This window comes from Pavona decussata, unplaced genomic scaffold, assembly GCF_977016875.1.
Source record: "Pavona decussata unplaced genomic scaffold, jaPavDecu1.1 SCAFFOLD_28, whole genome shotgun sequence".
NCBI classification, from domain to species: Eukaryota; Metazoa; Cnidaria; class Anthozoa; order Scleractinia; family Agariciidae; genus Pavona; species Pavona decussata.
This window is the reverse complement of record NW_028145451.1, coordinates 2,992,175-3,134,200: the sequence shown is the minus strand read 5'-3', so window position 1 is coordinate 3,134,200 and position 142,026 is coordinate 2,992,175. Positions and strand designations below refer to the sequence as shown.

The following is a 142,026-nucleotide window of genomic DNA, read 5'->3' as shown; positions in this document are numbered from 1 at the left end:
CATTGTTTTTTTGGATTTTGTCAACTCAATTTGGGAAGAATCAATTTTCATAAATTGCAATATTCTATGCAAAAGATATTTCAAACTGATTATTCTCTTTCTTTTACCATTGATTTGTGGCAGTATTTTGTTTATTTCAACGAATATTTTATGAATTTTGAAATTGGTTGAACAACTGATTTCAATTTTGTTTTTCAAAATAATTTGATCTAATGTATGCGACAAATGGTATTTTCTATTATACACTGTTTTCTTGTATATTTTGAACAAATTGGCATGAAAATTGATATATTCTGTTTTGTAATCTTCACCAACAACCTGTCCACAAGCAACACACGTTATTTGACATTCCATGTTTCTCAAATTTTGTGATTCACAACATTCAGGCATTGATTGTTGTGTTTCAACTTTGGATTCATCATGATATCCACAAAATTCACATTCATCTTTGCAATGCAGGCTTTGACACAGAGATGATTCCACCTGCTTGGAAACATCTTTTGGTTTTTTTAATATTTTGGAAAACATTTTTGTATAACTATAGTATATAATATAATTACACAAAAATGTTTTCAAAGTCTTGAAATCAAAAAACAAACCAAATATTCACCAAAAACATTGAAATTAAATATCTCATCACAAAAGATGAGTCAAAGTCTCCAAATCAAAAAATCAATAAAGTCACAAGTTTTTGTCGCAATGTTTTGATCACAAGTTGATACTATCATTGGATAGCATAATGCCCATAAGCATAACTAAATACACCATCGGGATGCAAATATCGTTTATCATCAAAACATGACAACGATGTTTTATTGATTGTGTAACTACCCAATTGATGATTGTTGCTGCGGATTGTTTTCATTTGGTGGAATAATTGTTTCTCATTGAACAACACATCTTTGTAATCAGAATGTTGAATATCATTTTTGATCACATTCTTTTTGATACCTTTGGCTGTTTTTCCACCATTGTTGTTTTCTTTGATATATGAATACATTTTGGATCTCAATCCAACGAATTCAACAATTGGAACACCAGCAGCTTCATCTTTGAATTTACCAATTACTTTTTTATTTGTTGCATCAAAATATTGATGATTTGATGGGTAATCCGAGTTATCAAACATATCTTTGTGATTCCAAAAATCTTGATACACATCTTCTGCTTCAATTTCGTATGTCAAACTATCAGTATCCGTGAACAATAATTTGGCTTTGTTACCATATTTGTTTTTAACGAAATTGTAATGGAAGTCATACATGAGAGTCTTACTCAAATCAAGGATACACATACCAACGTATGCTGGTCGATTGAGAGTCAATGATTCCTTTATTTTATGGACTGCAACCAAGTTTTCATTAAAGATTTTGCTATTGATGAATGTTGGTTTGGAAGTCATTTTCAATAATTGTTTCTCATTGGTAACCAATTTGATGTCTTCTCGTTTTCTGATATTCTCCATGGTTTTACCAAAGACACTATTGTTCATCAGTTTGAAGAAATCTTTCTCAAAAGCATTTTTTGCATTAGTTCTTTGTCGTGTATTGAAATCAATGTATGTCTTCAACCAGGGTGATTGGTCAAATGATAGAACACGATATATTTTCTTCAATTTCAAACCCAATTCACGATACAATTGCAGATTACGATAATGTAACACATATTTTGATTTCTTTGACAATGTTGGAATCAGCTTTTTGACTTGTCCACTTGTTATTCCAAATTTATCTGCTATTCTTTTACAATAATCTGACAGCATATTTGGTGCCACTTTGATTTGTTCAGCAGCACATGGATAATCATTGTGTAAATCATGTAATTCATTGGGATATTCCAAATCGACTTCCAATAAATATCCAGTCTTGTTATCTTTGGGAACTGTTTTCCAATTAATGTTTTTTATTTGCTGTTTATTCAACCATTTAAAATTCCCAGTTGGAAGATATTGTGACATAGCCCAACCATAGAGATTGTTTGCATCCAAATACATGAGATATTTACTGGGTTCATTTGGATTCCAATTTTGCATGTATTTGTTGTTAGCTTTACCGTATCTATTGGCAATATAACTGATTCCTCCACGCATGCCTTTTTCAACGAATTGATACATATCAATATCCGTGATTAATTCAAGTTTGACTTCAGTCATTTTCAACATTGCATCCCATGATAATCCAGGAGATGTGAAATAATGACATGGATCCAATCTATAATATTCCAAACATGTTTTACGGAAATTTTCAAATACATCAGCCAGCAATAATACATCAGATTTGAGATATAAATCATGGTATTCGCCCATGGTTTTCAATTGAAATGTATTCCAAACATTTTGTGCATGACTGTATTCTTCATCAGTAATATGTGTATTATTCATTTGACTGTAAAATTCATCTTTGGTTGGTAATTGAGTATCATTGAATTTATCAAAATTACTCATATAATCGTACGGATAAACTCCTTTTTGTTTCATTAATTGTAATTTACGACCTTTGAAAACTTCACTGGTATATTTGAAGGCATCTTCTGGTAGATTTTTTGCAAGATTTGCCAATGATTGATTCATAAACTGAAGACTGTCGATAAATACCAAATTATAACCCAACATGAATGCCATGTATTTCTCCATATTATTTGGGATTACATTAATTTTGTGTTGTCTGGTTTCACCTTTTTTATCCACATAAGTATTGGTCTCAATAATTTTACCAATTTCTTGCATTATAAAATGACTATCATATCCTTTCAAATTATGAAATATTACAGGGATTTTGTTAGTTATTGTAAAATCCCTGTTACATTGATTATGGGCTGAGCCACGGAATTCGCCAGTAATATGACAATGGTCTCTGACACGTCTATCTTTTTTGGTAAATGGTTTGCAACAAATATGACAAGATGTTGCTTTTTGGAATTTGTCTTCATCTTCTGGAGACATAACTAATGGTTTATTGAATTTGTATTTAATAGTTTGTCTGCAGTATTTGACTTCATCAAGCATTGCTTGCATGAATTTGTAAACAGCTTTTTCTCCACGATAATATTTTATTGGTTTGGAATATTTGTCATCATAGCAGCATACAACTTTGTAACCATAACCGCAATCAGTGTGTTTTTGATAAGCTTCAGTAAAAGATTGTTGGTTAGATTGATTACAACCATGAATTGGTTCAGTGATTGCTTCAAAATCTGCGTATATCACGAATGGCGCTTGCATTTGTTTATTATAATTTTTGAATTCTATTTTGGAACCAACTTCGGGCATTTTGATTGATTGTGTTCCATTTATTTCAATACATACTTCCTTGTGTTTCAACAATATTTCTTCCTTGGAGAAACATTGAAGGCAATGCATACAAAAATGTTTTTTATTTTTATTTCTTGTTTTTCGATACATAAATCTATTAAAATTTTTAATATAAACATAATGTTTGTTTTCATCATCTGAGATTAACAGCAAATTCAATACATCATCAAACTTTTCTTTTGAAACATAAATTGGATAAGTTTGTTTGTTTTCAAAACCGAATACGTTGATGTTGATATTGTTTTGGGTTTCAATTTTGTTGTATTGTTTGACTGAAACAGGGAATTCAATGTTATCATAATTCAATTGTTTGACAAATGCTTTATCAGTTTTTTTGATTCTTTGTGGATTATTTTCTCGTGGATTCAAATGTCTGATGTGACACCATCGAAAGCATTCATTGTCTTTATTCTTGAGATTTATCAATCCACATTTGTGATGTTGAAGTTCAGTTGGAAGTTTAATGTAAGAACTTCCAGTAAGAGGCTGATATTTGATAATATTAATGTAATGTCCATTGATTGATTTAATTATCCAAGCTGAACCTTCACTAATCCATTTGTGAATATCATTCATAATTTGTTCAACATTAACATCCAAAGATTCTTGAAAATCATTGGCATTAGTTATTGTTTTTGGTTTACTATTAAAATATCCAATTCTGGAGACAGTTTGGTTTCCTTTTTGTTGTTCAAAATAAATTGTCAAAGTTTCAATAAATTTAATTCCTTTCATTTGAGTTAATAATTGTTTCATAAAATGAGCAATAGCTAATCTGGTTGAACTCATTTGAATCAAAGGATCTGTTTCATTTTTAATTCCAACTTCATAAGATTTGTTATATCCCTTGAATGCTCTTGCAACTTCTGTGATTTGAGTTCTCTGTCTAGGAATCGGAGCCATTTTCTTTTTTCGAGGCAATGGAACTGGACGTCTTGGTATTAATTGATTATCAAATGATACTTTTGGTTTATCAACAAATTGTTTTGGAGGTGGAATTATGTTGTTTCTTGGTTGAACAATTGGTCGATCTCTGAATTGCATTGGCGGTTTGATGATTGTATTCTCGTACTCTTTTACCATTTGTTTGACTGATTTTCGTGGATAGGGTATTGGTTTCACTTTCTTGGTTCTCGGCATTGGAACCGGTTTTTGTTTAGCGATTAATAATTCAATTAATTGATTTTTCGTTAATTTTGATAAATTATTTTTGTTCATTATAATATTATACGACAGATTATTTTTATTGGGTGTGTTTGACAGTTTTGCTAATGAATGTCGACTGTCAACAACATTCATGCCAGATATCGGTTGTACATCTGACGGGTACGTTTTCTTGTTTATTTTTTGTGGCAACATGGCCTCAAATTCCATTTTTGTTCATGAAATCTAAGGTCATAATTACTGTCACAATATTTTATTAATTATTTACCAAAATTCAATGTTTGGTAAATGTTCTTGAAGTTGTTTTTTAAATGGAAAGTTACCATTTTTGATTTTATTGATTATTGCATTGTATTTTTTATCAATTTTTTGTTTCTCATCTTCTGTAAACTCATCATCTGATTCCTCCAATTCAATGTCCATTTTGATTGATTTAATTGGTTTTTCAGTTTCAATTTCAATCTTTGTTTTGTATTTCTTGGCTTCATGAGCGTGTTTAGCATTTTCTGAACGAGTCATTAATTCAAGGTTATTAATGCAATTATTTTGTTTATTGGAGTCAATGTGATTTATTTCCATTTTATTAGGAATATTACCTTTAATACATTCAAAAACAAATCGATGAATAAAATATTGTTTACAAGGTAATCCAATTTGTGATAATCTGGTTGCCATATAACCAGAAGTATGTATACATCCAATTGAACATCTTTTGGTTTTTTTATTAAATATTTGACCAAATTTGTTGGCTCCATAGTTCGTATAAACTGGATGATAATAAAATACATCACATTTTATTTCAACATTTTGTGTTGATTTGTATTTCATTCCTTTGCATTCATTTCCTTTGTATATCATGTTTTGTTGTCTAGTCACAAGCGCCAAATTTTCAATCGAATTGTCTTGTTTATCATTATTGATATGATGTATTTGATAATCTTCTGAAATTATTTTTTGGTTAACAGCTTCCCAGATGAACCGGTGGGCTCGGTATATTTTTTTACCATTTTGATTGTAAACACTTGTTTGCAAATAACCATTTGGATGTAATGTCCCTTTTCTGGGAACCAATCTCTTTTTATTAATAATATATCCATCTTCTGATCCCGCGTAATTATTGTAAATTGGATGACAATAATATGTTTTACCATCATAAATAACAGTGTTTGTTGCTGGGATTTGCTTTAATGAATTCTTACCAGCAGAAGAATCCACATATTTTTTTTCTGATTTTTTTGTTCCACTCATCTCGGACACCCTTCGGTAATCACCAAAGCTTTATATCATTAAGGTTAAAAAATTACAGTAAATGTATGAGACCCAAAAAATACATCAAACATAGTCAAACAACCCTTGAATTCATTGATGATTAATCATTGTAAAGTGGAAAATTAATGTCATCCAAATCGTTACACATTCTGTAAAACATCTTATTAATTATTTTATTTTCTGTGCGTGTAAACTCACAATCATTGTCTTCCATTGGTGGAAATTCCATTAATCTATTGACAACTCTCAATTCATCTTCATTATATGAACTGTTCAAAAATTCTTTTCTGGCTTTGTGCATGTGTTTCATATTTTCAGAGGCTGTAACCAATTGCAAATTTACAATTGAATTGTTCTGGCGATTGGAATCAATGTGATTTATTTGCAATCCAGGAGAAATATGTGTCTGATTTACGGCCTCATAGACGAATCGATGAGCGGGGCATGTATTGTTACGTCCCGGAGAAATTATATAATAACCATTTTCAGATAAGTATCCTTTTCTAGGTTCTAATCTTTTTCGGTTGATTATATAACCATCAACTGAGGCTCCGAAATTTTGAAATGTTGGATGAATAAAATATGTTTTATCATTGTGATCAAATTGGTTGTTACTCATTTTTCAAATATAAATAAGGTTACATAAAATTGAATAACCGGTTTAAACCAGTTTTGAAAAAAGCAAGGAAAATTTAGGTTTTTAGGTCAAAAGCTAAATTTAGGTTTTAGGTCAAAAGCTAAATTTAGGTTTTTAGGTTTAGGGCTGAATTCAAAGGCTGAAATAGTATTTTATGTAGTTATTGGGGTGAGATAATGTGTGGTTTATGGGGTTTATAAGGATTTGTATGGGATTTTTTATCATTTTTTGAAAAGTGGGTTGATACCCTCATATATCTAACTACTCTTTGGGACTTTTTTTTATGCACAAATAATAAGCTGACAAACAATAAGCGTCTTAACCCTAGCCCCAAGCCCAACCATAACTTCATCTTTTGGGCTATTTCTTTGACTCTGGTCCCTTGGGAGTTCCAGAGGAGGTTTGCGGACACACTGATTCGCTTGGCAGCTTTTCTATGAATATTTTTTTCGGAAGGCCAAAAATCGTATTTTCTCCATTGGGGGGTGTTAGCGAATTGGCCAAAAATGACAAACTTTTTAATCTTTCATTTTTCCAAAAAGTCAGGAGCGAATGAGTTGCTGTTGTCAATAACTTGCCTGAGGTACCCTTTCCACCCTTAAAAATCCCGAAACCCCATGGTGTTGCTGAACGTCTTCGCATAATTAAGTTTAGAGTTTTAGTGTGAACGATGCAAAATCCTCGATAGGGGACTCGAAATGTTGTTATTTTCATTTCTCAACACTCTGAAATTTATATTAAAATCTTTGCTAAATTCGATCATGGAGGGCATGTGATCATGCTCTGATGTACGCGCTCTAATGGGCAACAGAACATAAGGTACATCCTTATTACTTGATTTTAAACCCTTTTTATCTAAAATATCGCTTAAATCGGTTCGTATACCTACAGATTCGAAATAAGGGTGGGATCCCTGAAAAAGTGGTAGGGATGAGGTTTCGAATGCCGCCACAATCCCGTGGAATCCCCCGAACACTGGTTATGACTGGAATACTGTTAACTATTTTTGGTTTAACTTGTTGCTCAAAGTGCAAGGTTAATTGCGTTTGACTTTGGAAGAACGCACTCCTAATACAGATTAATGGAGTCTAGGGACAACATTTATTGGATGAATGGAACGAAAATCTGGCATCGCCCGCAGATTTTGCAAGGGCGGATGACATCATCACCAACTTGGCAAAGGGGCGAGAGCCTTGTTACATCGATCGCACTCCTTAATCTTTGATTATTACTAGTACAGTAACCACCTTTGTTTTTCATCGGAGCAAACTATGACAACATCAATCACTCTGGAGCATTTTCACTTTTTAACGTTTATTTCCCATCTATTTTATTACACCTCATGCAGTTTCCCTAAGTATCAGTTGCCGATCAGTTGTCGTTTGCCCTTCTCTTGTCTGGACATTTCCGTATACTTTATATTACTCCGGATTTCCCTTGAGGCACTGGTATTTTACCTGAAAAAAAAAAAAAAACAAAGACAAGAGAACATAGAATCAAGCTGCCAGATTCTGGAAAATCAAACGTTTGTCAACGTTACCTTTATGACGTGTTTAAAAATCCAAAAGTAGCTCAGCGACTACCGGGGGTTGTATTAGGCGTACTATCATTTTAATGGAGCAGTGTCTCCTATTGTGAGAGTCAAGGGAAACGTTAAAGTAATGGTGCAATTTTGTTAACAATAACCCTTCTATAACAGAAACTATATCAATCATTTCTATCTGAGGATGGCTAGGATGGAAATGGATTGGCACTTGAAAATGTGGCCAATTTTTAAAAGTTCCTGCTGTGGATTTTGGAGAAATCCCTGCAAACAGATTTTAGTTTACTAGCTCTTCCTCGGAGAAATCATTTCATATTTTCCTCCTGGTGCTCTAACAGCGATTTCACGTTGAAGAAGAGGTTCTTTGTCAAATAGTTGAGGAGCAGTGTTGTCCAACATACAGCAAAATCTCCTTAACAGGTTCGGAATGAACAAAAACGAAACCTTTTCAGGAGCAAATTCAGTGTCACAAAAAACTGTGCAATCGGCCTTAACATTGCCTACCTCCAGATATTTTTGGGTTAAGAGGCACGGATCGCCTCCAAACTTTCCATTGGTGGCCACTAGATCGCAGTGCTGTTTTCCTTGGCAGTCATGCCTCACAACCGCCATGGAGGTGCTTATTCCACACTTAGTGCTTAAGATGAACCACCCACAGATGTGTGCTCCCTTCAAACGGCCATAGTTTGCGTACACGACATTGATCCTCCGTTGGTTGGGGCATTCAATTGCATGTCGTTGTCCTTCACAAACTCGCACCACTTCTTCAATTCCCGGCTTGGCCTTCACGCACTTGTACGACACCTGTTAATTGAGAAGGAAACCTAACGTCACGTACGTCAATCCCTCTCCACAAATGTCCAATACTGTCGACCTAAAACGACCTGAAAAAGCCATTTTCGACCCCTACAGATTGATCAATTTTGTCCATTTGAACTGTGCTCGCTCTCAAAGCGTGACAATACAAAATACACGCTTTTAAACGCGCATTTCGGGGTGTGACGCTTTGAGAACGAGCCGGCATAGTTATGTTCATAATAAAAAAAAAAAAAGAAGAAGAAGAAGAAGAAGAAGACGGTTTGCACATACCACCAAATACTTTTTGATGAGGAAGCAGGGTTCCCCATACTCTGAGACAGAAGCATGCATTACACATGAGGACAGTCCTTCGCATTCATTTTTGGTGATCTCCAGGGCAGCGGCTGTGTGGCAGTTTGTGTTCCAGTCGATATCCCAGAACCCCTTGCACACGCCACGAGCCCATCTTCCAAAATCGGCAGAAACGATCTCAAGCTTCTGGTCTCCTTGGCAATCTATTCTGTACGCACTGCCCTGGCACACTGTTTTGGTTCTTACTACGGAAACAATGGTATATTGATACAACGTTGGCTGGCTGAACTAGTTAGCAACGTAACCTGCCATATGGTCCCCGCGTCTGAAATTTACATCAACCAACCAGAGGTCAAAAGCGGGTCAAAAACTAAGTTGAGGTCTTCCTTGAATTAGCTAGCAACTTAAAGTCTAAAGCGACACCGAGGTGCGTACTTCCTTAAATAAGCTAAATAGCTATGTGTGGCTTCGATTTGGTCTGGAAAGTATTATAACTATACGTTTCAGGTCTGAAAAAGGGTAGTGAAACGTACGTACACACATTTTTGGTCTGAAATAGGCAAAGCTTTCAAACGCGGGCTACACACCCCACCAAAGGTTTTGAGGGCTTAAGCAGTTGAGAAGATTATGAACAATAAAACCATTCAGTAACAAACATGTTCAAGCCGGGGCGTGGGAGGGGGGGGGGGGGGGGGTTGCATGGAGTTTGGGCTGTTGATTTGCGGCTCAGTGAGATTGCCTCGTCTGACCCTATTTTACGTTTTAACACATAATTGTCCACCATGCCCTTGTGTCCGGACCTAGCGCTGAAAAACCGTTCTCGTTTTTCAGGTTAAAACAGCGCAAATCTATAGCTACAACCCAGTTTGTTATAAACTGGCCAAATTTAGATTGTGTGCCAAAACAAACTCCTCAATAACTAGACCGTATTGGGCCACACAAACACGTCTATATACCTGAAGTGGAGGAGTTAACGTTTTCACCTAAAAGCTTTTTTTCGGATTATAACAGACTAGCCACTTGAGTTGTACCATGAATTAACTCATCTCTCTCAAAAAAGGTAACTCTAGATAAAATCAAGCACATTGCTTCATGCAGTAGGTATGTTACTGTTTCAACGCATGGAACTAAACTAGATTTGATTTAAGTCAGGACTGCGTTTTCATGAAAAATGTTCCTCTAAGTAAACGGCGAGATATGATTTCAGTGTATTCGGGGATTGTTCGTTGATGCAAAATGCGCTGTCTCTTCAGTTCTGTTTTTTTCGACGCAATTTCAGGAAACAAGCTTTTTCTTACCGTCATCACAGCGAATCTCACTCACAGCCAGTCCAAGGATGTATATCGCCCAAACCGACCACATTCTCAGGACTTCCTTTTAACAATCTAAATAAAGGACACAAGAGATAAGAACAGTCGAAAATTTGTAATTTATTATAAAATGGTCGCCTTACTCCTCACACGAATGGGTGCTTTAATGTGTTACCGATTTTTGCAGGCCGTCTCCTGAATTAAAACAATCCAGAAAAATGTTAGTTTAATACGAATACGAAAAAGCCTCCAAAAAGTGGCGATAATTAAATCCTAGAAGGAGTCTTGAATGTTTAAGGTTGGATCAGAGGATTCCCAGCAGATGATGGTACCTTCTCTTTTGTCTTTCATTTATCAAATTAAACCACCGATATTTCTTTGCTTCAGTATCTATCTCAAACGTTTACTCAAGTTCCAAGTTTATCGATTGAGTTTATGACTGTAAAAGCAATTTTTGTGATTTTTATAAAATAACATCAGGTAAAGATGCTAGCTAAAAAGGCCCAATAATTTTAGTTCAGTACATCTTTTCTTCTAATTTGAGGACGTCGCAAATGTCTGAATTTAGCAAAACGCAACTGAAAAATTGAAAAAAAAAAAAAAAAAAAAAGAACTCGCCCGAGGAATTCAATGAAAAAAGAATTGTAAATGTGCGAGATTCAAACTAAGGACCAACTGTTAATTATTAATCGGTTATATATATACGCTTCTTCTCTATACTTACCAAATCAATCTGTACTTTAATAGGCCGGCACACTCCTCGGAATGATACTTTTTTCAAACCACGCAAAGTATTAATGCCGTACGCCATCCAGGAGGTATTCCTTGTGGGAGCTAATAACCATACGAAAACTCTTTTTTGAAAGAAAGTGTAATATAACGCCTTAGCCACGGTTATTGTTTTCCTTTCCAAATAAACCATTGCTGTCTATTCCTCGTCTTCTCCCTTGAATTAACTGTAATCCAGTTGGGTAATGTTAAAGCGCGCTCTCGTTGTCCCACGGTTATATAACTGGGAGCTTATTTAAAATTTATCCGCCTTCTCTTACGAATTAACCAAAACTCCTGGGCGGATATCTCCCGCCAAATTATATTATCTTCAAGCACGAGCTTCCAAATCTTCGCTTCCATAGTTATGGTACGCCATTCAATATGGTGTTGACGTTCCTGCCTTGTTCTATGTAGGAGACTGATGTGTTTCTAATTAACAAAGTAGTAAAGTTACCGCCAAAAATGTCGTTGATTCGTAATGATTCCTTACAGGGGATCTACGTCTAATAATTGTTGAAAAGTCGTTTTTAACAAAAGCTACCCCAGTACACTGTGGCAATACAGACAGTACAGACGCTAGCTGAGAGACGCGTGAAGACAAAATAGGTTCCCTTTTCCCTCAGATACTAAATAACTGAACGAATGTTTATTGCAAAACCTTGGATTTAGTTGGGCAGCGTAACAGACTAAACATTTCTTACAAGCTAGCCATGCAGTTATACTGACTTGAGGTGCTTTGCAATGTCTTGTTTGTCTTGTTTTGTTATACTGTGCAGGAGATATGTTTGCAACATTTAAGTGACATGCGCTACCGGCCTTTGAATTTAATTCCTTCTTAAATAAAGAAACTCTAATAATTGCTGAATTATCGTTGTTGGTTGAGTGAGCCATGCAGACTGTTTGAAGACATTTGAAGTGAACAGGTTACCTTAGTTCTTTTTCCTTCACCGCTATAAATAACTATTCTTGATAGCCAAAAAGCAAAATGGAACATTTACAGCAAAACTTCACTGGATTAAAAAACTGAGGCAAGTTTTACGCCTTCTTTTCCATGGTTATCATGGTGGTATTGCGTGCAATGTCTTGTTTGTGTAGTTTTATTACACTTTGCAGGAGAACAGAGGAGACTAATAAAATCGACACGTTCTTTGTTCACAATAATTTCTAAAAAATCGTTAACTTTCAAGTCAGAGAACTTCTTCCAAAATATTACTCACACATGCAACCCAACAAGAACAAGAAAGATCTGAAAACTTATTATTAATACAGGCTAAGCACCATAAAAAGCCTACTTACCGCAACATGGCCGAATTCAAGAGACGTCTGCGAGACGACTTTGTACACTTATTTAACATCTACTTAATTTTTGAACGCATAAACTTACCATCGAAAAACTTCTGTGGCACTTTTCTTTATTGAAAAGAACACTTGGTTACCGGGTGGCGGCATTTAATATTTTTCAGCCAAGTATTTCTCGGTTTAGTGTGGTTTGTCTTGGACGGCTTAAATGTCTAAGATGTTTACCGTTAAGGCTGAAGGCGTTTATTTCTTCATTACTCATAATTTTACTGACAAAACTAGTTATTAAAGACAAAACTTTCAAAATATAGTTTAGAACTGTGAATAGAAAAGCTAACATAATCAAAGAAGAAAAGGTTGCATCAGAGATCACAAAAACTGAAGTTCACGAATTTTACACGAAGTTGTCGCTGAACTGTGATTATTAGTTCCAGCAACCTACGCTCACAAAACGGAAACAAAAAATTGAAATATTGTATGGAAGAAGTTCAAATAAAGATATTTATTTCAATATTTGTTGTGGAAAAGGTTATTACATTGCTTAAGCCACTGGGTTTGTTGATCTAACTTGTTGCCAAGTGAGACCTCCATAACCGTTCACACCGCAAAAATAAAATTGGCGCCGCGGAACTGATAAACAACGGGTGTTGTTGTAGCGGTAGTCGCACTTGTTATACTTGTTAATCACAACACAGGCAGACCACCCTCTTTTTGTGTGGTGTAATTGCTGTTTGGAACTTGAGTCTTTATATTCACGCGGCAAGATCGGTTGAAATTTTAGTGGAGTTATTTAAGTCGCCTTTTACCTGTATGTTAAAATAACGTTTTAAGGAAATGTTGATTGAGTTACGTGTGGTGTTTTTTTGCCATTCCGAGCCGTAGAAACCTTTCTCTGGTGAGTTTACTGTTACCAGGCTGGTACTATTTCTTTCTAGTACCGGCCTTCGGCCGGTAACAGTAGACTGGTAACTCCACCGACATAACTGGGTACCTCTTTGTAGTACTGGCAATTATCTTGGCGACCAGTATTACTTTGAAATTTGTTGTCCATTGTGCATAAGGTACCTGTCTGTAGTACTGGCAATTATATTGGCGACCAGTATCGCGCGATGTGTTAGCATCAAGATGGTTGTTACGTTGAGATACCTTTTGATGATGTTAGATTTAGTGTAAAAAACCCCGGCCAAATGGGACATTTTCCTGGACACTGGAAACCAGTCGCGATTGGGGTCGTGAGCGCGGTTTCCATAAAATCAGGTATAATAAAAGACTAGATAACACTCTATACCATACAGTGCAAAATAAACCGATGTTGCAGCGACTTTTCTCTCTTGGGATAACGAAGATCTCTCGACATCAACGAAACCAATCGAAAGAACCACAGGTCTGTGAGACATTTATACAATCTGCAAACTGCTGCCACTACAAAACGTAAATTAAGCTATATACAACCACAAGATATCTTCCGTGGTACGGTTGTTTCCCTGGCGGTTTAAGTTGTCTGGCTGAACTGTAGTCGTTCCCTAGCTTGTACGAGCGAATGTGGACCGTTGACGACCTCCTTATCTTCCAGCTCCTTCTAATTACCCTCAAGGTTTGTACCCTTGTACGCTCGAGGGAGATTTATTATTTCTTCACATACACTTTTAATCGTTGTTCAAAATCCCTGGTAGGTCTGTACATTCCAAGTAAAAACACTAAAACGTAAAAAAAAAGAAAGAAAAAGGAATTGAGTAAACAGACTCGTCTTCTGTCAGTTTTCAAGCTGGTTAGGGGCCACTTCAGGCTCCGTTTTAAGGTACGCTTTTCTTTTCGCAGTACGCGCTTTGTAAGTAATAATAGACACGAATTCTCGTTCTCATACTATTTTTTGTTTTTTCACAGAATAATTTGGAAACTTGATAGTTGGAACTCGAAACGATCTTCAAAAAAAAAGTGATAAAAAAATAAAAGTCTAATTTTTTCAATCTTTTTGCTACGAAAAGTGTGTTTTGTTTGAAATAGAAAATTTTTGTGTTAATTTCCTTCATTGGGAAATGACATTTTCTTTTTAAACGGGATAACGGTGATTTTACAAACACTGAATTTGTTCAGGCTTTGTGCCACCAGGTTAGTGTAGATTAAAGGGGTAGTGTCACCTATTTTTAGTGTCACTTTGAATAGGGAAAAAACATACTTGTATCGATGGAAACGATGAAATAATGGTTCAGTTTCGTAAACAATGACCCTACTAGTGCACAGAAACTACTATTAATCATTTTTATCTGCGGATGCTAGCATGGAAAATGGATTGCAACTTGAAAAAATTGGTCACGTTCCTCCTGTCTATTTTGGAGAAATCGCTAAAAACTGGTTATAGTTTATTCTTCCTCGGAGAAATCATTTCATATTTTTCTCCCGGTGCTCTAAGGGCGATTTCACGTTAAAGGAGGGTTTCCTCGTCAAATATTTCAGCAGTTTTGGCCATCATATAGCAAAATCTTCATAACGGTGCCCCTTTATTTTGGTCTTTACTCAAAAGGAAGAAGCCAAGTGGATATCTTCTTACATTTATTTTAAAGGCCACACAGGCTACTGGTTCATTATGACACTGAATGGTTCTTGAAAACAAAGGGAATAGTAAGTAGACTATAAAATATTTCATAGTTCATGTGTTTCACACATTTGCCCCTAATCCACAACTATTCACGTATTTTCGTGTCTCTCAACCCATAAAAAGTTCTTATTAACCGAGCGGGAGGTCTGTATGGGAGAATCTTGACCGAGGTCGCTAGTACAGACCGAACGCAGTGAGGTCTGTACTGGCGACCGAGGTCAAGATTCTCCCATACAGACCGACCTAGCTCGATTAATAAGATGTTTATTATATGGCCAAACAGGAAATCAAAAGGAAAAAAGTATATTTGTTCCCCTGCGCGGGCTCAAGCATTTAGCTGACTTACTTCTGTCGCTAGTCACCAGTCCAAACGGGACAAAAATAACTGTTCAAAGTACAGCTTTGTACAAACTTCGTCAGTGAATGAAGAAAAAATAACCGCTGTTTTCCTAAAGGCTCAACGAAATTTTTCTAAAATGCGACCAAAAGTGCAACAAATTTTAATGCCAGTCTGTGCCGCGATCGCTAAGCGATCAGTTCTCATTCAGCCTTGCGATCTTTGACTGATCACCACAGAAAACGTTAATGTTAAATGTGCAGCCTTCAAACTTGTGAATATGTGCTCCGGCAAAAATTACTTGAGGTTGGATTTGTTGGACTGTGAAGACATTTTGCTGAGTTGTAGTGGAGGCACAGACTTGGTTTTCTTCGAAAGGAGCGGATGTATCTGGTCCACGATTCAGGACTGTAGACATTTCTCGCTGTCGAGATGCTGAATGGTAGCTGTCGAGGCTTTTCAAATTTTTATGACCGCTTAGCTGTGCAACGAAATTTGGCTGAACGTCTGCTTCGAGGAGTCGTCCAACACTGGTCTTCCTAACGGAGTGATTAGAAACCTTCTTCTTGTTTGTTTCATCGAGTTTGGCTGAGGCAAAGGCGTCTTTGAGGAACTTGCCAATTTCATTCTTTCCGAGGAGCCTATCCAGATACCATACTTTGTCACTTGGTTTTCGTCGGTGATTTAGGGCGAGATAAAAAGGAGCGCTAGCATCTGGATCTAACATGGGCTTCGGAACGATGGCTTCGAAACGCTTTGTAAAATTCCACTGGGCATCTTGACTTGTTTTTGCATACGGTTTCGGTTCAAAGGCTCTTTGATGGCCACCATCTTGTCCGGTGCGTGTTTTGCTGCCTCTTTCTGACTTCCACACAAGGTATTCAGAATCGGTTTCTGGATCATTGGCCAAGCCTACATCACCCCAACACAGCTTACGGCTCTCATCTCGAATCCTCCAGCCGAAATGGAGGGAAAGAAACCACCACTAAGCCCTTTGTAATGATTTATGATCCTGAACACCGTACTGGCCATTTTCAAAAAGTGCATCTTCTTCAGCTTCAGTTAGCTCTCTTGTGGCATTTGGACGATTTCCTTTTCCTTGGCAAACCAGGTTCTTTCGTTTGGCAGCAAGAACCTCTCTGGACTTGGAGAACTCGTTATCCTTAAGAATGTTGATCAGACTTCCTTTTTCATGGAAGTGGCGTTGAAAACTTCGCTGGAAGCCGCTCAATGTACACGGTTCGTACTCGGTGCCATCTTGTTTACGAACGGAGATAAAAAATTCAGACAAAGGAAGGTCGAGCTCGTTGGCAGGTATGTTTTCAATTGCTCTAGACTCTTTCTTTGACTCACAAAATTTCTTTCTTGCGTTTAAGTCGCTCTTAGTCTTGTATTGAGTGTTTTTGGATTTTTGCGCTTGCCGAAAAACCTCGCAATTTCGACTTCATCTTTGCTCGTAGCTTTCTCGGCTGAACTCAAATTTGCCAACGCTTGCTCATTCTATTTACCTGCTTCCAGGTTCAGGGCTACTGGTCCTTCCATTTAGTACTGTATTAAAAGGAACAAGCCAATTTTTTTTCTTTTTTTTTGTTTGTTTGTAACTTTTTTGAGGACAAATGTTACAATAACATCGGTCTAGATGCCGGTCTAGATGGGAAAATCTAGACCGCCGTCAATATCAATTTTAGCCAATCAAGTTCTTGAATTTGATCGTTTCCAGTCCTTTTGAGACACGGCCATATAATTATATGGCAAGGTAGTCTTGAGGTAAATCCGAGCTTTCTGATTGGTTCTTTCTTGGTCGGGATTTTACCATACGGACCGTTTCCATGGAAACGGTCATAAGCCGTGTATTTACCACTTCTGTTTACACCAGGACGGAGTATTTTTCACAACGGCATAAAATGCTATCCAGCATAGTGTAGACATAGCTCACGGATCGCGGTGCTAGATACCTGCCGCCGATGTTATCGTAAATATTAAAGAGGTTAAGAATTACGTTTACCGCAAACGGCAGAAATGACCACGTGACCATGTTTAACCTATATTTGCCGTCGCTGTTTTCAGTTTCTCAGTAAAATCGAGTACTTTTACGTTAGCAGCAAATGTCAGAATTATTTTGCACTATTCTCATCGGTGCACTGATTTTGAAGAAAAATTAACCGCAAATCTGACGTATATATGCCGTTTGCCGTAAAAGCGATTCTAAATCTCATAGCATTCAGTTTTCGTGTTCGCTGGATCTCGAAGTTTGCGAGAAAGTTGAACAAAAGATAATCTGTAAGTGATCCACAAATCATGAAACATTACGTTCATTTAACGAATAGACTCCATTTTTTCGTGCGTCTGTACTCTGATAACGCACAGATAAAGTCAAAACGTGATGAGAACAGTGAGGATCGAAATGTACCAATCACAGCCGACCATCGTGATATAAACAGTGCCGCATAACCAGTCGACCTTATCGCCTGATGAAGACCAGCAGTAAGCAGTCGAAACGTCGCGATTTACATCTCAAAGTGACTACATCGTGAGACAAACGATAATACACTTATTGTTATAACAAAGAATTAGTTTACTGTAATAGTGTAAGGCGGGCCCGGAAACTGCGCCGGATAGTCCAGCTACAAGTAGTCCAGTCAATCTGTGAAATTTGAAGGTTAAACCCACCACAAATTGCAACAAAAGCGAAATATGTCTCATTTTGTTCCCAATGTATTGAGGAATAACATACTAAAAGTCACCTAAAATCGAAGCATTGGAACAATGTCATTTTGGACAAAGTCTAAAGCACTATAATTTCATCTAGAATTTTATGCATATTCAATATCGCAGCCAAAGTTTAACAAAGTGCGAAGATCTGTAGCTCCTACAGTTGAAGCTATGAGAACAAAAATTAGCAATCGGATTTTGTAACAACACTGCCAATGTAGGGACGTTCATTAGCGTGGCATATGACGTAATATGACGTCACATTTGCCGAATTATTTTCTAGAACGAAAAAAAGACCAGCTAACTTTCTGATGAATACCAATCAGAAGTGCAACGGCATTTTGTGTAGGGTCGTCATGTCGTGCACCGTTCTGAACGATATTGGTCTGAACTGTTTACCGACCTAGTAATCGAGCAAGCCCTAATGAGAAGTATTAAGAGTGCAGGAGGTTTGACAAGGGGAAGAGGTATGGACGAGCAACAGAGTCATGTGTGGCTGTTATCTATTCCAGCGTGCGCAGGTAAACGAAGCTCTTCATGAATACACATAAGTCAGCTATTGTACAAGTGATCAACACAACGACATATCCCTACCTCGTCAAGAGAGAGACACCAGAGACACCCGCGAGGTCCTGGAATAGTTACAATCCAAAACACCATTGGATGCAAATGACAGCAGACTACACAGCATTGATACTGGTGTCAGAGCGATTTGTTCAGTTAACGCTGACAAGGGCAGTCAAGTCGGAAAGAAGATCGTGGATGGCTTGGTTGGCCAGAAAGTGCAAGAGTATGTTTTCAAGAAGGAAGGTCAGGCTGTGATCTTTGAAGCGAAAGATGCAGTGCACACAGGCACATAAACAGTGGTTATTGATCCTATACTTCGGTTCCAGCGTCTCGTTTTCAGCAGGGACCCTTATTAAGGGAGAGTTGTTGGACGAAGTTTTCACTCATGAACTTTGTAGCTATCCACCTGCACTTTTTGAAACGACCAATGTTTTACTTTCCCTAGACAAAGCTGCACTCGCCGATGCCATGTGGAAACAAGTTTCAGCTATACCAAGCCCAGCAACACCTGCCTAGTACGTTTTGGATGGAGGTACCCTTCTCTACAGAATTCTGTTGCCTAGTGGTGAGAAATTTGATGCAATCTGTAATCCCTATGTTCAGTATGTGTGGGACAAATATAGATCTCCTGTCATAGTATTTGATGGCTGTTAAAACGGACCATGCACAGAAGACAACACTCACAGTAGACAAACCAAGTCTAGTATGGCTGCTGAAGTGCGTTTCACTGAAGATATAATATGTTCTATGAACAAGGGTGCGTTCTTATCCAACAAGACCAACGAGCAGGGGTTCATAACGCTACTCCCAAGTCACTTAAAACAGAACAACATCATAGTCGTAAATGCAGAAGCTGATACAGATGTGCTAGTGGTACAAACAGCAATTAAGTCGGCTGCATCGAACGACACAGTTTTAGTTGGCGATGATACAGATCTCTTCATACTTCTTTGTTGCAATTCAAAGAACACAAACTGTGAACTGTACTTAAGACCAGAACCAAAGTCAAACTCGCGGGGAACGGCGCGGTGCTGGAACATTAATCAGGTGCAAAGAGTGCTCGGTGATCAGATCTGTGACAATCTCCTATTCGCGCATACATTGCTGGGATGTAATGCCACCTCTCGAGTGTTTGGTATTGGTAAGCCAGAGGCTTTAAAGAAGATCGAATGCTTTCTTCCGAAAGAAAGCTGATGTGTTTCAGGACCCGCACGCCACACCAGAAGATATTCGCATTGCTGGGGAAAACGCACTGGTCTGCTTGTACAACGGTAGACCTGGTGACAAGATCGATACCCTTTGGGTGCAGCATTTCCACCGCAAAGTTTCACCTAGCACGTCATGTGTACAACCGCGGAAACTGCCACCAACATCAGCCGCAGCCAAGTACCATAGTCTACACCAAGTCCAGCAATGGCATGGAGTGCTCAATGGTGCGCTACAGAATGGGGGTAGAGGTTGAAAGATGACAAGATGTCACCTTCTGCAACTGACCCGCAACCTGCACTAGAGTATCTTTTGGAAGCTATTAATTGCAACTGCAAGACAGACTACAGTTCCAACGCTGCAGTTGTGTGAAGTTTGGTTTGTACTGTTCCCCTGCATGAGGGCAATGCAAAGGTCTGCTGTGTTGCATTGTAGAACTTCCTGAGGGAGATTGTGGTTCTGACGATGAGTGACATATTATTAAGACTTTATCTGCCGCTTCAGGTACGTTTTAAGCTCTTACTACTAATGTGGTCCATTAGTCTGGTAATTAGTCTGATATTTACAGTGTATAATAGTTATGAGCCTACTAGCAGGTGTACTAGTTCGTATGCAGTTAAAGAGTTCTTCAAACACGCTTCCATTTTTATGCCAATTATTTTGCATTTTTACATTCATCGTATATTTAGTATTAAAATAATAACAGAACTATTTTCAAACTTTGTTATTGTTACGCTTAAAATATTATTTAGAGACGAAGTTGTTATCAGTGAGTTTTTTAACTTTTCGAAATACGAAACCTGGTCACCAAAATACTAAAATTATCATAGTTTATTCCGTCATTATTACGTCAGACCTCATAACATGCACCTATACTACTCTTAAATTGATTTGATTTGTTACCCAATCGATTTTTGTTAGCATATCGCCATTTTTTTCGAATAAGAGAGTCTACTTCTACATCGGTATTCCATCGGTACTGTCGCCGCATAAATTAAATATGGTGGATTTTCGAATTTTAATAGCGATTCAAATTCCCTCAAAATTAACCTTGTTCCAATGCTCCGATTTTCGGTGACTTTTAGTATGTTATTCCCAATGGTATTGCCAGTGGAATGAGACCTATTTAGCTTTTGTTGCAATTTGTGGTGGGTCATTCACTAACTTTACCAGACTACAAGGAACCCCTTCTTGCGTTGTGGGGCTTCCGTGATTTAGCACGGAAGTATCAGATAGAGACATTGTAGGTGAGAGAAAGTAACGTCACCAACTGGCGGGAGGCTGACCAGTAGGTTATTTTCATAGCGTGACCTACAATTTGAACACGCTACAGTCGTAAAAAAAAGGAAATCCAATTGTCAGGGAGGGGGAATACACGGGTCCTCCGTATTAGAATTCGGAAGTCCTAAGTAGATTACAACCGCATCTTGAGAAATAACGGGGTTCACTTTGAGCAGTTAAGCACTTGTTGCCTCATACGGCAACAATTCTTCTCCTCCCTCCTTGACAGTTTCGAGCGTTGGTTGATTCTTCGTCTCAGGAAGAGTCATACACAGTATTCCAGCAACCAGTGCATTTATTCCCATGATGGCAAATGGCAGCAAGCGATGAACTCGATTCTGTAATAAAACATGACACAATGCACAACGATAAATAACACTATTGAATAATCGACAAATCATACTTAACCATTCAGTTTCCTCTCAGACTCTCTTTGAGCTTGCGTTGTGTTGTATTATATTGTATTAAAAACTGGATCATTGTATAATGCAATTCCAGGGATCTAGCAACACTTCATGATTGTTTTTATAAAACTATTATCCCACTCACGTTTGTTGGACATTAGATGATTATAGCCAACTCGGCGAGTCTATCATCTCATATCCAACGCGTGCTCGTGGAGTAATCGTATCGTATCGCATCGCATCGTATTGTATATTGTTACTTACTGTATATACTATGAAAGGAGAACAGAGCGATCCAATACGAGCTGCAGCTGTTGATGTCCCTACTCCGATGTTTCTGTGATCAAGAGATTAAAGAATCAAGAACATTACTTTCAACTGTTTAATAGGAATTGCTAATATTTTAGTTGGTGTGCATTTGGCTACCCAGACAGTAACTGCCCCTAGTTTGCCGGAAGTTTACACAAATGAAGAAGCTAAACAGTTGGCTACTTTAATAGAAAATCATACTTAGTTTTCGAGGTTCAGAAAAACCCTGTACTTGAAAATAATGGGATATAAAATTATTCCAATCATCAATTGATTAAAAAAAAAACTTTTCTCGTTATGGAGTAAGCTCCACTTTTTGGGGGGGGGGGGGGGGGGTGGGGGAGGGGGGGTGTAGCAATTCCAAATAAAATGACCCTAACGTCAGGAGTCCTTTAAACTCGTTGAACAAGGGAACAAACCCGTGAATGGTTGTGGCACTTACAACATGAGTCGTAGTCCCTCCATTGAATGTAGTTAAATGAAAATAGTCGTATTTTCAGTAGACGCGTAGCAGTCATTACAAAGTTAAGCCTCGTAAACAACGTCTTCAAGAAAGACTTGGGTTATAGAAACATAAATTACCTTATGGAAGTTGGGAATAATTCCGCGGTGTAAAGGTACACTCCGTCAAAGGATATCGTGATAAAGAACTTGGCTAAAATCATGGACATTATTATTTTTCCAGCTAGCGCACCTAAACAAACAAAATATAAAACGCAAGCCATTGAATAACTGGAATCAGAAGGAAGTTTTGAATCTGTCCAGACATGTAATTTAGAGAATAGGACCTTTGCTTAAGGCAACGTGTCGCGAGATTGAACTGAAAAGAAAACATATTTGCGAACTGCTATATTGCACAGTGTACAATGTTTGTAGAAGTATTTTCGTAAACGTTTTACATAGAAGACTCCAACCTCCAACATTTCTTCAAGTTTCTAGAAGTTTATACATCTGTCTCTATACTGATGTAACTGTAAATACGCAGAGGTTTATTGAGCTTTTTTACCTTTTGCTGTCGAGGTAATTTTGCGCCCAATATGAAATATCCAGTCACCAAAAATCGAGAATATTAGGTCTATTAGTATCACTCTATTGTGTAGACCTACCTTTGCTAGAGTTGTCTTTACTTGCAATAAGCACAGATCCAAATGTTGAAAATGCCGCCAAGATTAAGCAGGCAACGATGCCTTTCTTTCGACCAAACCTAGAATAGGCAAAAAAATAGTTGTTCACTTTCTTGTTCAACAGTCTGCTTACTTTCAATACACAGCAAAAGGTACAATGCACTACATTCAACACTCTGCGCACCTCATCGAACAACACCAAAACTATACGGGTTGTTCATAGTTTATACTCAATTATAATCTTTCTTTCTTTTTTTTTTTTTCAGAAAGAATTGAAGGATTTTACTCTCTAACGTATCACTCTACAAACCTGTTAAACACCCAAACGCCTGCAGGTATGGCTGGAAGCTCAATCAGGCTGGTGAGGAAAAAGTTTAAATAAAAATTTCCTCCAACAGTGGGTGCGCTTAGGAAAACACCATAATACACCAGCGCATTGACAAACCTGCGAATAAAAATTTAAACATGGTTAAAAGTGAAGTTACAACACAGAAAAACAGCTTCAAATTTCTCAGCTTCTCCGTGAGTTCCTTCCATTCCGACCGAACTTAAATTCCCCAGTTGTATCCCTATTTATCGTTTAATTGTGACTATTGTTATGCATTTCCTCTTTTTTTCCCCGTGTCTTTAAGGCCTTTGCATCCTTTTCTTCCTATTAGCCATCGGGAAGATTTGTACCCTATTTATTTGCATGGGTTTGCGCCGCCTCGCTTCTAGGCGTGTCTCCTTCTCCTTGGTCGAACGTGGGGCGCAGGGTGTTGTGGGACTGTTTCCTGCTCCTTCCACGAAATGCGGTGGCGCCTGAAGACGATTTAGTGATTGTATAAAGCTGAAATCCAGGAGTTTTGACCTCCCTTGTTCTGCCACTTGTTGGCTTATTTTTATGCCATTTACCATGGGGAAACAACTGTACAATAATTTGTGGATATATGCTTTGGTAATCTTAGGAAAAGTTAAACAATAGCTCACCAGGTATACCAAGATAAAACTGTTTTCTGCACCATCTTGCGTGTTGCAAATAGGTCGCGCACGTCCCCTAACCTTTGATCATCGTCTGGAAGTGTTAGCTCAAGATCCACCGGCATGGTCGTTTTGTTCACTGACGCCATTCTTCTGAAAATGTCCTTAGCTTGTTCGATTTTTCCTTTGACCATCAACCAACGCACTGACTCAGGTGTCAAACTAAAAAAAAAAAGATCCCTTTCCAAATGAGTATCTTGTAAAAGTTAATGACATTGTCAACTTGGTACGAAGACACCGTTTCTGCTTTCCACAAAGAAAAGCCCGCGACCTTTAACATGTACAACATCATAACCTTTACCCTCCTTCTTTTCCCAATTCTATGTTCACGTTTAGTCCGCTTTGAACTTCCCTGACTTGAAAAACAGTGCAACTGCGTTCCACTTTTTGAGCTAATTCTAAGCTGTAAAAAACCTCGCCTATGGCTCGTGTACCGTTATTTTACTCTCACCACATTTTTACGTCATCCTTAAATAATGGGAGGTTTAGAGCCGATATATTTGAGAAGTTTCGCTTTAGCGAATGTATTGCTTAATTTTCCCTTATCTTCAGAGGAACATTGCGATGCATCTAACACTTACAACCAGGCAAGCAATGCAGGAAATCCAGGCACCGCCGTGGCAATACTCAACATTCGCCAGTTTCTAATAAGATAACCCAGACCAGCCAGCGCCATTAGGGATATGCTCCAACAGTACCACAAAGACATTCCCATCATACTGCGGTGTCGTACACCCACAAATTCTGTCACGAGAACAAATATGGCCACGCTTGCTCCACCTGATACGAAAAAAAAAAAATGAGAGTCGAGGAAGACAAAATATAACACTAAAAAAATAATTGGGAAAGGGGACCACCAACGCTTTAATAACATTAGTACATGCATGTTGCTTTAAGAATAGACCTTATGAAAAAATGGCTGACATCTTTATCTTGAGAATGATGTATTATTCAGTCAGTAAGTGACAGAGGCATCCTCCTATCAAGAGTCGAACTTAAGACTTTCCGATTACTAGTTCGGATGCTCTACCACTGAGCTACAGGAGACTCGCGGGAGCTCTAAGGCCATTAAACTAGGTTCATGGAACAAACATCCTGCATACTGCTAGGATTGGAATATCATGTGTGGCATATGTGCGATGGAATAAATGTGATGAATGGAAGCAAAAAAAGAACATAATATCCGCCATTTTTGCATAGGGTATGTGCCTTTTGGCATTTTCTGCTCTCATCTGGCAAATTCGTAGTCTTTTCGCGCACGCTTAACTTGCACCAAGAAGCGCGAAATATTTCCCCCTTTTTTTTACCCGTTCGCTTGCCCTCTTAATGCGATAATTTCGTTAAGCGACAGATTTCTCAATCTCCCAGGAACATCTCTGCACATCTCTCAGTCCTTTGTTGCCTTACTAACTGGTCTCTTCGAAAATTTTGGAAATAATTTTTGATCGATCACCTTTTTTACAAGATTCGTGGTAAGTCCAACTGCCACAGGCCAAGGAAACTCCCCACAAGAAGCGTAGAATAGTACAAATGAAGAATTTAAAATATATAGATAGTCTACTAAGAGCGAGACGTCAACAAGTTTTTGAAACGGAAACCATACCTTTTTTAGTTACTTTTTGTACTGATAGTACGCCCTGCTTGTGAGGCTATTTAGCACAAATGAAGTAAAATTTGAGCTTTCTGAGATAGATGAGATAGATAGGGGGTGAAACAAGTTCGCTCGAGAGTTTCGCTCACTCTACTATTCCTGAGGAAAATAAAGGGTTCTATTACATGGAGGGAGGAAGATCCTAGCACTAGGAAGATCAACCTAGCGCCATATATGTTCTGTATTTAGTTTATATGCAAAAGGTTGTACTTGGCCCTAGCGCTGGCGGGGATCTTTCCAGCGATAGCATCTTCCTAGCTAAGAGCACCATGCATGTAAACTACCTTCGCTCGGAAAGTCCTAGTGTAAGGACAAAAAAAAAAACATGGCGGCGGCCGGGTGATCAGCTGCCGTAAAGACCGACAAGTTTTCAGGACTTTTTCCTTTTCCTTCTGCCGCCAAATTTCTGCATATAAACCAAACGAAAAGTTGTTTCGCCTTCACGGATATTCCTATTGCTAGGATCTTCCTCCCTCCATGTAAACAGGGCCTAACGTTATCTAGGAAATGAAATGCGAACTTGAACAACAGCGAAGGCGGCCGCAAGGAGAAGGCCACAGAAGAATATGATAAAAACAATCGCTCTGCACGTGTGTTTTAAATTCTGGTAAATTTCTGTACCGTCCTATGCAAAACAACAACGTGAAATGACTAAATTCAAGATTTGGGGGAGAACGTGAGCACCAGACGGTACAGTTTTCATTTTCTTTCGCCGTTTCTACCTGTTTAGTTCACATTAGACAATTTGAACGAATAGGAATATTCTCGACGTATTTAAAGTAGCGACCCCTACCACCCAATGCTATGAAATAGATGATATGTATATACACGATGAAAATTCTCAGAAAAAATTTCCGAGCCCACCCCAGCAGGAACCGAACCCACGACCTTCCAGTTACTAGTCTGGATGCTCTAACCACTGAGCTATGGGTGACTCATGTGGTGAGCAGGTCACAGGTAATTCGCTAATATGGTGAGTGTCCAGTGTACTCGTGAGATGCGAAGTCCTGAGACTTATAACTTCAAGCCTGTGACCTGTTCACCACATGAGTCACCTATAGCTCAGTGGTTAGAGCATCCAGACTAGTAACTGGAAGGTCGTGGGTTCGATTGCTGCTGGGGGTGGGCTCGGAAATGTTTTCCGAGAATTTCCACCGTGTACATATCATCTATTTCATAGTATTTAAAGTAGCGTAAATTTATATGTCGAAGTTACGTTTTCGTTGGCGTTAACGTTGTCGTTGCTTAAACAACGAGCCTTACCGACTCCAAGGCCGACGATGATCTTGAAAATGACAAATAGCCAAAAGACTTTTGGGAACGCTGACACCAAACTAAAGAGAGCGATGACAAATCCGCAGATGAAAATGGTAGGTTTGCGTCCAAACTTGTCTGTAAAGGGACCAATGATTATGGCTCCAAAAAAGAAACCAACAAACACAGCGGCCACTGTTAGAGTGCCATAAATTGATTTGCTGCATACGAGATCAAACTACAAAACAAGAATGATCGCGCAATTAAAGATGATATTTTAGAAAAGTTAGCAGGATAGCAGTCAGGGGCACCCAACGACAATTTTCTCTTAGATCCTTTGAAACGTTATTTTAGACGATCTGGAGTGGCTTTAAAGCTCTGTAGGTTCATTTTAGGCAGCGCTATAATATTTTTATCTGTTCGGTCATTCTAGAAAAACTTAAGCCTTTTCGAAATTAGTAGGGCATTTTTGTCCATTTCCCGAAAACCTTCCTTTCCGAAAATCTTAGCTGACCTTTTTTCGGTATCCGAAACAACATTTTTATCAATCCGAAAACACTAGGCCTTAAATTTCCCATATCACGAAAGTTCGTGGTGAAAATTCCCTTAAGAAAATTGTAGGGGATTACGGGCCTTCCGAACAGATAATTTACCGAAACGATCCGTTGGGTGCCCCTGAGCAGTTGGAGGGAAGCTAGGTTATCCCTGATAGTCTGTTTTTCGTTTTGTTTTGTTTTGTTTTTTTATTTTTGTTTTTGTTTTTTTGTTTTTTTCCATAACAAATGTTAATTCGAATAAGGAGGGATTTCTTTAAACATTTAACTATAAAATACTGCGATAAAATATCTCTTGCTAAAAACATTTTGAAAGTTGAAAACATTAACAACCGATGTTTCGAAGTTGAACTACATAACGTCATTTTCGAGTCAAAAAATTAGCGCTGATAAGAATGTATAAATACTAAAAAAGACTAAAAGTGTTAAGAATGTTCTGAAACAAAGAGTTTCGTACGGAGGGAATCAGTCTGTGTGTTGAGGCGTGGATGGCGTTTTTTAATAAAAAGTATTTCAGTCGTACACGAGGCATTCAAACTTTGTACGGCATTTGCATAAGATCTGAGACTGGTTTTCATTTAGATGACACGAGTTCCCATATGCCTCCAAAAGGTCTTGTGTTCAACAGTGCGCTGGTGAAGATGTCGGACAGTACAGCCGACATAATCCGTATCGCACAGATCACAAGAAAATAAAGAAACCACGCATTGTTGATTAACGATTGGCGGCTTTACTTCTTTTGGCTCCAATTTCTTGCTAACGAAGATCGTTTGCACGGTAATGCCGATCTTACGACTGAGATCATGCATTGCCTTTCAAAGATCAAACATCAGCATTAGCTGGTGTTTGATCTTTGAAAGGGAGACTGACTCTTACAACACCTGACGAAATGTCACGAACAAAGCTGCTGATGGCGGAATTTATCGCAGTATTTACATAGTTAAATGTTAATTCGCAGCGGAAAAGATGAGCCGCTTGGGCCGGGCAAATAGACCATTTTCGAGTTGCCTTGAACCTCATTGTGAAAGCGAGGCTAAGTGGAAAGTTTTTGTTGTGAAAATTAGTTTTTAATTCATATGCAATCAAAACTAATTCTCATATGAAAAGTTTTGCACTTAGCCTCGCTTTCATAGGGAGGTTCACAGCAACTCAGAAATGGCCTATTGTAATCGTTACACATTTTTGAGATTTACGTCCATCTTCATCAGCTAGGACTGATGAGAATGAAAAGAACCATGTCAGTTTCCTTACCTCTGTAACAATGGTTGTCATGTCATCCACAAAATACCACTCGCTCCGTGAGATATTACATCGGTGATCATAATTATCATCCCCCGGACTGAAGGCTTTGTCAAACGCACATACTGAGCTATTCTGTGCACATTTCCATGGGGGCTCTGCTGTTATGATACCTGTCACCATTACGGCCCAGCCAAATAACAGAGCCGCAAGCAAGTTAAACAGAACGAGGAGACGCTTTTGGTACCAGCCAAAACTGCCAACTTTCTCCAACACTTCATCAGCAGTATAAAGTGCCATCTTCTAGAATTATAAAATATGGAGTATACTTAGAAATTAAGTCAAATAAAAACCGAAAGCCATCTCTTGGGTGCATGTGTTGGCACGGTGAATTCGTTATTTAAAAACGTGTCAGACTTTCGTTTGGGAGGTCGATCATTCAAAAGGAGATTGAAAGGTCTCTGGAAGGGAACATTACCTTATAAGTCAATATCTTCAATCAATTAATCAATAGCTGACCAAGCAGCAAAGGCACTTAAAAACCAAGACAGATAACTCGCCAAATAAAAAGGTTTGATGCATTGTAATCAAATGTTATGTCTGTAGCAGTGCTGAAAACTGCACAGAAGACTCACGTTTCGGTGAACACCTTCATCTCAATATTTGTGTTTGTCTCTGGGAACACAAAACTGATAAAATAAATGTCCGACCGTAGGCCATTTTCATGATGGCGTCATTTTACTACAACTACCAGAATTCATTTCGTTTTCCTTTTCAAATGTAAATTTTGTAATCCCAGTGGACAGCAAAGAACAATAGCTCTAATTAGCATTAGAAAAGAAAAACCAGAAGGATTCTGGTAGTTGTAGTAAAATGAGGCCATAATGAAAATGTCCCATTAATGGCATCTTTCAGTTTTCGTTGGTCAAATTACCACGTCAATTCAGCTGATAAAACCAACTTTTCGATTTAACTCCGCCAGCGTCGCAGCAACACAGTCCCTTTAAAAACTAACCCACAATCTATTTATTTTTATACTATGACCAGTGTGAACCATGTGTTTTGATTGGTGTAGCGTTGTTTATGGTGATCAGAGTACAGACGCAGGAATGACGTCATTGAAAGGTATGACCGGCGCACATGATTAGAGTCTTAATTAGAGTCTAGAGTCCAGGGCCCAGTTGTTCAAAGCCCGATTAAGCTAATCCTGGGTTAACGTGAACTTTGATTCAAGTATATTTACTAATCAGTAAGGATTCGTCCAAAAGATTTTTGCCCCTCAGTTTTGCCTTAAACTTTTCTTTACCATTAGATTAAAATGAGCCTTTAAAATAATGTCTAATGGCGGAGCGAGATGAAACCCACAGCCAACTTTTAATCGTGGATAAGCGTTAATCGGCTTTCGAACAACCCGGCCCAGCAGAGTGACTGGTCAGCGGACTGGAGAAGCATAGGCAATATTTCGCGGGAGAGTAAATCTGTGCGATGAAAAATCCTACAACGACCGTTGCATTATCAACCAGATTTAAAAATCTAGAACTTTGTTGTGCTGTGAAAAGAAAGGAAATAATTGTCTAAATGTGTCGCCGATAGAAATCCGGTAATGGCGGGCAGTAGATCACAAATCGCAGTGAAGCGACTGACATGGTGTAATATTTTGGGGTAAGAAATTCCTTCTCGAATAAAGGTTAGTTTTGAAAATATTGTTTGTGAAAATCTTTCGGATTATAGTCTAATTTAGAGGGTGGCAATTGCATGTGTGCAGTAGTCTAGAAATTTGCTTTAAATTGTTTTACTCGGCTCAGTCAACGTGATGCTCGTGCAGTGCATTGATTAGTATTAGTCACAAAGACGTGTTACTGTTACCTTATGTAGTCTTTATGTGAAACTACCCTTGGTTATTATATAAAAAAAACATTTCCTTTTTGCTGTGGGTCTGTACTCTGATAAAGCACAGAGGACGTCAAAGCGTCGGCTCGTAGCGTACTTATTTATCCTCTCACATGTTTTGACGTTACCTGTGCATTATCAGAGTACTGACAAACGGCAAAATGGAATCAAAATGTATTTGTTAATTCTCGCAGTTTTCAACACTACAAACATTCAAATTTTGTTGTTGAACAAAAGCGATTTGTCGTTTTTAGCCACTGGGAAAGAATGCGGGGGTGTCTATAGAGCTCTCTGATTTTTATTCCCGCGTTCCAGATCCAGCATCCCCATGTTCCAGAATTTACAATTGTGTTCGCCCAAATTCAATCTTTTCTTTATGCTTTTTTCCCATGGCCGAATTAAATTGATCACATCCAGCCCGGTCGAAAGGTCGGTCATTCTGGATAAAGTTTGTATTTTTAACGCTAAAGAATAATTATTCAGCCACATTTTAGATCACTTTTAGCATGTTTTCGTTTCGGTCACGAAAACACGGTCCAATATTCAGCAGGTTAGCGATTGTCACCCGGTTGTTCCGGCGATACATTTGTCGAATTTTTGTCCTCCCTTTCAAGCGGACACAAATATCAAATAATCCGTTCTGCATACAATTATAATAACAAAAACGTACAGAAATCATTAATATTTAATTTTCAAAAATCTTCAGTTGAATGGTCACAAATTAAGATTAAAAAACAAACAAACTTGAAGAGTTCAAACGACATCAATTTTTAAAGTGGTTGCAGCACATCTTATGCATGGACAGCGTGGTCACGTCCTTTAAATGCATTTCGATTCGTGACAGTCTGTACATTTAATATCAACTACGTAATCACAGAATAATCTCGTCACGAGCTCGCAACATTTTTAAATATTTGCAACTCTCGAGTTTATACAATGAAATTTTCGGAACCGCAGAAACAAATCAACGATTTTACATAAAGTGCCTTTTGCAATACTCTGTAAGTCGATCATTGACAATTTGTTTGTTTTCCACTTTATTCAGAAATGCTTGCCCCCAAATCACTGAAATTCATGTTTATCGAGCGATTCAATATCATCTTTACACCAAAAAAAATAAGGTAATAATTTATGGAAAATAAGAGTAAGAATTGTGATATCAGCTGTATTTTGAAAGTTATATATGTAGACGTAGAATACCTTCGATTAACTTCCGATACCGAACAATTTCGTTTAATAACTTGACGCTCGGTTAAATCGATCGATCGCGAGTTTCGGTCGTCTCGCAGCCTGCGAGCAAGCTCTCTTGGGGGTGGGGCCCCCACCCCCAAGAGAGCTTGCTCGCAGGCCAGTCGTCTCGCTGTAACAACTGCATCCTCGGAGACCTAGGGGCAGATAGTTGGGTCAAAAGGAAGACGAAGCGGCTAAGCTTACTCTTTCGTTCTCGTAAACTTAGCCGCTTCGACTTCCTTTTGACCCAACTATCTGCCCCTGGGTCGGCCGAGGATGTAACAACTGTTACAATACAAATAACCCGACCTTCGGCACGCTCGAACATGTCTGTGTTTCGCCTGAAGGTGTAAGTTAACTCGGATTAACAAAATAGTGCGCTAAAATTCGCTCATCAAATGATGATTCCAATCTATGAACTCAGACTGTGAGAATGAACTTTGTATCAAATATAATAGTACTTAGAACACAAGCATTGCCGTCGCCGATGGATAAACAATTGCTATGGGTTTATGTACGTATGTTTACATGGTTATTCGGTCACTCACCTGCTAATTTTGTTTAACTGCTTCGCAAACTTTACGATCCAACGAAAATATTAAAGTGATCACCTGGATCGTGAGAAACCTTAAGCTTTCGTGACATCTGCCCGCGAACTTCTTAGACCGCGAGGGACTAGTACAGACTGGAAAGTAAAATCACGAAGGACGTGGACACCTGGAGAATGGACTGTGGACTGCGTGGCGAGGCCTGAATCCTTCCTAAGTTAAGATGTTTGCTAAGTAACGTTTCTTGACAAAAGTCTATTGTTGAACTAACAATATCCCATTGCTAATTAGAAAAACTTCAGATTTATTGCACGACTGAGGCAGTCCGAAGGCGAATATCAACCAATCAACCAGATCGCTCTCTTGCCGGTCCAACATTTCAAAGAATTGGACCGGGTATTGTCCCGAATAATCCCGCGTTGTGTCCCGCTTTTAACTTAAAATCAAGATGCTAGATGGCGGACGATGACGATATCTTCCGAAAAATTCGCAGTAAAACTCCAGAATGGGTGGATGATTATAAAAGTCCCTCTTTAAGCCTTGAATTGGAATTTCTCAACGAAACAACAAGTGAACCTGCTCCAGCAAGAGAAATATCGAGTACGAGCAGGACAAGCACCCAAGCAGATGGTAAATGTGAAACTGAAACCGAACGCGAGGTCAACAATGACAGCCAAGAGCTACAAGATTTTATTTATGAATAAAAGTCAAGCAATACAGAGTACGAATCAAGTTCGGTCACTTCATTTCAAAGACGCTTCCAACACTACTTTTCTGAAACGGAGGAAGTTACCTTTTAACATATTTGAAGATGACTAGAGTTTTCCGTTGCCGTTAAGTCCTTGCTGTACTGAACGAAAGAGCCTCGTTCAGAGTGGTTTCGGCAACAAGCCAAACGCTATTCGGGAATTAACAGAAGATTGAAGAACAAGAAAAGCTCTTTGAAACCGGGCAGTTTGGTGACCACGACCCGCTGGTCCTGCAAAGAACCCTTTCGGCGGTTTCTTTCAGTTGCATTTTGGCTTTCGAGCCAGAGATGAGTCCAGCAAAGTGTGCTGGGGGATGTACTGCTGGAAAAGGATCCCGAAACAGGCCGAAAACTCGGCCTCGTTTGGCGGACGGAGAGAGGATCAGGCAAGGGAGCACGGAAACTGGCCATAAAAGACGTTTCTGTCCGAAACTGTTCGCTACGGATGATGCCAGATGCCCGGTGAAATTCTATAAAGCGCTCGAGAACAACACAGGCCAGAGGAAATGAAGAAACCAGAAGCTCCGTTTTAATGGCCATATTTGAGCAGAAGCGAAGTCCTGACGAGCAGATCTGGCATTTGCGTTCACCATTTGGCAAAAATCAACTGGGCTGAGTTTTTGTCAGATCGACGCAGTTTCAGTTGCTGCCCTTAAGCTTCAATCTGGCAAAAGAAAGGTGTGTAATCATTCTGTGAGGAAAACCAAAACCTGTCAAGGTCCCTTCAGTTGCATAGGTTACTCATCAAGTTCTAACGACCTTGAAGCCGTCCGCTGGTGCTAATATTCCATCCATGTCAGGATACCCATTCCAGTTCAGGGCTCTGACAGGGCCAGTCAGCATTCAGTAACAAACCAGCTCCAAAGAGACCAAGAAGGCTCACAATTGAAAGTGACGATAAAGATTGAGTTAAGCTTATATATTTCTGACTCACCCTCACGTGTTTAGTGGCTGCTTCTTTCCACTGGTAAACTTTTGGCATTTTCTGGAGTTTCGACATGCCAAACCAGCCGTTCATTTGAGACATTTTGAAACATTTCCAGGCGTTTAAAGCCGTTGTTACTGCAAGTTGCACGGATCGTTGCGTAGTGTAACATACCCTGAAAATGACGTGTCTCGCAATGTTTTTGTTGCAGTCACCGTTGCACGAAGTAAAACTGACTTCTACTTCTGGCAACGGTTGCGGCAACAAATAATTGCGAAACCTGTTCATTTCAGGGCATGTTACACTAGCCAACGATTCATGCAACTTGTGTCGCAACAAAATTGTGAGACAAGTTGCAAGAAAAATAGCCTAGCGTAGCAGCGCCTTAAAACGTTAAAGCAGTCCACTTTGTTAAACTTATCAGTCTCCTCGTTGGAAGATTCTCGTGGAATCAAACCTTTTCTTACTTTTGAGAGAAGCGAGTTGAATGAAAATGGAACGCTGGCTTTTTTTTGACAGTTCATGTCACCGGCTTGATAGATTCAATAAATGTGGTTGGCTCAATTAAAAGTGATTCCTGCACTGTAATGGTAATGGCTTATCTGAATTTTTGTTCTGAACACCAAAGCTAAAAAAATCTTTCTCGCCACGAAACACTCGAGAGGCCTTCAATTAGAATCAGGTCAATTTTTTAACCTTCACGTTCCCCCCTTTTTTTTGGGGGGGGGGGGGGGAGGGGAAGAAATGTTATATTTATAAAATAATTGAAAATTATTTTCAGTCGTGTAATAAATATCTTATTGACCAAGCTTGCTTGGTCAAAAAGATGTATGTATTTGCTGAAAAATTTATAAGCGAAAAGCCAACAAGAGGGCCCTTTACTGAAATACTATCATCTGATTGGACAGATGAACAATAAGTGTCTGGTTATAACCCGCCAATCTTGCAAGTACTCATAAGCAACAGTTGTCGATTGTGCAGTTATCGACAAGAACAGAAAAGCGTTTCGTCCGCCAGTATGGCCGCATGGCTGGCTTTCTGGTTCTTATTTAGCGGCTTTTCTGCTTCATTACTCTTTGCAGATTCATTCCAAAGACCGGATATCACTCGCGTAAAATCGGCGGCCTATGACGAACTTTATGCCGATGCAAGATATGCATACAGCGGTGAAAAGTGGAAAGAAGCGATTGAGCTCTTCGAGAGGGCGATCGCGGACTATAAACACGAGAAAGACGTGAAAATTCACTGTAGATCGCACTGCCGCGATAGGTACCGAACGTCTGGGTCTCATAATTTGATCAATGATCTAGAGCTGGATTACTATCGCTACACCATTTATTCACACAAATGTTCTCAACAGTGCAGAGAGAAATATCTTGGTAAACGGACCAAAGTTTCTGCAGCCGTAAAAAAAGATTTTGAATCAAGAATGACGTATGGGTATCTTCAATTTGCTTATTACAAGGTGGGTGAATTAAGCGCTAGAATCAAAACGTTTTGCATTTAGGGTCTTATCTCGCCAGAAACACAATTGTATCTTTGTAAATTTTTTTATTTATAAAGTACTAAGTTTTGACTATGGGTTGTTGTATCTTATCAAGAAACTTATTACGTAAACTAAATTAAAGCTTATAAGTATTTGCTTCATCTTAGCTTTGAAAGCTTTCACCTTGAAAACGTCTGTTGAATTTCTGGAGATTTCTCCAGCAAAATGTCTTGAATGCCACGGTTCGTGACATTCTAATTAATGTAGTTCATGAATATATTCGTGAACACATTTAATTTTGAGCTGATAGTCGTATTGATATTTTCTAAATATTTTGTTTCAAAACAGGAGTAAGCTTAGAGATAAACTTTGATAGTTTCGCATACGAAGCCTAAAAATGAAAGAATCAATTTATAAACGTTTTTGTGTCACGCAGTCAGCTAGCCAGTGAAGAACAAGGCGATATTCATTGTGTAGTTCTAGAAGATATCTATACCCCCATCGGGGCCACCCCCCACGGAAGGGATTTCTTCCAGGTCTCCCTAAGCCTGATTCTCAGATGGTTCAGGTTGTCAGGAATCATGCTAGGTCTCCCCCATCCCTCTTGAAATTCAATTTTCAGTTTCATGAATACATTTCTTAAACTTCTTTGTCCTTGGAGACACCCCTCCCCCCCCCCCCCCCCCCTGGAATTTTCAATCTCTTCTCAGGCAGGTACATTTATTGTAATGGATATTTTCTGGAAGTATATATACATTCCATGAATGGTGGAAAGGTGTAAGTAGCAGGCAGTGACCGGGAGGTGGGGAGGGTCAGCCATCAGTTTAAGGCGCCCTCCCCAGTATCCTTACAATTTCCTCCCTCTCGATCCGAAATACCAGAATATTTTCTGGAAGTATATATACATTCCATGAATGGTGGAAAGGTGTAAGTAGCAGGCAGTGACCGGGAGGTGGGGAAGGTCAGCCATCAGTTTAAGGCGCCCTCCCCAGTATCCTTACAATTTCTTCCCTCTAGATCCGAAATACCAGAATATTTCCTAGACAAAGGAGTTCTCATTCCCACTTCTTTACTTAAGCTACCCTGTATCTAATTTGTACACATAGAAGGTCTCTGAAGCCATACCCCCTCCCCCCTCTTTGTTAAACCCAACTCTCTACTAAGGCTCCTGTTTTTAATGTCAGATTTTGTAACAAGTCCCCTACTCTTTCCCCTCCCTCTAGTGTGGTAAGAATAGGAGCAAGGATGTGATTGACATGTTAGAAAAGCAGAAAGCAAATATTTCAAATTTGGAGAAATCAATTCAAATGATTTCTGTTGGAGAAGTTTCGAAGGAAGAGGAGATTATTCCCCTGTATCCCAGGCTATATGTTACTGGTACAGCGAGGACTATTCAGACTTATCTTTGTGTGTTCTGTAAATTTCCGTGTGGAATTATTTCCCAGTTTTTTGCTACCTTTTAAAATTCTGGGATCAATTGCCACCCAATCTGTTTGACAGTGTATTATTATTATTATTATTATTATTATTATTATTTTGTTTTTGCACTCTTTCAAATACTTATAATGTTTTTTTGAAAAGGGTCAAGACCTTTTTAATGTATACAATGTAAATGTTTCAGATGAAACTTCATCCATCTTCAGTACTAGTAACAGAACCTGCTAGTGCTAGTGGGTGTTGTATAAGTGTATTAATTTTATATCACACACTAGCGGGCTCTTTTACTTAATATGCTGAAGATGGAGGATGTTTCATCCCAAACATGTACCTGTAAACATTAAAAAAAGTTGTGACCTTCTTGAAAATTGGTTTCCTTCCTGCTGGTTCTATGGAAATTTGGAAATATAATATTTTTAATTTTGTTACCCTTTTGTGTGCTGCAAGGGTGAAAGAAGGCACTCCTGTCAAGTGGCACCTCCCCATATACACAGCTCGTACATTTTAAAGGTTTGAGCTCCAACCGTAACTGAATCAGACATATGTTGACATTGAGGCATGTTGAAAAGTCATTGGATTTTACTGATTTGCATCTGCAGGCAGGAAGGATAATCGATGCCGCTAGAGCTGCTTACACTTGTACAGAAACCCAAGCACAGGATAAAACCATGGCCGAGAATGTTAAGATCTACAAGAAAATGCATGGCGTTGAAGAAGCTGGTATCTATTCGTTAGAACCCACACTACACCAAGAGAGTTACTTTAATGCTGCTAGGCTGTACGAAGAAGAACAATGGGATGATGCTATTCAGGGATTTGAAGATGCCTTGTTGGAGTATTTCACTGCATATGAAAATTGCAAGATAATGTGTGAAGAAAATCGGGAACAGAACAAGATATTGGACAGGTCTGGTTTGTTTGGTGTGCACGTTGACGTACTGCAATGTCGCACAAGTTGCCCTGATGAACTGAGGAAAGTGAAGGGGATTTATGTCAAGAACTACCTTGCAAGACATTTTAATTATCTTCAGATGGCTTATTATAAAGGTGAGTCAGTTACATTATGCTTAGGCTTGATCACCAGCTGCTGTTTGGGAAAAGAACCCACACTCACCCCCTGAAAAACACTGTCTTTTTGGAAAGGGAGGAAAAGTAGACCCGTGTGAGCGGCAGAAATGAAGTCTGCATGATGTGTTTTAGTTTAAGTTAATTAAAATGTGAAGTGCTACAAAGCCATGCAGTGGCCACTGTCTTGTAAAAAAGCAGAGTTAGGGTTTTGGGCAAGTGGTCCGTCCCCTAACCTGTCAAGAAAATCATAATTCTGTAGAGTGCCCAATTCCCTGGACTGGTATACAGGGGGGAATTTAGGGAAGAGACCTGAGGGCACCTGAGTCCCCAATTAACTAATATTATGTTTGCAAATAACGAGGTCAAACATTTACATAATTTCCAGCTGAGAAGGCCCCCACCTTATACAATATCCTGGATGATTATCTAGCCAACTCAGATCACCACCACATACATGTACCTCGTTGGCTATCTATCATCTCATATCCGATGTGCGCTTGTGGGATAATTTATTGTTAAACTTTCTGCTGAAATGTTAATCAGTGCAACTGCACTATGGTCGCAACTCTGAGATCATGGTCAGAAATCATGTACATGCAGTTCATGTGTGTTAGCAAATTTTCACAAGTCTCAAAATCTTAGCATCGTAAAGAAGAATCTTGGATTCCCCTAAATTTGGGAGTGCTGTGGTAAAAGTATGGTTTGTTTACAGTTTTCATGAAAATCTTGAATTTTCAGATGGATAATCAAAAAGGTCAGAAAATTTCAGGCATTTTATGTACCTCCAGTGGTAACACTTTCTTCCTGTTTCAAAAAGTTAAAGAATGTCAAAAAATTCCATACCATTAATTTTTCTCATTGGGCGATTCCAGAAAATATCCATACCATACCACTGATGGCTTTTAGGATTTCCGAAGGGGGGGGGGGGGGTTCACGATTATGGAATTCTGAGGGCATGGGGGGGGGGGGGGTATTTACGATTGGATATCCGAAGGCACTGGTGAATTCCACAGGTGGGATTTCTGGAGTAGAAAGTGTAGAGTGAGTTCCTTGAAAACGCTATTGTAGTGGACTTTTGTAGTTCGTAAATAAAATTATGCATGAACGTACGACCGCGGAAGCAGAAGACAAGCATCGATAGATCATGATACATTTCATGTACACTACATGAAGCATATGGGTTGAGAACACTTTTCGTGCACACAACATGACCTGTAAAAGGACGCAACAAGACTCGACGGTATATTTGGTCGCTGAAAGATTTTAACTGTCTGAATTTGAGCTATTCTGCTTTGTAAACGTCAAAACAGCACAAGAAAACAAAGAGGAGTAAAACTGCCATAAATGGTGTTTATTATTATAGCAAAATTCGGACTTAGAAAGAAGTTTTCACAGCCTGGCCACTAGCGGTGGGTTTTTCTTGTCGCCTATCGCCACTGGATCACAGCCCTGAGGAGGCATAAATTCATGTTCGTTTGTTCATACAGGCGTTTTTAAAGTCAAAAACGTACTTCCCAGAAAAACCGGAAATTCTGAAGAGGAGGGGGAGTTCACGATTATGGAATTCTGAGGGCATGGGGGGGAAGTAACGCATTTTGGAATTTCCAAAGGCAAGGGGGAGTTAAAACATGGAAGCCGTCCGTTGTTGGGTATGGATATTTTCTGGAATTGCCCATTACATCTTGGAGATTCATGGGAAAATGCTAATGGAAATCCTTACATCGACCCCTATCTCTTACCCTTTTCAGTAAAGCTTTCAGGATGCTCAAAATTTTCAGTGTTGAGTCACGTCACAGGCCTAGCCTCCCACGCATTTTATTATAGGGGAGTTGCATTAACCACAGGGCCCCATGCTTGTTATCGTAATGGATCCTTAACTGCATCTCTCCACAAACTCCCTGACAACTGATTGTGTTGGTGTCTCAGATAATTTAGATGGAAAAAGTAATATTTTGACTCAGATAATAAAACAGGGCTCATTGGCTGTCTCCAAGTTTGAGGTTTACTATTTTTATACCTTATATTCAACAGTGGAAAAGTTATGGGAAGCCGCAGGCTGTGCTGCATCTTATCTGCTGTTTGATCCTGATGAGGACACAATGATCGATAATTTGAGATACTTCAAACATGAACTTGGTCATGACAGCATAAGAATAACTGCCAGAAAGGTACATCTAACTAGTACATTTAGTTATAATTTATATATATGTAACCCTTTAAGTAACCCTCTGCTAATAGTCTTTCCTATGCACACCTTCTAACCCTCATATTTTCCCCATTGTCTAATGTTGTAGTTCATGCTGTTTTTGGGTTTCAAATTTTTCATACCAATTTGATTTATTTCCCTTTGTCTTAAATTATGGTCATGAATTCTGCACAAAGGAAAATAAAACTTAAACTGGTTTGAAGAATTTTAACCCCCCCCCCCCCCCCCCCGTCACCAACATCTATATGAGCATGCATGACACTGAATCATTTGCTGTTAAAGAAACGTTTTACAGTGTATGAAGCACTTTGCCATTATTTGCAACATACATGTATACATCGACCCTTACTTGATGCAATAAAGAAATGTACATGTAGCCTGGCAAACCATCACTTATTTTTGTCAATCAACTGCAGCTGCTTATATATGGCTACATAATAAAATCAAATGGTAAGTGCTGATTAATGCCAGCCAGGTTCTGTGGCCAGACTTGCACCAGCTCTCAGTGGCTTGTGAAGTTTGACCAGAATAATCATGGTTGGAGCTAACTTTTGTGTAAAACTATATTTACACTGAGTTTGGTTACGTAGAATTTACTTGTCTAACTATTTTCATTGTACAGTATAAAGTGCAGTTAGAACCGGGGGTTTCATTAAGGGTCAGGCACAGGTAAATTGACTGTCTGTGAACACAACTTTTCCTGGTTTCCTTTAACGAATTGCCACTAACTTTATCCATAAAATAACGTATCCAAGTTAAACATCTTAAGTACCCAGGTGCAGGTTTTAATCTCTTGCCTGCCTGTTCAAAATGTCAATGAAACCCCTGAAGAACACTGCCTACAGTTAAGTTTGTTTTTTGCATTTCAGGCAGCAATTAGATATTATAAGGAGACAACGATAGAGCTCAAGCTGCTACAAATGGCCAACGTTTACATGGCTGAGGCGGATTTTGATGACACTGATGAATGGTTTCATGATGGAATTGATGATGAACCCATAAAACAGGAAGTGAATGTTGAGGTGAAAATTGAACAATAATACGCCAGCTTATCCATGGATGCTTTTCATTAAGGCAAACATTCTGGTTTGAAGTTTGAAAAATTTTGCAACTGAATGGAATTGCGTTTTCTGGTTAACCCCAACTGACTTGAGAACAAACCTGTAACTTCCATTCATGAATTTTTCACACAAACCAAAATAAAACAATCAACTTACATCAAATAAGCCGAACCCGAGGAAGGGCTTTTTACATGTACAGTACACTGTAATGGAACAGAATAATATTTTCTTGTTCCAATTTTCTGAAGCATTTCTGGAACAACCTCTCCAGGCATACAGGTGTACCTAGTATAAATGAGCATACATAATAATGTTAATAGGATTGTTTGAAAGACCTGAAATCTATTATCTACTATTTTATGCCCAGAATGCTGGAAATTGCATTTCTGAGCCTCTACATTTCAAAAGTTTGTGGCAGATCGAGAGCATCCCCCAGACCCTCTAAGCCCTGCATGACTGCCTACAGTATGACTGGCTGTCAGTTACAAGTAATCTTATTGAAATGCCTGATTGTGTTTCTTTCAATATAAGGACCTGATGCAAGATGAAGAGAATGCTTACAGTGTGGAGAAACTCTGGGGCATGGGTCCACTCAAGGAAGAAGCACCAGTTGAAAATCCAGAGGAGGTGGTTAACTTTGAAAGATACAAGGTAACTGAAGGCTGTATTATGATATTTACTGCCCATAATATGACCTGGAAATTGCAGCAGCCCACTGCCTGCAGGGATTTCTGTTTCTTCAAACACAGTTATGTAGCTGACTTGATAAGAGTCTAACAAGTCATGCAATACCACAGATATCTGAATGAGTCACATAATACATCAGGACCAGAAATCGGGTTTGGGTATGAAGCAACTGCTCCTATTATTACTACTTCCGGCCCTTTACAGATGATTGGATTACCCCTAGAACATTTTGTTTTCTGTTTACCCTGGGGTATTTGTTGGCCTTGTATTTTAGTCTCATGGTAATGTGATAATATTTTTGATAATATAGTAATTATATGATATTAGTAAGAGACATTTAGCACCAGGGTTTTTGCGTTAATGGTAAAACGGGAAATGGCAGTTTCAGGTTAGGCGTTTGACGTTTGTGGCTTCTAGCGCTTTAGCTACACTGATCACTTGAAGTGGCCGCCATATTGAATTTGCGAACAGCAGTAGTGCTGTTTTTCATACAGCAACATAAAGCTCCATGTTTGCTCTTTCGCGTTAGTTTACACCTAAACATCAACATAAAGACTTGCTACATACAAATCTGACATTTTTATGTTTCAAAAAATTGAAAAGTACTACTCAAATCGCAGAGGTAAAAGATTTGCATGAAAACCTACCTCTCCACATTGAAAACGCATGTTGAAAACCACAAACGTAACGTCAGAGCCTCGTCACGTGATCTCTAGCTGTTCGCCGTCTGAGGTTTTTGCCGAAAAGCCTGGTGCTAAATGTCTCTATTCTTAATTATCCTCTCCCCTAGAGGGGCTTTTCAAGGATAATTGAATAAACTGGACAGAAACAAATATTTCAAATACTATAACTTGGGTTAAGAATCCCAAGCGAGAATCCCTAGGGAGGGCGTGCAGGAGGCAGACCAGCTGCCTATTTTACAAGCGTGACTTAAAGAAGTTGAACTCGGAGCTACTGAGAAACAACTCCAGCTAGCAGTCAGAGTGGGGACTTCAACCCGGGACCTCCAGATTACAAGTCAGACACCCTAACTACTCAGTCATGCTGCCTCCAGGTTTTCTTTCAAATTTTCATAGGTTCATTGGCTTGCAAAGACAATAAATATGTGACTACCTAATAGTATATATGTCTTAAGGAGGAGAAATGTGTGATGGTGGATCCACAGAATCAATGGTCACTATAGAGTAATACAAGGAAAATATAAGAATTACCTGAGACTCAGTTCAGCCTGGATAATTTACATGTAACTTTGATAAGAATGGAGTTAAGCCCAGAAATGAAAAAATCAACTTTTTTTAGCTGCACATTGTAAGGACGTCGTTTGAACAGCTAGTTTGTCCTCACTGTGAGGCATTTGCTGGTTTGTATTAAAAGTCCTAATGCTTGGGGAGAAATTAAACCACTATACACTTGTACCTCCACATGTCTAAATACTTGACTTTGCAGTCAGAATACCGGTAGTTCAAAGCGTTCTTTAACAGTGTAGCTGAATATTAGAGCTCAAATCGTCTTCTTTTCAGGGATCAAAGATTTTAATGACAGAGAAAGACTTAAATGGAACGTTCAGGGTTGCAGTTGAAGGCATGTCAACAGAGGAGGAGTGTAAGATGCTGATCAAACTTGCTGAGGTATGCAGTTTGTTTTAGCCGCTTGTGCATGGTTTTGTACTGTGCCTGTAGAGCCAATGAAAACCTAAATATATTAAATTGCCGAGAGGCCAACCTCAGGAGAAGTGAAATCTGGAGATTTTTTCTTTAGCACCAAATGTTCCAAATCAACTAGTAATCCTTCCCCAAAATTTGACCTCTCCTCTATTATAAAGAATGTTGTTTCTGTTCTGAAGCATGTTGGACCTCTTCCCTCCTTAGTCTTATAGGAAAGCCTGTACATCACTGGTAGCATCTAATTTTCCATATCTGTTCATGAAGTAAAATGACGTTTTTTATCTGATATAACTTTGTCTATGGACAATGATAATCTTTCCCTAAATTTTTGCATGTGTCATTTGATAATAATTATTAGACCCAACCTTGCTTGTGGTTCTTAAGTCTGTGATTTACTGTTAGTAGTTTGCTACAAAGCATCTGTTGTTCAACTTGATCATTCTTTGCTTTGCTTTTGTTTACTCAATCTCCTAGCCTCGTTTTTCTCAAAAACTAAGTATTCTTTGCCTAAATTGAAGGCAAAAATTTGGGGCACTTTTGAGCAAAGCAAAGATTGGCCAAAAATTTGGCAAAAGACGGTAAATTATATGCACCCTTAAATTATAAAATAACATCAAATTAAGGCTGCATTAAATGTAAATATTCAGAGATTCTGAAAACAATCAGATTTATATAAAAAATAATAAAATAAATTTGTAGGTCTGACTAAAAATTCTAGGAAAATAAATCATAAAATAATGAATAATAATAATAAATGTGGTAAAATTAAATAAATGTAAATAAATAATAAAACAAATAAATGTACTAAACTTTGAAGCTTTAACAAGTATTCTGTTGTTGCTTCTGTTAATTTTGTTGTCAATATTTGTACTTATCTATTTTGTTTTGAAATTTCTTTTATCATAGTATCTTCTCAGGTTTGCTGCCATCTTTTACCTTAATCGTAAGCTACATGATTTGCTCAAATTACGGGCTGGCAAATTCCATTTAAATGTAGTGAGAGCGCCAAATGATTAAGAATAATGTTGTTCTGAAATAAGAGGAGATTGAAGTCGGGATTCAAAATGTTGCCTCGTTTGTGCTTGCACTCAAAATTGATATTTGTTGTGAAAGGGAAACAATTTTTGCGTCTCAGAAGCAAATTTCGCTTTTGCAACAGGCACTGCATGTGCTCACAACTACAAGTGGTGCAACATTCAGAGAAACATTGAAGAGGCTTTTAGTGAAGGCAAAATCCTTTTTTCCTCTCAGGGGTACATTTATTGGAGTGAGAAGTTGACCACCATATAAAAACTTGATACCATTATTTCTTCTTCTGAAATAACAAAGAGACATCTTTATAGTCTGAACTATTTGTTTGAACCTCTCTGCGACTTTTTATAATAAATGGTTTATATTATTTGTTTTTGAGCAGTTTAACGTCACGTGCGGTCCAGACTTGTAAACTTTCTAACAGTCACAATAACGTAAAATTTTCTACTCTCAAAAGAAAGGCCTAACATTACTTGAATGAATTTTGCCAGCTTGTAATTGAGATAAAAGTAATTAATCATAAACGGCATGACCCTCTTCAATTTTCAAATAAAATAAAGTAAAGGCACTGGTCTTCATAACGTTAATTTTAATAAAATGTTCAGGTTTCAACCTAAAATTTGCATCAACAATTGAATATTCATGCATTTCTTTTCTAAATATGTTTAAATTTAATTTTAAATAAAATTAAAGTGAAAACAAGAAATATGCAACGCAAAAACGTCCGGGTTAATTTCTTTCGTATTTCTTTTACAAAAAGTACACTCTTGTTTTTATAAGAATATTCTTGTGAATATATATATTTTTTATTTAAACAATATTTTGTTTCGACATTTACTCTAAGAGCAAAAACAGTACTCATCGCGAGAGCTAGCTAACGCCGTTTACACTAATTTTTAAAAAAAACATCACGGTCAAAAAGAAGCAAGACATAAGAAGAGATAGCTAAACACAGTTCAAAAACTCATTAATAATTCATAAACCCATTGACCTATCGAATGGTGGATAAAACGTCACGTGCAGTGGTTTTAAAACCCGATAAAACCTCCTCCTTATTAGTATGCGGTGTTAAATGTGAAAATTCGTGTTCATTGGATTTAAGCGTCGTTCAAAGTCTTCGTTGAAAAGTGCCCTGATTCCGATTCATTCGCGAGGGTCATGTCATGCTATACATCGGGATCTTGATCTCTTTGGTCTGTTCCAGAAGACAGCTAGACTTGGAGATGGCTATGACGGCAGAAACACTGAGGACAAGCCATTTTCTTTCACTGATAAGGAAACCTTTTCCGGTGTCACTATACTATCTGCTTCGGAGGTAAGGATCAATGCAAATTGTTGTTGTTGAATTTGCTGTTCAATGTGAGTAGGTTTCCTCAGTTTTTACTTCGTAAACTGTTTTTTTCCGTTGTTTTTCACTGATTTATCGACTGACTGACTGACTGATTAATTGATTGATTGATTGATTGATTGATTGATTGATTGATTGATTGATGGATTGACTCACTGACTGACTGACTGGTTGATTGATTGATTGATTGATTGATTGATTGATTGATTGATTGATTGATTGATTGATTGATTGATTGACTGACTGACTGATTGGCTGACTGACTGACTGTCATTCTCATAGCAGGTTTTAGTTTTTGAGGGGTTCCTCTTTTTTCAATATGGCTGTGCCCTGTGATTGATTTACAAAAAAATCATTCCCCTTTCCGCTCAAGATGAACTTGTCTTTGTTGCATGTGCTTTCGAACACTTAAACTGCGATTATATCTAATTACTTTGCATTCGTATTGGCTCACTTCATGATTTGCGTTTGCTGGTTAACTGACGGTGCCTACAAATACAGAGGTATTTTTGCGCCATTTATAACTACACGGGAAAAACAGATCTCAGCACGTTTTATTGGAATCCTAAAAGAAAATTGGGCGTAACCACGCATTTTTAAGACTTTAAAATACATAGCAATGCCTTATGGCATTCTCTTTTCCAAATTGAAGCTTTAATAAATATTTATGAAAAAAACGTGGCTACCCGTAATTTTCTTTTTGGATTCTAATAGCACTTGCTAAGATGTGCTTTCTCGCATACATGTAGTCATAAACCGCGTTAAAATTCGTTTGCATTACTAGGTACCTACAATGTTGAACAATTCAAATGAAAAAGTAAGACCACCCCTCCCCCCCCCCCTCATTTCAATGATAGGAAAATGGCCTGGTTTTTTTTTTTGGGGGGGGGGGGGGTAGTTAGTTTCCTTTTTTTTGTTCTGTCCAATATTCATTCTTGGACAATTCAAATGAAAAATTAAGACCACCCCTCCCTGCCATTTCAATAATGGAAAAATGGCGCGTTTTGCTTCTCGTCTTTTGTATCACCCGATGCTCTCGCAGGCGACCCGGCATGAACCCGTTTTTCTCGGACCATCCCGAGATGCGCAGAACTTATGTGCAGTAACAAAAGGAGACAATGTCTTTGAAAAAGCGCTCCATTATGTTTTACATTGTTCTCCTCCATCAGGCGGCTCTGAACAAGAAAGCGCCAGTGGAAGAAGTAGAGCTGTACTTCAACTTGAGCGAGAAAGTCCGACACTTCACTGAGGATTATTTTCAGCTGGAGACCCCACTGTATTTTTCATATTCTCATCTTGTTTGTCGAACTTCCATTATGGGTGAGTTCAAATTGTTGGGGATAGTTTTTGCCTTTGCATGTTTTTGAAGAGCGCGCGGCTTTGTCCGCCCATGTGACTGATTTCTATTCCCGCTTTTCTGGCAATGATACAACTAGACTAAACAGGCGACTGAAGCCAGGATAAAATTTAGAAACTTGTGAAATTGTCGCGGAGATTTGGTGTCATTTCAAAAACCCCAAAACGTTTTTGTATTAAGGTGGTAGACTTAGACAAGCACTCGCGCTTGCTGCTGCTGCTAATTTAATCAAAGTAGGCATGCATTGGCGCTTGGAATCCAATATGGCGACAAAAAATGGCGGACCATAACAACCAACTTTGGCTGTCGTTTTCTCATTGGCCCTGTGGCCATAATTTTCGAGGTTATAAGGCGGAACGTCTAAGAAATGTTTAGATGTCGATCTTAAATTGCGGATAGGAACGTAGTGACGAACTAGATCTATAAGGAAGGATGGAGCGTTGTTATTCAGACATTTAAATGTTAGTAAAAGAATCTACTATAAATAACTATTTTAACCTCTGCCTGAATTAGCACTCGGCTATTTGTGGGTGTTATCAAAATGTCGTGGAAGTAAAGTAATAAATAAATTTGTTGTTGGTTTGTAATTACAAAAGTGTTATATTCTTTCACATGTTCCAGATCCCAATGCACCGGACCAAGTGCCCCATTTGAGCCATCCGATTCACTCAGACAACTGCCTTCTTCACCGAGATGGACTTGGCACGTGTCCCAAGAGATCACCAGCATACACGTGGAGAGACTTCAGGTATGGTATTTTAGTGTTGTTGTCCTATGTAGTCATTGTTCGGACCTTCCCGTGACGCCGCACGAGCAGGGTCCCGTTTTTCACACATCCCGAAGAGTCTTCCCTGGCCCGAGAATGTAGAGTGGTTTTTGAGTGTCGTAAAAACAAAACTAAAATGTTAACTCTGACCAATCATAACAGTCGCAAACAGCGAAATGAGTCAATTGGAACTCGAAGCAAATGCATGTAACCGGCGCCAAGCGCGGGAAAACGCGTGCAAACAAGGCACTTCTTATTGGTTCAGAAATTGGCGTGATTTTTGTTAACCAATCACAGGCCGTAGTAAAGCAAACTAAAGCAAACACCAATTACTTCCGACACGCAATTGAAAACCTCTCTATCACAGAATTGACAATAGATTCAGCGCAATTAAAACTCTAAACTCTTTTTTGTTGGTGCTCATTCAGGCTTCCTTTCCAAAAGAGTATGTTTCTCTGTGGCTTAGCCAGTCAAACCGCAAACTTGTCAAGGTGTTTTTAAGTTTAACCTGATTTCTCTCTTTATTGTTCAGTGCATTGTTGTATTTGAATGGTGACTTCAAAGGAGGAGAGTTTCTTTTTGCTAATCCAGATGAATCTGTTCAGGTATAGCAAGCTTTTGAGTGGTTTTCAGTAGTAACAGACCATACCATCCCTTTTTTATTTAAATGTTGATTTTTGGCGTGGACTGCTGGCAAACTATCAAGATTGAAGTAGGGGTTTCATTTGTAGTTTACCTTCCGTGGCTGAGTGGGAAAAGGGTTCTTTCAACATAAAGTAGATGAAAGCTTCGCTCAGGAACATTGTGTGTTTTACCGAACTTGATTCGTACGATTACTGTCTTCGTGGTTTGTACCCAAACGCATTTCAACAGCTAAGTTTCCTTTACTTATCAAGCACATATTCCGATGGGTCATTTGGCTCCACCATTAGTTGTCAAAGCTTAGAACAGTGCTAATTATGGGCTTTGCCGGAATTTATATTTAATTGTCAGTGTTATAACCATTCCCGTCAGAGCATGTTTTAAACGTATTGATTTCAAAACAATCACGAGCCAATCTGGATTCGCTCTGACGAAGGGCTAACGCTCAAAACGTCAGCACTCGAATCTCTTTACGGTGGTCAACTTACCTTCAGTTTTCAACACTGTTGATAAACCAAACATTCATTTCTACTCCCCGCCGACGCAGCACGAGAGTTTCTTTAGAAACTAACCCCCTTATCGATTTGGTAGTAGTCACTAGTAGTGTTGTTCAGTGTTGTTTTTAAGCCCGTTTTCCCGCTCTTGCTTTCGACTCCGTGGTTATGTCCAATGACAAATGGGCCAAGTGAAAGCGCGGGAAAATTAGAGCTTTGTTTCAAGCGTCACTCCCTTCCATTGGCGGGAAAAAGGAGAGCCCTGAGAAAGCGCGGGAAAATTGAAGCCTTGTTTTAAGTGTCACTCCCTTCCATTGGCGGGAAAAAGGACAGCCTTGAGAAAGCGCGGGAAAATTGTAGCCTTGTTTTAAGTGTCACTCCCTTCCATTGGCGAGGAAAAGAGAGCCCTGAAATTTTTTAGGCGGTCTTAATTAAACATTATAGTAAAGTTACAATATTATGTTAATTCCCAGGCTAGACTTAAACCGGAGTGTGGACGAGCCGTAGCTTTCTCAGCTGGACTGGAGAATCTACACGGAGTGGCGGGAATACGCGAGGGTCGGAGGTGCGCCTTGGCATTGTGGTTCACTTTACGTCAAAAACACGATGAGACGCAACGTAAAGTAGCATGGGAAATTCTCCAAAAAGCCAAGGAACAGAAACGGTTGGAAGAATTGCCTCTGTTTACGCCTAAAGTAGCGACTCACATGGAACTGTGAAACTGTAGTTAAAGGTTTTTATTCTCCGCGTCTTCAGTTTGTTGTCACGTGTCGAATTCAAAGGAGTTCGACTTGATAGAACTGTAGCTCAACGTTTAAATAAGTGTCGCGTATCATGTTTACTGACTAGCACTGACGAAACGGTGATTAAAGACAACGCGCTAAGCGTACGCGCATGCAAACTCAAATGTTTAGTTTTTACGTTCTAGAAAAAGTATGATTACTGCGTTTTGGCAGTCCTTACATATAATTTAACCCGTTAGGAAGAAACAGTGTATCTGCTAAACTCCAGAAAAGAAAGGCGTCTTGGCTTGTTATTAGGGAGTTTTAGCAACGCAACGGCGACGAGAACGTCAAAAAAGCAATAGGTTTTGTAACCAAAACAACAACACTGCACATGCATTACACTTTTTGCCGTCACTGCACGACTAGGACGTGAAATTTCCTGATGGAACGTTTTACGGAGGACGTAAACACACAACGAAGAATTCTTCTTTCTCTTTCTAAACTTGGGTGCAATCTCCAAGAATTCATCTCCAGAAAATTTCACCTACATTTGACATTTAAAGAAAGTTGGAATAATTGCCTCGACGTTTGAAAAAACGCGAATAGTAACGTTCTCGCTCCGTCGCCGTCGTCGTTGCTAAATTTCGCCATTAGGAACCAAATTCCCTAATGTGAGGGACTTTAACAAACCACGACGGCGACGCCAACGAAAACGTCACTCGTCGCTTGAAAATAGAAGTTTGCGTCACTTACACTACTTCGCGATTTTTCCAATATTTCAACTTGTCAATCCAGTAACAGAACAGGTAGGAACGGCGTTCATGTTGAAACAGAGAATGAAAAAAATTACCGTCATGTGCTCACGTCCAAAACAAAACCTTGAATTTGGTCATTTCACGTCGTTGTTTGACCGAATGCGGCGAAGAAACGACAGCTTAATGAGCAAAACTATCGCTCTGTACCTGCGTTTTAAATTTTGGTACATTACTTTGCCTTCTCCTGCAAAACAACAACGTGAAATGACCAAATTCAAGGTTTTGTTGAGAATGTGAACACACAGGGTAAATGGTTCTATCTCTTTCTTAACTTGAACGCTCCTCCTACTAATTTGGTTCCTGGGTAGTTCGCCGTTTCTGTAGGTGTTGAAATAATGGCGAAGTAATGCGAAGTAATACAAATGAAGTAAAGTCATATTTTCAAGTGACGTTTTCGTTGGCGTTGCCGTCGTCGGCGCTGCTTAAGTTCCATATTTCCTTTGGAGACAGGAGTTTGCGATGGAGCCTCGTAGCCTCATTTATGTTCGTCTTAGTGATCTTAAGGCCCTTTTGGAACACCGCCAGAACCTGCCTGTGCTTTGGAGAGACTTGGACAGCGAAAGCTGTCTGGAATATTTAAAATAATTTTAACTAAAAAAGCAGAAATTTTTATTAATAGAGTATAACATTAACAGAAATAAATTAACAGAGATTTTATGATGAATCTGTTAAGATTTACCATCCCTATGTACAATAAATAGATTGGAGCTGTTTTGTTTTAAAATTTGGAGGAAAAGATATAATATATGTCATGTAGCCGCGGGCAAATTGAATAATAAAAAGAAATAATTCTTCAAACAATATTTACACTTTAATGGTAATTACCAGTTTATTCAGACGTACTGGAGAGTGTGGTTACTATTAGTCTGTGAGAGCAAGACTCCTTTTTCAGCTTTGTGGGTGAAACAAAGCCGACCAGGAAAGGGGTCTGGTCTCGCAGGCTAGGATACTATGAGCTACTTAGACATATATAAAGGAAGTGGTCAAAACTAGAACACTCGAGCAGGACCCACTAAACCACAAAATAAATGGTGATCTCTGCCTGCACCCCCCTTCCTCAACCTCAAAAGGTCTTTATCGCATAACCACCCCTCTATCCAGCAGTAAAAAATGACAATGAGATTCAGACTACACTTTTCTCATTTATCTAGCAATGCGGACCCTTGCTACCTGAATATTTCTCTGATAACTCAAATTTTAAAGCCAGTAATGTTCATGATATAGGTGGTGTCTTGGATACCCCCCCCCCCCCCCCCCAGTTCTCTAAAGGATTCGAACTGGACACCTTATGATGTTAACACAGCAGAAAACTTATTTCAAACTTAAGAGTCGAAATTGTGTACTCCTCGAACTCGGGTCATTTGCTTCATATCTCTTTGCTATATCCACTACACCAACAAGGGCTACTTGTAGCTGATGAAACTGGTAATTTTTACTGATTATAAAGTTAGTTCAAAGTTAGCCATGACAGCACATGGCAGCTAACTGTTTGCAAATCAGTGCTTAGACCTAAATAGTGTAGATCAGTGTTTAACCTTGAAACGCTGTTCCCTGCCTAAATGGAGCTTTATGCTCTCAGGTCTCTCCCTAACAAATGGGCTACGTCAGGACTACGAGGATTAAGAATACTATTTTGTGTAAACATCATAAGGTGTCAACCTTGTTTTGGAGTATCCATTCTAGGAACAATTAATGAAGCCAAATGCGATGGTTTCTGAACTGTTTGGGTTTAGAGAGTTTAATCATTATGATCTGAAATACGCTGTTTTGCTCAATCTGGCGTGGAATTGGGTACGACTTTTCTCATCCTCGGGGATGCAGGGGCAGTTAGCGGGGAGGAGCGGATAGAAGGAAAAGGACGAAACACCCCCGGGTCTCCTAAGATGGGGTTGTTGTAGAAACTTACCCTCTTTAGCCTTAACACCAACGGAGAAACTAGTCCGCCAACACACGTTCGAAACCTGTTGACTGGGTGGGTTGTTATCGATACCAAATATTCGATACCAGATCGATACTAAAATTCCCTGAAATTACGATAAACGCGTGAAATATCGGTTGTTTGGATAACTGTTCGCGCGACTATTTGGAGCAAGAAGTGACGTACATATCTTCCGAGAAAATTTCTCTTTTCAATAAAGTACAAGTTGTTTTACTACCGAGAATTTTACTGCTTTCTCCATAAAATCAACACTTTTACCTGTTTGTGTGTGTGCTGTTGAAACTCCACTCGGAGAAAAGAGTATCGTAGCCGAGCCCAAGATTGTTTTTAAAGCATTTTCGACTCGTTTACAGCATGGGCACTACTTGGAACGATGAAACGACAATTTAAATTAGACTATAAAGTCTCGATATCGATTTTGAAAAAAAGGCCAAATATCGTGCTCATATCGGATAGATTAGAAAACTGGTATCGGCCCATAATTAGAATAGGTTGTTGAAAGTAATTCTGATGATAGCATTCCTAGTTGCCTTGCGGGTTTGCTTAGCTGCTTTTTATGATTATCTAAAAATATCTCGCCACAGTTTCTTAGCCAATTAAAAGTAAAACTAAGATCAGTCGTGACTTGCTCGATCGGAAGGATTTCAGGATAGTCTTAGCTCGTTTGGCTTGTCCACGTTAAGTATCAAATTCAAATCATGCTTCGCATTACAAAGAGCAAGCACAACTGGTCATAAACAACGCTGACTTTTACTAAGTACTTGGAATACATGCTATAATTTTTTTTTACATATTTATATATTAAATTCTTCAATTCTTTTTCCTAAGGCTTCCTTCATTATTCAGTCAGCTGGGCTTTTTACGAAGTAACTAGAAATAATACTACAGTTATGAAGTGCCAAGAAGCAAGATATAGACCAACCTTATGACCATCCATTGATCCTTAGTTAATCTAAGGTTTTCCAGCCGTTTAAGGAATGGGCGTTGCGATTACTAGAAAAATGCGTTTCACAGTATCCTGTAAACTGCTGACTGCCCTTAATTTTTCACTTCGGAAAAGCCGAATTTTTCACCACGCTATCCAAACATAGCTTTGCTCCTGACAACAGAAAATGAGGTTTTCTCGATATTTCAATATCATTTCTTTTCGCGATGTTCCTTACTTTATTAGCTATATTTGCCAGCTCAGTTCTTAAGGGCACGTTAGTTCCCCGAATGCACAAAACTCTCAGCCACTTGCAAGCCAACACCAGTTCAACCAGGGCTTCTTCAACTCTATTTCTATTTACGGCATAAAAATTGTACAGTGCCAGTGTTTCAATGTGCTGGCAAAATCTCTTAACGTAAATAAATACAGTTTCCGTCTTGATCGTTGCTTGTTTCGTGATGTAAAAGTGTTTCAAATTGGGTAAACCTTTCAACAACCCTTCTAGTTCGTCGTTTGAAGTAATAGCACTTCCAACGCAAAGTGTAGTTAGTCCAACGCACTTCCTAACAAACTTACAAAGCGTCTGCCCTGTGATATTGAAACTGCTGTGAATATCAAGCGTGTGCAACTGTTTGTATTGTGTTTGCGACATGGCGTTCATGACCTCATCGCTTAAAGCTCTTCCCCAACCGCAAAAAGACAGCTGAAGGTAGCGAACACCTGTCAACTTAGGCAGCATTTCCATAAGTCCAGTTTCCGTTATTCCATAGCAGTATGAGATGTCAAGCTCGGTTAGACTTGTTTGGGTCCAGTCCGTGCGCATTAAGTTTTGGTTGCGCACTCTGGTACAACTCAAGAGCAAAGTTTGAAGGCACTTACAGTCGGTCAACAGACGCGGGAAGGAGGAGCCCGTGACGTAAATACATCCCGTCAGACACAGCGATTCCAGTCCAGGACAAGAACTCGCCAAGATGTTCACGTGAGCGTCTGTAAACGCAGCGCAGTTTTGGCAGTGCACTATTCTTAAGTTTCCCAAAGAAACGAATATTTTTTCTAATTCTCCTGTTGAACTAACGTTGTCAATGCCGAGGCATTGGATGTTACTGAGTTGTCTGAGAAGTGATATGAAAACCTTGCAATCGTCGCCGTAAAGAAAACGAAGATCAAGATTTTCCAGGCGCTGAAAACAATCATTCTTCAGCCGGAAGCTGTGGGTGAGGTCTGTAAAATGTGCGCCCTGCAAACTGAACGGAGAAAAACATTGGTAATGAAATGCAGGAAGTCGTCAAGGACTACAAGCCTAGTTTGGAGTAAGAAGGGAGTAAGAGACGCTCCAAATTTGCCAAGTTACGTTTTGCATGCATGCGCACTACAGATTTTGTGTAACATGGGCTGGTTTTTTTTTCGCCTGAAAGCTAAATTACTAATCGTTGAATGGAGGACAACTGTTACTTGCACTGGTTGGCCAACGTGGCATAATTTTAGAAACCAATATGGCCTTTGTACTTTCCTTCAGTCAAGAAATGAACGGACGCGAATCAACGTTTAACACACAAACTCTGTAGTTAGTGCAAATGTCAGTTTTAGAGCTTCTGTTTTATTTATTCAGATTTATTTATTTACTTATTGGCCGTCTTCATCTCGCAGACACTCTTACCTTAAAGTAAAATTGCAAAATTTTGCGCCGTATGTTGCCCATGTGTCCGGCAGGCCTAGCGTCTCAGTTGGATTTTGTTTATCACATAGTGCATTGTACTATATTTTTGCAAAGATAACTCGTTAAAGTACAACAGGGTTTTAACTCACCTGAGGGATTTCAAATTGACGCATTTCTCCGCGACAGCCGTAATAAGCGCAACGGTTAGCGCGCAACCATTGAGATTCATCGTCAGCACACATGACGAGATTCTATCGATCAGAGTTAGACTTTTCTCCGTCATTAGATTTAAGCCTCGCAAGTCCGCATCCCTCCAAAGAGAGTGATCATAGGTGATTCTCCGCCATTTTGTGCACACCATCGAGGCCTGCCCGAGATTTTTGATGGAAAAGAAATGAAAAACCTTAAGCAAGATGGACTCCGGTAGCTGGTGAATATTTTTCGGTGCCATTTTAGTTTACTATTTTACCAGTTTACGTGGCTTTGTTCGTTTTTTCTATGCTTGTTCTAAACATGGTGATGGCGTAACATGGTAATATGTGCCACTATGAAGTCACAAGCCGAGCTGAATTATCCAACTGGCACGCGCACCACTGATAAATGTCTGATAATTAGAATGGGGTAGTTGGAGTTCTTAAGAAAATGAAAAATCTAAACAAAAAAAGAACAGTAAAATAAAATAAAATAAAATAAATATAAAAGGAATTGTATATGAAAAGATACTGGATGTCAGGCTGAGACGAAGACTGCGTGACTCGCATCATACCATCATCGTCATCAGGTTTATTTAAAAACGGCATTTGTACATTAGGCTCTGTCAGAGAACCTAAGTTAATTACAAATCTATACAAAGTAAAACGAAGCCTTTCAAATACCTAAAGTAACCTATGAAAGTAAGATGTAAAAATACAAAAAGCAATGTTCACAAAACTGGCGAAGCCTGAAACTGTACTGATGGTCTCATGTGGTTTAGGTTTCCACAGCACGGCTCCGGCCTCAGTAGCCTCCCACGCAGACGTTCTTAGGGGCACGTCACGCGTTCCTGCCCCACGAACGTTCGTGGGGCAGGAACGCGCGACGAACCCCTAAGAACGTCTGCGTGGGAGGCTACGGCCTCAGTTATGTCTAGCGAAAGCGTCACGCAGTCTTATAAAGCAAAATTGTGAGAGGTTTATGGATGAACAGTTTCCATTTCACGTGGACATAGCAAGAACTGAGATATGTGCGCACGGAAGTAGCAAAAACCGGCAAGCGGCCGGTAGAGACACAAGAGGGCATGTCAGTTGGTAATTATATCCTTCGATGTAGTTTTAGCTGTTTTGTTTTTTTTGTTTTTCTTGTTTAATTTTTTTTATTTTTATTTTTTTTTTTTGCCCTAGCCAAGCAAACAGGAAAACAAAGCAGTGATGAGTGAAAGCCATCTTTTTGCTTGGAATAAATCCGTTGATCAATATTCGGCGGAGTGGATCATCGAGGAGGAAAAGCCTGGGTACTAGGTTAATTCAAGCCCCTCTTGGGTAGGGCTGAGTATTATTTGTAACAGTAGTCCCCATGAGACCCCGCGCACCTTGTAATGGCCTCTTCGCCATTTTCTTTGCTACTCGACAAATCGAGTGAGGTGAGGGATTTTATCTGACCGATTCTGGCGTTTTTAAAAGCCATCTGTTCATCAAAATACCGTCATTGATTACTTTATTTCTTGGAAATCACTACAGCTTGGATAGTTTAGTTGTGTTTACCTTCCTACATCGAAAAACTACGCGGATAGCGTTGGCCCTTTGATTCAAGATGTGAAGTTTGTGTGTTGAAAATGGGATTGTTGCGTGTTTTTTAGAGTACGAGTTATATATTTTTTTCTATGTGAATGAACACATAGTTTTGCTGTACCTCTTTTAATTAGTTTCAGTTGTTCGTCTTCCAGGTTGTTATTATAAGTAATGGCTCATTCTGTTGTCATTCATTCTAACTTTCGAGTCACATGTATGCTAGTGCGATTGTAAAAGCTTTTTATTTTCAAAACTCTAGGTAGTCTCAAAAATGTTTCAGATTTTAATTTAAAGTGCGAATTGATGTGTTTCTTCGGGTGTGTTATATTTCTATTCCAACAATTGTGCTTTTTAATCAAGACAACGTTTACGTGACACGTGAATTTTTATTTTTTTTTTGTAGCCAAGATGGTTATGCCCGTAAATAAACCCCGGATTGTGAAGAAACGGAAGAAGAGGTTTATCAGACATCAGTCTGATAGATACCTCAGAGTCAAGGTTGGTAATTTAACAAATGGGATAACTTATGTCCCCTTTGCACGAGTGCATCTGTGAAAGACAGACACCCCATTGGTACGGACAGTTCACTTAGCTACAGGGCAGCAACCATTTTGGGAAAGATTTCGGTATACTCTTATTGTTCATTTTGCTTTCAACTATACCTGTCCTATCCCTTATATGCCACCTGAACAGCATATCCAAGCTTTTTCAATTTCTGCCCTCAATTTTGCAACCATGGTCGTGACTGGTTAAAGCTGTGGTATTTCTGTAACCCTTTGCCTTCTCTTTAAAAGCACCGCACTCTGAACTTAAACCACTGCTTCTTGCGGCTGGCTTAGTAATGAAAGTGTTGGTCGTCCAAGGGAAGGAGAATAACTCATTTTGTTTGGGTGAGGTGCATAGAGGACCTCTTTCTTAATGTCCATTGGTATGAACCTCAATCCAAAATGTACATAACTTGCTAAAAGAAAACAGCTGTTTATGTTGGCAATCGTGGAACTCCCGATAAATTATTTTAATTGATAGTTTAAAAAAGTTCAGTTAAGTTGGGAAGACTTGTAAATACGATCTATTCATATCAACTGTGGCATTCAGTAACTGTAGCAGATATGGCAATTCTCTTGGTAATGAAGGAGAAACTCCCTTTTAAAAAGCTATTTATATATGCTACAACTTCACAATGCATCATTTGAAACAAGTTTCAAACAGTTTCCCTAAATGAATTTGGCCAATGACTAAATCTTTTATTTCTCTTCCTTTGTATTTTGTGTGTTTTTACATTCCTTTGGTGAATTTTAAAATTAATACAAGAAATAAGCAATGGTGTTCTGCAAAGGCTACCCTGGAGACCAGTTCTTATAATTATACCAGTTAAACTTTATAATCAGACTACAGGTATATTGAAGTTGTCCTTTAACTTCTTCATTCACAACCACATGTATTTAAATTGTAAGCCTCTCAGTCACATTTTACACTTGTAGTAAGTTCTGCAAATGCATTTAAGCTAACAGTATCAACATGTTGCTTGAGACTTCATTCCATTCCCGTCCTGTTCCGTTTAACTCTGGTGATGTGACTAACACCACATGAAGGCTAAATAGGTAACAGGATCCAAATTTGTTTATTTTCTGTAGGCAAGCTGGCGCAAGCCAAAGGGTATTGACAACAGAGTACGAAGGAGGTTCAAGGGGCAATATATTATGCCCAGTATTGGCTATGGCAGTAACAAGAACACAAGACATCTCATGCCTGATGGATTCAAGAAATTTGTGATACACAATGTCAAGGTATTGCAATGATTTTTAAACAGTATTATTGTACCATGAACTAGTGGTAGAAGTGTGTTAGTGGCAGGGATGTAGCTAAGGAAAACCTCAGTAGCCTCATTGATAAACCCAGCTGGCTCTTTGAGACAGTGCACCTTTAAAATGAACCTCAAGTGTATGCGTTCTGTTAAAGACTTTTCGCGGTGATAAGATCTCTTTCAAATCGTGAAATTTGCCGGTAATCAACTCTTAGCAACATCCCTATAGTAGGAGAAGTTTTCCACTGTTCCTGAAGAAGAGAGAACATACTGAAGTTTGCATAAAACATCTGCTCCACTTCAAGTATCCATGGGACACTCATTGTCTTTGTAGAAATAAATGATGATGATTCAGCTGATTTGTTAAAAAAAAAAAAAAGATGTGACAGTGTTGGGAAAAACCTGTCTCTTGAATGCCCAATTTTCAATTTGTTTGTTTGTGTTTTTTTTTTTTTTTTTTTTTTTTTTTTTTTTTTTCAATTTTCAATTTGTACCTGAAATTTTGTTTTTATGTCTGGTTCACACCTTTGGAAGATCAGACAATGGTACATTACTGCATATGTGAAATGTCTTGCCTTGAAAGTTTATGTATTTTGGCAGGGTAGCTTTTAAATGCAAAGCTTTCTGAAATACATGTACAGTAGGCATATTTCAGTATACCAAAATTCTTGCTTGCCTGTGAGGCTTTGGTGAAGTTATGAGGGGGTTAGATTCTAAAGAAACTGTGGTGCTTATGTTGAGGTTCAGGGATGAATTACTGGTATCAATTTATTTTGTTAGTTGAGCCTCGGAGCCAAGTTAGTCTTTTTAATATTTTGACATTGTCCTTTCAGAGCAGTAATTCAAATAAAATTAATGTTTTACTCAAAATGAATGTTTTACTCTCCGTTGCATACAGTAGCAGGCAATGAGTAGAAAATCCCAAAATGTTAATGTTTGATTATGTTAGCTTTCTGAAAGTAACCATGAAAGTTTTTTCTTCCAAAAAGAATTACAATTAATGTAGGCTACTTTCTGTTGCATACAGTAGCAGACCCTTCCTTTAAAAAGCACCTCACTTTGAACTATAACCACAATTACTGCAGTTTGATGGACTAAGCCAGGTAACTGGTTAAGCCCTTCAGCTGTGGTTTCCACTGGCATAGTTATGATAGTGCTGGTTGTCCAAAGGAAGGAGAGAAAATGCAGTGTTTAATGGGTGAGGCCGGAGAGGACCTCTTTCTTAATGTCCAATGTTCTTGGTTCTCAATCCACAATGCAACATTTTAATTCAAGATTAAGACTTAGAGAGGTTTGGCAACCTGGTGTAAACTTGGAGAGCATTGAAAATTGTATGTTGTGCTGACCCTGTGCGAGGTTTGCATTTATTTAGTAGTTTTGAAGTCATCCAAGGTGCTCTGATGTACGCATTACATGAAGTTTATGCAACAAAAAAGTGGCTATTTGATAATCACGCTACAAAATTAATGTTGCATTGAATGCCTATGTTTTATTTTTGTTCAGGAACTAGAGGTTCTACTTATGGCCAACAAGAGCTATGCTGCAGAAATTGCTCACAACGTTTCAAGTAAGAAAAGGAAAGAGATTGTTGAGCGCGCACAGCAACTGGCCATCAAGATCACAAATGCGAATGCAAGGCTGCGCAGTGAAGAAAATGAGTAGATAAAAACACATGGAAGATTGTACCAACTTGTGTAGAAATAAAATCAATGTTTGGAATTATCTGGCCTCTTTGTTGTGGCTAATCATAAACACTTAAGGTGGCCGAATACAGTTTTTTAGTGTACAGGTGTTAGAAGACGTTATTTGGAAACTATGCACTTCTGGACGCCCAAAATTGGTATGGGGTAAGACTAACTAAGAAGGGATGTATTTTCGTACGTCTTGTTGAGCTTAGTACCGTTTCCATGGCAACGCAGAGAAATGTTAAACGTCCATAAATAATAGGTTTCCTTTATTTTTAGAAAATGTACTCATTAGATTTTTTCCATTTTTTGTATTTCAAAAAACTCACAAAACACTGACACAGTTGCACTAATTTCATGTAATTTTAACAGAGATCTCCTGTAAATATCGATTTTTGCATGTAAATGTTTTGTGAAGTTACCCTCTGTTAGATTTAAGTTTCTTTTTGGAGACGAGTTACGTTTTTAGGGAACTATTTTCATGCCAAATGTCACAAAATTCTAATGAACGGTTCCTTAGAAAACAGTTCATTTCCACGAAAACAACCAGTCACAATTTTTTGGTCCAATGCGCATGCGTGGCCTTAATTGGGTTTCGTGGCAAAGATGAAAGCATGCATAATGTCTTAGTGGATGAATTTTTTTGCTCAGAAAGAAAAGAAAAAGTGTCCAGAAATGAGAAACTTGAGGGATCACTTTATCGACCGCCGTATTAGCGTACCACAACCCTAGCATGTGCTTTATAGCATCACTAACAGAATCTGCAAAGCGCACACAAAAACTGTGTTCGGCCACCTTAAAAGTAATGAAAATGCATTGTTGTAATATAAGCATTTGCAACTGGGAATTATAGACCTGCATGTCGTACAATTGCCAGTTTTAAACATCTTTTTAAAAACTTTTTAAAAGGCTTGTGGCATATTTAAAATGGACAAATGCAAAGACTTTCAGGGTTTTAATTTAGTGTTTGGAGCTGAGAAAAACAATAGCCCGGGTATTGAACCTTTTATCCCCTTGTTCCCCCTCCTGTAGTTGGCCTACTAGTAAGGAAGGCCTGAGTCAGGCGACTTGTTCAATTTCTCAGCTGTCTACACGTGGGGAAAAATAGACGTTTTCGTGGGAATCTAACCAATAACAGCTGCCTACTCCTTGAACACTAAACAGTACAAGTAGTGTAGATCTTCATTGTACCAGTTTGAATAGGACATTTCCGAGTTGCTCTGAACATCCTTATGAAAGCGAGCCCTCCTGCAGAGTTAGTATTTTTCATACTTTGGCTTTGCACTTGGCCTCACTTTCCTACTGAGGTTCAAAGCAACTCGGAAATGCAATGGCCTGTTGATGACTGAATATTTAAGCCACTAGAGGTTGGTGTGGGGTGTGGGGAGGACTAAGTCAGGCTTAGGTGAGGGATTTGAAAGCATGGGTATGTCTAATAATTATTGTTTTAATAGACTTTCAATGTTATGAGGTTCGGTGACTCTTGACCACCCACAAATGCCCTCCAGTGGGGCATTTGAACAACTAATCTCGAATACAATGAATTCTAGGACAATTCAAATGAAAAGTTGAAGACTTCCCTCCCCCCCTCCCTACAATATCAGTGATGGAAAAAAGGGCGAGTTTTACTTTGCGAGTGAATTCGTCATTTCATCATTGACTTTAGGGTAGGTGCGGGGGGAGGGGAGGTTAATGTAAATATTTTTTTGTTGTTCTGTCCAAGATTGTGGGTTCAAATATGCCATTACAGAAGCAATCCCCCTACCCCACCCCAGCTGTGGCGTGTACGAGGTGACCCGGATGGTCATATGACGAGACTCGTTCCAGCCCCCCAATCGAGACATTACTTGTCTAGAATGTCGTCGAGTTGGCAAAATGAACTGACATCTTTGGTCATTTAAACATCTTTTCCTCTGTTCTTGAACCATTTCTTGGCGAAGTCTTGTGTGGAAACACTTACACAGGAGGAAACCATGTTTAAGCATGGCAGCCCACTGGGCAAAATGGCGCAAATCACTGACTTTCTTTATCTGGGAGGATTAGCAGCTGCAAGAACGGAAGATTTACTTACAAAGAAGGGAATAACATGTAGTATTAACGGTAATACAATATCTTTATACGTTTAACTCGATTCATTTCATGATCATTCATGTCTGCATGCACGCCAACTCTCCCGGATTATCTGGGATACGGCATTGACAGTCCCCGGCACCCGTTTCTCGGAAGCCCCGATAACTTACCGAGCATGATAAGTATATTTTCTAATGTTTTTTCGCCAATTACACATTGATTAGAGACATGGTATTTGGTCAATGTTTTCATAGAATTGTAAGATTTTAAAATTAAGTATTCAAAGCTAACAAAACCAAAGACACTTATCGGGCTCCGTAAGTTACCGGGGGTGTTTACCATTTACATTGAAAACCCGGAAATTCCAGTCGGAAAATCAAATGGTATGCATCATTCTTGGAGTACTTCTGAAATTATGGGCTTCTGGTCTAAGTGATGCATTTTTATTACTCCCTTTGGGATTTACAGCTGATGTTCATACATTTTGCATGTTATCCATCTTCTGTTAAGACAAGCTAATAAAATCATTTCGTATAAAATTTTATGCTGAAAATTTCCATCCAGGTGGTTTGCGTAAGTGATAAGTACCCCGCAGGGCAAAAAATTTTTTTTTTATTCCACTTGTCCATTGGACGAGTAACGTTCAGATTCTGGTTGTCCGAAAGTTAAATTTACTAGTCCGAAATAATTATTAAAGTGAATAACAAAATGTCATAAAAAAACGTAGAAATTGTATAATCTGTTTTGTACCAAATCTCGAGTATTTATTTTAACAGTTATTTCAATTTATGTTGTTCTTTGCACTTTTCAATACAACACCATTTCATAGAGACACATCGGGGATCACTCGCGTTCTTTATACACGACTTGAGAAAATGCAGGACATCTATGAGGCATTAAAACTGCGATCTAAGATGACTCCTTTGACTCCTCGTCGATTTTACGGCTTATTCGCTGTAGCAGCGCCTGCTCTGGTTTTTCTTCGCTTTTAGCTCGTTGAAAACAAAAGAAATGAGAATGGCTCTTCTCGTGACTCACAAGAGAATCACGGCAAAAATCAGTGGCGGACGATCCATTGATGCCAAGATAAAGCCGGCTCGCTTTATCGGCTACTGTTGGATACCTGCGGCACACAATGCAGAACATTTCATGCTTCTCCGCGTCAATTTTAACCCAGATAAAATCCTTTTTTCCATGTTGGTTGGAATTTTCGAATTCAACGTTCTTCATATTTTTTCACAGGTTTTATTACTTCTTTAATAATCACAAAACTTGCCACAACGGGAATCGCATCGTTCCCCTTGTCTCAAATGAGGTCGTCATTTTCATATATGTTATGTGGATCCCAGTCTTCATCGAAACAACAGAACCAGATATTCTCGGTAAACAGAAGCGAAAACGGGAAAGTTGCCGTGAAAAGAAACCAAACTTCGCGAAACTCAGGCTAGTTTACAATGTCCAAAATGCTTGGGAACTCAGACCTCAGTAGAAAAGAACATCTTTCTTTAGGCAAACTCTACTCGTCCCACAGGACAAGTGCTTTTGGAAATCCACTCGTCCGAGACACAAGAGTACTCGTCTCGGACGGGCGGACAAGTGGAAGTTTTTTGCCCTGACCCCGGGACTTTTGAGAAACGGGCCTCAGTCACCAACTCTCCCAGATAAAAAAGCTATTGATACCTAATATACCTAAATTATGCGTGTACCCTGTGTGTTGCAGATGGATTGTAACCTCCCCCACCCTCCCCCCCCCCCCTCCCTCTGGTTATTACTAGGGCTTATGTCTGCGGTGCTGGCTAAAATGTGTGGCGCTGTGTGGAAATCTTGCTCACTTTCAGTTCTGTTGTAGCACTGCACCAGGTATTGCTATGACATACCAGGGATGAATTGGAAAGACTGCGCTTCACATGGTCCTTTGAACAAGTGCTCCATTTTTTCTGTGATTTTGGAATATATCGAATTCAGTGACATGCTAGAGGAGTCACTGACTTGCCTGCAAAGTTGAGTTTACTTCATAGGCACATTAGTGATAAAAACCTGGGATGTCTTTTGATGTTGTGGCTATAAAAGGGTGGAGAAGGGTAAACGAATTGACAAAATTTCCAGACATTTCAGGTTTAGCCCTTCATCAGTAAAAGTCAAGTGTGTTTTTCATTTTTTAGAAACAAGTGCCGCAAGACCAATGTTTGAAATTAAGAGATACGTGTGGACTCAGTTTTTATTTTCTTTTTCTTTGAATTCCACAAGCTCGCTTACCCATATAATTTCGAATTGCAACCATTGGTCTAAGCCCAAAACATCTGAAATGTTTTCCATTTTTTTGGCCCTTTCCACCATCTACTCAACTTCTATATATCTATGAAGGTTTTCAAATCATGTTGTTTATTTATTATTTATTTTTTATTTCATTTTATTAAAGTTGCAACAGAAGCCCCAGATATAAACTATAAATCCATTAAAACAATACGGATAAGATTGGAAGACAATGCGACTTGCAACATTGGAGTACACTTTGATCTTGTGGCAGACAAAATAGGTGGGTTTAAAGCTTCACATGATCATGCATCTCTTTAGCTAAGAATTAAGGATTGTTTTGTTTTGTGTATGTGTGTTTTAGTAGGGTTTAATCTCTGGTTTCATTTTGTAATTTGTGACATGTTGTAGATCAAGTTCAGAAAGAGAGAGGAAAGGTCTTTGTTCACTGTATAGCTGGTATAAGCAGGTGAAATGCTGCATTTAATCTACTTACTTTTTTCTCACATTTCCTTTTTTCTTTTCCTGGCCTTAATTCAGTGGGCTTTGTTCATGCTGAAAAAGCTTTCACTTACAGTCAAATCCAGGTCACGCGTGAACAGTATTTCCAAGAATGAAATGAACATTCAAATTTCTCTTTGTAGTGTCCGACGTATGAATGGAATGTTGGACATTTCTCTGGAAATCGTTCCGAAAAAGACAAATGTTCAATTTTGCAATGTAAAGAAAAATTCATAGCGTAATATATCGTCAATAAGCTAGGGAAATTTATACAGGAACTCTGAAATCTCGTTGGCGATTTTCAAAACTGACATGTAAATTTCAAAACTCTGTTCAAATTTCAAAAATATCATTCACGCATGACCTGGGTTGACTGTAAATGTTTGGAAACTTGAGAATTTTCACTGAAAATTGTCATTGACTGGGATGGACATGTTTTTCTTTAATTTCAGACATGTTTGTATGTGTTTGGTCTTTAGATCGGCAACTTTGGTACTGGCATACCTTATGAAATATCACAGAATGAAATTAATTGATGCTCATGCTTATGTCAAGGAGAGAAGGCCACTAATTCGACCAAATGCTGGGTTTTGGAAAGATTTGGTGGATTATGAAAAGAAGCTCTTCCATAAGAACACAGTGGACATGGTGGAATCAAAAATTGGTGGGTAAAATTAATGACTCTGTTTTTCGTATGACGAGAGCTCTTTTGATTACACAAATTTATCTTAGACCTCCACATTGAAGGCATCAAATCATGCCCCGTCCTACAAATTGTGAGACTTGATTTATCAAAATGTAGTTTTAATTTGTACTTTTAGGGCTAGCTTGTTATGCACTGAAAGCTGCAACTTGGGAGTATGCTTGATATGTACAGTCAACTGAAGAAAGACAAAAAATAGTAATTTTTTTTCCTTTTTTCATGTTGTACACTTAAGAATTGGTTCATGCTTAGCGTGCATATATTGAGTTATGGATGCACGCAGGCAGTTGGGAGAGCACAAGAGAAGCTTAAAAGAGTTGCTCAAGGCGTAGTCGAGAGCAACTCTAGCTTCTTGAGTGCTCTCCAAACTTCCCAACTGCATCCATAACGCGATATACACACAGCTAAAAGCATGAACCAATTCTTTTATAACATAGTGACGACAAGGTATCGAAAAGTGGTACGCAGAAAACAGGTTTTATTTGTGATTGATTACAAAATTCTCTCAATGCGCTGTACCAAAAACAAAGGTTCTTATCAGCTGTTTACAAACACGCCACAATTTGGTATGGTTTGAACGAGAAAGTTTCATCTGAAATTGTCAATGAAAATTTGCTTCTTTGAATTAGTTTGTGCAAACTAAAACTAAGCAATGGAAACCCAAGTTTGTCTGCAAGTTGCACACGTCTTTTTATTAGCCTGTGAACAGGCTCCCAAGTGTGGTTAAGGGCGACAAGAAAAATCGGCGAGCGGAGCAAGCTGGGCGTGCTCTCCCCCAGACCGCGATCGGCTCGCTCTGCTTGGCAATTTTTCTTTTTGCCCTTAACCCCACTTGGGAGCCTGTCCCGGGCTACGTTTTTTACGGACGCACGGCCGTGCGTTTGTTGAGAAATGTACCATGATGACGCCAATAGGAAATTTAGATAGGGAGGCGTGTGCACTATGTTATAATTCTCAGTCTAATTTGTGACCTCCTCCATCTCTGTGGGTGGGATTTATAGCATACACCGGAAAATTTGGTGTGAAAGCCAGTAAATCAGTTTCACCAAATCACAAGATCCCTATTAGTAAATAAATAATTATTCATGGTTCCCCTAAGCCCAGCTCAGTATTAGGCAGATAAAATGATACCATTCAGCACCTTACTAAAACATCTGTGACGATGGAGACTGAATCCATCACATATAATTATTTATAATAATTATTATTGTTACACTTACCTGTCTGGACAGGAAGCTCAATTTGTCTGTTACTGAAGTAAGAAAAAGAGGCAACTCTGCATGGACCTGTTAGTTGAGTTTTTAAAAATACTGGTATGGGATTTCTGAAACTAAATGATCTGGTGATCTGTCTCTGATGATCTGTCTTTTTCTTCAGGATTGGTTCCCAGTATCTACAAAGATGAGCTTAAAAACTTGGTGTGGTGACAGCTAACACTTAGAGGGCAGTTTAAAGAGCCAACAATCTTCAGAAGTCTTTTCCTGATGTCTTATAACATGGCATATTGCTGGCTTTATAATGAGGCTGCAACAGGGCTATAAAAGCTTATCAGATGGAACAGTTTTGAACTCTTTCAATCTCAACCGCAAGCTTAAGATATCCATGCTACTTAGTGGTTTCAACTTTACATTCAATGAAATTCAAGGCAATATCAGACCTTAATTAAGTTGAAGGATTTTTCACCATGTTGGTGTTGTATTTTACAGCTTGTACATTAAAGTAAAAGGCTTGTCACTTTTAACCCTTTAAGCCCAAACAGTGATCAGGATCAAATTACTCCTTGTAACATCAATCTTTATTCAACCCCTGAGGTCATGAGAATTAAGGATATGATCACCAAAGGTGAATTTTCTTGGTATTTTAACAACTTCTCCGCCTTACTCCGCCAAATCATCTTTTTGGATACCAAGAGCACTTGCTAAGTTCTGCTTTCTCCGCGTAGTTTTAAACCACGCAAAAATATCTCTGTATTAGTAGGCACCACCCATAGTAAACCCGAATGTCTTGAGATGCGCAGAATGTATGCACAGTAACAAAAGTAGGCACCGTCCTTAAAAAGTCCAATCTCATGTCTTCAAATTACCTGAAACTACAAAATTAATAATTTGTAATAATTTATTTTAATATGAAATTTATGTATATACATGTAACATCTGTTGATATAATATTATACACTTGACTTTTAAAAGGAGGCACTTTTTTAAGGTGGACATCAAGGTGGCCACCTTTCAGTTTGGCTGGGCTCAGCTGAATTTCACTTGTTTGAAACTAAATTAACTCTTTAAGGACAGGAAACCTGCTAATACTGAGGAAATTTGTGCATTATTTTACTATGTTGGAAAACCAGATCTTAGCAAGTGTTAACTGGAATCCAAAAAGAAAATTAGGGGTAACCATGCATTTTTCAGTGATAATAATAAACAATTAAGAATAATTCTAAAAAGCTAAAAAAAAAAAAATAAATATTAACAGTGACTGTATGAATTTTTTTCCAAATTGAAGGTTAATATTAATTATCTCTGAAAATGCGTGGTCACCCCAATTTTCCTTTTGGATTTCAATAGCCCTTGCCAGGGGCCTTGCTAATGTCTTCTTTTCCAATGGATCGTTAAGAAACCTGAGTTTCTTGTACTGTCCCGAGATGCACACTACGTATGTTCAGAAGCGACTAGTTTAAGGTTAGCAGGTGGAGTTTGCCCTTACGATAACGGCCTTAACCGGCGACTCACCTGGCGACTTAATTTATACGCCAATCGCGGCGATGTGGCAGTTTTGAAAACTCATGTGATAAAATTGCCCAACCTGATGGGTTGCCTTTACTGGCGATTCGCAGCAATGACCGTAGAAGCCAACTGGGAGATGGTCATTTTAGTTGTTGCTTACTACAGTCAAATACCACGTTTCGGAATGTTGCAATTATTATATATTAGGCTTTATAGATACTAGCTGCCACTGATTTCGTGAATAAATGCAGGATTTTCTCATTGTGTGTTTAATTGCGAGAAATTAAACTTTACTGGTTTTGACAAAATGCATTTTCCTATCATCCCATTCCCAGAGACCCATTAAGGCAGATAGTTGGGTCAGGTTCCAGAGCTCGTTCATTCTTGTAAACTTAGCCGTTTTGACTTCCTCCTGACCCAACTATCAGCCCTTGGGTCTCCGAAGATGCTATTGCCCATGCCTCGATCGCCCATCTTTTCAGTAGACCGCAGTTTCTCAAAGACCCGGGGGGGTCCCCCCGGGCTCAAAGATTCAACCGGTACTCAGTCAGTCAGTTTTTCACATGTCAAGGAAACTCGGCTTCGTCGAGTTGGTCGATACCATTCTTTACAGTTGAACGCAAAAGCGACTGAAAAGCGTGAGAAGATCGAGGGCAATATAGTACGTATATTCAGTGTTGTTTTCTCGGTCGAAGGTAAAAAAACTTCTTGTCCAATCGATAGATGGATCGTGCTTCAAAAAGTTCACAAAGGATACGATAATTTTCACAGAAACAACCCTCCCATTCCAACCCCATACCTGAGAGGACTGCTAACACTCATTCTCAAAGAAAATTCTTTCCAATTCAATGGAACTACCTCCAAATCCTTGATACTGCCATGGGCACAAAAATGGATATTGTTTTTCAGTGCAAACATTTTTATGACGGATCCACATTGAAACACAAATCAGTGTTAGCCAAAGCGTCGTAAACCTACAGTTTTGACGATATATTTTCTCTGAGGGACACTAGTAAACACGATATAGAACGATTCATCCGGTAAGCAAACTCATATCATCCAACAATCAAATTTACGGCTGAAATCTCAAATGCCAAGGCTACATTTATAGATAAAGTTGTATACAAAGGCAGTCGATTCCATCATCATTTCAAAGCCGACTGAAACCTTAAGTCAATACACGCATTTTTCCTCTAGCCACCCACCAGGCGTCAAACAAGGATTTGTTAAGGGCGAAGCCCTAAGACTCCTACGAACAAACTCCTCAAAAACAACATTTGAGGAAAATATTAAAATAATTTAAATCACAGCTCCTTGTTAGAGGCTACCCAAATGACTGATTGAAAAAAAAATTATCAGATGTCAAATTTACAGAAAGGTCATCGGCATTGAAGCAAAAAGACAACACCCCCAAACAAATATTGCCTTTCGAAACAATATCAACCATCGTGCTCAATCTCAAACATATTTTAATGGGAAAATGGCACTTAATACAAAATTAGCCTTTTTACGAGCAATCTTCAAAGAGTCACCACTAATTTCCTTTAAAAAAGGAAAATCTCTAAATGACGTGCTTGTCAGAGCAAAAATATAAAAGGTTACACTTCAAAAATGTTTCCATTGTTAGGAGTCATGCAGGCCAGTCACCCCCTTGCTATTTCCTACTCAAAAAAAAAATTAATGAAGGTTAATTGCTATAGTAAAATTGTTTTATATTTCGTCTACATTTAAAATATGGTTCTCCATTAAATGAGCAGATAAAATGTGTTAAAATGATAGAAGAGCGGGTTACATTCTTGATATGTACAGTAAAACTACTTGACGTTGTGTTTTGATATCGTACATTGGTTCAGTTTACTTGCAGGAATTTTTTTTTTGGATGGTGAACTGCTTGCAGGAATTTTTGTGTGTGTGTGTGTGAATTGTCACCCCCCCCCCCCCCCCCCTCTCCCCTCCCGTGATTTCTAATGGTCCGCCCCTGAAGACTATGACCCTTGTCAACACGTGCTGGTTGTTGCGCGGTCACGTGGAACGCCAAAATAAGAAGATCTCAAGATGGCGGCCGAGGTGGACGATTCCAAAAGTGGCGGGGATTCTGAGCAGGATGGAGTGAAGCTGTTGGCTGACGATGACGATAAAGAGAAAAAGAATCAAGGGGTATTCGTGTTAAGGGAAAAGAAAGGCGTCATTTATCCACTGGATTATAAATACAGAGTTGGTAAGTTTGATCAATTTAGTTTTAACCACTTCAAATATACATGACTGCGCACTAAAGTGCTTTGTGAATAGCGAGATTGTTTTAACCGTGTGTGTGGGACTTGTGTTAGTTTTAGCTGTAGGCTTTCCTACATTTTATTTTTTATTGTCAGAATGAGCAAATAGAAAGCTTCTGTAATGAACGGACAAATTTGACGGATTCGTTTTAAGAAGATTAACTAAGCACGTTAACTTATTCAAGCCACTAGCCTGGTGTTGTTTTCAATTTATGGCACCCGAACTACTTGTACATAGTGTCGTTTTTTACTTCCAAACCGAAAGTTTCATTGGCGTTGATCCGAAGATTGCTTAAATTCGGAGAAAATTCATCAATTCCCGGGAGTCCCGGCGGCTTGGCTCACATTCAAACCTCACAGTCAAACCTCCAACGACAACAACAACAACAACCTTTATTTTCCTCTTGGTTATTATAAATTAGAAAGATTATAATTACATTCTTTTAATTACATTCGGAGTAACTAGGGAATACCCCACCACTCCAAAAGTGACCCTGAAACAAGTGGATACGCAGCTACACAAATACAAAGTGGTAAATACCACCCCCTCTCCCCCACGTAGCTACATGTACATGGCTATGCAGCTACGTGGCTACGTGGCTACACAGCTAAGTGGCTATGCAGCTATGTGGCTACGCGGCTATGTGGCTACGCAGCTTAAGCACGCTTGTTTCGGCTCGTGGATTAAAGAACGAGGTATATTCATGTGTAGAGCGCTTGTTTCAGCTCGTACGCATAACTGCGTAGCTGTGTAGCCACGTAGCCACTCTTTTCAGAATTACTTTTGGAGTGATGGGGTATTCCCTAGTTAAGCCTTACATTCCTGTCATAAGCGACCATCTCATCTTGAGCGACCACTTAATTCCAAAATACCAAGTTTTTCTCAGTCAAAGCCCTATAGTTGAAACTTCTCGCAAGCAACCACCACTTGTAGGCGACCATGACCACTTTAATTAGAGATAACAGTTTGTAATTTTCTTTTATTTTTAACCTCCCATAAGTGACCACTTGTCGCATATGTACTCGTATCTATCCCCTGTCGGAAGTTGGACAGTTTGCTTTTGTAACATTATCATATGTACGTTCTTGGGTAGTACATTCAGAGTAACGGGTTTCCAAAAATAGACTTAGTCCTTGTCCCATTTGCCGTATTTGGCAATTTATCACAGGTAAACCATCAACTTGGATACTGAAATTCTTTGGCAATGGAAAGTTTTAAAACACTTTTGGCAGTGGCTACTAAATCTCTGGAGCCACCCTAGGCTAATGAGTTCAAATTTTGACACCCCATGGTCTGACCTGTCATAAGTGACCACCTCCCATAAGCGACCACCTAGGCTTGACATTTCGGGTGGTCGGTAATTGACTGTATTGAAATTGATCAAAATATGCAGTAGAATGTCACTCTGAACTTCCAGGGCAATAAACTGAAACCAACATGTCTTGCTTACTGTATTCTTAGGTGCAGACCAGTAAAACTAAGTCAGACTGCGAGCAGTCTTCTCTTTTGCTCGAAAATCCATGAAGAAGAACACAAAAAGCTGAGTGAGAACGATATTCGACTGTGACGACATACTCACAACTTTGCTGCTTGCCTGCATGACTCAAATATCGTGCTTGCTCAGTTTTTTGCATTCTTCCCCACAGATTTTTGAGAAAAAGGGAAACTGCTTGCAGTCTAGTGAAGCTAAGTCAGCTTCTCAGTTGTTATGCATAAAGTATTACAAGGCTTCCCAAACATGGACAAAAGAGTTCAAGTTAAGAACAAAGATAAAAGATGAAAGAATTTATAACAACCAACTGGGTTCAGTTGGAACCATCAAAACCTTTCATTTATCTCTTTTAACTGAGATAATTCCAAAATTCCAATTTCATTTCAAAAGAATCATATCTAGACATGGAAAACATCTTTTATTTTGTGATTTAGCACAATGGAAGCTTCCATTTCAGCATGCTACAGTGGTGTATTGCCATATGTTTGGTAAGAAATCACTGCAAATTTGCCACAAGTCTCAAGCATGTTAGAAACCCCTATGACACTGCAGTGATGAATCACACTGAATTCATCCCACAATAGTTTACACAATCATGTGATTAATTGCTGAACTGCAACTGGAGCACATCAAAAATTGCACCACAAAAAAGTGTCACAAAAATTCCACAAGAATTGCATGGTATGTGTGATCTTTTAGCGGGGTATTTTGCCAAGAAAATGGCTAAAACAGGAACTATTTAATTTGTCAGTCAACTGATTAGATTCCCTTTATGTATTCGCTAGGGGTGAAAATATTATACGTTTGAGCCTTGTACAGGTGTATGCCAACAAAATGAGGTTCCACTACCAAATATAATAATGATAACAGCATTTATTTAAACACGAAAATAAAAAAAAAAGTTTCAATGATCTTGTTCACCCAGGGATGGAGCTAAGAAAAACCCCAGCACTCATAACCCAGCTGGCTCTTTGGACTGTGCACCTTTAAAATTAGCCTCCAGTATTTGAATGAATGTGTTCTATTTGAGTTTTAGCCAGTAGCCGGCTGTCAATGACATCTCTGATCACCCTCGCCAATTTTACTAAATTTCTACTAAATTATGGTGACATAGATTTCCTTAATTTTTTCGAGGCTCAAGTCTGTTGCCTAAGAAAAATTTCAAGGAGCCCTCAAGGCCAAAAGCCGAGAGGTTAGGAGCCCAACATGCGGAGTGTTAGGTGCTGCTGCAAAAAATTTAGGCACACAGAGCATTTTCTTGGGTGCCCCAGGCTACCGGGCACCTGTTAGGCAACAGCCTTGAAGCTATGCATTTTCTGCCTGCAAATGTCCCCTCACAACAAGGATGAAAAAGAAATATAAGCATGGGATTTCTCCAAGGTGTAGTTTCTGTGCACACCAGTACTAAGTGAAACGATTCATACATGTATGCATTTGAGACAGCATCATTTTTGAAAAGAAAATTTCCCTTTTTTCATATCAAGCAAAACACAGTGACGGCTAGGTTGTCTTGCAAACCATGTGTGCATGCTGTAGTATAAACAAATTTATTTTTGTCAGATCGATATACAAGGCATACTAGTGCACTTGTGTTCAGTAGCTGAAATATTATTGAACATTCAACATGGTTTACTGCAGCATAAATATTGACTTAAGATGCCTGATACCATTGTATACATGTAATAATAAAACATTAAAGCTCTGTTGGTATAACTTCAATGTCACCTTTAAACTGTAAATTGTTCTGACTTCTTCCTGCGGTCGGTCTTGAATTAGGTTGGATTTTCTTGAGTTTGTTTTCTGTAATTGCCAGAGCTACAAGTATACAGCATAAAAACTATAAAATTTGTTGCCATGTTTATTAGTCGGTTGCACTCGGGAAACCTTCAGAATGTTGATATTGGTTGAATTCATGCATCAATACTGCTAAATCAATACAGCTGTACGTAAGGCTTTGTTGTTTTTGACCACTTTATTGTCAATTGACTAACATGTTGCTTTTAAACAATATCGAAAGAAGCCTTGTCCCCGGTACATTTTATGGAAACTTAACATCACCCCTGTGCACCCCTTATAAATACTAATTTGTTTTTTTTTATGATATCTCAAATCACCATTGGTTTAATTCATATTTTCTTTGTTAATGTTTGTTTGAAGCCTACTTGAATTAACATGCAAATTGAAAAAACACTCTTGATAATCACTATTGATATTATTCACAAGTTACTACAATTTACATATTAAAAGCTCCAAAGTTCCTTACTGATTTGAATGTCACACAGTGTTGCAGTAACATGTATTTGTTTCATAATCCTTGAAAGACAAGTTACTTCTGTTCAGTTCTAAAATGGAAACTCAGACCCAGGATGTGATATACCCTAATCAAGGTTTTATTAATAGTTAACGTTGTTTTTTGAAGTTTTGATAATAATTATGTGTGAATAATATTGATCCCTTGAGTATACATATGGAGTTTGTGTTTAGTTGTTAAAATTCATGAACTCAAATTAATACCAGTGTTTGTACAACTCTTAGAACAGTCCCTGCATGGCAAAATGTTCCTGTTCTGTCACTGGCAGCCTCATTAGAGGCTTACTGTTACATTAGTTTATCTAAATTTTAACAGTTAAGGTATTCTTTCCTTTGTTGTCTGCTGTTTTGTGTTAATTTCTCTTTGTCATCTGACCTGTGTGTTCAGGGCCAGAACTAGATTCAATGGCATTTAAATTCTTTGGACATCCAGTTGCTTTATAAACAATGATATGATACCTGAGTTAATATTGCTGACTATTATGCATCATTATTAATTTTTTTACAAGTTTTAAGTTCTTGAATAAGGATTATTTGACAATCTAAATGCATGGTTATATTTATTTATAATTTCCTTAGTAAAGAGTGACCACTCAAAACAAGGGATGCTGCTTATTGTTTGTGAAAATAACGACTGCTAGGTTTTCCCTCAAGCTTCCTACTGGGCCAGTCTCATGAGCCACCTTACCTCTTGTGCAGGGCCTGGGAGGAAATAGTAAAAATCCTAAATGCTAACTGAACAAATTTAGGCAAAATATATTAATTGATGTATTCATTGGAAAAACAATAACATTATATAATCACAGAATGCATTTTTCATTTCAATTTTCTTACGTAAATGATTTATTAAAAAATGTCAGCTTTTTATTAGTACAGTGTATGGAGGAATGTTGAGTTAGTCAGAAATGTTCGAAATAATATACGCTCAAAAACAAATTTCAGGTTTTTAATAATATTTATTATCTTCTAATATGAACAGGATGTAAACAACATGTTATATTTTAAATTTGGTGACCATGATAGAAGTCAGCAAAATTATTTCTGATCAAATAACATCAAGCCAAACTAAGGCCTGGTTTTGTATGTCAGGAAAATCCCAGACAATCGGCGATTTCATTTTGTCACAAGACAATAGTGTCCCGCTGAGATTTTTTTCGTTACTAGATAAAATTATTGGGGACTATTGGCAATGATAAAAGATTTAAAGACATGTATGCAATAGGAAAATTTTGCCATTTGAGAGGCTTGGTACCAATCTAAATGATCAACAATGCTCTCCAGCAGCCAACATTTTTTGTCTTTTGATATGTTGGGAATGATTGCTGACCATGGTAGAAATCTGGAACCCATCAAGAAAATAGAAATGCTCCCAATTTTCCGGATAATTTGTTCCCTGACCATCCCAGAAGATCAGGAATGTCTACGATTTAGTATTTTCATAAGTCAGAAAATCTGAGCCAGTCAGGAGATAGCAAAATCCCTGATCGTCTGGGATTTTCCCAACATACACTGTATGAAAAGCAGCCTGAAAGGTCTTTTCTTAATTTTAATGGATGTTCTGTTGCTTTCAGATACCTGCTACCCAGGCTATTATCCCCGTTTTGTCAATGCGCCAACTGTCATCAGCCTTGTTGGCCTGCCGGCCAGAGGCAAGACATACATGGCTAAAAAACTGGGCCGTTACCTCAACTGGATTGGCATCAAAACTCAAGGTTAATTTAATATGTTAAAAAAGATAGTAGATTTATTTAGTTTTGATATGGTCACATACATGTACGATTTGCTCACTTTTCCAGGTGACTGCAGCAATCATGGTGATCATAATAATGTACACCAGCCTATTACAGAGTAGGCTATTGGGAATTTTTTAAAATTCAGACCGCTTTAGCTAAATAGACCTTATTCACTCTATAATATTACATGCTGCCTAATTGCCCATTACAAACCACGTGATATTCTCGGGAGAATGGATCCTTTGTCTTTTTGGAAATATAGAATGCATGGCAGTGTGAATATGACCAAGTCTAAAATAGACTACTCCCTAGAGTACTGTCACATGATCTGTACGGCAACAAAACAACAAAGCGAATATGGTCTACAGTGTAATTGCTAGTTACTAGCGAAAAAACAGTTTTTGACTGTCAATTTTTAATTTCTTCTAATTACTTTACATTTTTTCAATACATGTAGATACACTGTAAAGCCTCTACATTGTAGTTGACAAATGTGTGATTCTGAAGATGAATCGCTGTAATCTTCTGTTTATTGTTTGTTAATGATCTCTTTCTTAGTGTTTAATGTTGGAGAGTACCGCCGAAGAGCTGTTGGGTCTGATAAACTCCACGACTTTTTTAGAGTGGACAATGCTGATGCCCAGAAAATTAGGAAGTAAGAATAAACTAATTTTGGTCCTTAAATTACTTTGTTACTGATACAAACAAATTGTACTATAAATCATCAGATAAGCGCATCCCCTCTGAAACAAAATTTATTCACCCCTCTTGTTCACCTTGAATTAGTCATTCAAAAATGAAAACGGTATGTTTTACTGTTGGGAATTTTATGTACGTGTACAAACAGATTTGCAGATTGATTCCCAGTGTTTTGTTTCACAAATAAACATTTTTATAGCCAGACACCAAAAGCAAGGTTTAGCAAACTAATTAAATGAAGAGAAATATTAATAATAATTTTATAAAAATTCCAAATGTGTTACCATCTAATAAACAAATACAGTAGGCCCTGTTCTCTCGAACTCTCAAGAGAAATAAAAATTGTTTGAGATAGTGGAGGTTTCAAATAACGGGGTAAGTGTATTTTTAACACACAACTAACTGATCATGGCACTTGGGTTGGGTGTCCCACATGTATAGGGTGCTCATTTTCATTTTAAGCCTGATCCTTCTACTTATTTGAGACCAATAGTGTTACATACATGTAGCTATAGCTAGTTAATATGTAAATTGGCCTTGCTATAGACCAACTGACTGATGTTTCGACCACTTGTATGAAACTTGTGTTTCTTTTGGCAATTGGTTTTCTAACATGGGAAGTGGGGTGGGGGGGAATCTGACCTTCAAATTGCGGGCTTATTAGGACAGTGCCTCCTTTTGCTACTGCGCATATGTTAGATGTGCATCTTGGGATAATGCGAAAAACTCTGATTTCTTAAGGGTGGTGCCTACGTATTCATGAAGTCTGTGTGGTTTATGACTATGCAAGAAGAAGATCTTAAAAATGGCTACTAAAAACCAAAATGAAAATTTGGGCTAATCATGCATTTTTCAGAGCTCCAGTTCAAAAAAAAATCCCATACATTGTTATGTATTTTAAAACTTTTTTGCATAATTATTATTCTTGCTTAGTTATCTATGAAAGATGCATGGTTACCCCCAATTTTCAGTTTGGGTTTCAGTAGCCGCTATTAAGATCTCCCACATGGTCATAAATCAATCAAAAATACCTCTTTATTAGGACATACATGAGAACTGGTCATCCAAGAGGGGGGTGGTGGGGTGATTAACATCTGCTTTTTCCTGAATTTGGAATAAGGCTCTCGATTTGATGATTTAACTTAGTTATGCGATAATAATATTGTACAGTTATTTAATTAGTACTTTGATGACATTTTTATAGTTATATTTAATAAGCTGGTTGTGTTTCTGTTCTTTCTTTTCAACAGGCAGTGTGCTTTAGATTGCTTGGAAGATGTCAGCAAATTTTTGACAATGGACTCAGGCCAAGTAGCTGTAAGTATGGTTACTGTACAGTAGTGTACCTAAGAGAACATACTTAAAAAGTGGAGATGAAAAATATCAAAATTAATTAATTATCAAAATGGCTCAGAATTGAAAAGAAAAATCTCTAACTAAAGGGCATTTCTGAAATATTTTGATTTCTGCAAATTACAAACTTTTTGAATTATTTTTGGTGTATTTGTGTAAAGCACAAATACGATTTTAAAAAATGTGGCAAAACTAAAATCATCCCATAAAAAATTATTCTTTACTTACTTGTAAATGTTGATTTGAAAAGATCCAGTCCAAGGCCAGAAAAACTGTTGCGAGCCTCCATAACTTAAAATTTGATACCTAACAGTCATGTAGATATGTGTCTGAATTTGCAGATATTTGATGCCACAAATATAACTATTGAAAGAAGAGCTCTCCTTTTGGAGTTTTGTACCAGCAGAGGATTCAAGGTAATGCATGTAGATTGGGAATGAAAAAAAAGATGGTACGTTATCATTTTAATTTGTTTTGTATTTTTATTTATTAATTTTTACATGCTTTTGGTTATTATTTAACAGGCATTTATAAGTGAGGCTACCTCTGTTGGTGGTTGGCATTTTGCAAGACTTACAAAATAGCAAGGCGGCACTCGAAGTTCTTTAAACAATTAAAATAAACTTCATATTAAATATGTGATGTGTCATTTTACAGGTTCCTTTGTTAATTCTTCTTTTGTTTCTTTCCTCAGGTGTTTTTCATGGAGTCCATGTGCACCGATCCAGATATAGTGGCAGCCAACATTAAGGTTTGTAAATAGCATGTGATGCATGCATCAGCTTATAATGTAGACTTTTTGAATTGAAGGGAAAGATGCAATTTTCCTTCAAGAAACAAGGATGCTTGATCAAAACAAGGAAATATCTGTTTGTAGTCAGGAGCTGTAAAAAAACCTTCAGATAATCCGTACCTTTTTATCTGTTCATTTAATCAATTGTGCACTTGGCACAATAATTATTTCAATCAATCAGTCATTTTATCTATGTAATGTCTATTACACTGTAAATAAGCTAAAAGCTAGCTCAACATACATGCACTTATATACGTAAGTACATTTAAAGGGGAAGTATCATGGGGTTTCTGATATCTTTTGTTAAAAATGATGAAATAAGACCTTCAATCACCTCATAATTCTAGAATGACGAGAGGAATGAAATCAACTCAATTCTTGAAAGAAACAACTTGTGATCTGTTTTAGCGCATTTTGGAAACAAAAATGCGAGAACGTGAAAAACATTAGCCTAATATTTTTCAAGTTTCAATCCAAACCGGCCCACCTTGTCTCTGGCCAGAGGCACTAATCGACAGTTTTATTGCACTGGGGTGATAATTTTTAACAAACTTGACAATTATTTCATTGTTTCTGCTGACAGTCAAACATTTTTGGGTTTTGAAATGACAGCATATTTTCATGATGCTTCCCCTTTAAACAAGTTAAACTACATTGTACAAAATGAATATTAATTTTTGTTTTATCAGCTGAGTTGATAAAGGTAATTTGACCACAGTAAAGAGATTTGAGTGCTGACGTTTTGAGTGTTAACCCTTCATCAGAGCCCCACATCACAGTTCCTTTGGAAACCAACCCCCTTATCTATTGTACTAAATGCTCTACTTTCTTCTATCTCTTTTTGATGTCTTCACCTGCTCTTTTCTTCAGTCCATGTCATAACCTGATTTTTTCCCCCCATCTTTCAATCTCAAGGTGATGGGGCATGAATTTCTCACAGCAGAGGAGTTTAAAGTCTGGGAGGTGTGGGCAGATTCCCCAGCCACACCCTTACCCCCACAGGAGGTAAAAGTGTTCACCCCTGATTATGTGAAGGTGGATAGGGACACGGCCATTAAGGACTTTAGGGAGCGCATCAAGCACTATGAAGATGCTTATCAACCACTCTCTTTAGAGGAGGAGGGGTGAGTAGGAACAGTTTCCAGTATTTTTAATACTATTTTTTAATATTTTTAATATTTTAAATACTGTAAACTTTTCTCTGGGGGCTGTTCATGATTTTATCCAGCAGTTCTTTTTACTTGTACCAACAGTTTTTCCTTTGACGACTGCCTTACTTGCTTATTTTTATTTCTGTTGGCCAGCCCTGTGTTATTTTGGTAGATTATACTTTCAACAGGCTGCTAAGACCATTGCAAGAATTTTGTGCAAAAATGGCATGTATTTGTTTTTTTTGCCCAAAGGCTGAATTTAAAGGTGTTTGATCACATGAAACTGTCACTAGTCATTAAAGAAGAGGTAAAATTCCTAGTACAATTTAAATTAGACTGTGCACAATAAATGTAATACCTTGTACATGTAGGCCTTATTAGTGTACAAAATCTAATTTGCAGGCTAAAACTGAACAAATTTAGAGTGTCTTTATGACTTTTTGGTAAAAAAAAAGAAGTGACATGCACCCTTGTTGTACAAAACCGTTCATTTTCCTATCATACCAACTGCGTGTCTTTTCCGTCCAGTCTGTAGAGTTTCCTTACTTCATTCTATATCCTTTGGTCATGAATCCCTGGCTGGCTAATTATTAATACCTGTTTTATTCTTAAAACAGAAATCTTTCATTCATCAAGATCATCAATGCAGGGGAACAATACCTTGTGAACAACATTAATGGTATGTGCACATTGACACTGGGACTTTATTCAAACCATGGTTTTCTCATCAGTTATACCAATGTGCGCTATCTAAAGTAAAATACATTTGGCATGAAACAAATGAAATAGAGTGCCCTACATGAGAGCTGTGTTAGATTGTATTATTGGCAGAAACTGCTGTAGCCACCCTGCTGGAACTCTAGGATCTTTTCTTTCCACTTGTTCATTGTGAACTAGTGCAGCTGAATATCTTTTAGTAGATACACATAACGGTTCCATACGTTTATCAGTCCGCTGATAAGAGACGTAGGGTTCACTTAGTCAAATCAAGGACAGTAATGAAACATTGGAGCAACGTTTCCTGAAGGAATTTAAGGCCACATGCAAAACTCCAGTGAATCAGTTAGCTAAAACAACAAAAATCGACCTAAAATGTGACATACTTTAGGCAGGTTCTACACTGGGCTCTTCAATTTTATAACTTGGTCAGGTAGTTTTGAATTTAAAGCTCTTGCTCTGAGTGCAAGAACAGCATAAATGCTGATTTGAGACAAACGAAATCTTCATACTTGCCCAGTTTCTTTTGCTTGTGGTGTAATTAAATTGTTAATTTTGAACTTTGCCTTGAAGGTTACCTTCAGAGTAGAGCTGTCTATTTTCTGATGAACTCGCACAACAAGAAAAGATCCATATACCTTGCCAGGGTAAGTTTTTACGTGTACTACAATGGTGGTGTCCTGTTTTTCCTAAATTAATGTATTTTTTTAGATGAAGCAGTGTTTTTCTGACTGTAAGTAGTCAATGCATCAATCGCTCATTGAAAATGTTTTTAAAAGCTAATTATTAGCTAAATGAGAAAGGAAGTCTGCATCAAAACTGATAGACAAAAATCTTTTGCAAATATCTTAATTGATTGGTAATTAAACTTGAATCAAAGTTCACGTTAACCCAGGATCAGCTTAATTGGGGTTTGAACAACTGGGCCCAGTTTCATTGATAGTAGAAAAAGTAGAGGATGACATTTGAATAATAATTGGTTTTTTACACGGTTAGAAGCTTAGTGCAGTGGTATAATGACATCACAAGACTTTAATATTATCAAACTGACAGGAAATGATTTCTATTTAATGCATTTTAATTTCAGCATGGAGAAAGCGAATTCAGTGCTCAAAAGAGGCTTGGAGGAGATTCAGATCTTACTGTAAGGGGTGAAGAGGTACGTCACGATAATGAATAAATAAGTTGTTTTTACTGTACTGTTGAGAATTGAAGGGAGTTCTGTATACATACACTCAATGTGAGTCTTATTATAAATTTTATGGATATTTTTGTAAATGGTACAAACCCACAGCTAAAAGTGTATTACAAGTAACAAATAATCATTTAATTAACTGCAAGAACAAGTAATCCAGAAAAAAAATCAAACAGAGGCAAGGATTGCGCCAAAAGTGCCCAACAGAGGTTAACACTTGTTTTCATATCTTGAACTGACCTTGGACGCCTTGTGAAGTTTACACAATGTCGTATTCCATATCGTCATGGTACTGGTGCACACGGGAACAGAACCCCATTCGTTAGGCAGAGAAATGAGTGAATAGAGCTCAAGCTCGACAAGGAATATCAATTTGGAGCTTAAAACCGATCTACAGTATTTAGGATTAAGTACTCATTAGTAACTGTGAAAAATACGTTAAAATTACAATCCTCGGCAGCGTAGTTCTCGTTGGTGTAGTGATTATGGATAGGAGAAATTAATGAAACAAAGTCCGAAGTCAGTTTCAGACAAAGACGAGTGTTAACCGTCCACAGAGGGAACCTTGCATAATTAAATTGTGGAATTAGGTGAACGTCAAATACAACAATACCTTGTTCTTTCATGCATTGTTAGGTTGATTTTTTTTTTCTTTCTAAAGTACAGTACTGGAATATTCTCAGACACTGCTGTTGATTTATCGAGAAGGCGCCCAGCATGTCGATTCAATTTGAAGTCAATTAAATTAATAACAGATGAATACTAATTAATATTACATTGTGTGTTTCTTCAGTTTTCATTTGCTCTGGCAAGATTCATTGAAGATGAAAAACTTACGGATTTGAAGGTGAGGCAATGCATCCTGCCCTTCACAGGATTTTATGAAAGAAATTAAATGTCACTTTCTTCTGTTCCTGTTGTGGCGTCTTAGCGCCCCAAACAGCCAATAGTAAATCAAGGGCTAAATAAATTATATTTTTTTCATATGTGCATTCATTTTGGTGCATGTTTGCACTCTCAATTGCTTCCATGTATGATAGCGCTACTAGAAATTAATCGCCATTCCTGGCCCTACGGGGTTATCAAACCCAGGTCTTCGTCACCTTCCGTGGAATCCAGTGGAAGAAAGGGATTTTTTGTCTTTTGATTCTTTTAATTAAGGTTTGGACAAGTCAGTTAAAAAGAGCAGTGGACACAGCACAATATCTCAAGGGAGTGTCGATTGAGAGGTGGAAAGCGCTCAATGAAATGGACCATGTAAGTATTCACACATGTCTCGCAAAAATGTCAATTTTATCGTTTGACAACTGTAGGTTAGATCACTACAGCAATTGGTGTGGGAACTTTCTAACTTATTTCAACGCGTAGGTAATGTGAAATCAAAAGCTAGGGTTGATCCACAATTGGGTATTCCCCTCTCCAGAAACTACGGGGAGACTGGATACCAAGAGCTCTTGCTAAGTTCTACTTTCTCTGCATAGTTTTCAACCGCGCAAAAACATCCCTGTATTAGTAGGCACCACCGCACCACCCGTAGGAAACCCGAGTATCTCGAGATGCGCAGTCTAACGTATGCGCAGTAACAAAAGTAGGCACTGTCCTTAAACAAATTGCTTTACATTCCCGTACTCTAACCTGTCTCCACAGTTTCTGGATTGGGGAATTCCGTTAAGCAGCCTTGTCTCTGTTTTTCATTAGGGTATCTATGATGGCATGACCCTGGACGAGATCAAGCAAATGGATCCTGAGGAACACAAGGTTATAGAGGAACATCCGTTTAATTACAGATATCCCAGAGGAGAGGTAATTAAAAGAAAAATTCAGCTAACTCACATGTGCCGCGCAGACGTTTCTAAACTTCAGCTGCCTTTTTGTACATCATGTGCTGAGTCTTATTTTGGTGGAGGTTAGGTTGTTCTCTTCGGAGTGTTCTTGCCTTGGACAAAATATTGGAGGCAACGGTCTTCTGGGCCCGGTTGTTCGAAAGCCGATAAACGGTAATCCGGCCACGATTAAAAGTTAACCGAGGTTTTCAACTCATTCTTTAAAAATGTTTTTAAGATCTAGTCAGTTTTAAGCTAATAGTAAAGAAAAGTCAAAGTCAAAACTGAGGGACAAAAATCTTTATTGTTGTTATTAGTTAAACTCGAATCAAAGTTCTCGTTAATCCAGGATTAGTTTAATCGGGCTTTGAACAGCTGAGCCCTGATGACTAGTACCCCATCGAGTAGCAATGCTTCCAATTGCTTCATGCTGCAGAAACAGGGTTAAGCTCCGACCGTGTTATTTAGGCCCGAAGTGAGACTTTACCTTGTACGCACACGTATGGCGGAAAAGGAAAACAAAAAAAACCGCACTGTCGATCTTCCCGGTGGATATTCTGACGCGCTAACCACTACACTTCGCCTCCACAATAATAAGTTGAGTACAGTTGAAATTTGATGAGACGAGCTTAACATCTACCGGCTCTATTTAGAAAAGACTTGCGTGGCGTGACCCTTCTTTTCTCTTTTCTATTCGTTTCAGTCTTACAGCGATGTATGTGCTCGACTGGAACCAGTCATTATGGTAAGTCAAGAATAGTAATCAGTCCTTAGTACATGTTAACAGAGGATCTATGCAACGTGAAATTATCACATCATTTCTCTTTTAACATTCGTATATTTGGACGACTTAAAGTAGGGACCTATTTATTTAGTATTGTTCAAGTTTTCAGTAGTGGATTTGTGGGTCGCCATGGAAAAGCTCAAATATTCCTCTCTTCTGTTTAGGAGTTAGAAAGACTGTCCAATGTGCTGATCATCTGTCACGAGGTGGGTGAAGCTCTTGCATTGTATCCGAGTTTTACTGCAATATATAACTTAATTAACTAGATTGATAAGGTAAGTTGATCATCAAAAAGAGATTCGAGTGCTGACGGTTCGAGCGTTAGCCCTTCGTCAAAGGTAACGTTGGAAACGACAGCACTCGAATCTCCTTACGATGGCCAAGCTACCTTACTAACTCTGCTGATAAACCAAACCTTCGTTTCTATCCCCCACCGAAGCAGGACCACAGTTTCTTTAGAAACTAAGCCCCTTAAATATGACTTTTATTCTGTTAGGAGAGGCGTAGTGTTTTGTTTCTCGCTTTCGTCTCTTGTAAAAGTGGTTTCCTGGGCCGGGCAAAAAAAAATTTAACATATGAGAAATTAATGTACACATTGTTGCAGTGATGTGATCAAGATATGATGTAATCAAGTATCACTTGCATAAGATGTAAACAGGGCCGAGTTTATCATCGATCAACAAAAGGAATCAAGTAATGTACACTTGCGTGTTAAATTAATCACACTCTCTCCATTTAGGCTATCTTGCAGTGTCTCATGGCGTACTTCTTGGATCACAGTTCAGGTGAGTGTGTAGGATCGGACAAGTCTTACTCGGAATATTGTCGCTTTCCTAAAATTTCATAGCTGAGGTATCAGCTTCTGAAACTAGGCCTTTGTAACGGAGTTCAGCCATGTTCGGAGTCTGCTGTTTGGCTCGCTTACTGTGAAATCTCATGCGTCAAAATTCTATTGTCCTTCATTGTAATTCATAAGAACGCAACACCCACTAGCATTTAAAACCTACTATCAGGAACTTACAAACACCGAACACTAGCAGCTCCCCCGAGTCTTTCAATCTTGATTTTTATTCAAAAAAAATTTTCGGAAACTTTTCCCAGATTGTACAGGTCCGAACGTTCCTTTCGTTTTTCAAAGATTTTCGGAAAAATTCCGAAAATAGCCTGAAGTGCTCTCGAGGCAGGAGTTGATTTTCATCATCAGGGCTTGGATTCGCGAACGAAGATCTTTGAAGGGGGAGATCCACGTCGACTGTAAGCGCGCTCGTGAGTGATGAGGCCAATGCGGGACAGACAGGCCGGGCCGGAGCGGCTGCAGTTGAAGGTTGCACGAAGCTGTTTGTAGAGAAAGATTTTACTTAGCTGCTAATTGAAGCCTGTCTATTTATTCTTTTCAGGGGAGCTTCCGAATCTCAGCATTCCATTTCACACAGTCTTCAAACTAACGCCCATTGCGTATGGTAAGTGCGCTACTGGGCAACACCAATACCGACCAACTTTGAATTTCTCCTTACAATCTCCCCACGTGATCAAACACTTAGGTCATGAGAATAAACGAACTGATCAGCCAAGGTAAAATGCCCCAATTTCATAGCACTAGTTGAGAGAATCGAAGCTTGTAAAAGGGTTAATGGTCATGAGCTAGCACTTGACAGTATACGAATGGATGGATGTTAACCTTCACACAGCTGTCTCCTACACTTTTCAGTGCAGCGGACTAGGTGGGGGGATGTAAGTCAGTATGAACCCTTTGGGGGTGGGTAGAGGGCGTGCGCTAACTTGAAAATTCAGGAACCGTCAAACAATTTTGTTAGGTGATCTAAGCATCTAGTTGTTGCATGTTATAAGTTTGGTCAGTTTCACGTAAGCTCGTGAGATAAGGATCCAATCCCCATGTTATAATTTTGCGCCTCTATCTGGACAATGTCTGAGTGGAACAAATATATACAGCAAAGCTTCTCAAGTAGGCTCTGTGACAGCACATGCATTTTGTCGTTTCAGGCTGTAGAGTGGAGAGATACCCGTTGTTTGTACCTACGAAAAGTTCTTCTGATCCAGTGTCGGAAAAGTGAGTATTCAGCTAGAGTCAAGGACAAAAGGGTTGGGTCAATTTCACATTTACCGTGTTTCCAAAATGGACTTTGAGAAAGTCTAGTATTCAACAAGCTCATTCTTGAGGCCTTTCATCAATTCCTCCCTCCCCGCTCAAAAAACCTGGGAACAAGTTTGCGTTGGAGACAATTTTCTTTTCGGGATCTTTGCTCACCCTTACCTTCGACTCCCCGAGGACAATGAGGGGAAGATGCTATTGTCTACTCTCCACGTGACTCAGAGGGCAGACGACGATTGAAGGATGGTATTGGCGGAGTTACGTTACAATGCAAATCCGAAAAATGTCATGACAATAGCCCTTTTCACGGTTAACTGTGCTCATTTGAATTACAATGAAATCTAGCATGTATGTGAGGCAACTTCGGGCTATTTTGTAGTTTTAGCCCGAAATTGCCTCGCATCCACGTTGGATAACATTGTAATGCAAATGAGAAAAATTAACCGTGAAAAGGGCTATTGTTCCGCGACCGATCAAATGTTGAAGAAAAAATTTAGGAAATTATTGAACTGCTTGAAGGGTAATAGTATTTGACCATTCCGACAACCTAAGGATATTCCGTGAAGTAACGAATTCGCTTTTGGTTTCAGTGCTTAGAAAGCTGCTAGCAGTGGAGAAATATGACAAATGATGCAGAAAGCACGTGGAACACTGAAAACAACTACGGAACCTTCTCCTAGTAGCACCAAATTTCGAAGTGAGAAAGATGAAAATTTTGTAAAAAGACAACCAAATCGTACGAATGTGCGAAAGTGTCTACATTCTCAAAAACCACAACCATCTTACATGTAAGTAAAAATAATAAATAAATTGCTCTATTAGAGCAAAACAAAAATACAAGCTTTTTTTTCAATACTTTTAGGCCATGCCATTGCAGGCGTTATTTTCTTAGCTGAATATTTATTTAAATGTGTATGTATAGTGTACAATAAAGAGGGCAAGAGTGTTGCTTGAACTTGTCGTTTATTTAGTCATAATCCGGCTAATAGTAATCACATCTTGTAAAATATTAGACCCATCTTTTCCCGTTACAAGGTTTTGCAGCACCAGAAACCAAACGGACAAAGTTAAACGCTCTTGCACAATTCTTTTACTCGCGCAGTTCAAGTATTATGATAACATTCTCATCTTCCAACCTCGTTCTCAGGGTCTGGGAAGTGAATAGGAGAGACCCTGGAAACGAGGCTGTTCATCTTCTCCAGTGAATCTAAAAAATGCCAGGCTCACCGCGAACTGTGTTTTTTCGTTCGTTAGAAATCTAGGTAGATGCGGGCAAGCGCTAACGGTGCCATTCTAGTTTTAACGCTGCAAACGCGCGAATTTTAGCCCTAAATAGAAATCGCATCAAAGTTCAAGAGGGTAAAACAATGTATTGACCAAAACATACGGCCCATCTGTATTGTGCTGCAAAATTCCCGAAGAGCGGTCTACCTTCCTTGTACCTTAAATAGGCAAGTTTTCACAGGGTCTCCAAAGCTTTATTTCATATTTTGTCATTTTTTATGAACTGTCATGTTCAAAGTCGCTGCTACATCTATACAACCCCAAGGTGTAAATTGCTGCAACGAATTATACGTCAATTTAAAACGCTTTTTCCTTGATTATTTCAGAAAAACGATTCGTACTCGTGAAAGGGCTTAGTGCGCAAACGAGACAAGGAAAACTCATCAGTCAATTCCAATAGTGCCTCAAACCATGCGAGAAGTCACCGTTGTAGTACCCGCGTTAAGGCATGGTTACGTACTTAAAGTGGAAATGTAGTCAACTCTCTCGTGAGCAGCCACCCCTTGGGGCACGACAAAGTGGTCGCTTACGGGAAGATAAAAAAAAATAAGCCTAATACTGGATTGATTAATTCAGATTACATAAAAATATTACCTCAGTAGCTCGAATAAGGAAAATAGAAACAACTAATTTATTTGATTTTTTTCACATCTATTCATTCTTCTGACGAAACCGTTTTTGCAACATTTTGGAACAGTTCACTGTAACGATTCCCGTTTACCTGATTAAAAGTATTATAGCCATCTTCCTTGTCTGTAGACTGTTATTATCTGCCAGCAGTCCGGGGTAGCGTTATTGAAAATTAAACTTTTGTTACTTCTGAGAAATGATTTACTAACGATTATACGTGTTTATGTTGGGTGGTCGCTTACCGGAAACAGAAAACAAAAGAATATGTCAAATGTCCGGTCTAAAAAGTGTGGTCGCGGTCCCTTAAGAAATTTGAGTGGTGGTCGCTTACGAGAGAGCTCTTGAAACAGTATTTAACTGAGAAACATTCACGGTTGTTTACGAGGTGGTCGCTTACTAGCAGTGGTCGCTGTAAGAGAGTTGACTAATGTACTGTATTCAGTTCGCATACCAGAAAAAATATCGATTCCGCCAAAATGGGATCGTAGGGTGGTATCGGGAAAAATGTTTGTGGGATCGCAAGTGGTATTGGGGGCTTCCGGTCATTGGCTGAAAATGACTTGTTCTTTCGTGCTTGTGATTGGCTACTGATGACGTATAACACATCAATTCGTATTTCAACCGGAAGTGTTTCCCGTCGTGCGATTGTGTGGGAAAGATATTGGAGCAGAAGTTCAGAGGAAGAGGTAAGAGATCTTAAAGTTTTATTTTGTTGCCTTTCCGTCTCACAAGTTCACGAACCCAAAATTTCAAGGAGGTTTATGGGTAAGAGAGGAAGTTGTCCATAGACTTTTCAAGAGATTTGCAATAAGAGATGATTGCATTGCTGGATTGAAAGCCTCCATCCAAAACTGCTATGTGGCAGACAAACCGCTTACTGACAGAAAGACTCAGTCGACAGGAAAGATTTATTGGAAGATTGGAAGAGTATTTGAGATTTAGTGGAACAAAGTTAACCAGTGAAGTAGATTTCAAGGCTTCTGAGCAAACGCATGGTCTCTGTTTGCATCGAAGAAGGTGTCGACAAAATCTCGTGTCATCAATCACACCGTTTAGTCTTAACTTCAATACATCAAGCTTAAAGTTGGTGCTCTTAGCTTCCAGTTTCGAATATCGTCAGACAAATATAGCTCAAGGGGAATTAGTTCATAATCCGTTTATTTGTAGAAAGAATAGCACAAGGTCAAAGGGAGTTGCAAAGCGCAAAGGCGCCAAATTCTTGTGTGATGAAAAACAGGAGTTCGTAACTCAGAGGTTCTTTGCACATTACTAATCCAAGTCCTATTCTTTTCATATATCTTTAAACGGTTTAAGTGGTACTATTGAAACCTTGGTTATTTGCTCAAGTTGTTTGAGTATTCTGGCGAATTTCATTCCAGCGGCAAACAGAAGTAAGCTCAGACAAAACTGATTTGTTGGTCAGAGGTGTGGGTCATTTCACAGTTAAAATTACTCCGAGTGCCGCCGTTTATCAATTTTTGACATTGCTAGTGCCCTTTAAATAATTTATAAATACCCATATTATTTTACGCTAGCAAAGGCTTGCGTATCCAGCTAGAAAAAAATGGTGCCTTGTATTAAGTTATAATATCCAACCCACGCTATGCTATCCCGTATAACCTCAGTTTAGCTTCGAAAATTCCAATACAAAACGGGGGTACAGTAGCTAGTGACAAATATTACCAAAAATACAAAACTGAATGCAAGTGGCGCCTGGCACGAGGTCTTTCACAAGAGAGATCCGGCAAAATTACTAGCAAGTTTAATTCCTGCGTTGTGTGGACCTCTGCATTCAATTAAGTTTTTCTAAATATTACTAGTTAATACGAAACGACAGTCTCATCAAGAGACATCATCACGAGAGTTTACTCGTAACACGAGTCAGACTCGAGCCCGAGTCAAGTCCAGGTCACGAGCCAAGTTCGAGTCAAGTTCCAACTTTTATTTTTCTCTCTTTCTTTACTTCTTCCTATGTCTTCTGGTTGTTATTTTCTTTCATATAATGATGTGTTATTGGTAAACGGAAAAAATAACTTTCAGGTTTGCAACATTTTTCGCTATCGATTCGCTATCGAGCCATTACCGCTGTGATTCACTGCTGCTGTGGAAAGATATACGACATCCGTTAGTATTCATAAATTTCTTAGGAAGATTAAGACCTGTAGTTGCATACACTTGAAGCAGAGATCCCATTTCCCCGACTAAGAAAACGGACGGTGGTGAAGTATTACCTGCCTCAAGCGCCATCTTGTTGCGTCCACAGGATACCAAGGATAACATAGAATAGAATCTTTACCCTTCGCGGGCAAAATGTAGACGGCCACGGGAATTTTTAATTTCCCAACACGTGGGTTTCACAAGGCATAGTGACTGAAGTTTTAGTCACCAACAACATTAGACAAACCCTTTCAGGGAAATTATAGATGGCGAGAATAAACGAGGACTGCGGTTAATTTGCTGCCAATGCATGGCAGAATTCACCCGATCGCGTTGACAACGACATCTCGTTCATGTTTAATGCCTCGAAGACTCAGTTGGCACATCATTATGAAAGCAAGAATCACAATCACAGACCTTGGTCAAGACAAACACGAAGCAAAAGGAAAAAGAAAACAGAAGAAACGGAATCTGACTCGAACTTGACTCGTACAACGGGCAAACTCACAAATCCTCTAAGTGTGATTTTAAACTTTTAAAGAGTCGTCTAAATTTGCTCCTCGATTTGTCGCTCTATCATTAAAAGAAGGTCACAAGTTATGAGATTATCATTAAATCGGACAGTTTTTATGTGCAAAATCATTTCTTGCCCTTATGCCTTTATTGCCCTATGTATCCTCAGCGGCTCATTGGGAGTAAGTGATGTCTGATTAAGAAAAAAAAAGAAGAATGTCAATTGAGCATAAAATAGCGGTAACAGAAGTAAGCTCAGACAAAAACTGATTTGTTGGTCAGAGGTGTGGGTCACTTCACAGTTAAAATTACTCCAAGTGCCGCTGTTTATCAATTCTTGACATTGCTAGTGCCCTTTTATTTATAAATACCCATATTATTTTACGCTGGCAAAGGCCTGCGTATCCAGCTAGAAGAAAAATGGTGCCTTGTATTAAGTTATAATATCCAACCCACGCTATGCTATCCCGTATAACCTGTTTGGCTTCGAAAATTCCAATACAAAGCGGCGGTACAGTAGCTAGTGACAAATATTACCAAAAATACAAAACTGAATGCAAGTGGCGCCTGGCACGAGGTCTTTCACAAGAGAGATACGGAAAAATTACCAGCAAGTTTAATTCCAGCGTTGTGTGGACCTCTGCATTCAAAAGTTTTTCTAAATATTATTAGTTACGAAACGACAGTATCATCAAGGGACATTCATTCAGGTCACGAGCCATGTTCGAGTCAAGTTCCAACTTTTATTTTTCTCTCATTCTTTACTTCTTCCTATGTCTTCTGGTTGTTATTTTTTTTTATATAATGATGTGTTAATGGTAAACGGAAAAAATAACTTTCAGTTGCAACATTTTTCGTACCCTGCGAGCAGAGTCTCCTTTGATCTTCCTAGATTAGTCGGCTCTGATCTAAGAAGATCGAAGGAGACTCTGCTCGCAGGGTACATTTTTTCGACATTGATCGTTAGAGTCATTACCGCTGTGATTCACTGCTGCTGTGGAAAGATAAACCACATCAGTTAGTTTTCATAAATTTCCTAGGAAAATTAAGGCCTGTAGCTGCAATGCTGCATACACCTGAAGCAGAGATCTCATTTCCCCGACTAAGAAAACGGACGGTGGTGAAGTATTACCTGCCTCAAGCGCCATCTTGTTGCGTCCATAGGATACCAAGGATAACATAGAATAGAATCTTTACCCTTCGCGGGCAAAATGTAGACGGCCAAGGGAATTTTTAATTTCCCAACACGTGGGTTTCACAAGGCATAGTGACTGAAGTTTTAGTCACCAACAACATTAGACAAACCCTTTCAGGGAAATTATAGATGGCGAGAATAAACGAGGACTGCGGTTAATTTGCTGCCAATGCATGACAGAATTCACGCGATCGCGTTGACAACGACATCTCGTTCATGTTTAATGCCTCGAAGACTCAGTTGGCACATCATTATGAAAGCAAGAATCACAATCACAGACCTTGGTCAAGACAAACACGAAGCAAAAGGAAAAAGAAAACAGAAGAAACGGAATCTGACTCGAACTTGACTCGTACAACGGGCAAACTCACAAATCCTCTAAGTGTGATTTTAAACTTTTAAAGAGTCGTCTAAATTTGCTCCTCGATTTGTCGCTCTATCATTAAAAGAAGGTCACAAGTTATGAGATTATCATTAAATCGGACAGTTTTTATGTGCAAAATCATTTCTTGCCCTCATGCCTTTATTGCCCTATGTATCCTCAGTGGCTCATTGGGAGTAAGTGATGTCTGATTAAGAAAAAAAAAGAAGAATGTCAATTGAGCATAAAATAGCGGTAACAGAAGTAAGCTCAGACAAAAACTGATTTGTTGGTCAGAGGTGTGGGTCACTTCACAGTTAAAATTACTCCAAGTGCCGCTGTTTATCAATTCTTGACACTGCTAGTGCCCTTTTATTTATAAATACCCATATTATTTTACGCTGGCAAAGGCCTGCGTATCCAGCTAGAAGAAAAATGGTGCCTTGTATTAAGTTATAATATCCAACCCACGCTATGCTATCCCGTATAACCTGTTTGGCTTCGAAAATTCCAATACAAAGCGGCGGTACAGTAGCTAGTGACAAATATTACTAAAAATACAAAACTGAATGCAAGTGGCGCCTGGCACGAGGTCTTTCACAAGAGAGATACGGGAAAAATTACCAGCAAGTTTAATTCCAGCGTTGTGTGGACCTCTGCATTCAAAAGTTTTTCTAAATATTACTAGTTACGAAACGACAGTATCATCAAGGGACATTCATTCAGGTCACGAGCCATGTTCGAGTCAAGTTCCAACTTTTATTTTTCTCTCATTCTTTACTTCTTCCTATGTCTTCTGGTTGTTATTTTTTTTTATATAATGATGTGTTAATGGTAAACGGAAAAAATAACTTTCAGTTGCAACATTTTTCGTACCCTGCGAGCAGAGTCTCCTTTGATCTTCCTAGATTAGTCGGCTCTGATCTAAGAAGATCGAAGGAGACTCTGCTCGCAGGGTACATTTTTTCGACATCGATCGTTAGAGTCATTACTGCTGTGATTCACTGCTGCTGTGGAAAGATAAACCACATCAGTTAGTTTTCATAAATTTCCTAGGAAAATTAAGGCCTGTAGCTGCAGTGCTGCATACACCTGAAGCAGAGATCCCATTTCCCCGACTAAGAAAACGGACGGTGGTGAAGTATTACCTGCCTCAAGCGCCATCTTGTTGCGTCCACAGGATACCAAGGATAACATAGAATAGAATCTTTACCCTTCGCGGGCAAATGTAGACGGCCACGGGAATTTTTAATTTCCCATCACGTGGGTTTCACAAGGCATAGTGACTGAAGTTTTAGTCACCAACAACATTAGACAAACCCTTTCAGGGAAATAATAGATGGCGAGAATGAATGAGTACTGCGGTTAATTTGCTGCCAATGCATGACGGAATTCACTTGATCGCGTTGACAACGACATCTCGTTCATGTTTTTAAAATGCTTCGAAGACTCAGTTGGCTCATCATTATGAAAGCAAGAATCACAATCACAGACCTTGGTCAAGACAAACACGAAGCAAAAGGAAAAAGAAAACAGAAGAAACGGAACCTGACTCGAACTTGACTCGTACAACGAGCAAACTCACAAATCCTCTAAGTGTGATTTTAAACTTTTAAAGAGTCGTCTAAATTTGCTCCTCGATTTGTCGCTCTATCATTAAAAGAAGGTCACAAGTTATGAGATTATCATTAAATCGGACAGTTTTTATGTCCAAAATCATTTCCATCCCGTTTCCACATCAAGACGGCTTCTCCGTCTAGTCTGAGATGACTTATTGTCCGTCCGTTTTACATCCTTCCGGTCCGGAAACGACCGATTTCAAGAGATCGGACAACTTTCGTTGTCAAACCAAGGCAGACGCTCATAACAGTGCGACTATTATTACCGGGGTCACTTAATACTGGTCAATCAGATCACAGTATGATACCAACAGTAAGTAATTCCGTCTACTCGTGATTGCAAATAATCTAAAAAAAGAGCAAGGCTGATTTCACGGTCAGGGAAGTATATTTTCCAATATTTCGAAAGGCACGGCCTTTCTTCTTCAGGGTATGTTTGAGACTGACCCTGTGGCAAAATACGTTACAATTTAAACCTTGCTCTTTTTTTAGATTATTTGCTTTACAATTTTTTTGCTGATTAGATCCTTCACTACAGGATCCGGTACTTTTATTTTGTCACGGTGGTCCTTGCAAACACAGTTTATCACTGGTTTTTACTCGTGATTGGTTCAATCGGCTTTTGTTGAAATTCATTGTTCTTGTCCTGCAATGTAAGTGATCCCAGTAACAGTAGTCATACTGCAAATCGCTCTCAAAACACTCGCATAAGTAACAAGGAATTCCTGACTGAGGCACTCTGTTCTTTTACGTACCCGGGGATGGAGGGGGAGGGGGAGGGGGGAGGAGATTCTCAAGGAATTTTTATACGCTGACAGAAAGGCTCCGCTCCAGAATCCTTTTATATATCATTTTTGACAAGAGAGTTACCATCTCTTGTGAGAGATATATGAAAGGACGATTACCCTTTCACATACCTACAGTAGAAACACTATCATTATTTTGCTTAGGAGAAAGTAACTGTGATCCAAACAGAAAAACTGATACTATTTATGCCTTAGACATGGAAAACCACCTGTCAGCAAATATGCGAGCAGCAGAGGAGAGTAGATTAATTCTAGGGGCAGAATAAAGTGGACATTCAAGAAGAAAATGCTTTAAAATAATTGTCTCGTTGTAGAAACCACAAAAACACACGGGGATTTCTTTGCAACTTATTTTTTTTTTCGTTGGGTCTGTTGGATATATTTTGAAAGGCCCTTTTCAAATACCTAAATCACTGTTTTCCCTGCTCTTTTTTATACCTTCATCCTATAAAAGGTACCCCTTTCAGGCGGAGTCTCCCCGTATAGTTCATTATCGGGAGTACCCCCTCCCCCCCCCGGTTACATGCGATTCATTGTTCCTCATCCAACCCAACCCGGGAATCGAGCTAAGCAAGCCAATCACACCAAACAGGATTCAAGACAGTTGCAGTGAAAATTCACGTCATCATGAATATTGAAGCCTGACACTGGTCAGAATAAGTCACGTTTTACTAGACAGTAAAACAGTTGATAAAAGAAGCAGAGACCGATACAACGTAGAATTACGGTTTAAAGGTTACTATATTTCGGCTGGCCAAACCAGCTTTCTTCAGGTATAATGAAAATTTACATTGGGACTGTCCCAATGTAAATTTTCATTATACCTGAAGAAGGCTGGTTTGGCCAGCCGAAATATAGTAACCTTTAAACCGTAATTCTACGTTGTATCGGTCTCTGCTTCTTTTATCATTTGTATTTGTTAAAGCCGATCAGATCTACAATTGATCCAACGTATACCAGCAGGATTATCGTCCACGGTTGTTGCTTGGACTTGACTCAGTAAAACAGTGCTTGCTTTTGTGTAATAAAGTTTAAATAATTTATGCCTATTTTAAGGGCCTTTCAAAGAGTAGAAGAAAGGCGTTTTCTTGTTTTAGAATATCTTCTCTCGTTCCAGAGAAATAAATCACAAAACAAGAATATCTCTGGAAAAATTAGAGCGATCCCATTCAAGTTTTCTGCACCACTCAGTAATGCTGGTACGCCAGGTAAGACGCAAAATGACACCCATTTTGATGTTGCCATGCCTCTCTGCCCCAGTCCCTTTCTGCTATGAACCAAATATCTCCATTTTCGACAAGACAAGTGAGAGGCAGAAAGTCGTACTTGAGTAGCACGAAGTGCCTTTATTGCCCTACGTATCCTCACCGGCTCACTGGGAGTAAGTGATGTCTGATTAAGAAAAAAAATAAGAATGTCAATTGAGCATAAAATAGATCTGGCCCCAGTTGTTCAAAGAGCGGATAACTTTATCCACTGGATAAGTCACTATCCAGCAGAGCAAATGTACAGTAAAAACCAGTGATAAACTGTATTTGCAAGGACCACCGTGACAAAATAAAAGTACCGGATCCTGTAGTGAAGGATCTAATCAACAAAAAAATTGTAAAGCAAATAATCTAAAAAAAGAGCAAGGCTGATTTCACGGTCAGGGAAGTATATTTTCCAATATTTCGAAAGGCACGGCCTTTCTTCTTCATGGTATGTTTGAGACTGACCCTGTGGCAAGATACGTTACAATTTAAACAGGTACAATAGATACCTGAAAAAAGTTACATAAACAAAAACGTTACAATTTGAAATTTTAAAATACAACTGGTAAATAGGTATAAGCTAACGTTACCACGTAATAGACGAAAACAAAATACGTAACAATGAGTTCAGTAATTACATAACTTAGGAAGATGAAAGACGGGAAAAATGTTCATGTCTCATCTCCCCTATTAAGACCTAAAGGTTCAATAGTTTGACCTCTGTCGATGAGGTATGCCTCTCTAGCTTTGCGTACACTGTCACGATTAGATTTGATGAGTTCGAGAGGAATTAGTAGCATGTCAGAAGCGTTATGGTCGTTAGAAACTGAAAATGTTCTGAAACTGTGGTGGGTTTGGAACTGTTTGTTTGTTTGTCGACTGGTCTACGGTGTTCGTTAAAACGGTCTTTAAGTCGTCGTTTTGTTTCTCCTATGTATTGTTTGTGGCAGCGGTTGCAGTGTACCATGTAAATAACGTTTTTAGAGTTACAGTCTATATGATGAGTAATATGTCTAGTTTCGCCGGTAGAATGAAATGTGTAGCTGGTACGTCCGTCTGTTATGTAGTTGCAAGTTAAACAGTTGTCCCCACACCGAAAAGATCTATGGGGTAGGTTGTTTTGTGTGGGATTACGTAGTTTGGCGCTAACTAGTAAATCACTCAGGTTGTTGGTCCGTCGGAAGGCAACAAGAGGTGTGGCTTTAAAAACGTTTGCGCAGCGGGGAGATGAAGATAGGATGTTCAAGAGCGAATGTACTCCAACTAATGCTTTTGGCAAGTTTTCCAGACACTGTCCCACCCTTAAATTTGACATTTGCTTCTATTTTATCCACAAATAATTGGGCTTTCGGGAAAACCTTACACACATTTCATCCGCCGGATAGTAACCTATCCGGTGGTAAAAATTATCCGCTCTTTGAACAACTGGGGCCTGAAAGGAAAACTATTACCATGGCAACAGAACAGTAGGCGTCATTTTGTATCTTACCCAAGCTAGGTACATTTCTGTTGCCAAGTCTGAACAGCATCACTCCAATATTTCCCGAGTTATTCTTGATTTTGAGATTTATCTGCGTACTGAGACGATTTGTGAAGTTTTTTGAACAAAAAACTTGAATATCTCTTGAAAGAGAGAGGACAGGTCGGAAACGATAACACATTATTCGTCACTTTTAACGGCCTTTCAAATGAGCATAATTTATTTTTTTCTTTACAGGAACTTTAACATTTGCTTAACGAGACACATTCTTGTACTCTTGTTATTTTTAAGACTTCCGTTTTTTTCTGTTTTTGTCGGCATTGTGTATTTTGCTACCGTTAATTTAATTAGATGAACCAAAGCGAGATACAGATCTAACCTTTGAATAGCACAAGAGAACAATCAAGCCCGGATTGTATAACATGAATTGACAATTGAACAAACGGAGTCTGCGTTGCTACCCAAAACAAAATATGATTGATTTTGACCGGTACGAAGCCAATTTTAATTTGGCGATTGCCGATTACGTAACACTACGTTATCTTTTTATCTATTTTGGTTTCTTGCAGCTGTTCTCCTTAAGCTTCTTTGTGTTTTGCTATAGAAGGTGGTTTCAACCTTTTAGCCTGTGAATCTAAATTCCGGATTGAGTGTTGACTTTCAAACGAAAGCCAAGTAGCAGAACTTTCCAGCTGTGCTGTTTATAAGGTATGTTTGTTCAAGGTGTTTAATTTTTGTGAATATCTGTTTGGAAAGACTTCATGGCCTCTGAAATATGGATTGAGTCGTAAAGAAGATCTAAAGTTTTCTCCAACAAAATGCCATCTCAAAGTTTGTAACACTGGAACACTACTTTTTTTCCGGAGGGGCAAATATGTCGTTAAGACTGCGAAAAAAGGGTCAGCTTACATTTTCCGTAAAACCAACAACAGCTGGTAACTTCAGGGAATGAGATAGCGTTTCCTTACCGGCTTTCTGCAACTTAAATTTTTAGCTAGAGCAACCAACCAGAATAATCTGTATTACATATCTTTAAAAGAGTTCAACGTGATTTGGGACAGAGGAGACAATATGTTAAGTGTATTGCTTGAATGTCATATTGGCTGTGTCTGCTGTGAATGACAGATATCGTACGCCACTAATCATGGCCTCTTCCGTCCAAACAGACACCCCTGTTGTAATTGGTTTATTGTGCTGTACAAAGCGGTTTTAACTCTAAGTCTACAAAGGAAATTATAATTTGTAACAGTGCTAATCAACGGAAAGCAAATGAGTAGAAATGTTTTTGGTTCGTTTGATAGAATAAAAAGTGGGGACGGGTTCGTATCACTGTGGATAAATGTTAACGTCAACAACGCTCTTCATTAGTACTAACAAGTGGTACTGTTTGTTTTGACGAAGGTTTCCGCCAAAAAGGTCTTTTTGGCTAGTTTCAAAACACACAATGAAACGTGTAAATAAACGCTTTATTTTTTCTCACACCTTAAACAGTAAAAATATCTATCACTTGAAGAGAGTTAACAGGGAAATCCAGGTACTAGCTTTTACACATACATAATAACTGCTAATGCTTAAAAGGTTCACACGATTTCAATCACGTATACATGATTCCGCCCAAAATCCTGCCTGAATTGCAAATGTTGATTTTGTTCCACTAGAACAAGCAAAAAGGCTACGATTTCCGTGCCAATTCTCGCATCTTAAGTTTGTATTCCAAGGCTTCGCTAACACATTGGTGTTTCACTTTTCGTCCATTTTGAACGAAACCGGCTCCTATCGCCTCACTCGGAGCTTTATGTCTTGACATCAACAAGCTGGTGTCAGTCTTTACTGATCGTGCAGGGACGCTGTCTTTGGCAATCGCCCCTGCAATTTTTTCATCAGATCTGTCGCGAGTTTGAAACTCAGTAAACGAGATCGCTCGGCGACCGGAATACATTTTAAGGAAAGCAGAATAATGATTTGGCGGGTCAGTGTTTCTTTGCTCCGTTACATTCTGTGGATTCTCGGAATATGAAAGCATCCCTGAATCTGCAGATAAAGTCCTGGTCAATTTTCGTGGCCCTCTGCCTTCCGTATATCTTTGAATCATCTTCGATCCTCTTAGTCTTTCTGCTATCATGTCGCGCCTGTTTTCTGGTGTGCGACCGTCCGAGTCGCTGCTCCATTCTTTCCCTTTGCGGTTAATCGGAGGCAGAAAACTTGATCTTAGAATCTTTTTCGTCAAGCCGCTGAAGTTCCCCATGTCTTCCAGAGAAAGGTTGCACAAAGCGTACTCCAATTGCTCTTCTTTGCGTTTCTTTTGTTGTTTCACCGAAAGTTCTTCAAGTTCGAGAAGTTTTCTTTGTAGTCGACGCTCCTCGAATTCGTTTTTCTTTATGGTTCCATCTGCGCTTTCGCTCGTTAACGAACGCCTTCTCTCGCCAGAGTTCATTTCGAGTAAGGCAATCGATGTATGTATTCGCAGTTAAATGAGTTTTGTTCAGCGCCCGACCGAAATATGGCCAGTTGATGTGTTCTTTGGACACTTTGTGCTTAGTATGCGAAATTATTAATTAACGACAGCCTTTTCCGATTCCACAATAATCACAAGTGCCATTATAAGTTATTGATCATGTATGAACTCAAGCAGCGAAGCGTGGAGAACTGTGAAGCTAGAAACATAGGAGCACGTCCAGACTTGCTGAGATTGAAAATAAAATTTACATCCAGTGATAATATTCTTGCTGTACAGTGACGGCAGGTACATTGAAGCACGCCTGGACAAAAAAAGATGGGCTTATTTGGGAGAAAACGAAACGCCATGGCCTTGCATTGTCAATGCAAAGCAATGTATTCCTGACTGAAGCACAATATTAAACCAAATGATTTCTGTAGTTTCTCAGGTAAAGTTTACAGTAATCTAACGTAAATTACAGTTAGCATAACGTTTTACTTAATTGGTCGGATTGGCTGTAAACTTAAGGTGTTTTCGCAACTTGCGTTCGGTGCGGTTTTGGCTATAGGCCAGTTTTATTGAAATGCATGGAGCCTTTAGAAAACACTTTAAAAAGTGGTCACTTGTAAAAACGCGCCGACTCTAAAGGGTCGAATCAATTTGAAGTGGAGGGGAGTGAAAAATGCCACTTTTAGATAAAATGCAAAAAGTTCAAAATGAGGTTTCAAAGAAAACGAAAATGTTGACGTTGGAATTCTAGAAAGCTTATTTTTTCTGAAGCAGGCTTATAACGCCGGAAAAACTTGTCCAAAACTCCACCAACGCAACCAATACTTTGTTAAAATCTTTTGTCTTCACCGTTGACTGCATGTCCAATTGTTTGAGTCGAGTATCTATCAATTTTATCCCTGTCATTCTGTTCAAAGATCACGATATAATTCTCGGGTAGATTCAAACGCCTCGGTCGTGCTTTTGGACGCTCTTTCGCTTTTTTTCTTGCCACAACACTTTTATTAAACGAGTGCGTCCGGTCTTTTTGAGTTGAGTCAGAGTTGAGAAACAGTTCAGTTCTAAAAGTATCTTTTTTGTTGTTTATGTTATGAATGAAGCGCACTCATTTGGAAAACAATAGAAGGAACAGGTACAAAAGAAAATAAATGATTTATCGCCCTGGCAAACTTATCCAATCCATGCATTCTCTAAATTGTTGACGTTCAAGATTGAACACTGAACATTGAACAAGCTTATCTGTCGACCGGGGGAGAGAAAGTAACTCCAAAATGATAATAAATCCCAAGGTCACTCAGTCTGTTTGATCAACAGGAAAGTATTTAGAAAAGATACAAAATTTAATGATCCTTGAGGCAATGACAAGCACTTATAAATATTTGGGTTTTGAAGTTAAATCAAGTACTTTACTTGTTATTAATGCTCACTGCGTGCCAGTGGTTTGTGTACTGAAATTTTGTTATATGTGATTTACTTATTAATCAGAAACTCTGGCTTGGTGAACTAATTGATTGACTTCGTTTTTTCCGGCCGGCTTTCTTTTCTAATTCGCAACTGCTTAACAGGGGTTCCCTTTAGCTTGTCCTGCTCGTATTGCACTTAGTCTAAACAACCAATTTACATGTTTAATTTCCATGCATACAATTCTCAGAAATTACTTCCTTACTTGCATTGTTAACCCATTCCTTCGGCCCGAGTATCAAACCTGGCCTGGCACTTTGATTTCATCTCCGTAAATTGGTCATTAAAATGGAATCCACACTGAGGAGAAACTCTTCTATTGTGTCTTGTTTTAGTTGTTTCAACGTTTTGGAAAATGGAACGAATGAATCGGAGAGAATATTTGATGAGTTTGATGATGAAATTTAGCGCCATTTTTCAGTTTTGAAAATGATTTTTGAATGATTATTGGCGGAACGGGTGACAAGCAACAAATTTCTGTTTTGGCATGCTATATTTGGACAGAACCATTTAATTTTAATTTGCAACTCAGGTGTTAACATCAGTTTCCAGCCTTTACAAACTTGTTCATATAGTGTGATGAGGTTGAATTAATTTCCCGTTAATTATACCACAAAGGGAAATAATGCTGGTGTCAAAAGCAATCATTTGATTGGTTAGTGTCCTAGTCACCATGCCTACCAATGCAGATTTCAGTGAAAACTTTGAGTGAATTGCAAACTATCGCATTTTAGCCGGTGATTTGACAGCTCGAGACAGTTCACTGAGCTAAAACGAAAGCAACACGTTCCGCCATGATCCCTTCCTAATGGATGACTCAAAAACTGTCCTTAAACTGAGCAGACCACGCTTTGTTTCTCTGCCAGAAGCTTTCACGGAAATAAGTAATTCGTTCGAGAAGTTAGAACACAGTTCGTTCAGCTCAAATCTAGCAAAGGGCTTACCAAGACGCAGACGACATTCTATACACGCTCCAACCACTTCAGCTTTCACGAATGCACCTGACGTCCAAAACGTCTTCAGCCGTCCCTTGATGGTATCCTACCGGCCTCACCAGTTGGAGGCTCGTAGTGCTTTTGAGATTAAAACGAGGGAAGCTGAATTGCCTGGAGTCTCACGGAGGAGCCTCGATCCCCCAGTTTTTAAGGAGAAAATCAGGGAGCGAAAGAGCTCTTGTCCTCTTATGACAAGAAGCTTGAGTGTTGGACGTCGTCCAGCACCTGTTGATGCAGACTCGGTGGCACTTCCCAAAATCAGAGGGAAACACCAAGCTATTGGCAGAAGACACTCTCTTCCAGCTCCTACAGAGATAGTTTCACTTTCATGCAGAGAAAGCGAAGGAGAAAACACTTTTGCTCCGAAGCCATTACCGCAGATCAGTCAGCCAGAAAATCACAAATTTACTAAAGACATAGGATCAGTTGACGGTATAAAGCTTTGCGCGGTAGGTACCAAAGTCCCTCACAAACACGACCGCAGTCAAGCCTTGCAGAAACATTTGGAGAAAGCTGAGGCAAGGTATCATAATGACCTCGAGATAAAAGCTACCAGGCTTTTTGAATGGTTGAAGGACCAAACGGACGAGGAAGAGACAGATTGAGTGAGTGCTAATCACTCCACCGCTAATCTGTTATCAGGTCGTTTACCTAAGGACAAAATCTGAGACACGTACTCAAATATTGTTTTCTGTTTTTCCCAGACCGTTTTATTAGAACTTAAAGGGAAACTCGGAGTATTCGGCTTAAGTTAGCACCTTGCCACCTGCGGACTGTTGAACTCATGTCAAATACTAGAAACTGATTTAGAGCCCTCTTCAGGGAGTGTCAATAAAGTTTGTATTATATTGTAGCGCAAGTTGAGCTGGATAATATCCCCAGAATTTCGAAGAACGTTAGCTGGTCTTACTTTTAGCCAAAGAAGACAAGTTCCTGCCTAAAACAAAAGGATTTGATTCTCTCGCGTTACACCGAGTCTGAGGTAGCATTTTATTGGGGAACAAATAGATAAGGGTGTTAATTTCTAAACAAAACTGTGGTACTGCGTCGGTGGGGAGTAGCAACAAATGTTTGGTTTATCAACAGAGTTGATAACTAAAGGTAAATTGGCCACCGTAAAGAGATTCGAGTGCTGGAGTTTCGAGCGTTAACCCTTCGTCAGAGCGAATCAAGAAATTTTCTTGTAATCACCGAACTGAATCAGGCTGCCGAGATAGAGGTCTTTTGATGGTTTTTACTGTTTAGTATCAGATTTTATTCTCGCTCTTCATCAGTGTTCATTTAAGCCCAACGTTTTTAGAGTTCTTGTGTACAAATCCATTAATTAACAAAGCGATAGCCTGCAGTAATGACTAATTAAACAATGTCGATCAAATTTTTTTTTTCCATTGGTTCATCGTTAGTTGGCTCTTATTGCTTATAAGACCCTTAAATGGGTGTCTGTAAAACCGCGGAACCCATCCGGAACCAGTAATGATAATCAATTAAAAAAGAATACCGAAATATTAAGAAAAGTGATATACAGTTTCACCTAGAAAGGATAGAAAGGATGAATAAAACTAAGAAGGAAAAATTAGCACGTGACTAGCGAAATACTTGCGATACCAAAAGCCAAAGTCCAAAGTATTTTTTATTGACTTCAAATCATGGCGTGATGACTAATTAAAGAATGACAAATTCTTTTTTTATTGGTTGATTTTTAGATGGCTCTTATAGCTTATAGGGCCCTAAATGGGTCCCTGTAAAACCGCGGAACCCACCCGCAACCAGTTATAATAACCAATTAAAGAGGAATACCGAAATATAAGGAAAAGTGATACACAGTTTCACCTAGAAAGATAAGAAAAGGTGAATAAAACTAAAGCAAGAAGGAAAAAATAGCACGTGATGAGCGACGTGTTTGCGATATCAAAAGCCAAAGTCCGAAGTATTTTTTATTGACTTCAAACCACGTGCGTTAAGAGCTCCCTGCGGTTGTTTTCCACACAGTGACCACGAATAAACGCGAAGTCAGTCAGTTTTATCATTCAGTTTTCATTTTGTAGTGAAACCAGAGTACTAACGAGCAGTGAACTAAGACAAAATCGTGAATGCTAAGAATTAATTATTCCTGTAATGTTTGTTTTTTGTGACCTACAGTAAGAGACCAAATCAAACCACAAGAAAACAACCAGAAACTAAGGAGAAAAAAAAATTACTGTTAAATTATAGCTTGCTGTTTTTTCATCTCATATATGATTATTTTTCTTTCCCAACACAATGAACATTCCTGATATATTTTTAGTGTTCACGGGTTCTTGGTTCACAGGCGGTCTTATCAAATCTTGATAAGAGCCTTTAATTGTTCCTTTTTGCGATATTTGTTTTACAATTTGTTGCTGATTAGACCCTTTACTACAGGATCCGGTACTTTCATTTTGTCGCGGTGGTCCTTCCAAACACAGTTCCTGATTTTTATCAAACGGCTGGGTATTTTAATTATTAGTTATGCAGTTGTCCATTTCCTCCACAGTTACATAATCAACTTCGCTCTTGTTTAGTAATCCTTTAATTTCTTGAATAGAAAACGGCTTAATCGAGAGCCGTACTTGAGACCTCTGTCTTTAAGTTCTACGGCTGCAGTATCGGATCATGGATCTTTCAATACGAAGGCACTCGTAATTCCGCAATCTTCCCAATCTAAAATCGTCCCTTTTTATTGGTCGAGTTTCTGTCAACTAATGTAATGGCGAAGACCTCACAGCTGAAATTCCGGATCGAGTTGGACTTTTCACGTGACTATCAGATGTACAGCTTGTTCCATGACCTACAGTCAGAGACAAAATCAAACCACAAGAAAACAAACAGAAACCAAAAGAAAAAAACAAAACAAAACAATTACTGTTAAATTATAGCTTGCTGCTTTTTCATCTCATACCTGATTGGGTTTTCTTTCCCAACACAATTAACATTTCAGATATATTTTTTTACAGTTCACGGGTTCTTGGTTCACAGACGGTCTTATCAAACCTTGGTAAGAGCCTTTAATTGTTCTTTTTTGCAATGTTTGTTTTACAATTTGTTGTTGATTAGATCCTCTACTACAGGATCCGGTACTTTTATTTTGTGGCGGTGGTCCTTCCAAACACAGTTCCTGGTTTTTATCAAACGGCTGGGTATTTTAATTATTAGTTATGCAGTTGTCCACTTCAACCACTTTTACATAATCAACTTCGCTCTTGTTTAAAAGTCTTGTGGACATGATCTGTCTTATCTCACTTTAGTTCTACGGCTGCAATATCGGATCATGGATCTTTCAATACGAACGCATTCGTAATTCCGCAATCTTTCCGATCCATTCCCTGTTTATTGGTCGAGTTTCTGTCAACCAATGTAATAGCGAAGACCTCACAGCTGAGATTCCTGATCGAGTTAGACTTTTCACGTGACCATCACACGCGCGATTAGGCCTGTAATTAATTCTTGTAAATTAGTCTTCTCGCTACCCGCCTAGATTAGCTCTAGCTACTTGCGGGTTAGTGTTGTCTTTGAATTTTATGTTAAACATTTTTTAATAAACTTGAAACTTGAAACTTGGAGGGAGCGCCTCTCCCAGGCCTAATCGAGTGAACAGAGCTTTGTGTCGGGGTGAGGCCTGGGACGATCGCGATCAGCTCACCGGGTGACGTTACATTTGATTGCACTCGAAGCCAACACGAAATTCAAAGGGTTAACTTTGAGTTATACTGCTGGCAGCACCTTTCTGAGAGCCAAGCGAGAGAACTAAAAGGTTCTTGACGAGACTGGAGTGAGCAAAAAAGTGAGACGAGACTGGGAAACCCCAGCTCCCTCTCGACTTGTCCGCCCCAATTCGTTCTTTTTCTCGCCTTCATAACAGCTTGCTCTCTCGACTGTTGAGCCCCTGTGTGGGTATTTCCTAAGAGACGACGACTGCAGTCCATAAACTGAGATGATCTCAAGATTGAAGCAATGATTAAAAAATCATCAAAAAACAGATAGAAAATTTTAAATGTCATCGAAATTATTTGTCATTTCCGGTCATCTCTCTCTCTCTCTCTTTTGGCGATACAATGACAGCCAAAGAGTTACACTAGAAAAAAGGCAACTACAAAACTGAGCGATTGTTATTAGTTCTTGTTTGAATTGCTTGTTAACTCGTTTCAGTGGTCTGTGTAATGATTTCTAATCTAAAGTAAGATGTTTATTCACTTATCTAAGGCAAAGAACAAAACTGAAGATTGGGTTTAACAAATCAACGATTTGCAAAAAAACAAAGAAGGGAATAAATTTAAAATGCCAAGGTACCTAATGGAAAGGCGAACATATTCAGTTTACATCGTCACGCGATGGCGAGTGAACATTGACCGAGTTGAATTTTTGTGTGGTCTCAATTAAGATTAACATAAAGTCGTTGATGCCATGATAACTGGCCTAAACGAAACATTTCGTCATGGGACTAATATGCAATTTAAGGGACAAAAGTCCATTTGCTATACTAGGAATAGTTTACACTACACCTTTCCCCGCTGTTCAAGACCAATCTGTTATAAATCACTCAACTGCGATCTGATGCGCGAAGACTGAGGAGGCTGGACACAACTCGCAAAGCAGCATGGGGCAAATCGTCTGTAATTTCGGCTCAGATACTACAGCTTAGACCTCAAGAAACTGTAGATTTTAACTATGACAAGCTGAAAAAGTCGACACAATTTGACGTGTTTTCGAATTATCTCATCCAGTAATTGTTTGTTTTCTTCCAAGTGACAGAGTGTTGTTTTCATTCGCGGATTGATAGAGACGCAAAAGGTCCGAAAGCGCCAGCGAAGCCAATTTAAGCGTTCACGAAGACCCAATTTGTACGAATATGCTTTTGTGTGAGTATCTTGCCATAAATATCAATTTACCTTATTCGCTCATCGACACGAAGAATTCTTTTTTGCATGGAAAATGATGTGGTGGCATCTCGCACCTTTACATCCGACAAGGTTGGTCATCCATGCTGTATATTATGGGCATTCTTTGAAATCAAAGAAAATCTGGAAGATTCAGATCTGAGCGCAACCGGCTTGAAAAATAACACTCACCCGATGAGGAATATTTATGATATCTAATTTTCTCATAAATTAAAACACACCGTTATTTGCTGAGTCGACAACATTCACTGTTATACATAAGCTTGCTCTTGTCGACAGACGTGTCAAACGTTAAACCGCTACGTACGGACGATATTTGATTTTTCAGATAAATCTATTTATTAGATATGTACTGATTATTTTTGAGCGAGACAAGATTCAAATTCAAATTTCAAAAATTTTGCTGTTACGGTAAAAAGCTGTTAAGAAAGTTGTTGGGAGAGCTGTTGAAACGAAGAACCAGTCAATCTCTGCTTTATCAAAAAATATTTCAGTGTACTAAATTCACAGTCAAGCACGTCTATGTAAATTACTTTACTCATTCGAAGAAGCGCTCGAGCATTCTTCCCGAGAAAAGTCTCCTATTTTGAACTGAAACCGTTGGTTGTTCCTGAAAATTAAATCAATTAAGAAAAGCTGGCTATGGAACAACACCTTTGAGGTAGCGATTATGTTGAGGATGTAAACAACAACTTTGATGCGGAAATTTAAGACAAATCTCCGAACGTAGCCAAGTAGTTCAAAGATTAACAATAAGCGGCGGAGATTAACGCAGGCGGTAATATTCATCACGTTTCGAGTGTTAACCCTTCGTCAGAACGCGGACGAAGGGCTAACGCTCAAGACGTTAGCACTGGAATCTCTTAACGGTGGTCAATTTACCTTATCAACTCTCAGTGTTGCGGATACATCCAAACATTCGTTTCCACTCCCCACCGATGACGCAGCACCACAGGTTCTTTAGAAACTAACCCCCCATACTGAATGAACAGATCACAGGTCTCACGACGTCTTATGATGAGGCATCGTTCAACTCCAAATAAAAACACGTCCAAAAATTCGCCCCCCCCCCCCCCCCCCTCTGCCTTTTTTATGTTTTCTAGAAAATCCTGGATTTAATCCTTAGCTATGTTTATGACGCCTAAAGAGTGTACCGTCTTATCTGCCCAAGGTGATATGTGTTAAATGGACCAGAAAATTCATTGAGTTGCTTTCACTACACATAGCTATGATAGTCGATGCGAGATTGAGAGCAAAAAACCCTGTTCTTTCGATGTTAGTTCAGCTTGTATTTTAGTAATATTATCTCAAGCTACTCGGTCATGATAATCATGTGATTTCAACTACTTCTTTTCGTAACGCCCAGCCAAAACGGAACTTGAATTGGGGAAAACAAGTCAAAAACACATGATTTCCACGCGGCGCCGGAAAGCAATAATTACTCTTCCAACATTACTGAACTTCTTGCAAGTAAATGCTAATAACAAGCTTACGGCTCCCAGACTAATGTGGCTAGAGATTCTACCGCCATCTCTAACCGTCGTTGTACTTATTCAAAAGTAGTCTTGCGTAAGCTTCATAAAGAGTTTGGTTCCGCTTTCGGCAAACTATTTCAATTTGCGACTAACACGTTGGAACAAGGGTGGTTTTTGCTCCGGGATTTGTAGAACGTAAGTACAATCTCAAAGTTTAAACACCATCTACTTCAGAACTAAACTAGACTGTTAGATGTTAGTATTGCTTTCAACCGCACCAAGCTAGGGTTGTGGAAAAATGCCAATGAATTGTTACTCGCATCTATGACCTCTTTTGGGTCTTCGGTCCAACATTTTCAGTTTGTAATAGTCAGCACTGAGTAATACTTAATGTGCTTTGTGCTGTTTTAAGAGGTACAAACTGAATTACTTAACTAGACTATAAAAGTAGAGAAGGTGGCAATAATTAGAGTAAGCTAAACATCTCGTCGGTACTTCAGCTTGCTTGCCGAGTCAGTACCTTTAAGGTTGATTAGCAATTGAACAAAGAGAGGCTAGGCACCGTCGGCGGTCGCACTGTTTGTTTTTCGTTGGATCATAATTTGGTTCCAACTTCCAGCTTTAAGCAGAAAATGCACGTATTTGTTGATTTTTAATCCAGTCATCATAACGTACTTGATATGTTAAGACACATCTTGTCATACGCGCGAAGGGGTTTTTCTTTTTGAAACTTGACCATAATCCAGTGCTACGCACACACATGCAGGGAAATAATAGACAAGTTTTGAAATAATTCATGCAGGATGAATTTAAGAGGTCTTATTATGAATGGAACTTCGACTCTTTCTTAAAGGCTCCAAAATACTACACAAAATCATTTTTAAAAATCGCCAATTTTGGAAACAAAATTGATAATTACTGTTATTTCCGGTTTACGCATAATAGTTGTACCTCGCTCGACTGATGGAATGATGTTCCTTCCGGTACGTATTTCCGGCAAATCTTGGAGTTCCGCAGAAATGTTTCTATTTGAGTAAGTTGTTTGTTATCCAACAACCAAAAGCACTTTTTCCACGGGCGGATAAGCGACTTTCCCTCATCGTCGTAAGAAAGCTCCATTCCAACGGGATCGCAGTTCAAAGCTGTTGAATTCATTTTGATTAGTTGGTTGGCAAGGGTAAGTTGTTGTTCTTGTCCATTTTCTCTCTGGTCCGGGCCCATTCCCGGGTTAAGTTATTTTGATAACGGAAAAATATAGGAAAAGAAACGGAAACTGATCAAAACAAATTTTTTCTTCCATTTGCTTGTCACAAGGTCGTTACTATAACTGCAAATAAGATGAAACCAACAAAGTATACTGACACTACACGGATCTTTTTCAAAGGATTGATATGTAAAAAAGAACCTGCAATCGTTGAAATGTAATATAGTTTGCAGAAAATTATAACGGAAGGGAGAAAGGAAGGAAACTTCAATCAAGCTAAAATTACTAAGCTAAGAAATAAAAGATCGATAACATCGTCCAGTATGGGGTGACAGTTTTGCATGGGTCCTTGCACAGTTAACTAAGGCCCGCCATACTGTTAGCAAAGAGCTATAATGCACGGTTTGCAAGTGATATTTTAAGTGTTCATTAATGGAAAGTTTCATTTTTAAAACCTGCCATCGCAGAACTATACTCTACCTTATTTTGATATGGGTATTAAAGTACACGAAGCTACTACAGAAGAAATGGAAGCAAAGCCTCATCACATCAGCTATAACTGATGCAATCTTTCGTCCGTCGTTGTAAATGATTTGCAAGGGGGACTGAGAGAACTATACTGATAAACTGTTTTGTTTTCGAAATTTATTTGTATCAGACACAAAGTCTTATATTATGTTGGTTGAACGACACCGAAACCTTGTTATTCACTCTGAGTGTAACAGCCTTGAAACAATCTTGCGACTGACTGGCGATGATATTAGTCGGCCTGTGTCACAATAATAGGTTAATTTTATGTGAACTTAATTATTCACAAATGGCAACAAATTTAATTTTGCATTGGCCAAGTTGGATTAAAAGTGGAGTCTCCAAAACGACTGATTTCATGCGGTAAGTATAGTTCATTTCACCTATTTGCGACATTTTGGATCGTTCTGATGGCTATACAATGAAGGTTACGAACATTTTGAGGATTTCACCTTGTATAGACATCGATCTGACTGACAACTTTGATGGTAGAAAATGAGATATATTTGCAGTCCCCCTCCAGCCAAGAACACATGTCTTGGAAAACTTAGCCGCTTTTCGTTATGCTTTGATATAATCGTAGCCTAAGCAGTCGAGTAAATGAAAAATTGTTCTAAATTGATCTCGAACAAGGCGAGCTAATTGGATACACATCAGAGCCTTGTGTGTCTAGACCGATAAACACAGTGAAACAGTTGATTGCTTTGCTTAGTTCTAATGTTGTACTGCCAGAGTATGTTAGCTATTTCGTGTGCATGTTTACAAAACTGTGGTTTTCATTGAAGCACTACTAGATCGATTTCTTAATTTTTTAAGCCAACCTACTTATCAAGTACAGAAGACTCAAATAACTGATATTAGTAAAATGTTTCTGTTTGGGGGCCCTCAAAGTCAGGTGTTACACTTCGAAATCCTCTATAGTTACACAAGTAAAACTGGCTGTAAGATGCGTTCTGAAAAGCTTACTTCTATATAAATTTGAAATATTAACACACTATGACTTGGGGTGTTAAGAGAAGATTTCGCAGATGTCTATATCCAGTTATTTGAGTTCTTAAGAGTAGACGATTGTAAAGCTTTGAATTCTTGAGAGGACATCCTGATCTCTGAGCCGCCATGAGTCTGATTCATTAGTAACTGAGCCTTATCAGATCAAACAAGACGCTTATAAACACAACCAAGGAGTGGTTTTGATTCTCACACCATCTTTGACTTCAATAGGGTATTTGCAGAATAAATGGGTACGCAAAAAGCGGTAATTCACTTGAGAAAACTAATAAATAACAAGTGGGAACCTAAACTAAACTGCTAGCAAAATTTTTACCACACCGAAGTGTTCCACAGTATTGTATGTATACATAACGATCTCTGTAGCTCCCTAGTAACAACTAAGTTTGACTTCTTTGCCTTCAAAGACTTCCTGTTGAGTCACGAAGAAACATTGAAAGGGAAATTTTTCCTTTAAGGAAAATTATACTGGGGATGTGGTCAAGAAGCCGCAAGATTATGCCGACAATTATACTCTTAAGATACTTCAACAGCTTTTCCTCTTAGTTGTATTTCTGTTTGTAGTTCCTGTCTTCTTTGTGGATAAAGAGATTGTCTTTATTTGTTTGAGGTTTGCAACGCCTTTACTTTCAAGAGCGTTCTCGGTTAAGTTCGGAACTCGACGAAACCAAATGGGAACTTGGAAAAGGCATCACGGTCCTGTCAGCAATTGAAAGAATTGCCCTGTATATTCAATAGTTACCGTTGTATAGCGACATACTCTTTAGTATTTTACATCCAGCCCAGTCAAAAGATAGAATAACATAAACATTTTCACGAGCCAAGGCAATGAGTATTGAAATTGGTAGAACGTTGTGAAAGGGAACACGCAGCTCTTAGCAAATCTGAACCATACATTTTACTTTAATTTGTATTCTTTCATCTAAACCCAAACAATTACGATGTTTACCAGACATTAATAATTAGCTTCATTCTCAGGCTAGTCTAGCAAGCGGCGCCAGATGACACTGACTAGTTGAGGCAAAAATCTTACTTACAGACTGAACCTGGATATAAAAAAATTGAAACCTCACTAGTTTTATTGGTTTTTGTCATGGTGAGAGACGTCTTAGTGTGGTTATCTTATAGAAAACGTAATTAACAATACTTTACAACTGGGGCTATAAGCATTTTATGGAACATACTAGTTAGTGTTGAATACATTGCATACATAAAGTTAACAATATTTTGGACTTAGCCTGGAAATTTCAACTGTAGTACTATTATAAGAAACTGAGAGGAACTGTGTAGTATATTTGATATTGCTGCTGTGAGGAAGACCAGTATTTGATTGACTCTCATCGAGATGGGAAGCAACTAAGAATTTAGCTGAGAGCTGTTATGAACTGATGTGGTTTATCATTTACCAACAAGATGATGGAACACTATGTCTGAATGCGTCGAAACATTTGTAAATTTGAAGGCAAACGATCTATCTGATTCAGCCCAAATAAAGGAAATTTGCAAAGAGACCCTAAAGAATCTGTCGAGTTTTACCTAAACTATCAACTGAGCAAGTGAAAGACATAGAGCACTCTAGGCTGCGAACTACTCTGCGTTCAAATATTCATTCCGTTGACTATACATGCCGTTAGCTAGATTAATTCAACAACTCTAATTTTTGTTTTGATCCGGAAACTATGACTTACGTGTCATAACGATCATAACGAAAGTGTTTTTCTAAGCTCAAGAAACAAGTGCCACGAAATCTTTAACTCTCTCTGTTTGGGAACGAAACGCAAATTACAAAATTGGAGTAGAAAATCGGTCATATTGTTAAAGATTTTTCTCTTCTCAGAAGAACAGCTAAACCCGTGTTGCAGATCAACAGATGTGATTCTAAAAAGTGAAATAGTAAAGTTAGTTCAAAGGACATTCGTCAAGTCTCTACATAGTCAACTAGCTTAACTTTAGTTCGACCTAACTAACAATTTATTTTTTCTTCATTCTCTCCGATTCGGCTTTTTTTAACTTCACTAACGGGAAGTTTTTTTCGGAGCTAATCATCGAGGAACCGGAATAGATGCAAACCATTTTTCTGTACCGCGTTCTTGGTGAACTTCATTTAAGTATCAGTACAGCATTTATGCTGATCAAAATAAACCTAGCTAAGGGACATTTGGGTCAAACTCAAACCAAGGCAGATTATTTATCTGTCTCGCTATCGATTTTTTGTCTTGAGATGACGTTCAGTGTTCGACTGGCATCGATTGGAATACCTCTCATTCACTTTGGGTGCGGTAACAACCCTTAACCGCTCTGTCATTATATTAATGTTATGCAAAAATCCATTCACCTATCACAAAAAGCTTTGCACCGTTTCAAGCTGATCGCCTTAAACACTACTGGGTTTAGCCGTCTCACTCAACGAATTGATTCCAATCGGTAAGTATTGCGAACTGCACGCATAGTGTAGTCAGATGAATTAGCACCTCGATATTTTCCAATGAAACAAAGTTAACAGTTGCCGACGTTTTGCCAACCCAATTCTTTTGATCTAACACCGCTGCGACATTAGCTGATCCTCGAAAACGTTCATGCATGGCTTCGGAATTTATACTTTTTTGTACTTTGCTAATATAGCTCCCCAAGGAACATCAAACTTTATTTCTGTAACTGAACGTTACAAGGCGGATTTTACAAATATTCTGCAAATTTGACGCGAATTTGTCTTTTGGTGGTACGTTCAGTGGAGGTTAAAACATTCCAATCAACGACATCGCCCTGGCGAAGGTCAGTCGTAGAAAATAATGCTCTCTTTCTGTCTAACATAACCAAGAATGTATCCTTCGTCAAAATTCATACTTGTCCGCTGACATTAAACCAGTTTACTAAGCAGTGCAAAAACTACGCAAAATTAAACTCAAAGGCAAGGCAAACAACTGAAACTGGATACAGATACAATGGAAATCAGTTTGCAGGTCTAGACTGGCATTATCGCTAGCTTAAGTCTTATGCTTCACTACAAGTATGTTGCTAGTTCGCGTTCGGATTCTTCCATAATTCTGTCGGGTTTTCAAAACAATACTCTTTCAAGTGAAGCAGGAGAAAATTACAAAACAGAAAGCCGGAATATAACTAGCAAGCCACCATACAGAGGTTTTACAACAGAATCTTTTATTGTTCATGGTGAGTGATGAGCCCCACCAAGATCGTCCTCCCTCCACGTTTTTTCGACTTCCTTTGGTACTAGCATGTTGAGTCATCACAAAGACGAGCTGCGCTGAAATTTTTTCCCTCAAGGAAAATTATGCTCACTAGGATATCGTCACGAGACCTAAAGAATTTGACCAAACCTTAATTATCCTTAATGATACATTAATAGCTTTTCTTCTTGTTGTCTTCCTGTCTTTAACTTTTTTGCCTTTCTTGTGCATATAAAGAATGTTTCGTTTGTCCTTTTAAAGTGTATGCTACGCCTTTATTTCCAAACAGCACTCTTACACTGGACCAAAACAATTTAGAAATTCGCTTGCAAAACATTGAAAACCAAAGGGAACCGCAGACATGATATCCATTGACCTGATTTGCTGCGCCTTGGAGTTTCGGATCTAAAGACGAGTGAATTCAGAGCGAAATACATTTTTTGCAAAAATTATTCCTGTGAGTGTTTTTACTTTGCATTCTATCATGAAATAAAAAATATTTGTCAGCCATGTCATGCATGTCTTTGACACACTGGATCCGGCGGAAGGAGTAAACGTGTTATTTAGACGGCTTGCAGAAATAAACCGACATGTAACTTCATTACGTTTACCATCATGATTCTAAGGGCATTTAACTGGAATCCTCCCTAGGCTAAGACAAACTTCAAAGTATCTGAAACTACTACGCAATCTTCAGATTGGTCTCTTCGGCCACAGGAAGGCCAAAGTCATGAAAATTGCTGCTGGAAGTTAGATTAAAGTTTATTCAACTTTAACTCTTTCTAGAAACACTGTAACGACAGTGTTAGAGTAAGAAGACAGTAATGGATAAGATGGACATGAACGTTTTCGCGTGATAAAGCAAACCATAAAGCTGGTCTGTTAAGCTGGATCTCCTCAAATAAGCTTCGAAACAGTATAAAATCCTTAAACTGTTCTGTGTCGTTGGACGGTAAGACCATCTAGGTTTCTAAGCAAATGAAACACACCGAGATTTTTATATTGCATACAGATACTTTTATACTGTACAGGGTTGTCAAATTTTACCTCAAAGGAGGGGTATGAATAATTTTAACCGCTAGCTAAATACTCGCTAACTAAAACAGTTGACGGGAGTAAAATTCGCGTTTAAGAATGTTGGAATCACTGACTCAAAAGGAATAATCATATGGTAGAAAGCTGTGCTAAAAAACCTTGAGAATGATTGAAACCGTTAATGGCGCCAGTGAAAGTTTTTAAAATTAGACAATGGGTGTGTACGAATCAAACAATTATTTCTTATTAATTACTCATAAGTCATAGCTTCATCCAGAAAATAATTGGACTTTCCAATTTTTAGTTCATATTTCCCATAATGATAGTTCATGTCTTTCAATCAGCTGTTATCTGAGAAATTCTGTTCACTTAACCACCTTAATAAAATGTCGCGTTTGGTCTTATCTGCTTGGTATTCGTTCTCCTCTTTTTGTACGTGCTCTTTGAACATTCTTCTATGTTCGTTATAGCGCAGTACTGCAAATCTTCCTGATTTAATGTCGCTTCTGCTACTTGAAGTTTCCTTCTCTTCTGTAGGGCTCTTCTTTTGTTGAAGTTCATGATCAAGGGGAGCATTTGATGGCGCTAAATCCTTTCCTAATTTTGGGAGTTGCAAAGTCTTTTCATGCTGAATGTCAACTTCCCGCCCACTTTCGAGATCGACAAGTTGTGCCGCAATAAGGTTTCCCTCCGATCGCGATCTTAGGTTTAGTGCTGGAGTTTTGAGTCGTGCTCTTGTTGTCGTTGGACTACTCTTGCTTCCCTCGCCTCGTCTAAAGCGTGGCTTGCGAAGATACTCCTGTGATTTTGTGTGATGATCATGCAGGTCAATGCCCTTCGTTTGTACCTCCGCGCCTCTTGCAGGCTTGAGTTGCACTTTCTTTCGTTGCATGTCCTTCGTTGCTTTTTCCTATTTTCTCAGCTTGCTCTGAAGTGAAAAGAGAACAGAAAATTCTTGAGAATGATGTATTATTCTAGAAAGTTCTAGAAAGTGACACAGGCATACTCGAGAAAAAAGAAATCCGAGTGCTCCTATCAGAAGTCAAGCCTAAGACCTTCCGGCCGATTGCTAGTTCGGATGCTCTACCACTGAACAACAGGAGACTCGTGGGAGCTAAGGCCATTAAAATGGCCACAAAAAAACAGGAAATTCTTGTTACCGAGTAACATAGAATAAATAAAAACAAAGTACACAGTGACACGGAATTCCTGAGAGCTATCATGATCTACATGTATTCAGTTACCATTTTCTTAAATGTACTTTGCGAAGCGCCTGCAAGCAGCGGGCAACAGGAATAATACATGAACGAGAATAATTTACGCGCTAAAATATATAATTTCGCTTCAAAAGTCAACTTGGACACGAGAAAAAACATTTATATCCAAACACACCCAGTACTATTGTATTCAATATTCACGCTTTACTGATTGCTAAACAAGTTTGCGGATGATTGTCAAAATATTTCCGACAGTTTATCCGGTTTCCGGCGAAGATTTCACAAATGTCGCCCGAAGTCATGCGAGCGTTTTCGATAATTTTTCGAAGTTTGTTGAGAGTGATAATTTCGGACAGTTTATCAGGTTTCCGGCGAAGATTTTACAAATGTCGCCCGAAGTCAAGCGAGCGTTTTCGATAATTTTTCGAAGTTTGTTGAGCGTGATTTTTTGACTTCATTCATCGTGCATTAAGGCGTCTTCAGGAGTCAATTCTGGATCCATTTTAAACGGAAAAATGTGACCCAATAAACGAACCTCTTAAAATTAATTACTCTACAAGTCACAACAACCGTAAAAACACACAATGAACCAATCAGAGCTCGAAGCAAATACACGCAAAAGCCGTCAAGCGCTGGAAAATTAATACGTGCAAGCAAGTCACGATTGGAGTTTGTGTGTGCTGCCTAATCCGCTGATAAAAATGGCGCGAAATCTTTCTTCCAATGCCATTGCGTGGTTAAGCAAAACCAAAGCAAAAAACATGAAGGAAACACGTTACTTTAGAGATTCAAACAAGACTGCTACAATATGCAAATAAAAAAATATCAGGCCGGAAATTTTTCGCTTTACTGCTCAGTTCATAATATCATGAAACTTAATATCGCCTCAACACGTGACTTAGCTGACTGACATATGGATTATTATTACACACACGACAAGATTACCATGCAGCATTTCTTAATTTGCATGTGCTAAGTCGGAAGCCAGTATTGGTCTGAACGTTTCCCTTATTGTTACTCAGTAGCGCAATTGTTAGGCACCCTCGTAGGAAAGTCTGCACTTACCACGGAAGTAACTGACAAATCTGAACATACGAGCCCAAATGTTTGACCCTGTCTAATTTTAAACCACCAAATTTAGATTGGACTAAAATCTTTTTCGAGATTAGTTGACGTAAGTAAGTGCTTTTCCATTGTACAACTGAATGGTCTGGCAACGCTTATCAGCAATACCCCAGTGAAGTATACATACCAGGGATGAATAATGAGTAGCTTGATATTTGTCGTTATTTTTAACAGTTTCAAGTGTTATTTAGCACCCGCAAATGATGGTGTACAAAGTAAATGAAACCTTGACATACTCAGAAAAAGTACTGAGACTGTTAACCATAAGCGACAACTATTCTAGAACTAACGTTAAATATAACTAAATGATCTGGTATAATTGTAAACTGACTACATGATATCACGGATATCAGTGTAGCCGGCCAAAGGTGTCTTATGATTTTGACAAAGAATTCTGCCTTGAACAAATACCAAACATTTCATGCACTCATGCGCTCTTACTGGAATCAGCTTTGGCTAAAATGTCACTAAGGCTGCGGTTTCCAATATACATTAGAGGATAGCGTTAGAAATAACTAGAAGAGTTACTAAAAAAAGCCATTTGTAATTCGCACCGTATCATAATTTTCGCTGTAATAACAAACAGTGTATTCGACAACAAGATAAAACCTTTAACGAGCTGCATACAATATGTTCAATCGTTTGCTACTTAGCTAGACTTGTGATATAAGTGATACTGTTTGTATATATTGTCCTGACTCGGTTATCAGAGTTCACTAAGGCTAAAATCGTTCTGTTTAAAAGACCAAAATTGTGAAATGTCACTTTCAGGTATAATCTTTTTATGAATGAAAATTATGCTTAAAAGAAGACTAAATGTATATAAACCAAAGCAAACCTTGTCAGATTCAGCGGGGTTCACGAGTTCATACTCCAAACCTGTGAAGAAGAGTGCAATTTTCGTAAATCAATTTTATGCTTTTACATTATATGGATGACGTAAGTGAACTCTTAGCTGACTCACTGTAATTAAATATTATCCATAAAAGAATCACTGCGTCGTGAAAGAATGATTTTCTCCTATATTGAACCGCAATTTCTTCCCGATATCACTCGATACACTGATTGAAAGATTATTTTCAACCTATTTTAAGTGAGTCAATGCGTTCATGGTCTAGGGACGTCCACAAAAAACAAACGAAAGGAAAATATACTCTGAACAAACGGATCCCAAACCTTGATGAACATCCGCCTTGACTACACTGATACGTGTTCTTTTAAGCTTATCAATTATCCTGTTCTTGTTCGACTTGTGTCACAGAGACGCCAAATTCGAAAGTTAATTGGGTTAATGTTAATTACCTGAGTCATCGCACGTTTTTATGCAATAAACATAAACCTTAAGTAAAAATCTCCACACTTAACTCCAACTTGCTTCCTTCCTGTAGCATTTCCTAACAAGAGAGTGTTAAATCTGTTGGAGGTATAAATTTGACGGTTTCCCGTTACAAATTCCGGCTTAAAGGATGAGAAGTTCAACTTGTGCGATGTCTAGCTAACAATTCACTGGCGTTTGGACGAAAAAGTTACCCTCACTGGCATCATTTAGCAGTAAACAATAACTTCATTTATTGGTCGAAAATGTAGATCTTACTGGGCCTTTTACAGGTTACGTTTCCGTTACCGTAAAATACCATCTTTTAAAACCCCTCAACAGTTCAAAAGGACGTTCTAGGTTGAAACCTTATCGTTTCACATAATCGTGTGGATTCACATATCAAGATGGTCCATGATATTTTTTTAGTTTCGGATTGCCGGGAAACTAATTTGTTAATCTTTTAGTTGTGGTACTTAGGTTTCTTTTCTCTAATAGGATAAGATGCAAAGTAAAAAAGTAAAAGTGCGTTTCTCAGACGTCCCTTGAAATACAGTAACGCGAAATGTCTTAGTGTAAGACGCCAACCACGTTGTGGGAGTGGTTGTTATGTGTTCAACTTTAAGGCATTTTAGACACAGTCAGATGTTTTACATAACGAGTTTTAGACTGTTTTCTTTACGGTTTAATACGACTTTGTCTAATAGAAGCTGTAAGATAATATTTGTGCATGCGGTCTATCGTTTGGAAAAGGTTAAATAGTCAGTACAATCAAATAAAACCCCTTTCCACAAAAATGAAAAAAAAAAAAAACTATCGTTATTTATGGAAAACACGTTTTTTTTTTTTTTGCAAAGTATTGTGATCACGACCCGGAGAGTACGTTAAGTTTTATCGCTTTGGACTTTGGTTCCTGGCAGTGAATGGGGTTAAACACGTAATTTGCTCAATGATTTTAAATTAATTGTCTTATAAATTAGAATCTCAATTGTTTATTATTATTTATTTAGCGGTTCCCCATGCCTCGTGCCTCATACCACTGCTTCTCAAACGGCTAACATTCTTTCCAAGAAACAAGAAATAAAAATATTGTTATTAGCCTAACACAGTTATCAATAGCAGATAAGGCTTAAATAAGTCTCACGAAACGGGCAAGAATTTTTTGACCAGATTTACCCTTGTTGCAATTTATTTTGAATATTTGCTTTTACCAGCTAAACTTTTCACAATCACTTTTCCTTGGTAATGAACCATGTTATTACAGAAAAAACACTATAGAACTTTAGTTTTCCCGTCGTTTTGCTCAGAAAAAAAGACCCAGTGACTTTGCGTAGTCACCATCTTGAAGATACAAACCGACCCAAGCAGTTATTTCTTCGAATAACACTTTAGGAGTCTCTTTTCATCTGCACGGTTCATTATTGAAGAAAGGCGATAAGTTGATGTTTGCGTTTTTGTTGAAGAAAAGTACCCACAAATGAAGCTATATATTCCTCGAACTGGGGAGTTGGGGGCGGGGGAGTGCAGTATTTTGCAAGGAAAATGCGGGAAGAAATACTCTACAACTTTTTTTCGTGCAAAACGTACAGGAAAGAAAGATAATAATCAATTTTATCACAGAAAAAAACAGTTCTTCAGAATTGTTACAGATAAACAGCACTTAAAAGCATTTTCATTTAGTATGAAGTTCTGGCAGTTTTCCCAAATGAAGTGCTTGCACGTGCGCCCACATGTAGACCTTTCTTGAACATTTCGTTATCAATGGTGAAATCGAAAAGGTTCATTCTTCTGTCTAGACTGTCTAAGTGCAGCGATTAGTTATTTCTCGTGTACGTAGTAAAAACATTCCTGTAATTTTTGCCTAAAAGGATAAAACATAAAATTACACCGCCTTCAATTTATCATCATTATAAGGCTTTATTTAAGACGAACGAATTGGGCAACATTCACGTGGGAATTTGGAAATCATTCGAGAATTTGTAGTTCTGGTCACAAAATTTTTTATTCACTCAAAACCTGAAGGTATTTTACACTTTTAAACTTCCAACTTTGGAAACATTTTTATCATAAACTGTATCGCATGCATCTGCTGCTTCTAAATTAAGCAAGGCATTGTATATCATTGTATATAAACATGCTATTCAAACAAAGCAACAATAGATCTGCAGAGTCTTGTAGTTCTTTGCATCAATCCACTGTTTAGCTCTGAGAATTAAAACTAATCCGACTTTTTCTATTTTGCAGGACTTGAAAAACCACGAAACATAAAAGGTAAGATTCAAAAACGTTTATTTTCAATAACGAATACAGAACAAGAGAAACTTCAAAAGGCAGCATGGCCCGACAGATCGTCTTGTTTAACTTCCACAATTATATTGGTTTCTCTCTAAGTTTACTGTAAATCTTAGAAAACAAATAACAATTTTCACAACGTGAGCTCATTTTACTTTACCCTTGGGAGACTGTTCCACACATTAAAGCTATCTGAGCACTGATATTGCGGTAAATTAACAGAGCCTCTGCAAGGAAGTTATCTCGTATCTTTGCTACAAGCCAAAACGATTGAGGTCAGGTCAGGATATTTTATACTTTATTGCCAGGCGTATGTTAATTCCTTTTGTTTCAAATTACCTGCTGCAAATCGACATACATAAAAGCCTACAAGTTACAAGTAACTACTTTTCTATAGTTCACTGGAACTCACAGCCCGCTTCTATCAGTACCAACTACAGGGATTTTAATTGGCCTATTTTCTTCATGAAAGTGTGTAAACCTGATATTTACTTCGGAATCAACTCTTGCTTCATTAATTGTGTATACTACGAATTGCGATTATTTTGATGAAACATTTAAATGTGACAGTTTTAATCATGCCGTGCAAGGGGGTTCTAACTTTATTGAACGGCCTGTCATATCATTTATTAAATTGTGCTGTTTGTTTCTCAATGCTATGGCGTTGCTATTTCTTTATTGGAACTTGACGCCTGTCAGGTATTGGGAGTGAATGCGTTACCGGCCAAGAGCCACTTTAGAAGTTCAATAATTGTGTGCGAATCGTTATGCTGACTAACCATAGAAGTCTTCATAATTTAAGTACGGCTTTCCTTACGATCACTGCTCAGCAGGAAATTGCTCTTTAAATTAGATTCTTTATACAAACAAAACTTTCATTACAGCAAAAATAGTTCAAGTTTGTCTTTGTTGCTTATACGGTGATCAATCATTGTTAAGACACAACAAAAAATAATATTGAACACAGCACAGCTTTTATGCTAGGCAATATGGCAGCAACGGGTTCAATTTTAATTTTTTTATACTTGGCGTTGTAAGCGGATTACTAATTTATCAAATTTTTACGTCACCGTTAACGACAGCTGTAATAGAGAAACGAGAAAAGGGTCAGAAAAGTTAATACCGCAATTTGTAAGCGCTCTATTTACTTTTGGAATAATCCGTTTGACTTCACACCCCGAATAAAGGTGACAAAGCTTTAACAAAGTTTCCGAATATCAATAATCCATAATCTTAAAACCTTGAATGTCTAAATAAACATCCAATGAATGCCTACAGGGTTAGGATTTATTGGATAATTTTCGTTTGGGTTTTAACTTGACATAACTCTCTCTTCACGATACATTAAACCGGAATCCAATTGAACTCAATGTATTGACTTCAAATTTTTGCACGTACTAGGTCAGTCTTCAAATAACCGTCTTGGTTCAGTAAAAAATTTCAAGCATACGCCGTGCTTATTCGTATTCGATTGGTAACGTGATTTGAGTGGTAAGTTCATAATCATGTGTACCTTTTTTCCTGGAGTCCTTCTTTTTGTAAGTCTGACCAAGTGTACGCTATGTACGTCTATGTCAGTTTGTTAATATTCAGGTTCAAAAGCTGTCGCGATTTTTTTTCTTGTAGTGCTGTTCTTTAGAGTGATTCTAAGATAAAATCCCTAAAGTGTGACTACTACTACTAATGAAGTGTCATCATATAACTGATGAAAGTTATTGAGCAGTGCTTTACTTTGGTGGAGTGATTAAGGTTTTACAAAGGCCCCTCAAACGTTAAATTTGTGTTAGAAATCTCGAAGGGAAATTATTTAAGCGATATATGCTTATAATCTCAAACAATAGCAGGTAAACGCAAAATCAGGCGCCGCAATTCCATAATCACTGACGTTCGCAACCGATCACAGTTTGCGATCTTCTGGCGCGATTGTCTACGAATTGCCCCCGCGCGATCACTTGGAAACCAAAATATTTTGATCGTGGGATCAAAACAGTCATACCATAGTAGTTTATATTCGAACAAGTCCACTATCCAGGGTATGCATGCAGGGAGAACTATATCACTTTCTTTTGCAATCATGTAGAAACACACTTTACTTGCGATAGTGCAAGCGAACAATATCCACGATCCTACCATCCTTTGATTAAATGGTAACCCCGGAAACGGGGACACATCGCTTGAGGAAGCATTTGTGAATCTCAATACTTTGCTAGCAGTCTCGACGTTTGGAGGTAGAGCAAAATATTTTGCTTAAGCAAAAGAAAACAATTGAAATTTGAAATTTCCAGAAACGTTTTGCTTTCGCAATAAGTATCAAGAGTACGCGTATAGGAAGCAGCATTTTGGGAAAGTAATGTTTCGGAAGTAAAGTGTTTCCTTGTTTGATGGAGCCTTTAGAAGTTACGTCTGGGGCAAAATGGCGAAGAACGGTCCAAATTAACATGAAACTACCAATCAGTGAAGGAAATAAATGTGAACCGGCATCCTGTAGGGTCAGAGCAAAAACATTTGCACCTTAACTCCTATCATGCACTCTTTTCCCAGAACAAACTTTAAAAAATAGTGAATTTAAACATTTCCGTTGTACAGGTATTCAAGATGACTGACGAGGACGATACAAAGTTCACTAAGTTGTTCGTAGGAGGCATTCCTTATCACACTGATGATGAAACAATGAAACAGTACTTCATGCAGTTTGATGACATAGTTGAAGCGGCGATCATCCGTGAGAAAAGCAGTCAGAGATCCAAAGGATACGGATTTGTAAGTTATTGAATTCAGCCTTTCATCACTAATTTCCTATCATCCCAAACGCGATTGTCATCTAATCAGTTTTTCCTTATAACACCAAAGATTAAGAATTCAGAAAAAAAGCCCAATCATCGTCAATTCAGCGAGATTCGTCATCAGTTGAAAGTGTTCTTTTGAAACACCAAATTGTGTTTCAGATCGGTTCTTCATGATCAACAGCTAGCTCTCACTCCCTCTTTCCGCTTACATTTGAGTGATGATACAAGGTATATTGGATTCAGTCCATTAAAACTGGTGATCATAATATAATACAATTAGTAGTAGGCGCTTGTTAGACTGAAGGCAAAGATGCCATCTACTGAGCCGATCAAAATACGTGCAAGATAAAGCCATCATCTCCTGATAGGATCATGGTCATGCGGGAGTCAGTATTCAGCATCTGTGGCATACAAACTTCCATACGGTTTTGTACTATAACAGGTCTTAGAGTGCAGGATCTCATTGTGACATTGTCGCCGGAGGGCAAACGGCAATGGATAAGCATTACATTCAGGTAGAATAGCTATGTTCTGGAAATTGATTTCACGCTGGAACATGGCTCCATGGTTAACGTCCCACCAATCCCTAAACATTTTGACGGATATTTCTCGTTTCTTATTTTTGCTCCTTCTGTCTTAAGGTTACCATGGCTACAAAGGAAGGAGCGGAAAGAGCCTGTATAAACAAAAGGCCAATAATTGATGGAAGGCGCGCCAATGTGGACCTCGCGTACATTGGTGCAAAGCCAAAGACCCCAAAAGAGTTACCTCAACAAGAAAGTACAATTGATGCAAAATGCCCCAGTGTCCCGCCTTCTCCGACAAGTTCTGAGCAAAGTTTCAGCATGGTGAATTCAACAGAATGGGATGTTGAAGAACAGCGCATTTCTCCAAGTTTCCGCGGAAATTTCGCGTACGATTCAGTCCATTCAGTTCATGCTGCCTCATCTCAAGCGATGATAATCTCACCAGCAGTTGGCCTGAAGCCTGCGACTGTCGGAGGCATACAGACCGTCAGTCCTGCTTTGCCACCAACAAACACCATGGACTACTACCCGAGAACCATCCAGCAATATTCATCACCAGGCTGCAACACAGCCTCATTTGGCCCAAACTTCCTGAATCACCAAGGGTCTGTTAACCTTGTGACCTACATGCCTCACGATGGCCATGTGCCTACTCCACCAGAAGGCCTTGCCATCAATGCCGCACACTGTCAACCACAGTTCTCCCAAGCTTTTACTCATCCAACAAAGATGATACCCACCAGTCCAAGGTATGTCTACACTGTTCCTGTATGGTACGTGGATCAAGGAGCAGTATCCTGTGGTCAAATCAGCTTGAATCAAAGCTATTCTCAAACACCATTGGTATCAGCCGGGCTGAATGTAAATGCCAATTGTGGCATTCAAGCTGGCAAACCGTACCCAATGCCAATAACTTACTATTAACTTCGCATCAGACAAACACATTTTCACTTTGAGCCTTAAATTAACACTAAGATAATTAAGACATTTGTAGACAATAGTAAATGTTGAGAGCTGTTAGTAATATATGTAGATGTCATCTTCAGGCACATAGTGTCGTCCCAATAATATAACAGCATTGTATTTATATGTTACAAGCACACAGACATACACCGTTATAGGATACGACAGCATTTCAAAACAAAACTAGAGTTCCCGAATACGCTCCACAGCGAGTAAAAATATGGCAGCGCGTTAGGCCCCCGACCGTGCATAACGGAAACACTGTATAAAAGCCCCACTTTGATAAAGAACATTACTGTACAAAAAACAATTTATTCAGAACGATAGCTCAGCTTCTGCAGCTAGTTATTTTTCATCGCAGGTTTTACTTTACATGTCTAAAAGATCTGTAAGGTCCTCCTCATCAATACGTGGTCGCATTACCTCATTTTACCGTCATCAAAACCTACAGTTACACAACCAGTTTTCCAAAAAAGGACATACCACAGATGCCTATACGTTTTACTCAAAGCAAATGACCTAATAAGGTACTGGTAACTCATGCACATAGTTTAAGTAGGAGCCTTTCTTAATTTAAAACCATTGTTGCTGCTAAGTTGATAATATAAGTCTAACACAGGCTTATGCTATAGAAATAGTCAGTCAGGGCCGAGTTGTTCAAAGCCCGATTAGCCGACTTATCCTGGGTTAACTATGAACACAACTACTGAATACGTTGTCATCGTAAAATTGTGCTTCGAACAACTCGGCTAAAAGGGTCCGTTTCTCTGGAACTCCCGAAGGGTTTTCGGGCCCGAGAAGGATTTTTTCAAACCTGATTAATTTTCTATCAAGTGATTCAGTGTAGTTTTTCGCGCACACTGGCCCAATGTATTTCCCAGTGTTGTAAAATGTTCAACGTTTAATTTTAATCTTATGCAGTATATTCATTGTTTTGACTTAAAATAAATCAATTAAACAGTTCGTTCACTTTTCTTTTCATTGATGCAAAATAAGGGACCCTTCTAGTTCAAGATCACTCGGTCGCATCCCTCAAAATCTGCAACGCAGCAACTCTCTTCTATAGCACGGTTTGATTTGTTGCTTTCATGAGGACCTGACGAAAGGGAGGGAACCTTCTCAGCCCAATATCAGATGTCCATTTTCGTAACAACCCCCCCCCCCCCCCTTCCCCGCCGCCACTATTGTAAGTCGCAATAACAAACGAACAAACAAACAAGACACAAAAACAAGTCTCCGTTTAAGACAGCTAGAAAGCAAGCAGGCCTCGCTTTCGTTTTGTTGAGATTGCCTCTTAAGAGAATTGTTGTTGTTTTCTAACGGTACCAAACTCCGCACCTCACTGTTTTAAGCATGACTCTAGACCCTAACTCTAATCCTAATCCTAACTGGAAACATCCACCTGTCTAGTGCACATCGAAAACTTTTACAGAAGGAAGGCGCTTCGTTACTGGATGCTCAAGCATGAATTCAGCAATGAATCAACATGAACTGAAGGCAAAGATCTACAGCAGGTGACAAGCGCCAAAGAACGAGTGTTAACGAAGAAACTGATTGATTTGGCTTTAAAATATAAACTGGCACGTCTGTCAGTTACAGTAGCGTGTTTTAATTTTTACTAGTTCAATATCTAAAGTTTTCTCTTTGCGTGCTTTTTCCTCTTTTTTCGTCCTCTTGACTTGCACTTATATTAGTATATTCAATCTTGTAATTTGTGACTGAACCTAAGACAACTCTTCTAAAGTTTTCTCTTTGCGTGCTTTTTCCTCTTTTTTCGTCCTCTTGGCTTGCACTTCAGTATTAGTACATCCAATCTTGTAATTTGTGACTGAACCTAAGTCTTACTAATAAGCCTCGCCAAATAAACAAACAACTAAATTTTTCCAGAACCAATTAATTATGAATTTAAAAACGCCAAACAAAAGAACTTGAAACCGGCGAATCATTAGCCAACTGAATTCGATGTCGTGATCCTTTGTAAAAACGTTGTCAGTGGAATCTGATCGATGTTTGTCTTGGTTGAGGACAAATTGTTTCAATCTTGAGTCTTAATTCGTTCTCTGGCCGCTGTTGTTAGCGTTTTACACTTTCGATCTAAACGATGATCTGATGATCTCTGTTTCCATGGCCGCTTCCTCACATTCAAATAAAAATTGAAAAAGTAGAAATAAAAAAATCTCAACGCAAGGCCATTAAATTCTGTCTACGTTACAGTGGTCGCTGTAGAGAGTTTTCCCTGAAATCTATTTAGGAACAAGGGGGGGGGGGGGGGGAGGGTTAGGGTGGAACTGTACAGACAGACTAACCTTCAGAAGACAATATAACTTCTGTTGTTCATTTTGTTGTCAGTCTCTCAGCAATTCTCAATAGCTTAAAATTTAAAAGAAGCCCAGATGAAAAAGGGCCAAAGTGAAGACGTTTGAATAGCAATGCTTTGTTATAACTGCTTTGATAAAAAGGTGGGCACTTCATGGCTTTTGTGACGTAGCTGCGGACTCAGTAAGTGACGTCATCATAGTCTTGCAACAGATCAAGTGATAAGATGTAGTAATCACGCAGGCATCTGTTTTTATGCGCTTTGTCTTTCATTGTACTAAATCGAGCTAAGGAACCCCTAAGACCTAGAATACTATAAATAGTTCCCCATTTCCGCTTCGAATGAGTGCAGCAAAATAAAACTTGACCTTTAACTGTTTCTGCGTTTTGCAATTCATGTGAATATTAATACACTCCTGGACAAAACAACGGGGCTCTTCACTCAAGAGGCACCTTTTGATATTGCTCATGGATTTAAATAGCACAATGTTACGAGTTCTTCCCAATTTTGATATCTTTCCCAAGGCAATAAGCTAATGCTCGTAAAATTGATCTCCCTGGGTTCTGCAAAATCCTGGATTACTGTTCGGATCAGAAGCTAGCCAGTGAACACTGATGTACTGTAATCAGTTTAACGCCAGTCTTTATTTGCCACCTCAACTAAGAATAGCGGGAAATTAAAACGTACGGACAGTGACGAAGTCACTTCAGTGTCAGTTGGCTTTGTTTGAAACTGATTTGTCTTCTATCATTTCCTTCAAAGTTATATAAGAGTCTTCATAGTCGGACTGGCAATGGATCGATGATTTAGTCACTAAGTTAAACTGGAACACCTTTCAGATTGGCGAAAGGTGAAAACTTCGGGTAGTCTCCTCCTTCTTCCTCTAAAATAACTAACAATATTTTGTACCGTTTATACCCGGCATTGATTTGTGTTATTTCTACTTTGCTTACCACGGGTGCATTCCCTAATTTCCCATTATACAAACTGAATAACTGTTTTTCTCTTGCGCTGTGAACTACTATGCCGGGAACCTCGTCGAACGTCATATTAAGGATACCAAGGGCTGGTGTACTTTTTTAAACTGGAGTAGACTGTTCTTTGCTCTGATTCCGGCTGTCGGTTAAGCCAGTCTGTATACAACAGCTTATCCGTCCGATTATTCTCAAATCGTCTTCATCAGCAATCGAACACGAAGCATATAAGGATGTCACCTGTGTTTGCTAAAGCGACGAAAAACATACGTAGGTTATTTAGTTAAACTAACTTACGTACTCTTGACTTTTCAAGACACTCTTAGCATACGATTTGTATTTTCAAGCACTTTGAACATGAGCCTCTGGCTTGGGAGATTGCGCAAGCACTCCCCGTGTTACTGACATGTCTCATACGCGTTTTTGGCGGAGTGCAAATAATGTAAAGTGTGCTCGTGCATTTTAATCCGTCGAACTCACAGTATAAATGAGTCAGCATAACGTGTATCAAAATCCGAGTTAAATATTTTTACTTAAAGCGTTTTTTCACATGAAAAACGCACGCCATTAGAAGACAAATAGTCTGCGGTTTTCGTTCGATGAAAGCTAGCCCGACGGATAATGATGACAGTGGCATTCAGTGTTAACTTGACGATAAACGAAATCAATAAATTGACCATGATAACGTGGGTGGTATATCCTTACACTCGAATTATTCCGTCAAGCATAAACAATCATGCAACTAGTCAACGTACGTTTTCTTACTGACCAACATCAGATTCTTTTTAAAATTAATTTGAAATAATCTACTTCCCCAAGCACGTAGCTCGGCTTGGACTCAGGTTTGTTTGTCAGTTTCCAAGAAACGTTTTATGGCCGGAAGTCCAGTTTAAGGATTGCGAAAGGTCCGTGACGTTGGGTGATTACGTGCATCTATTCGGAAATATCTCGAGTACGTAGCACAAGGCTCGAGTGGGTTCGTGTGAAGTTCGTATAGATTCGTACGGAAGTACGAATAGGTTCGTACGCATCGATAGAACACAAAGTTGTACGGTGACGACACTGAAAACACGATTTTAAACTACACAAACGAAGACAGAAACTCGTCTTTATTTAACCAACAAAAATCTGTAAACTTGGAGACAGTCATTGTAATCTTACAACCTCTGGAATCCCGAGTCTTATTTAGAAAAACGTAGTTTGACGTCATTTCCCTGGCCGTATGGAAGCTGTAAAATATCATGCGACAAAAATAACGCTTGAACAGCCAAGCATGAGAAAAATACTGTCGATGAATTTTGGAGGGGTTGTAACCTTTAACCGTTTTATTATTTGAGTTACTGACTGAAGCAAATGTGATTCAAAAGTGTTGACGTTAATCCCTATTAGTATTGCAACTAAGAATAATGCTGTCGAGCTTCGCACAGGAGGATTTTTTTCTCCCATGCTGATTGGAGTTGTCTGAAATCAGAAAGTCAAATTTTGGATATTTTTGGTTAAATTTTAAATTGGGTGCTATCAGGAGTAAAGAAAAGAAAGTGCACTATCAAATTACTGGCAGAAAAGATCGTGGAAATTAAATCTTGCTACTTTAATCGTATCCAAATATTTTTCTTTCAAAATATTTTGCTCAGGGCGCTTGTTTAGCTAAAGCTATTATTTTTTTAATTATCCCATTCTTTTAAAGTTTGTCTTGATTGCTTTTGACTACAGTACATAAATCTTAAATCTTTCTCTTATAAGAAATTAAGCAATTAAGTAAATCGTCATGGATTAGGACTGTGCAACACTATAAACAGTACCCTGTATGTAGTAATGTAGTGTAGAAAGGTTTCAACTTTATTAGAGATTGTTAGATTGGAACGCTTCTAACTTTCTCTGCCTATGAATCAGTGGAATTTACCTTGCATGAATTACAAAGCCAAATTCTTTTCAGTTAAAAAATATATCTTTGCGTTCGTTTAGCCAACGAAAACACCAAAAAAATGTTCTCAGACGGTATGCTAATAGGTTTTTGTTGACGCAAATGTTCAACTGATTCGTAGTTACACATGGATGGAAATTTAATGTCTTGTTATCAGATCAAACTGTGAATGCGACGTTTACTTAAAATTTTAATAACAAATATAAACAAAACAAAAACAATTGAAGGATTCCTAAACTAAAACATTTTCTGTCTAGGAATGCCTCTTCTCGGTCTTTCGAACCTAACTATTTTAAGAAATTACAAATTTTGCTCTGCGCAGAATTGCATGCACGCCTTGCGGCTGGGTGGAACTGCACCGTGACACAAGCTTATGACGTCAGAATTGTGACGTTGGTAACTGTACTATAGTTCCGGTTTTATTGTTTAAATGCAAAGGGAGCTCTTGTACATACCACTGCAAATATTGTTTGCACGAAAAGCTCGCAGGTTTAAACAGTCACGGAGAAATGTCACCAAAGGTTATCTAAACGTTACCCGTTGTAAACACAAGCTACAGAATTTGAAAATGAATGAAGCCAAACGGAGAGCTGCGACCAAGTACTTTGAACAAGAAATTTGGAACAACATCCCCATACAGAATTCTTTCCAAGACCGCCTTTTGAATCTAAAATACCACAAACTTGGTAAGGATGAGAGCGTTGTTGTAAGACTTGCTCGGAATCCAATCCTCTAAGAGGATTGGATTCCGAGCAGTTGCTCATGTCGAGGAGAAGCAAAAAGCTTCGAGAGCTGATGAATTCTGCTGAAACTTGTAAAAGAAGCGATCACAGTAAGGTAAAGTGTCCGAGTCAGCTAGCCACAACTCATCACCTTCCAACCTTACCACCGTGTAATCGTCCTTTGACAACTGGCCAAATGATTTATCTTGAGTTACCTGCAGATTTATCCGCTGATCGCCGTTCTCGCTCGCATTCAGCCCTCAATGCGGAAACAAAACAAACAAGACAAGAGGGCATCTATTTGCCTGCAATGCCTTGCGCTGAAAAACCTCGTCGGAGCTCGCATTCAGCTTGTTCGGCGATAAATGCCAGCTTATCGGACAGTGAAATAAACAAGCAAAGAACTAGAAAAACGTCATGGATACGGCCATCGATTCAACTACATCAACGGGATGAATTGCCAACTGGTAAATAATTTTGATCCAAGATCGAGCCCATGACGCAAGATTAATTTGGCAACGGGTTCAAAGGCAATCAGTCAAGCATCTAACTATGTAATGAAACATCCTTGGTGCGCGACATACCAATCACTAAATGTTGAAGCTGAGCACAGAAGGCCTCTGAAAGCAGTGTAATGTAAAGATCAACAATGAAGTGTGAAATACAAGGACTGCTTTATTCTTGAAGAGTGTAATATCGAGGAAGTATTTTAGGAGTTTGACTAGCTGCGCTGACGTCATTCCTGATTTTGATCAAAATAAAATGAGATCGTAGTTTCGTGATGAAAAACGCAGTAAGCTGTGGCCTTTTTCCAGTTCTTATTACAGTAAAAGATAAATGAAAAGGATTGACGTTATCAGTCAAAACATTAATTAATTAGTTTAATTAACGTCTATATTTCCCTTGCAATTTATGTATTTATTTGCATTTTTACTATTACAGTCTATGTAAATAATTGTCCAATGCAATAAACAAAAAAGCATTACATTTATGTATCATCAGACTGTTTAACTGTTTATTGAAATGCCTGTATCGGTGTACTAACAATTTGGGATTCAACTTTAAATTGTCTTAAGCAAATTGACAATTTGAAACTTGTTACTGATCCAGTATTTTAGAACTGTGTTTATGGCTCGATTTCCCTGCCCCAACGGTTTTCTTTCATGACATGGAAATTTTGCTTTCATCTCAGGACGGCTTGTGTGCTTTCGATTTCTTCAAGGTTTCTTATCTTATATAAATGTTTCTTATCTTATCTTGTTCGATCTAAAAATACAAACCAGTTACATTCGCAGTAAGTGAAAATGCTTTTATTTGATGCTAAAATAAGAAGGAAGTCGAGAGATATTTTGAGTTGAGTTGAGTACTATTTTTGTTAGTTGTGTTATTGGTGAGTTAGTCACGCTCGGTGGATAGTTAATCACAAATTCTAGATCAGAAACAACAGCAAAGGCGTGGCTGATAGATTAGTGCTTTGAATTAACTTTCACAAGTTAAACCTGGTGCCACGCAATCTGTTTGAGGCTTTCGGACCCGACTTTTGGCAGTTTTGACTCCAAATTATCACGGCTCCAGATACTGGCTCAATCCAAATCTAGATCAAAACAGTCTTCCATAACACGTTTAATATGCACGTTCTTTGGGCGAAAATCGTCGTAATTTTATTTCCATTCTTGTTGCAAGGTATTCAGGGTAGACTTCAAGCCAAGCTCCTCAACAGGTGGCAAGCTTCTCCGACATCAAACACATCCTGGCGGGGAAAAGGTAGCCTGCGAGCAAACTCTTTGTTAGGTCAGCCGCGAGAGGATTGTCCTCCAGACCGTGGGCCCCCGCCCCAATCCTCTTGTGGCTCGCAAACAACACAGAGAAACCAACAGACCTAACAGGCAGCTTCCTCGCAGGCTAGAGAAACGGTCGCTCGGCCCACTTACTAAGTTCGGATACTGGGATAAGGATCTGTGTTCCAGCGAGTTGCACGTGTCTATAAAACATAGAAATAAGGAAAACTAAATGTTAACGAGAACAATTTATACTGTAGGCCATTTTCGAGTTACCTTTCAAGTTCAAATTTAGTACAAACTTTGATTCCAGTTTATTTACTAATCGATAAAAAAAAATTTTGGAAAAAATTCTTATCCCTCAGTTTTTCTTTAACTTTAACTTAAAGTTAGCTTTTACAAACATTTTCAATGGACGAGAATAAAACCTCGGATAACTTTTAATCGTGGATTAGTTTTAAAATCGGCTTAGCTTTCGAACAAACAGGCCTAGGGCACAGTTGGTGAAAAGCTGATTAATGCTAATCCACGATTAAAATTTAACCGAGGTTTTCATCTCTCTCGTTATTACAATGTATAGAGGGAAGGATAGCCTATAAGCCATGAGAAATTAAGATTGCTGGCAAGCAAGGCCGACTTAAAAATCTACTGAGTCATCAGTACAGTAGTTTCAGAACACAAAGCGACTGAAGGCCGCCGTAAACGGAAGCACGACACGTGAGATAAGAAAGAGGGTTTTCTTGTCATTAAATGAAACCGACAAAAGAGTTATACGGTGGGCGTATATTTGATTTATGGACTTCAGAGGCCTCATTTCTAGAAGCTTGCAGTAGTTATTGAAATCTTTTTGGGCATTTCCAGGACCTGTAAGAGGCAGCAGATGTTATCATCAATTCGCCTCGCTATTCGTCACTGATTTGTCATTTTGTCAAGACTTCTGAAACAAGTGGAACTGTGAGTAATCTTGCGCGAGAGAGGGCGCATAAGACCACGAGTGTAAGTACATGTTAAGTACAGTAAGTAAGTACAGTGTAAAAAAAAAACCGATGGAATTTATCGGCAAATCTGAGAGAAGGATTTCTTTAGAGCAATTGACCGTCGGTTATACTTTTGGCCGTTAGCAACAGGCCATAACAGCAAAAGAGACCCACGAAGATCCAGCTGCAAGAGAGACGTCTCTTTTGTAAGTAAGTTACCTGCTGGCTGCAAAAGTTTACGAAAAACTAACGAACGGAATAAGCGAAGCCTGCGCTGCAAATAGAATTAGCAGCCACTAAATCGTCTATAATATTGGCGAGATCGTTGCAACATCCCCCCCTTCCCACAACAAAGTACCAGGATGTGAAAACTCGTCTCTAGTTTTAGCTGCATGCCTCTGGAAAAGACCCTTCCAGAAGAACGAGAAGGGCAAAGCTATCTTTGGGTGTTATCGGATTTGCAAGGACTAACTTTTATCAGTGTTGCGATGAAGGGAAACGTGAAAGTGACTGCCAAACGGTCAAGCGACGAGACCGCTTTAATGTATCATGAGCCATGGCAAGTTAATTACTACTGTTTTACTGAGGTACAAATAATGGTGTGACGGTTCTCTACATATCAGGGACTTTCCAAAACCTGTGGATAAATTAATATATGCTTCATGTCTATTGACCAAAAATTTGCAAATTTCCGTTCTCCAGTATGGAGGCCATCTTGGACAAAGTCACGGATCTCCACTGAGGAGCCCTATAACCCATAAAACTAGCCTCATCTTACAAAGGACATCACAAGGTATCTCAGTAACGAAAAACCGCGCTGTTCAGAATATTGTAATTATGAGACAGCTAGGAAAAAAAACATTGGAGGGGCTGCAACCATTGCCACCACTTGTAGCACTTGGTATTTTCAGTGTCGTGGCAAATTTTTCGCATTGGAACAAAGAGACGGAAAGGCAGTGTTATGTCTTCCCGTGCCTGCGGTTGCGTTTTGTCTCAGTGCATAATAAGTCATCGGCAACCACAGGGAACGAAGACGCAATCTTATCTGAAACTCCATTACTAACTAAATTTATAATTGCGAGATTGTCAAAACTTCACAATAAGCCAACTGTTAAAAGGTTAAGTTTGTGAGAAACAAAAGTCATGACTCCGTTGCAGCAACTCGCGTGCATCCGGAGGTCCAATCTCGTTCCCAGAGCCCGCGTTACCCTTATCCAATTCAGCATTGGACATGCGCACATTCCTTGATTGTGGTTGTCTAATTAAATAACTATGTCATTGAATAATTTGGATAAATATCAGCCGTCTTTTATTTACCTCATGAAAATATACATGGCTGTAAAAATCTGTCTAGAACGTGCGTCGGAAAGTCAATTTACCCGGAAGGAACTGCATATCAGAAAAAGAAGGTTAAATTGGTCTTCATGATGTCGTCAGACTGATAAAAGATGTCATAAAACTTTGGGAAGAAAATTGAATTAATCGTAGCTTCCATTGATTTTTGTCCGCAGTATAGTTGAAAAAAGATAATTGTCTCATTTTTGGCACAAAATCTTCTTCAGCGCCAAGGAAAAGAAATAGATAACAGTCGGATAGACAGCCGCTCTTTCAAATCTGTCACGAGCTATTTTAGCTATAACCGCCCTTGCTGATACACAAGCTATCTTACTAACACGTCTATCGTGTAAGTGCACGTCAAACAACTCCTCTTACGTGGCTGCACCATCCGACCGTGACCAGTATTCTCACGCACAAAATGGAATGGCTAGGCGGTCACGCGTGCGGCAATTCACGCGCCTTCACCTCATAGCGAATAGCAAGCTCACGTGCAACTTGATACTAAACTAAAGGTTATTTGTTTTAATAAAATAAATCAGCTGAAACGCCACTGGTATAGCGCATGCACAAATATTTCCTTTCAGAAGGTAGCCGGTGAGTAGAGCATGCGATGGATTCGAGGTTAAAGGTAGAGTAAGACGCACGTTTTTTTAAAGAAAACCGAACTTTCTCTAACAATGTGTGTGTTAGAGCATGCACTTGCAGTTGTCGCCGAAAGAAAAGCTTCATTGAGCCGTAGCTGGAATTCAACCATTGCATTGAGGTATCGCTTTTAATCTGTTTGGGGTCAATAAAACAATGGTAAAGCAACCCCTTCGCACTGACCCTTATCGTAAGACAAAAGCGTATTTTGAGTGGCACATGCCATTGGAACATCAGTAATTGTTTCTAGTCGTGACTTGTGATACACACGTACACATACACAGACTAAAGTCCGCTTAAAATATTTTTCATTCACCCCCTCCTTCTCAGATAACAGGACCCTGTGTGATATTAACTCGTCCTGCGTATAAGAGTTTTTAGTTCAAAGAAAAACGTTATGAGGAACCATAGACCGTATACACCGGCTCTTTTCGACGATTTTTGCCCGGATATTTCGTCTTCAAGAAGATCAAGTTTGCCGTTATCTCAGCATTTACCTTCGTTGCCTGAGAACTGTGACAGACTGACAAGAGTTATTTCGCCGGTATTTTCGCCATCACAACTGGGAAAAACCGAGATTGTAGAGCTTAGTGGGTCACCTTCCAACCGAAGAAGAATGCAACTGATCAGATCAGCCCTTGAAGGGAGAAGAAAATCTGAAGATGCATCTAAGCTTCCGAACGTGAACAACAGAGAACTAATAGCTGAAGAAAATGTCAGAACTGGTAGTCCAAGGTCAAATCCTCGATTACTGAAACACAATCAGCTTAGACAGACTTTTTCGCATCCGATGATCTCTAAGGCCGAAAGTTTTCCAAGGCTCAACAGCTGGGATTTTCACCCAAGAAAATATCCTGAAGATGGACATTCCGCTGAGATTAGAAGGCATATTCAGCAAGAGGAAATGGACTATGATCTTCTCTCGACGAAAGCAGTTATTTTAGAACGCTTTTTAAACAGTCAAAACGCTGCTTAACTCAGTGTTACCAAACGACGACTTTATTTAGTTCTAATCTATTTGACATGAAGAGAATTTTTATCGTTGAAGCACGCAATTATATTTTTTTATGCTATGTGTGGGTAAACAAACCTTCAAAAAGGGTTTGTTTGTTTCAGGGTAGGCTTTTGTAAATACAGACGCTATTCTTAACTTCAGCTAATGATTTTTCACCCTGGCTTTACCATGCTGGAATATTGGTAAAAGAGATTTTAAAAAAGCGTGTTTTGGGCAGTAATGAACGCCACAGAATTTTGCAAATTTAACAATAAGATGTAAATATTTTGAGAATATTGATAATTGAGAATGAAAATAGTTAAGAATCTCTAAGACAAAATTGATGAAATGACCAGTCTTTTTATTTGAAATAAACGTTTTCAACCTTGTAGCTGTTGACAATGTCTCATGCACAGTTCCTATCAAAGTGAAAATTTTGACGTTTTCCTTTTGTCGTTTGGATTGCCTATTCAGACCAAGCGGGGGACATTACGAAAAACGAAAGAATGAACAAACAGTAGGCAAGCCATCTGACATAGCAATGCCCTCCTTTAAAGTGTTAGGAAAAGAAGGTCTTTTCGGCGGCAGTGTCCAAATCAAGTAACCGATCCGCCAAAACTGCCAGGGTAAAAATTTAAACCCAATCTCCTTTACCTGTGAGATAACAATTTAGTGTCCGTAATAGAGAGTTCGTAAAAAAATTAAGCAGGGGTTGTTCTCAGTAATCAGTTCTTCTCATCAAGATTAGAGTTCACTACTTTACTACCGTATAAAAATTGAGACAATGCCGTCCTACAACAACACGAAAGATAATTTAAAATTCAGGCCTATCTATTGCAGACAACACCGTGTTGAATGGCACAAAATAGAAAAACTCCTCCCAATCTAAAATTAACTTCACACGCGAACACACCACGCAAACTGTTAGCCTAGATTTTTCTTTTATTCTTGTTATTATTTTTTTGTTCTGAAAACGGACAAATCTTTTGGATAAACTGTGCTTAGCGTGTGTCATATGAATTATTTCGATGCCCTCCTTTAAAGTGTTAGGAAAAGAAGGTCTTTTCGGCGGCAGTGTCCAAATCAAGTAACCGATCCGCCAAAACTGCCAGGGTAAAAATTTAAACCCAATCTCCTTTACCTGTGAGATAACAATTTAGTGTCCGTAATAGAGAGTTCGTAAAAAAATAGAAAAACTCCTCCCAATCTAAAATTAACTTCACACGCGAACACACCACGCAAACTGTTAGCCTAGATTTTTCTTTTATTCTTGTTATTATTTTTTTGTTCTGAAAACGGACAAATCTTTTGGATAAACTGTGCTTAGCGTGTGTCATATGAATTATTTCGATGAATGTACTGTTGCACGTTTCGCTGTGTGGTGTGATACGTGCCTGCTTTGTCCTAAGAGACCTAAAGGTCATGATAAACGAATTTTCAAATTAAAGGTTTTGTTTCAATTATTTTATCACAGGAAATATTTTTTCCAAGGTAAATGATTGAGCAGGTTATATGCGGTCCACGACATCTTAAAATTTGTTTAGAAAAATAACGTATTTTAGTTGCAAGAATTGCACTTCACTGAGCAATATGCTCTTCTGGAATCAGTAGAGCTGACCGTGGAGTTGGATCGCTATCACTGAATGTGTTTCTTTGCTTTATCTTTTTGTCGACAATTTGTACTGATGCTAAAGGTTGATAAGCGATAACTTTTCAGTGGAGGTCTTTTTTACAGTTTTCTTCGGGATTCAAGCCTTCAGTCCAAGAAACTAGTGTCCAAATGATTGAAAGACTGTCACCGGGTCCGATTACTCTATATTCTCAAGATGGGTCAGAGGTTTACATTGTAAACTAATAATTAATCCTCTAGAAAGGTCCAAGATTCAATGAAATAAATTGATAACACATTGTCATTTCGTAGGCTGCCGATTTCAAACTAAGATTTGTTGTCTTATAAACCGCCAAAATAATCTACCATTCTGCATTGAAAAAAAAACGACAGATCAAGGCATGTTGAATCACAAAGCCGTTTGCTACAGACTGGTCAGAATTCGCCGGAACCGTCCGTGGGCGTCATCTGTATTGGGGTTCATTGGAGATTAATGCGACTAAGCTGGCTGAGGAACTTATAAAGTCGTAATGACATTTTCGTAGAAATGCTAGTTAACATATATTAAAAGTTAATTTTTTGAAATGTCAGTCTTGACGAGACACGGAAAGTGTTTGCAAAGCACTAGCCTTGAGGTATGTCTTGAGGTACCTGCGCCGGTTTCGCACCCACTCAACATCATGCAAACGAACCGACTGATTCACAGTTACACCATTAAAAGGAAAGCCACGGACTGATATCGTTGTCCGTATTAGCAGAAAAGGCTAGAACCTTTATAATTTTAAAAAAAATTGATGGTTATCTTTAAATCTTTAAATAAGGGCGGTCAAAGTGGTTCAAGTGCACAAATAAAAAACGTGAGCTCACTTATTCAACTGAATTTTAAGCGTGATTATTATTTAATTTATTCCAAATTTTCAGTGAGCAGTTAACGACAAAAACACTCATTTGCGAATTAATTTTATGAACATCTTATTAATATTTTATTATACGACCCATTTTTAACAGAGGAAGCCTTTATTCGGAGTGTATGATCGCAGTGAACGATCGCCACTTTCAGAAGGGAACTAAAGTCAAGCTTGAGTGGTCCACTGAAGAGGTGCGTGGTTTTTTAACGTTTTGAATGTTTTCCTGTTGGAATTTCTTAGCATTTGCTGTACAAAAGACTTCTAAATTTTCAATCTGTGGTTCAAATAACGTCTAACTGAAGTTATTCTGAGCAGTACTTACCTGTAGTCAGCTTTTCTGTAGTCACAGACTTTGCACGATACGTGAATCGTGAAAGTATGGCGTGTACAATGCTTTTCTATTCATCTCCGCAGTTTTGACTAAATGTTTCTATTGAAACTCTTGTTTGTACATGTGAGTGTTCAAATGAAAAATATTGAGCAATAATTTACAGTTTATTGCAATTGTAGCCTATCACAATCATTCTTTTCATGAAAAGCTTTTTTATTATTCGATACGTTGAGCCTGAGGCATTTTTTAACAGAGGCTATGATCCGAACGTGCCCGTGTTGAGATGACCAAGAGTTTGGTCTGAGTAAAATCGCCGGGTAGCGCACTGTTGCGGCTAAAATTCCAAGTAGAATACGGCATTTGTTGACCATTAGGCGTTTCTTATTACTGTGAGTACGTGTTCTCAGTTACTAGATAGCCGGTTTTGCGGGCATCATCCTGTTCAAGCCCACCTTGTCCTTCCTGAAATACCGTTACTTT

General features: G+C 38.6%; 11 protein-coding genes and 1 non-coding gene across 25 annotated transcripts; 7 read left to right on the top strand and 5 right to left on the bottom strand.

Annotated features, from left to right (window-relative positions):
* Positions 1-7,507: 7,507 nt before the first annotated feature.
* On the bottom strand, positions 7,508-15,031 carry LOC146485139 (L-rhamnose-binding lectin CSL3-like). Of its 2 annotated transcripts, XM_085104116.1 has the most exons (6): positions 13,629-15,031; positions 11,068-12,124; positions 10,332-10,418; positions 9,013-9,278; positions 8,428-8,727; positions 7,508-7,837 (listed from the first exon to the last, which is right to left on the bottom strand). In XM_085104116.1, exons 3-6 carry the CDS (start codon positions 10,393-10,395, stop codon positions 7,802-7,804), a joined length of 666 nt encoding a protein of 221 aa, XP_084960242.1. In that variant the 5' UTR covers positions 10,396-10,418; positions 11,068-12,124; positions 13,629-15,031; the 3' UTR covers positions 7,508-7,801. The 2 variants fall into 2 exon arrangements, with proteins under 2 accessions (XP_084960242.1, XP_084960241.1); XM_085104115.1 differs by lacking the exon at positions 13,629-15,031 and having other exon boundaries at positions 10,332-13,041.
* Positions 15,032-21,001: 5,970 nt separating this feature from the next.
* LOC146485138 (organic cation transporter protein-like) lies at positions 21,002-32,457 on the bottom strand. 4 transcript variants are annotated; one of them, XM_085104110.1, is made up of 10 exons: positions 32,336-32,457; positions 28,680-28,970; positions 26,884-27,112; positions 24,551-24,749; positions 23,919-24,131; positions 23,260-23,394; positions 22,932-23,029; positions 22,408-22,519; positions 21,781-21,853; positions 21,002-21,450 (listed from the first exon to the last, which is right to left on the bottom strand). In XM_085104110.1, the coding sequence occupies exons 2-10, from the start codon at positions 28,965-28,967 to the stop codon at positions 21,289-21,291; spliced, it is 1,509 nt and encodes a 502-aa protein (XP_084960236.1). In that variant the 5' UTR covers positions 28,968-28,970; positions 32,336-32,457; the 3' UTR covers positions 21,002-21,288. The 4 variants fall into 4 exon arrangements, with proteins under 4 accessions (XP_084960236.1, XP_084960238.1, XP_084960237.1 ...); XM_085104112.1 differs by having other exon boundaries at positions 21,012-21,450; positions 28,680-28,967; positions 32,336-32,438; XM_085104111.1 differs by lacking the exon at positions 32,336-32,457 and adding an exon at positions 29,303-29,450 and having other exon boundaries at positions 21,012-21,450.
* A 2,496-nt stretch (positions 32,458-34,953) lies between these two features.
* Positions 34,954-50,097, top strand: LOC146485137 (prolyl 3-hydroxylase 1-like). Of its 3 annotated transcripts, none has more exons than XM_085104108.1 (11): positions 34,954-35,473; positions 37,531-37,978; positions 40,031-40,167; positions 41,075-41,227; positions 41,798-41,917; positions 43,474-43,581; positions 45,857-45,964; positions 47,167-47,317; positions 47,976-48,102; positions 48,653-48,725; positions 49,730-50,097. In XM_085104108.1, exons 1-11 carry the CDS (start codon positions 35,027-35,029, stop codon positions 49,973-49,975), a joined length of 2,118 nt encoding a protein of 705 aa, XP_084960234.1. In that variant the 5' UTR covers positions 34,954-35,026; the 3' UTR covers positions 49,976-50,097. The 3 variants fall into 3 exon arrangements, with proteins under 3 accessions (XP_084960234.1, XP_084960233.1, XP_084960232.1); XM_085104107.1 differs by having other exon boundaries at positions 34,954-35,477; positions 37,535-37,978; positions 45,854-45,964; XM_085104106.1 differs by having other exon boundaries at positions 34,955-35,473; positions 45,854-45,964.
* A 3,298-nt stretch (positions 50,098-53,395) lies between these two features.
* Positions 53,396-55,870, bottom strand: LOC146485136 (F-box/LRR-repeat protein 12-like). The gene is made up of 2 exons (XM_085103766.1): positions 55,470-55,870; positions 53,396-54,907 (listed from the first exon to the last, which is right to left on the bottom strand). The coding sequence occupies exons 1-2, from the start codon at positions 55,769-55,771 to the stop codon at positions 53,782-53,784; spliced, it is 1,428 nt and encodes a 475-aa protein (XP_084959892.1). The 5' UTR covers positions 55,772-55,870; the 3' UTR covers positions 53,396-53,781.
* A 1,003-nt stretch (positions 55,871-56,873) lies between these two features.
* On the top strand, positions 56,874-60,612 carry LOC146485134 (large ribosomal subunit protein eL32-like). The gene is made up of 4 exons (XM_085104105.1): positions 56,874-56,938; positions 57,490-57,584; positions 58,721-58,873; positions 60,394-60,612. The coding sequence occupies exons 2-4, from the start codon at positions 57,495-57,497 to the stop codon at positions 60,550-60,552; spliced, it is 402 nt and encodes a 133-aa protein (XP_084960231.1). The 5' UTR covers positions 56,874-56,938; positions 57,490-57,494; the 3' UTR covers positions 60,553-60,612.
* On the top strand, positions 59,942-60,156 carry LOC146485135 (small nucleolar RNA SNORA81). Its single transcript, XR_014863510.1, has one exon. It is a non-coding gene; the product is annotated as a small nucleolar RNA SNORA81 (small nucleolar RNA).
* Positions 60,613-62,420: 1,808 nt separating the features above from the next.
* Positions 62,421-67,666, top strand: LOC146485133 (dual specificity protein phosphatase 14-like). The gene is made up of 5 exons (XM_085104103.1): positions 62,421-62,675; positions 65,065-65,181; positions 65,310-65,367; positions 65,879-66,063; positions 67,480-67,666. The coding sequence occupies exons 1-5, from the start codon at positions 62,549-62,551 to the stop codon at positions 67,527-67,529; spliced, it is 537 nt and encodes a 178-aa protein (XP_084960229.1). The 5' UTR covers positions 62,421-62,548; the 3' UTR covers positions 67,530-67,666.
* A 3,175-nt stretch (positions 67,667-70,841) lies between these two features.
* Positions 70,842-88,207, top strand: LOC146485132 (6-phosphofructo-2-kinase/fructose-2,6-bisphosphatase 1-like). 2 transcript variants are annotated; one of them, XM_085104101.1, is made up of 19 exons: positions 70,842-71,043; positions 76,473-76,613; positions 77,193-77,289; positions 78,584-78,650; positions 79,028-79,102; positions 79,381-79,437; positions 80,395-80,603; positions 81,248-81,309; positions 81,921-81,994; positions 82,435-82,506; positions 83,336-83,389; positions 83,704-83,799; positions 84,241-84,345; positions 85,069-85,110; positions 85,314-85,355; positions 85,889-85,934; positions 86,547-86,609; positions 87,151-87,217; positions 87,850-88,207. In XM_085104101.1, exons 1-19 carry the CDS (start codon positions 70,881-70,883, stop codon positions 87,854-87,856), a joined length of 1,539 nt encoding a protein of 512 aa, XP_084960227.1. In that variant the 5' UTR covers positions 70,842-70,880; the 3' UTR covers positions 87,857-88,207. The 2 variants fall into 2 exon arrangements, with proteins under 2 accessions (XP_084960227.1, XP_084960228.1); XM_085104102.1 differs by lacking the exon at positions 70,842-71,043 and adding an exon at positions 74,827-74,978.
* Positions 88,208-89,802: 1,595 nt separating this feature from the next.
* LOC146485130 (uncharacterized) lies at positions 89,803-127,995 on the top strand. Of its 7 annotated transcripts, none has more exons than XM_085104093.1 (5): positions 99,130-99,265; positions 106,432-106,472; positions 122,709-122,735; positions 125,343-125,516; positions 126,184-127,995. In XM_085104093.1, the coding sequence occupies exons 4-5, from the start codon at positions 125,352-125,354 to the stop codon at positions 126,991-126,993; spliced, it is 975 nt and encodes a 324-aa protein (XP_084960219.1). In that variant the 5' UTR covers positions 99,130-99,265; positions 106,432-106,472; positions 122,709-122,735; positions 125,343-125,351; the 3' UTR covers positions 126,994-127,995. The 7 variants fall into 7 exon arrangements, with proteins under 7 accessions (XP_084960221.1, XP_084960217.1, XP_084960219.1 ...); XM_085104092.1 differs by lacking the exons at positions 99,130-99,265; positions 106,432-106,472 and adding exons at positions 122,364-122,486; positions 124,158-124,247; XM_085104095.1 differs by lacking the exons at positions 99,130-99,265; positions 106,432-106,472 and adding an exon at positions 89,803-89,859.
* Positions 100,003-109,318, bottom strand: LOC146485131 (uncharacterized). The gene is made up of 2 exons (XM_085104098.1): positions 108,911-109,318; positions 100,003-101,316 (listed from the first exon to the last, which is right to left on the bottom strand). Exon 2 carries the CDS (start codon positions 100,989-100,991, stop codon positions 100,230-100,232), a length of 762 nt encoding a protein of 253 aa, XP_084960224.1. The 5' UTR covers positions 100,992-101,316; positions 108,911-109,318; the 3' UTR covers positions 100,003-100,229.
* LOC146485129 (uncharacterized) lies at positions 116,517-131,104 on the bottom strand. Its single transcript, XM_085104100.1, has 3 exons — positions 130,303-131,104; positions 119,988-120,028; positions 116,517-117,735 (listed from the first exon to the last, which is right to left on the bottom strand). The coding sequence occupies exon 3, from the start codon at positions 117,697-117,699 to the stop codon at positions 117,148-117,150; it is 552 nt and encodes a 183-aa protein (XP_084960226.1). The 5' UTR covers positions 117,700-117,735; positions 119,988-120,028; positions 130,303-131,104; the 3' UTR covers positions 116,517-117,147.
* A 6,903-nt stretch (positions 131,105-138,007) lies between these two features.
* LOC146485128 (uncharacterized) lies at positions 138,008-139,089 on the top strand. Its single transcript, XM_085104099.1, has one exon. The coding sequence runs from the start codon at positions 138,102-138,104 to the stop codon at positions 138,678-138,680; it is 579 nt and encodes a 192-aa protein (XP_084960225.1). The 5' UTR covers positions 138,008-138,101; the 3' UTR covers positions 138,681-139,089.
* Positions 139,090-142,026: the final 2,937 nt, after the last annotated feature.

Coding starts and splice junctions, on each gene's coding strand:
- LOC146485139 (XM_085104116.1), bottom strand. CDS start 10,395: ATGTGGTCGGTTTGGGCGATATACATCCTTGGACTGGCTGTGAGTGAG. Junction 9,279..10,331: donor TGAGATTCGCTGTGATGACG/GTAAGAAAAAGC, acceptor TTGTTTCCGTAG/TAAGAACCAAAACAGTGTGC. Junction 7,838..8,427: donor TAACCCAAAAATATCTGGAG/GTAGGCAATGTT, acceptor TTTTTTTTTCAG/GTAAAATACCAGTGCCTCAA.
- LOC146485138 (XM_085104110.1), bottom strand. CDS start 28,967: ATGGCACTTTATACTGCTGATGAAGTGTTGGAGAAAGTTGGCAGTTTT. Junction 27,113..28,679: donor TGACAACCATTGTTACAGAG/GTAAGGAAACTG, acceptor CTTGTTTTGTAG/TTTGATCTCGTATGCAGCAA. Junction 24,750..26,883: donor CATCGTCGGCCTTGGAGTCG/GTAAGGCTCGTT, acceptor TTTTCGTATCAG/GTGGAGCAAGCGTGGCCATA.
- LOC146485137 (XM_085104107.1), top strand. CDS start 35,027: ATGGCCGCATGGCTGGCTTTCTGGTTCTTATTTAGCGGCTTTTCTGCT. Junction 41,228..41,797: donor AACAGGAAGTGAATGTTGAG/GTGAAAATTGAA, acceptor TTTCAATATAAG/GACCTGATGCAAGATGAAGA. Junction 41,918..43,473: donor TTAACTTTGAAAGATACAAG/GTAACTGAAGGC, acceptor TCTTCTTTTCAG/GGATCAAAGATTTTAATGAC.
- LOC146485136 (XM_085103766.1), bottom strand. CDS start 55,771: ATGGCACCGAAAAATATTCACCAGCTACCGGAGTCCATCTTGCTTAAG. Junction 54,908..55,469: donor GTCAATTTGAAATCCCTCAG/GTGAGTTAAAAC, acceptor TTCTCCGTTCAG/TTTGCAGGGCGCACATTTTA.
- LOC146485134 (XM_085104105.1), top strand. CDS start 57,495: ATGGTTATGCCCGTAAATAAACCCCGGATTGTGAAGAAACGGAAGAAG. Junction 57,585..58,720: donor ATAGATACCTCAGAGTCAAG/GTTGGTAATTTA, acceptor TATTTTCTGTAG/GCAAGCTGGCGCAAGCCAAA. Junction 58,874..60,393: donor TTGTGATACACAATGTCAAG/GTATTGCAATGA, acceptor ATTTTTGTTCAG/GAACTAGAGGTTCTACTTAT.
- LOC146485133 (XM_085104103.1), top strand. CDS start 62,549: ATGTTTAAGCATGGCAGCCCACTGGGCAAAATGGCGCAAATCACTGAC. Junction 65,368..65,878: donor TGTATAGCTGGTATAAGCAG/GTGAAATGCTGC, acceptor TTTGGTCTTTAG/ATCGGCAACTTTGGTACTGG. Junction 66,064..67,479: donor CATGGTGGAATCAAAAATTG/GTGGGTAAAATT, acceptor CTTTTTCTTCAG/GATTGGTTCCCAGTATCTAC.
- LOC146485132 (XM_085104101.1), top strand. CDS start 70,881: ATGGCGGCCGAGGTGGACGATTCCAAAAGTGGCGGGGATTCTGAGCAG. Junction 79,103..79,380: donor GTACCAGCAGAGGATTCAAG/GTAATGCATGTA, acceptor TTCTTTCCTCAG/GTGTTTTTCATGGAGTCCAT. Junction 81,310..81,920: donor CCTTGTGAACAACATTAATG/GTATGTGCACAT, acceptor TTTGCCTTGAAG/GTTACCTTCAGAGTAGAGCT.
- LOC146485131 (XM_085104098.1), bottom strand. CDS start 100,991: ATGAACTCTGGCGAGAGAAGGCGTTCGTTAACGAGCGAAAGCGCAGAT.
- LOC146485129 (XM_085104100.1), bottom strand. CDS start 117,699: ATGCAACGAAAGAAAGTGCAACTCAAGCCTGCAAGAGGCGCGGAGGTA.
- LOC146485130 (XM_085104095.1), top strand. CDS start 125,352: ATGACTGACGAGGACGATACAAAGTTCACTAAGTTGTTCGTAGGAGGC. Junction 125,517..126,183: donor GATCCAAAGGATACGGATTT/GTAAGTTATTGA, acceptor TTCTGTCTTAAG/GTTACCATGGCTACAAAGGA.
- LOC146485128 (XM_085104099.1), top strand. CDS start 138,102: ATGAGGAACCATAGACCGTATACACCGGCTCTTTTCGACGATTTTTGC.